The sequence below is a fragment of the Megalops cyprinoides genome, chromosome 17 (genome assembly GCF_013368585.1).
Source record: "Megalops cyprinoides isolate fMegCyp1 chromosome 17, fMegCyp1.pri, whole genome shotgun sequence".
Lineage (NCBI taxonomy): Eukaryota > Metazoa > Chordata > Actinopteri > Elopiformes > Megalopidae > Megalops > Megalops cyprinoides.
This window is the reverse complement of record NC_050599.1, coordinates 14,565,788-14,709,966: the sequence shown is the minus strand read 5'-3', so window position 1 is coordinate 14,709,966 and position 144,179 is coordinate 14,565,788. Positions and strand designations below refer to the sequence as shown.

General features: G+C 42.5%; 4 protein-coding genes across 7 annotated transcripts in view; 2 read left to right on the top strand and 2 right to left on the bottom strand.

The window, feature by feature from the left end:
* Window positions 1-23,883, top strand: part of vash2 (vasohibin 2) — a 25,554-nt gene extending 1,671 nt beyond the window's left edge. For both annotated transcript variants that reach the window (XM_036550299.1, XM_036550298.1), the window contains 6 exons: window positions 4,602-4,690; window positions 5,307-5,363; window positions 6,071-6,145; window positions 10,922-11,303; window positions 13,280-13,398; window positions 20,452-23,883. In XM_036550299.1, the coding sequence (XP_036406192.1) occupies window positions 4,602-4,690; window positions 5,307-5,363; window positions 6,071-6,145; window positions 10,922-11,303; window positions 13,280-13,398; window positions 20,452-20,524 (795 nt within the window). In that variant the 3' untranslated portion in view covers window positions 20,525-23,883. The remainder of the gene's footprint in view (window positions 1-4,601; window positions 4,691-5,306; window positions 5,364-6,070; window positions 6,146-10,921; window positions 11,304-13,279; window positions 13,399-20,451) is intronic.
* Window positions 23,884-26,325: 2,442 nt separating this feature from the next.
* Window positions 26,326-32,058, bottom strand: angel2 (angel homolog 2 (Drosophila)). 2 transcript variants are annotated; one of them, XM_036549923.1, is made up of 9 exons: window positions 31,859-32,058; window positions 30,400-30,878; window positions 30,042-30,247; window positions 29,453-29,522; window positions 28,487-28,908; window positions 28,086-28,203; window positions 27,857-27,926; window positions 27,055-27,218; window positions 26,326-26,740 (listed from the first exon to the last, which is right to left on the bottom strand). In XM_036549923.1, the coding sequence occupies exons 2-9, from the start codon at window positions 30,869-30,871 to the stop codon at window positions 26,589-26,591; spliced, it is 1,674 nt and encodes a 557-aa protein (XP_036405816.1). In that variant the 5' UTR covers window positions 30,872-30,878; window positions 31,859-32,058; the 3' UTR covers window positions 26,326-26,588. The 2 variants fall into 2 exon arrangements, with proteins under 2 accessions (XP_036405816.1, XP_036405815.1); XM_036549922.1 differs by lacking the exon at window positions 31,859-32,058 and adding an exon at window positions 31,264-31,435.
* A 4,484-nt stretch (window positions 32,059-36,542) lies between these two features.
* On the bottom strand, window positions 36,543-100,974 carry galnt14 (UDP-N-acetyl-alpha-D-galactosamine:polypeptide N-acetylgalactosaminyltransferase 14 (GalNAc-T14)). The gene is made up of 15 exons (XM_036549715.1): window positions 100,662-100,974; window positions 88,528-88,697; window positions 65,502-65,600; window positions 61,218-61,285; window positions 60,829-60,894; window positions 57,333-57,454; window positions 55,809-55,896; window positions 54,915-54,999; window positions 51,462-51,565; window positions 47,484-47,610; window positions 44,341-44,433; window positions 43,888-43,971; window positions 43,002-43,146; window positions 39,069-39,188; window positions 36,543-37,209 (listed from the first exon to the last, which is right to left on the bottom strand). The coding sequence occupies exons 1-15, from the start codon at window positions 100,791-100,793 to the stop codon at window positions 37,051-37,053; spliced, it is 1,662 nt and encodes a 553-aa protein (XP_036405608.1). The 5' UTR covers window positions 100,794-100,974; the 3' UTR covers window positions 36,543-37,050.
* A 3,229-nt stretch (window positions 100,975-104,203) lies between these two features.
* Window positions 104,204-132,801, top strand: ehd3 (EH-domain containing 3). Of its 2 annotated transcripts, XM_036550031.1 has the most exons (7): window positions 104,204-104,383; window positions 104,843-105,040; window positions 108,014-108,190; window positions 111,753-111,850; window positions 124,590-125,002; window positions 128,756-128,920; window positions 129,641-132,801. In XM_036550031.1, coding segments are annotated over exons 1-7 (1,581 nt in total). In that variant the 5' UTR covers window positions 104,204-104,381; the 3' UTR covers window positions 130,169-132,801. The 2 variants fall into 2 exon arrangements, with proteins under 2 accessions (XP_036405924.1, XP_036405923.1); XM_036550030.1 differs by having other exon boundaries at window positions 104,204-105,040.
* Window positions 132,802-144,179: the final 11,378 nt, after the last annotated feature.

Below are 144,179 nucleotides of genomic sequence, written 5' to 3'. Positions count from 1 at the left end.
TAGACCCATGTAAACAATCAGAGGTTGGACCAATACAAAAACAAGACCTATGGTTGTTTTCGTGGGTCTACAAGTGAAAATTCTCTAAAGTAATTTATTGTTGCTGATACAGTATATTTTAATATGTAAATTACTGACATTTTGATGTATTGAAATAGATTTCTGATTTGCATTATATTTACAATATATTCTTGGGCTTAACAACGTATGTCTCAATGCATTACTTTATATTTAATTATCATATGGGGAGATTTCTTTTAACTTGATCATTGTTTGCTGTTGTATTCTATACTTTTACCTTTTTTTGGGGGCATATCCCTGAAACAAGGAGTTGTAGTCTTTGTGTTAGCATATTGAGTGCTCAGTGTGAAGTCACCCAATTAAGATGAAGAAGAAATGCACCATCAAGAAATACACCATGATTAAATCACGGCATCTTCAGTGTACAGCAATTTTTTATATTAATACATATCTAACAGCCAGATAGACTATGTAACATCTAATCAGAAAAGTGGTTAGATGAGATGAAGATTCCTAAAAGTCCAGTGTTTGACCCAGTTTCGGTGGAATATGTCGGCACGCAGACAGATTCTTCCAGCCCAAGGCTTCGCTGTGGACACCACATTGTCTCTCTGGGTAATTTCACTCGTAAGTCCGACATAACTGGGGGCTGGATGTCACCAGACCAGGAAATAAAATGCTGCAAATGAAGAGCAATGTTGTTGTTTGTCTGACCGTTGAAGAGACTCTTGAGTGGTACTGAGGACAGCATCAGAGTGGGAAAGGGGCAGGCAGTGCTTGTAATTGAATAGCAAACATATTTATAGTGGTGGAAAACCATAAGCAGATCTCATTATTTGTCTCAGTGCTTTGCTTTGTTCATTGTTTTCCCTGCAGAATAATAGGAATTAAAGCTGGTGATAATGCTGTAGTCGTGGGGCAAAGAGAAATGGTTACTGCATGAAAGGCCTTTATTAAAGGTTGCAAGCCACTACATTACTTTCACCAGTGAAAGTTCCTATTCCTATTATTTTGACTTAACGTTTTTAGCAGTGTGCACCTTTGTCTATCATCTTTTATGTCGTTGTCCTTCTTATAATAACAATAAATGAAAAGCCACCTAAGAAATATAATTGTTTAATTTTGCTGTTATCATTCAGCACAGTTGATTTAGTTAGAACTTCATATTACCGTTAAACCTTCTGTGAAAGACATGACACATTGGAAAATTGGCCCCAGGCAGGTCTATCTGGACTTACAAAGCGTCCACAAGGTGGATGGCCCTTACAAGAGTGTTTGATTAATCTATAGTATGTACAACCAAGCACTTTCCCAATGTTTGTTCCCAGCCCGTGTGGATATTGTGCTTGATACCTTTTGTAAAATTTGTTCATTCTGACATGGACAACATAGACATAGACGACTTACGTATACGTTTTTACTAGAAATATCGCAGATGTCACAACGAATGCACAGGAAGAGTTGAGCCGGCAGCAGCAGTCTGTTCAAATCAAAGGTTACATTTCCTCTTTGGTTTGCAGTGTATCTTGCTACCCGGGCTTCTAATCTCCAGGTTGTAGACAGTAAATGAATTTATTAAGTAGATTTGGAGGGAGTTAAGAGAGCTCGGGGATAATCTCTGAAGCTTGCCTGTGCAAAGGAGAAACTTACGATTCTGTGATGCTAGTATTTTTACATCTAAATTTGAATTTACTCAAGTCGTGGTCTTAGTGGTTATGCCACATACAGAATTCAGGTGAGTTCAGCACTGGAATAATCATAGCATTCTGTTTATTCAGAAGCATTAAAATATTAATTGAATAGCAAAATCAACTAATTTTATATGTGCTCCATATCACGACAAAGTATGGCACAATACAAAATTCAGTTTTACTCATAGTTTGGGATGCAGCTAGCCACGTACATGTTACGTTATCAGATTTTTCTTTTTTACGCACTCAGCAGTTGCTTGAGCTCTCCGTGATCAGATTCTTTAACTACAATGGGTTATGTAAAATCATTTCTTAGTGGAGAAACAAGCCACTCACTGGAATTAGCAAGTTATCCGTCTTATTTAGGCTTTTCTCCTGGCTGTTTTTTTTGCTTTGCTTTTAAGAAAACCATGCAAGCTTTCCATGAAAATCAAGCTTGTGAGACTCATAGTCAGTAAACCTTACTACCTGTTCAGCTGATATTATCACAGATTGATAAGTACTTTTTTGATTACTTTGAGTCTTCGTGCATTACTGTAGACACACAGCTTGTCATTCATCATAGCATGTTGTCAGGTCAGTGTGAGCAGCGAGAAGGCAGAGTCCAGGCAGAGATGAGGAGGCCAAACCTGCCCCTCAGCATTTTTCCAGAGGGCACCTGTCTGTGGACAGATGTCCATGGAAGTGTGTGTCGTGACTCGGATTTCAGCTCCGTCCCTTACAACTGCGGATCGGATTAGGCACAGGGGATAGAGAAGAGCCTGCCTGTCTGCCCACCTCATGTCCCCTTCCAGCCCAGGGACAAGTGCAGTCACGTGGAGAGCAGCTGTGGGGTGCTCCATGCTACGCCCCCTCCCCTCCACGCCGCGTGCCGCACACACACCCAGGTGTCCACCCGCTGCTGGGGGATGCCAGCAGTTGCGGTCTATTTGTGGAGCCCTCAGCCCATAAATAGGTCAATATTGTGCTGTTTCAAGCATGGGACTCTCAAGCTCGCCCAAAGGTGGTGCCTTTTAGACACCTACATCGTTGCTTTAAAAGAACACCAAAAAAAGTCCAAGTTATTTTAGTACTTTGAATGAGGATGAGGTTGTGTGTCACAGTTGTGATTCAGCTGTGCTACCAGCTCCCCCAGATGCTCCATGGCTTTCCCAGCAGTGAGATCAGGAAAGGAGGGAAGACTATGAGGACTACAAATTACAGGGGAATTTGGTTTGTGAATGTGACACAGTGGCATAACTTTTCTAGATTTGTGTTCACGTTAATGGATGGCTGTTCTTTTTTATCTGAAAGGAGGGGGATTATATGGCTCTTTGAAAAAGTGCAAGTGAAGTTTCAGTGTAGGGAGTGCTCTCGGGATCATGTCCTCTTCACTCTCTGTCTTCGCCTTTCATTCTCTTGTTTTGCTGAAGCACAAAAGGGGGGGCGGGGGGGCACCCTTTCAGTGCTTCATCTAATGGCCCAGCAGCACGCTGCTCCATCTGCAGTATTCTGCACAACTGATTGAGCTCACAGTGAATTGTGTTCGGGATTATTGAAAGTGAGACCCAGCACTTTTTACTCCTGCTCTACCAGCTTTGATGTGAAGCTGCTGTGAGGGACTTTCTCTGACTAGCGAGGGCTTATCTTTAGCAGGTGTTGATGAAGAGGGAAACAAACTCCTTTCATCACCTTGGTTTAGGGGCTTCTCTTTGCCTGTTCTCCATTGAGCTTGTGCACCAGTGTCAGTCTTTGATCCAAGTGCCCCCTTCTTGGGTTTGTCAGACTAAGCTGTCAGTTGATTGGCAGGATTGAAGATGCCATGAAATCATTAATTCTTGAAGGAATTATGAACGATCTTTGAATAATCTGGCCCAGTATTTCCCCAAAATAAATTCTGTTAACTGTCTACCCGTTTGTGAGTGTGGTTGCAGTGGTTATATCACAGTTTGAAGCACTTCAGGCAGCCCAGCATGCATATCTGATTAAGATAATGATAGAGGATAATAACAGAGAATAAAGAGCATGCAGCTTGTGTCTGCACCCTAAGAATAGTCCCTATACTGTCCATATTTCAAGTCTATAAACAGGCTTAGAAAACATCACAAACATCACATCAGATGCTATTGAATGTCCCTCCCTTCAACATTCCTACAGTTCACACATATTCTCCAGCATTTTCAAACATTCTCAGACATTCTCAACATTCTCTTGCACGTCGAGCCCAGAAGAAGGAAGCTGTTCATTTTACAGAAATTGATTACAGTGTGTTTACCAAGAAAACATGTGGAAAAATGGAATCACACAGTGTAGGGCGAAGGAGGATTTCCAGTACTTGCAGCAGTACTCTTACAGAGCACGAAACATCTGTGTTTTACTGTCATCCCTTTTAGGGTTTTAAAGGAATGCACTACTTGCCACTGTGGATGGTTGTGTATGGACAATCTAACTAATTATTCCTTATAATATATATTTAGAAAAGGCAAATGACATGCTGGGTTATGTTGGAAAAAATATTGATTGCTAATCAAAGAAGATTATATTAATGTTATACAATGCTTTTGTCAAACTACATTTAGAGTATTGTGACTAGTTTGAGGCACCACACTATGAGAGGGACATTGAAATACTACAGAGGAGGGCAGCAAGACTGGTTCCAGGTATCAAAAATATTATATTTTGATATGTATGAAGAGTGTACACAATAGCTTACTAGGCTTTAGTCTGAGGCAGAGAGTCCAAGGCCAGATTTAGCACAGTGCTGGATACACTCTTGACAATGGGGCAAACTTACAAGCCTAATGGTGCTACATGACCTGTTTTTTATTACACTTCTTGTTCTTGTGTTCTTATGTCTCAGATCATCCGAATGTCTGTCTGCTGGATGTAATAGTATATCTTTCATTTCAGCACCCCATACCATCGGTTCCTAACTTCAAGCCCTCCATGTCTGTCCCTGATTGGCTGCAAGCCATCCAGAACTACATGAAGATGCTGCAGTATCCTTTCTCCTATGAACCCACAATCTGTTTCTTCCTCAGCCGTTCGTGTAGCAGCTGAAAAATGGATAAAACACAGATAAAAGTGTCAGTACATTCTGGGGGGTTCATTATTAATTGATGCATGTTGGCCTATGTGAGTGTAAGTGATACATTTAACACTTCACTCTCGTTCACACCAGACTGTTGCAGACAAGCATGAACAAATCTTTCTGATGGTGTGCTGGCAAATTTCATTAGTTGTGATGGCAGTCAGAGACTGGGGCGGGGGGAGTGGGGGGGGGGGGTGCATGCACCTGTTGCCATGGCAATATTGCGTTACTAAGAAACACATTACACCCTTAAGTGCTGTGTTTGTGAAAGAATGAATTGAAAAGGGGATAGATTTCTTGTGGGATACTGTGACACTTGAGCATTTGCAAAAGTACACGTTATCTTATGTGGATATGATCATATATGATAATAGGATATGATTTAGTGCATTCACACTCTGTCAGTAAACAGGGGTGCACACTATCGCACCATCTCTGCTCACAATATAGATGCATCTCTGCTTCTCTGTTGTCCATGTTACAGAATCCTAGTAAAATGTCTGGCATTCCTTAATGGCTGACAGATACAATCACACAGGAACTCAGTTCTTTGAAATTAGGAAGACGAGACCTCTCAGTGGGTAAGTGATGCCAATCCAGTGGAGTTTTCATTTGTTTATTTTCTTCCTGTTTGCTGCAAAGAAAAGCTTTTTTTCTAACCAGAAGATTTTCAGTTTGAAACAACTGCTTTTCATCATGTTGTATACAGTGGAAACAGTGGAACATATTCACGATACACGTATTCAAACAGTGGAATACCTAGCAGAACCCTATGGCTTTTAACAGTAACATTTTGTAGTGTGAAATTGGTATCCAGGTCATTTTGTTGCAATTCAGACCCTATTTAGTATCCTTCTCTTTCACATTTTACCGGATGTGCAATGATGCTGTGCTTTGGGACTATAGAATATAAAAGGATTCTTGAGATGACAGAAGGAAGTATCTGGAGGATAGCTTTCTGTATTGTGTAGCTATTGAACGGACAGCCCTTTCACTCTGGTATGCCATTATTTACATTGAGTGTTTTCAGCTATAGTAGTGTCCTTTCAGCTGGCCCATAATGTCTTCAAAAGCTCAAGTGTGGTGGAATTTTCTTTAGTCCTCCTCAGGGCGTGATTAATTGCTGTAAAGAGGTCAGTACATCATGAACTTAACATGAATGAAATGTCAAAATAAAATCAAACACTGGTAATATACACAACAGGCTTTGCATCTCTGCTGCTGCTAATCCGGAACCCATTCGACTGGTTTTGCCACTGTCTCTTACTCGCCTCTCCCTGCTTTTCAGGTTAATGGAGACAGCTAGAGAGATGACCAGGGAATCTCTCCCCATAAAATGCCTGGAAGCGGTTATCCTCGGAATGTATCCTTTCAGCGCAGCTGCTGTGTGCGCGTGCGCCTGCGTCCGTGCGCACACGCGCTTCATTAATTGGCACGTTCACTGAGATGCGAGCCGATACGAGCTCTAACACATCGTGCGCAGCGGTAAGAAACGAACAGTGATGCTGGTTTCACAGACCTTCAGATGGGGGGGACCTCAGTCTCTCTATGACCCTCGGACTGAAAGGGCCCCTCTCCTCCTTTTCAACCCAGCCTTCTGAAATACTGCTCAGTTGCTAGGCGACGGAGTCAGAGAGTTGGGATCCTTCCCCCCCCCCTTCCCTTCAGAGTGCGTGTGCAAGAGGCCAAGAGTAAACTTTCTGCAGTGCGACACACTGGCATGTCATGCTGTGTCAGCCCGCTGCCGGGCTCTTTCAGAAACTGTTACTGTCACACTGGGCATCTTTTTTAAGGCCAAGGCATTCTGTTGTGATGTCGTCCGGGGTGGACTGAATAGCTTCATCAGGTTTAATCGGGAGGTTTTGTGGAGTTATCTTTCGCTCTGGGCTTAGTTAACAGCTTGTGTCAGTTGTTCCCCTCACTGCAAATCACAAAACCTATGCATTTGGAAACAACACTTGGTGATTTCAGGCTGGTGCACTGATGTTTAAAATTAAATCTAGAGGTTACTATATTAGAGAATGAAGCCTTTTCCAAAAGAGTGAACATCTGTGAGTATGTCATTCTTTAAATATATTGCCAATGCATTCAATATTAAAACGTAGGCCTCTGCAGTCTAACAGCTATAAATATAGTTGATGGCTATAATTTGCCATAGCTAACTTAAGCCTTGAGCTGTTACAACAGCGTCAGAAAAACATAACGCTTGCCTAAGTTTGTAAATTAAAAGGAAAGACACAGTGTTGACCAGCTGTGGATTGTCTGAGTAGCTGTGGAGAGTATAAGTAAGCGTAATAATAGTTTTGATTTATAATTTATTGATTTATTGGCCTTTCCCCCTCTCTCCTAGTACTACTCCCTCTTGTCCCACTTGTTCCACAAGCTAGACTTGTCTTTGTGGAGTAACATAATTGCCACCAAAATACTGATTTCATTATGTCCCTTGAGTGCCATTCTGGGTGTTTTTTCAGATTCTTCTGCTATTAGATTAGTGCTTCAGATTGCTGTCATAAGCTGCTTAGCACGGAAGTCACACAAAAGATAATGCTTTGGATAAAGAATTTGGATGATTGTGCTTGTAATTTGTTGCTAGTAGCAAATAGGCCATTGCATTGTTGACTTGTTTCATTGGTTTTGAAAGATGGGTGCAAGAAATGGGTGCATAAACAGATTGAATATAAGATAGGAAGCAAGTTTGTAGGCTCAGTTCACTATGTTCAGCCTTAGCTCAAAAGATGGATGGGTAGTTGCTTTATTATTTATGTATGCAAACAGACTATTATTGTTTGGATTCCATGAGATGAAGCATATTATATTGTAACCAGACAGGAGGGATGCATTTTTTTAATTGCCTGTTATTAAGCCTTACAGGACAATCACTTCAAAAGTTGGTTTGTAACGCTTGTGTCTTTTAGGTTGGGGGAGTTTCTCTTTTTTCAGAATGATTGGCAGCTGGAGCTAAAACCCTTTAGTCCTCTGAGTGGGAGCACATGGTTTGTCAGTTGTAAAGGGTGACCCTTCCACTTGACCCTGTAGCAGTGCTGTCTGGGGGGTTTTGGGGGGAAGTGGGTGTTTATTCTAGCAAGACTTTACTGTACCTCAACAGGCTTCTGTGCTGAGCTGCTCCTCTCTGCTGATGAGTTGTCCTGTCAGACTGCCTCTGTCATACAAAACAGATGTGACATAAGCTTTGACAAGTTGGGGAGAGAGAAGCTTAGTCAGCTGTCATCTGAGTCCTGTATGTGTGTCCGCCTCCATTTTTGTTTTGGGGACTGGAACGGTTCAGGTGTCAAAAGAATGAAGGGGGAGCAAGTAAATACAGACGCGATTATTACAGGTCTCTAATCCAGGCCACTCCAGGTTTGTTTCTATGGTAACAGTAATCCTGGAGGGTTGCGGAAGCCTTACTGGTTAGATCAGACTGCAGGCTTGGAGGAAATGCACGCCGGCGTTGTGTGAATCACATGGCTGCTTGATGGGTAATGTGATCTTCTGCAGTGTCTTAATGGGCCTTTCATTACAGAGGCATGGGGGTGAGGGGGAAGGGGGGGGGGTTTCAGTCCCAGCTGCTGCAGGGTAAGAGCTGACGCTCAGGCTGCATACTGCCACCTAAGGAAGGCCTGGCTGAAGAACTGGACGTACCAGTGTATCAATACCAGAAGTGGAGTGCCCAGATGTAGGCCAGGCATTTTGCTTTGTCCTTTTTAAAGAAAAGTTCTGTTTTTATGATAACACAACACCACAAGCTTGGCAGTCATTAGCATGGAATTAAAATGTTGAAATAAAAAACAAAGCTTAAATTCCGTAATGAAAATTTAGGGACAAAGTCTGTTGTGATTTGGTGGACTGTGGCCCACGGTGTTAGAACAAGGCAAGATTAAGGTGTTGATGTCATAGAGTTCAATATCATCTGTTTCTTATTACATAATATTCTTGATGTTCGCCCATTAAGTGAAAAATAAATTTAGTAATGTATCATGGACTTTTAAGACTGTATATAAATTCAGAGTTTCCCTTCCCTCCTGTCAATGTGATGAACCCATACCAATTGTCTGTTGATGATGATACTGACAGTGTTGTGCAGATATACAAACCTCCAGTACCTCCAGAGGTTTACAGTGAATTAACCCCCTGGACTGAAGCCAAATTGTTCCCTGTGCTCTGGCCATCCCATTTAATATTAATTTTGTCCCATTCGACACATATGAGTCACCTCATAGACCATGTAAGTGTTGTTAATTATTGATTTTTGTGTTCATTTGCAGGGAATGTAATACCCCGAGCGGCAGCTGAGCTGTGTGTGTCAGTCTTTTGTCTCCCCCGTAGTCTCGGTATGATTATTTAATGAGCGGAGCGTACTGTAGAGACCTGGCAGGCAGCTCTCTGAGGTGACGGACACCGGCGTCTGTGCGGAGGGGAGGGGCTCTGGTGGAGTGCGGCTTCACGTAAGCCAGCAGATGGCTGTTAGAAAGCAAGGCGCCGGGGTGCCAGCCTTGCCCATGTGTTTCCACACGCACTCGCGGATCGGACGTGGTCGCCCGCCAGACTTAGCGGCGTGCCTGTGTCTGTGCTTTGAAAAACAGCCTGTATGCTGACATACGGGCGGGAGCAGTTGCAACGTTCATGGTCTTGTCTGGACATGCGGAGAGCTTGGTCTGAGTTTGCAAACCCGCTTGTGACCCACCAGGGGCCTTTAGGCGCCCCGCTGGCAGTCAGTGTTCAGATGACTGTGCGTTGACCGTCTGCATGCTCGTGTCCGCTGACCCGCTCTCTGTTGCCCACAGGCGGGACGGGCGTCTGTTCTGCTCAAACGTCGGCCTCGGTCTCAGTTTTCTCCCTCAGCGCTGGTTGTTTCACGTCATAAATCTCACGCATCATGTGCAGTGATGCCGCAGTTTATCAGGCCCCGCTTGCATAACATTTTTGGAGGGCTGCAGACACTCTCAAGCCCCAGAGAGGGTGGAGTCCAGCCAGGCATCCGTAGGGACTGTGGAATTGCATTCCAGCACATTTTTCACTTCAGTGTGTCAAGAACAGAGCGGTCTTTGTGTTTGTTTGATAGCGTCCAGTTATGGTTCTCATTTGGAATATGATTGGAATATGAAACAAGGAGTTGTCTCATTTATGTTTCCAGTTATATAAAATACAAAAAGGGCTGTTCTGTATCACCTATTTTTGCCTGTAAAATGCAGTACTACAACAATTAAAATGCAAAGTCAGGATTTAAAGATCATCTCTGCTCTAGTCGTCAGTAATCCATAATTAAAGCTATGATAAAGGACTGGTTATACAGTAAGATCTTCCTGTAGTGATTATGCATGTTGCAGAGTAGCTCAGGTTCCCTGCTTAAAGACCTCTCTCGGGCTCACTCTATTAGCCGATCGATTCAGATACTCAAGGGCATCGAGAGGCTGACACTGCAACCTTCAAAGAGTTTTATACCAGTGCATGGTTGTCCAAGAAGTGCATTATAACTAGGTAGTTACTTGATGATAACGTAATTGGTTTATAGGTTTCTTTCTTGTTGGAAGTATTCCACGGAGTTCTTGATCATCATTCATTCTCTTAATTAGGCCCTTAGGTCTTAGTTCAGCTACTGTAGAACCCTGAAGTTCTGAAGTTTCCCAGTGCTGCACAGAGGCATTTTTGTGGGTTGTGATATTAAGGGATAACTTTAAACTATAAAGCAATCAACTGTAATATGGTTGTGTTTGACCTTGGAGATAGTAGGCATACTGTTGGACTCAATATTTCATATGTATTGATAACTCAACACTCATGACATTTTGAGATTCTTTGTGGTTTTGATTGCCTGCTTCAGGTAGTTTCACCATTATCGAAAATCTGGAATCCTGAACACTTCTTCGTGCTCTGTCTGCAGATTGTGTTATTGTTGCACATTCTTCTCAATCCCTTAAACAAAATTTCCCACTCCACATGTTCAGCTAAGTGGTAGATAGTGTCTACTTAGTATTACACTGGGCTGGATTGTGTCTCACGATGAGGAATGTGGAATTTGTATTTCATCAATGTGCTAACCTTATTTTTTGTGGCTGAAATCCTTCTGGAACTTCTTAAAAAAACTTTTAGACACGCAAACCAGTGTGGCATTCCACCAGGCCCTTAACTCAGGCCCCAGTTACCTGACCAATGGGCTGACCTCAGTGGAGCGCTTCCCCATCAGCTTCAAGACTCAGTTCTCAGGGAACTACTTCCACCACGTGGTGCTGGGCGTCTACTGCAACGGCCGCTACGGGACGCTGGGGATGAGCCGCCGGCCAGACCTCATGGACAAGGCCCTGACCTTCCGCACACTCAGCGACCTGGTCTTCGACTTCGAGGACTCGTACCGCCGCTACCAGCATACCATCAAGAAGGTGAAGATCGGCCTGTACGTGCCCCACGACCCCCATGTCTTCCAGCCCATCGAGTGGAAGTACCTGGTGCTCAGCGCCTGCCGGCTGGGCAGGGAAGACATGCGCAAGGACCTGGAGAAGCACGCCCGAGACATGAGGATGAAGGTGAGGGTCAATCTCTGATGCAAAGGAAAGCCTGGCTGTGTTAGGGGGTGAGTGCTAAGGTGAGATATGCTAGGTATATGGGAGATATATTGGAGGTGTGCAGAGCCATATTTACATGGCAACTTTCCAGAGCATCTTGGAGATGGTGATGCCTGAAAAATATTGTTGCTGTAGTGTTTCCAAGTGAAAGCTTTATTTAAACGTGAAATCATACAACATCATACATCTCGAACTAATGAAGACTTCCATGGCAGTGACACTGTTTAATTTCTTCACATGGGAGTATTACACCAGTGTATGGTTATGTCTATCTCACAGGTTATATCGCAGGCTATTTTTATTACCTAGCACCTTTGGAAATGTGTGGATGTGCATATGTTTGTTTTTCTTTGATATTTCAAGCACAATCGCCCCATTACCCTTAAAAGTGACAAATATGTATGGGAGCTTTTTTGACTGTTGCTACACTCGTATTTATGTTGACATTACAAAGTAATTGTTTGATAGCAAGTGAAGTGTTCTTCCTGTGCTTCTGTCAACCCGGAATTCCCCCACATCCTGGCATCATGCTTTCAACGATTTCTTGGGGTGATTCGGGAATTAGGCTACCAGTGGTAATGAGGGTCAGCGCCGTGTGGGGGTGGGAGAGAAAGAGGCCGGGTCGCATTTCCCAGGCTCCTCTGCACCATCTGGGCCACGGAGAGGGGTTGCAGTGGGGCGAGAAATATCAGGAAATATAGGTCATGTTTCCTCAGCTGCTTTGCACCACAGAGGCTGCCTTAGCCTCTGCTGTTAACCCCAGTCAGCTGGGCATAGCTGCCATTTACCAAACGAGATGAAAAAGTCAAATGTACGCCAGGACAGTGTACATAAATATCATACTGCACTGGTGAGATCATTCAGAATGCAACTCCACCCTTCAAAACAGTTCAAGTTATTTTAACACGTGTGCATTTTATAAACAGCTGTGAGGTGTTTAAATATGCCAAAATATTCAATACAGAATGCAGTACACCGAGCATTCACTATAATGCAGTTTTGTTTTTCCCCATTCATGTCGGCATTTGTTAAGGAGTGTACGGATGTTTGTTTTCAAGAAACTACTAGTTTGAAGTATGAAAATAAGACGAAGGGAAATGAGCGTTTATTTCTATAGAAACACTGTCCCTCTTCAACAAATGGACTCACATCTCACACGCTACCAGGCAAACTCATAACAGTTGTCTATTGACTGTCAGCATTTCTGGTAACCAAGAAACGGCTGTGCTTTCTGGTAAACACATAGCTGTTAATAATGAACCAAATGTTGGTCATGAAAATGCATTTAAGGAGAATGAAACATGGGTCTTGATCATCTTCACTTCCTCTATGCCTCCGGGGTATCAAATGGGTGTGGTGGTATTCAGTTTTTAGAACACTTCCTCTGTTAGTTTCATTAGGCTAATGCACGCTATCATCATTATGATTGCCGTTTATGGGGGCTGACTTTATTAGCATCCACTAGCAGCTTTACTAATGAAAAGAGACATTCAAAGATCTCTCTGCTCGATTCCCTCTGCGATATGCAGCATGAGACAGATAAAAAGCATCGCTACGTTTAATCCCAGATGAGGTTATTAAATTCTTAGCAACACATGTAACAAAATTGTAGCACACTTGCAGCACACAAGGCGAAATTCTGAGATTCTTCATCTGCAGCACAGTTTAGATTTTTTTTTTCCCCACCGTTTCATAATAATCCTTGTAGTATTCAAAGATATCACCTGGGGGTGGGGTTTAAAATGGACCCACAGTACCGTCACGGGGATGGAAAACCCTACACAAACAGCAGTGTTTTGAGTGTGACCAGAATTCATATGACACTGTTGACAGTTCTAATGTTATCAGTATCTGTGGAGATCATGCTGAGCAGTGTTCGCCCTGAGAGCCTTGTTTCCTCAGGGTCTGTGTTCTGCTCTCTCCCCCCCACCCCCCAGATCCTGAAGTCATCCAGTGCTCAGTCTCCCATTAAAGAGCGGACGAGAGGCAAGTCTCTGTCCCCGCGTCGCCGGCAGAGCAGCCCCCAAAGACGACACTTGCACAGGAGAGACAAGTCGTAAGTAGCTCCGCTCCAAAGCGGAACACGGCAAAAGAAAAGAGCAAGGATAATTAACAAGTAGCTGTCAGGTGATTACCATTCAGAGATTTTCAAACATGAATGTTCCACATAGTCCTGGACAGACAATGTACTCAATGCATCTGGTAGGTGGTGCATTAACCCTTTCTGTGACTGGTTAATCGTCTTGCGCGTTTATTGTATGAGGCCAAATTAAAAGGTCAGTAAAAGGTCATTTTTTTCTGAATCCGATCTATTTTTAATCATAATTTTATTTCATTTTGACAATATCTTGTAATTAATGCCTCTTTGAATGGAACATATAATGCCTCAGAATAAGTTGGATCTTGGCCAGTTTCCAATTAAAAGTTTAAAAAAAAATTGCTCTGTTAAAAAACACTTGTATTGAGCAGCACTCCAGACTACCTGCAGATTTCACATATGTAGCATTAACACGAACAGCGTTAACAAGATGACCCCAGGAGTAGCCTGTAAAAAAAAAACCCTTTGAAAATGAATGAGTTGAGTTTTCTTTGATTTATCTTAAATTCATCATCTTGTGCGATTTGAGAAGTGAAGTCAATCTCAATTCAAAATTTTTCTAAAATATAAAAATATTTTATGCACTGGTGCAGTCAGGACAGGGTGGCTTTATGCATGTCTGTTGGGATGATAAAGCTGAACTGCCAGAATCTGTGTAAATCATATGTAAACCTAATCCAGATTGAATAGAGTGCTGTTTCAAAATGCTCAATTACGACCCCCCCCCCCCCCTCTTTTTACATTTCAAGGTCAGGCAGAGTTCATGTTCTATTGTATTCTTATCTGGGCCATTGTCGAGACAAAGAAGAATTCGGTCTGCAAAATGCACTGTAGCTCGACAGCTGGCCTGAAAGCATGGTCTAGGAGCAGCTGAGAGTGAAATCGGCAGGGTGCTTCATTTCACAGCATGGAGCTCCAGCTCCTCCTCTTCCTGACGTTCGATAGTGCAATTCGGTGTCATCGCCTTAGCGCTGTTAGCATGTTGCGGCGCGATCTGCTGAGGCGGCTGGAAAGCCGCATGGCTGCGTGTTCAGAATAGGAAGAAGGCCTCTGCTGCTGTGTGTTGCGGGTGGCTCTAGTATGCCACCAGCCAGAGACGCTGCAGGGAACCGGGCTTCAAACTATAGGTGCGTGAATGTCCGTGTATGAACCCCTGTCACCGGTCAAGCTCTCCAATGCACCCTTAAGTTAGACTGGCGTGTCATGCAGAAAAGGAGGCAAAGCTTCACGTAATGTCACAAATGTAGCTTTGAGAAAGGCCCAGGCCGGACTTGTCTGAATACGCTCTCTCTGCTCCTAATAGTGGCAGTGTTTGCTTCAGTCTTGCAGCTGCTTTCCTACAGTAATAGGATCTCAGTGCAATGCAACAGCTGTGTCAGTTCGAGAGCCCCAGCCAGATTCATGTGGTGGGGATGTCTGTACTGTAATACCCCAGAGTGCATGCCCTAGTAAACGCCTGTTCATAGTCACTTTATTACATCACCCTGTGGATCCTAATGACATGCCTGAACACCTGCTTTCATGCTCCCCCCTTTCCGTGAATCATTCAAGGCTCTGTCCAGCGGGATTATCATGCTGGTGTTCTGCGCATTTGTCGGCGGTTAAGGGGTTAACTCCTCACTTTGGCGCAGCAGTCTCAAAAGAGCAGCAGTGCCGCTGGTATAATTGCTGGCTGATGAGGCTTGCCTGGATTCTGTTGGATAATGGAATCTACAATCACAGCGATGCAGGGAGAGGAGTGTATCAGTGTAACCCTCTGACAGTCCAATCAGAGGGGGGCTGCCACGGCTTTGTTGCGGTGACATTTAAACATGGGCTGGCGGCTGAGAATCGCCACCCTCCAGATCGCAGTTATTCTTGGCTTTGTTCTTGGACACCCACCGTTCCACTTGTCGGTTCATCTGAGACGTTAATTATTGAGCTGGAAGTGTATTCACGCCCCCCTGACTCTTATCACCGGCAGCCTAGTAGCAGAGCCACAGCCATGTTCTTCTCATCAGCATGGAGATGGTGCATTTTCTCTCCCATTCTCTCATTACTCAGCTTTGAGCAGAGCTCAGAGATCCAAGGAACGGAGCTAAAGATGGACGTTACGTAGATGGCCTGTCTGTGCCCCCCGCTGTGTACCCATCGTTTTTTAGTACATTTCACATGCAGGCTATTTTCGTTACTGTTTTTGTGGAGAGCGCAGGGAAACTCGATCCTGTCCTCCTCAGTCAGGCCATGTCTTGGGGTTGTGTACCCGACATGCCCGCAAATTCGTGTCTCTGGCTCTATTTTCAGAAACGGGATGGTTTTTGAGAAGTGCAGATAGTGCCTCGGAGAGAACTTGCAGCGGGAATAATGGTGATTTGTTTGAACGGCTGTGGTTTGTGTTTCCCTCGGTGGTTTAGTTCCACTCTTTAAATGCAAAGTGATAGCGCGGGATGTCTAATAAATTCATAACCTCACTGGAAAAAAGCCTGGTGTTGCAGATATACCTCTTAACAAACTGAGTCACAGAAATATCCCAGCGCCCATTTAGCAGATGAATGCAGACTTAAGCTGTGCTCATGATGCCTGAAACACTATTGAGGTTTGCAGCAGTGTGCAGTCGGCTCTATTAACACATGAATTGGATGCCGCGATATGAAAATGCCTTGACAAAGAAGTTAATTCTCAGTGAGGTCTAGTTGCACTCTTTTTGTCCTCGTAGCCAGGCTAAGAAGATGAAATAATCATAGTCCACCTCCCTTGAGATGAAAGCTTATGAATTTTGCAGATCCCTCAGGACTATATCTGTGAGGTAGCGAGTATCACTAAAACCTGCTGACAGTCTGTGGATCTCTATTTAAAGATTGAGTTTAAATGCCAAGCTAATTTCTGTGCACCAGTATGACATACAGGATGTGTAGGACAGGAAGTTTAAAAGTCCACAAAAAAGAGACTTCTTGTGCTGTTTTGTAATTCACATTATAGAAACTGGCCCCAGATCTATGCAACTGCTGGTCTCATCAGTATGATAAAACAAAAAAATTCATGTTTCTAGTGCATGATGATTTGGCAGTGTATGATAAAATAAAACCTGTGAAGTCGGACTAGGTTGGTATTGAGCAGCTCTTGCCTTTGACAAGTGGGGGGGAAAAAAAACTTGTAACTGCATGTTTGCCCATAATCCCGCATGACTGAGAAAAGGAGCGTGGAGCTGAACTACACAACTGATTGAAAATCCTGCTCATACTGTGGCTTCAGTGTGCACTCTGGAGACTCCTAGCAGTGTGGTAAGGACCATTTTTCTTCCTCAAAGAAAATGGGAGCCAAGCAACCCTGCAGCGTTCTGTTAGTGTGGCTTCTGCTGCGCGACCATGCATTCGCCCGCTTCCTTGTCGATGGCGTCCCTGGAGACAACCCACCCCACCCCTCCTCTCCCCCAACTTCACAGTGTTATTACTGTCCATTTCAAGTGTTGAAACCTGATCCGGTGTGCATCCAGTGGAACTAAACACTCCAGTGTGTTCAGTCTCATTCAGGCCTCCCACAAAGGGCAAATGGTTGTGTGAAGGACGGTTATCATCAAACAGCAGTCAAGTATTGCGTGCTGTTGACTGTTCCTTTGTTGTGCAGTCTTTCTGCTTGCAGTGTTGAGGTCAGAGGTGGCATATTATGCTCTAGTGTGTTGCGATGATTAGAGCATGGGTAGTTGGGGGTGCTGGTACCAACCAAGAGGAGGACCAAATTCTATTGGTCTTCTGCAGGTCTCCAGGAGAAAGAAAGGCTCATTTCCAGTGCACTTAGCTCTCATGCAGTAGCTCATTAATTTCATGCTCAAGGCAAAGTTAATGACGTAGGAGAAGGAAAGAATCCGCTGGATTGTTCATTGATTTTTCTCAGATTTAATTAGTAATTTAATTACTTAAAAGTACTGTTCAATATTAAAACTCTTTTAAGTGTATTGTATTGAGCCTTGTGAGAATGTGAATGAATATATGGAAAAATTTATATAGCAGCTAGTGCAAACTCCTCTTCCTAAATCATGACCATAGTATTCTGTTTCACACATTCTGGTCTATTTAAATCCAAAGTATATCAAAGCCATTTTACATAATTTAAGGAATTTACATAATATACCTACACAGAGATGTCTTTCTGTGATTGATGTCACTGAAGTCCCCCACAGTATCAGTGCATGGAGAAAATTATTGTACGTAAGAGTTGCAGTAGGAAGGGGAAGAAGCACATTCTTATGGTTATAATTGTTCTGCCCAGATCTTTGGCAGTTACAGTAGGTTCTTCCACATCCACATTGTCTTGTCTCCCCTGGCTAGTGATATACACCTAGGCTGAGTCACATTTGATTTGTAACGAGTGGTTACAACGATGGTTTGACTCATGAGCGATAGCAGTCTGCTTGACTGAGGGTTAAGAGCACAGCTGGACTTTTTTTGATCTGTGACCCCTGTTTGTTAACACACAAGCCCAAAAGGGGGAATAAGGAGGTGAAACCAGGGCAAATCTGAGCAGAAACCGTTATCCTTCCTGTTCCCTGTGACTGGAGTGGAACCGTCTCCTCCATCTTAGTGCTGTGCCGTCTCGGGGTGGAGGCTGACCGCTGGTGTCCCCCCCCCACGAGTTCCGCCTGTCACGGGGAATTGTCCTCCATGCCACAGCTGCCCGGGTTTCCTGCCCACTCCCTTCAGCTCGCATCAGCAAGCCTCATTCTGGACATAATTCCCCGACGATCAAACAGAACCCCCCCATCAGCAGAGAGCCTCCGGCCCTGTCCTTCCACACTCAGAGCTGAGGTCACAGCAAAGTTCACCCTCGCTGCACCTCCAACTTTTCCCTGATGAGAAAGGGCACTGCAGCACTGAAGTACACAGCAGTTATGCGGTTCTTTTATTTCAGCATCACTAAACAGAGATGTTTTTATTTTTTTATGCCTTTTTTTTTGCCCTGACTGAGGGGGTTGTTTAAGGAGCTTTTGGTTTGCAGTTGTGTAATCAGCTTTGAGTTCCCCTGACATTTTGGCTCAAAGCCTTTGAGACTGACATGTTCTGAGCTTTCTGATCAGCTGACCTGATGAGCAGTATCGGACATTTATGCCATTGTAAAAGAGGGGAGAAAAAACAAAAAAACTAAAACTTTATGTTATTTTAAAATGAACATGTTTCTAACTAATGTAGAAAAATAATGGTAGGCTTTTATTTAACTATCTCTTTAACGGTGTTGGCATTTTTCAGATAAACTGATAAATGCTTTGGTGTGGAGGGGTTCTTTGTATGGCAAAAGTAATAAACGCAAAAGCTTTAAACCTCAGAAGAAAATCCATGGCTGCAGTAGCTCTTTCCTTCAGTGTTGACCGCTTATTGACTCCAGGGTGTCAGACAGCTTGCTCCACAGACACGCCCCTGTTAGAGAGAGACAGATTGCCATCGATTTGAACAGGCATGCCGGAATAAAGCCAACTTCGGGTGCTGTCCAGAGTCCTGAAGGCGGTTGGCTCTCCTGGAGTTGAGGCCTGTTCCCACTCGGGGGGTGACGAAGCGGGAGTGATGAGTATCGATCGGGAAGGAAGGTGGAAAGGCTGAAACATGCTCAAGGGATGAAGAGGGACAGAAAAGAGTGCTTCAAGGGTTAAAAACGACATAAGCAGTTAATCAGGGACCAATTCCCATCCTGTGTTGGAAGAGAAAGGACATCTCACGTTAAGTGTACAAGGAAAGATGGCACGAGAGTATCTGGTGAATTATATTGGCATATTGTTCTTCTTTTGTTGAAAATAAAAATGAGTGCTAGAAAAAGGTCTTGAATATGATGAAGTGATGGCTTTATGAACCCTTATCGCATTTTTTCTGTTTAAGACCATTTTAGATATTTCCCTAAGTATGAGGCAGAAGGCTTGCTGTGTGGGACCAGTGACACAAGAAATGCAGTGCTATATATGGCTATGCCGCAGATATACTACTGTATGTTATGACCAGATATTCAGCTCCTGCTCTCCTTTCAATATCCTGATAGTTTGTTTCAGGTGGTAACAGGAGGTTTCAGGTGCTGTCTGAGTAATTATGCAAACTAAGGAAGTTCTGTTTTACACCACACCCCTTCAAGAACCTTTACAATGGGAAGTCAGATCACCAACAGCAGCGACAGAATTTTCTAGGTGAGGTACTCCAAGCTGACTATCTGGTCAGTATATAGAAAATCTGTGGATAAAGCCTGTACTTACCCAGCACCTGTGAGGCTTTACAGAGGGATTAAGAAGGGGTGACTTAGACGACTGCCCCCAGAGGTGAAATAACTCCTCCCATTTACAATGCGAGCCAGATGTTACAGGCCAGTATTATTGTACAGTATTTATTTGCTTTGGTCTATCCAGTCTGACTTATAAATCACAATTCAGATTTTACATATTCTAAATCTACACAGCTAGATATATACTCAAGTACAATGGCATTGCAGAAATCCAACCACCTTTGGGTTACAAGTCCAGCTCCAGCTGCTTCCCCCTACTCTCTAACCTTAACAACCTTTCACTGAACTGCAGCGAGCAGAGTTCTCTTGTAAGGTGTCAGAATAAGCATTACATTTGTGTAGCAGGCACTTACGCAGAGTGATTCATATTGCTTACAACTCATCTACTTATACAGCTGGGCATTTTACTGAGGCAATTCAGGTTAAGTACATTGCCCAAGGGTACAGCAGCACCAGCCGACTTAGGAACCAAACTGGCCAGCCTGGGTACAAGCTCCTTATCTCAACTCTGTACCGCCAATCCCTAAGCTAAACTGCAGCTCCTACTCTACTCTGCTGCCCCCTAAGCTACACTGCTGCTCATAAGCTACACTGCTGCACATACTCCACACAGCTGCACTTAAGCTACCCTGCTGCTCCTACTCCACACTGCTAATAGCAGGTACCTCTGGCTCCTGGAGTCCTGAATTGATGATATTGGTCCCCTGAGGTGCAGCGTACTGGAGTGGTGTTGTGTCAGTCAGTACTCCGTCTCCTGACTCTATGTGTTTTTCCCTGCAGGCCCGCGGTTCTGGACCGGAAGCCAGCAGAACTCAGCACTCTAAACGACGGAGGGTATCAAATCCGCATCTGAGACTCCCCAGAGCTGGAGAGCCCTACCCTCTATTCTCCTACGGTGCCTCTGTATGCCCCTCGACCCCCCTGGTCAACTCCACACATATTTTAAATATATTTAATGGACAATCTGTATATTTATGTACATACGTACACCGTTTGGGTTTGTTATTTTCTGCATAAGACTTAAGGTAACAAATGGTGCGTAAAGGTAGAACATCACTGGGATGTTCTGAACAATGTGGGAGAGTTTGTACAAAGACTCGTATCATGGCAAGCAGCATTCCTGTTCCTGTCATCCATTTCAAACGTGCATTGTGATCCGAGGCTGTTACTTTCCCCCACAGCAGGGTTTGCTTATTTGGGGGAGTGCTGTGGCCACGCTATGAACACAGAGGAGATTGCAAAACCCTGAAATGGTGAACATGCCTAGAGAAAAACACATCCGTCCTTTCTATGGACTGCAGCTTTCAGTGCGGAGGGATGGTTTTTAAAGCCTTTGTGCAATGACTTGTTGTTATGATGCAGTGTGTGCTACGTGCTTGAATTATATATCAAAACTATGGTCATTGTCAATATCAACCTGGAGGGTGTTGTTTAGAGGTGGGCAAGTACGTGCAACGCATTGATTTCTCCGCTGGCAGTAATTTGTCTTAGTCCAGCAACATTGATCCTGACGTGGGGGTTGCATCACCACTTGTTCAGAGTGGGAGTGAATGTAAAGGTGGTGTGAGGAGGGATAGCCGGGGCTGGCCCGAGTTGCTGAACTGATGGCTCTGATGGGAGAGCTGCACCTCTAGTAAAGAATACAGAGCGAAGCATCGGGAGACGGAGTAGGCCTGAAGACAAACTGCAGAGCCCCGGCATGGTGTTCAGACTGGGGATCCCGGTCACCTTCATGTGTCAGCCTCGCTGATGGATTTTGCTCCACTCTGAATACCTACATAGAGACGGGGTAGAAGTTAAGGGGCACTGTGTGTGCACATGTGCGTGTGTGTGCGCAGGCATGTATGTGTGTGTGTGCACACATGTGTTTTAATGGGTTTAACATAAAACAAAAACAAATAAGGGTTATAGTGTCTTGATGCCTTACAGAGCCAATGAAATAATTAACCATCGTCCGGTCAAGTATTGGTCATTTTGTTTGGGGTGATTATCACTGAGCACTTGGCTGGAGATGAGTTACAGAATATTATCTGTACCATAACAGGACCTTTTGCTTAAAGTTTAATCATATCAGAATGTATGGTTGTCCTACTCAGTAAAATCATAATATCGCATTTGCTGAGTAGAAATTGCAGAGAATGTCTCCATGGGTTAGTGTTTGAAGACAAAAGAATGAACACTAAGCTCAACTTGCAAGGCAGAAGAACAACTCATGAATCAAAAGGCACATATCACATATAAATCTTGTGTTGAAGATGCCTTTATATGAAGTGCTACATTGTTCAGCATATTGTGAACTTACTTTCTTTTTCTTTCCTCACACACATGAATCGAACTCACTGCAGTCTCTTCATCAGCAGATAAACAGTATTCTCTTTGTAGCTTGGAAGTCTGGCTCGTAAATAACCTATGCAAGCCAATACAATTCCTCAAAGGCCCTCACTCTGAAAGGTCCTTTAGTGAACACTGTCTCTACCTGTCTCTAGCCACAATCCTTGTCTTCCTTCATAAAAATTCAGTGTTGACATCTGCACCTCTTCAAACAAAAAAAAAAAGAAAGAAAATCAAAAAGTCGCAACGCAGTGCTAATAATTAAAAGGAATGAGTATGCACCCTAATGGAAATTAATTATGAGTCGACTGCAACATATGGTAAGAACACAATTGCAGTGCTTGAAAAAGTCACACTTTTTTATGTGAATCGGAAGTGTCAATATTCTGATGAGGAACGAAAACTGCGACTTGGAGCTGCAAATGCCGTGATTGGTACCAGCTTTCCAAGAGTTATTTTAAGCACAGAAGAGCCAGCCATTAAACATATGATTAATAAGCTAGATCTTTTCCTTTTTATCACTTGGTGCAAAGGAGAAGCACACAGAGATTAACCTTTTGAATTAAAGGCACTTTTGACATCTGTCTGATCAAAAAAGCTATTCCACACAATGGGTTATGCTAAACTGACAACAGAATACCGTAGGAAGATAAAAGGCTGTTTTGAATCACTTCACGGAAAGATGGTACCTCCTCAGTGTTGCAGAGTGCAGATGTAGATTTTTCTTTTACTGTGAAGTGTTATCTAAATGAATGAGGGTGGGTGAGCTCCAAGGTCAGACTACGTTTTTTTTCCCAAAGGTAGGACATTTTCGTTACTGAGTGCAGTATTAATTGTTCCGTTTGAATAGGTTTGCCATATTCATAAAAAAATGCCTTGATGTAGAACTTTGGAGCACAGGTAGAGTTGTGCAAAAAGCACAGAATGCTGATGAAGCTGTAGCTGTGTCTCATTACAGGGATGCAGTTTAATTTGTTCTGTAAATTACCTTCACACTCGTTTTCATCATATCAGCTGTGTTGAAAGTCATTGTGTATTTGCAACATGTTTTTTAAAGGAGGCTAATTAACTCAAAATGGCACAAGGAAATGAACAATGAAACAACTGCAATGTTAACTATACCTGGCAATGAAAGTGCGTATTATTTTGGGAGTTTGCAGTCTGTTCATGGATGTAGCAATGTTGCAAGATAATGTTTTTTAAAGCATGTCGTGGACCTCAATAATCTTGCTGGTTTTACAATGCAATGTGATTTTTATACCAAACCTGGAGTACAGTGCTTTTCCAAAGGGGTTTCCTTTGTACTTAAACCTCAAAAATGGTAACGTGAGATCTCAAAAAAAAAAGAATAAATAAATCCAACAGTGCTGGGGGGGTCAGCCCCCTTTTGATTAAGGATAGAGAAGGTAATTCTTCTTCTACCTGTCATTCTGGATTTTTTTTTGTTGTTTGTTTTTGCCAGAAGAGTGACAACACTTGTCACTGCTGCGTCTGATACAGTAAGAAGGACTGATGTAGCATTTTGGCTGTAACTGGAAGAAACAGCCCTTTAAACTAGTGTCACTCATTTGGATCGAGTAAGACTGACTGGGGAATGAACAGCTCCCACAGTAAGAATGTTTTATCATTAGAGGGAGAAAAAATCTAGAAAAGTATGTAGCCACAGCCAATATGAACAGTGCCTGTTCAGTTCATGTGTTATTCAAAAGTGCAAACATGGTTTTTACCATCTATGACGAATTGAGCCAGACTAGACTTTTAATGAATCCGTCCCTGATTTTCTATATTGTGACAGATGATTTTGTAATATGATGGGAGACGTGTACTTGAGCTGAAACTCCTGCTGTTACAATGATCACGTTGACTTTGGTTTTTACCTACTGTAGCATGTGTTTTAATAAAAGAAATTAAGTTTGTAAATGTCTTAGTGGCTGTGTTATGTTCTTTGCAAGTCAGTTTATCTCTTATTGAGAAATGCATCTGTTTGCAGTGTGCTACTTTTGTATATATAGCTACATGAAAACCTTAAAATTTGATGAACATTCTTACAAGGCTCCAAGGCATTTTTGTAGTATAGTGGTAAAGAGCAGGGCTCATAAAGCAAAATTACTGGCATGATTCCAACTGCTGTTATACCTTGGGTACTGTACTTACCCTCCACAGACTCAGTGAATATCCAGCTGTATAAATGGATGATGTACAATATGGAAGTTGCTCAAAAGCTAAGGGCAGAAGAAGCTAAATGTATAGATATTTTATCAGGAAAAATGTTATGCTTTTCAGTAAGCCTAACTGCTTTTTTAACCACGGCTATAAAGAACCTCCGTACAAAAGGGATGCATTTTGAGACAGACACAGGGCCACTCCTGGACCGGGCCAATGAGGAAGCAAAGAAAGTGAAGGAAACGGGAGCGTACGCTGCAGCTCCAGGCCTATCTTGCAGTCAGCTGTGACAGTGGCTGTCTCCGCTAATCTGCTTACAGCAGCAAATACGTGACACACAGGGGCAGAGGAAGAGCAGATTTACAGAACTAATCCTTCATTTCTCATTTCTGTGCTAGTGCTGGGAATTCTGGGAAACCCACCTGCTTTTTTTTGCACTGAAACTAAAGCTCAGTGTGTCCAAAGGATAATACCCTTTATATGAAGCACTTGGCACTTTTGCAAAACCCCAAACACTCAACTCATGTTGGATTAGTTTTTCAGAACTAGGAAAGGAAAAGAGGGAGGGTTTATAGTTGTCAGCTAAACATCACTTATTGACCTGATTTTGACCATCACAGTGCCTTTGATATGCATTACCAGCCAAACAAGATTTCAGCATGGAATGCTGGTGATGCACAAGTGCTTGGCAGCAAACTGAAAAGTGAGGGACTTCAAACAAAATATCAATCAATGGACATGAAATTAAGCCAGCCAAGTGAAGTTAATTTGGAAGCAATATGGGCATACTGTACTTTCAACACAGCCTCTGACTATCCTAAGAACACAGCTGACAACAGATCACAGGAACATTTGTTTGCGACTTGAACCTGAACCTGTAGTTTTTTTTCCTCTTCTTTCTTTAATGGAACTGCTGGCTTAAGTTATGAGCAGATTCTCCAGTTCTAGATCAACCATCTGTAAAGATAAACATAAAGGAAAACAAGAGTTGGTCATTTAGATTTGGACATTAAAGATAGTGTGGTCCTGTACAGCGTGAAGTTTCACCAGCTAATGTAATGGTTAAGTGGTTTAGTGAGCTAAAGCTATTGCACACGTCCTGTGTAGGAACATTTCCCAAACATATGTGCCTGGAGCACAGGCTGTCTGCCGAGTGTTGCTGTTCACAAGCTGCAAAGAGCTGCGACTGTAATACTCAGAAATTCTGGGCAATAACAACTACTCTCAGGCATGTTGGTAAGAAATTGCCTGTCAAAAACTCTGACAAAGGCCATTCTTCACTTAAACGCATAGGTGTACTTAATGAGATTTTTTTTTTTTTTGCTTTTGCACTGAGTTATGGGGCTCTTCATGCTTGGTCAGTTATGCATTCTGAACCTGCACCCGTTTCCAGGTGAAATAAAGGAAAAATGTGCTCCATCAGCAAAATGGGAAAAGCAAAGCCTACCCCAGAACCCCACCCCTAATCTTATTTTACTTTAGGGACTTTTTGGTACCCTTGATTCACAGTGATGATGTTTCTGGTAATTCAACCATGAAGCAAAAGCTGTAAACTGGATCTGGAATGATACTGTTATTAGTAATACAGGATTTGGTCTAATGATACACCAAAACTGATTTTATATCCAACACTTGAATGTTGTCATTTAGTGACTTAGCACAAGAGTGCCACCAACAAAGCAAAAGTTACACTGCTGTCAGTTTGCCTCCAGCAAAAAACTCTTATCAAGCTCTTTTTTATACAAACCGCTTTAATGGATCGGTTACATTCAACAGATCATGTCACTCATTTTCAAATCACCATATACACGCTGGTGATCTGACACTACAAAACACAGAAGCATGAATAACAGGAATCCTTTCTTAACTCCCAAGATGGCAACATCAATAAACAAATTCAACATATTTATAAAACCTTTAAAATTTCATGTCTTCTGTATGTCTGCAACTTCTCGCTTTTGTACCAATGCAAAATGATGAAAAACAAGTATAAAACAATAAAGATAAAAGCCAGCAGAAAACCAGCAGGTGCTCATGCACTGTGGCCTGCCTCTTAAAAAGAATATTTCCATTTGACATTACCACAGATGTACATGTAGACATATTCCAATGTTAATCTCAAAATCTTCAAATTATATACATAACCATGCATGTCTCAAAATGACGAAACACCCTGTGAAGAACACTCAAGTCTATCCAGTGAAGACAGACTTTAAAAACATAATTGACATGGAAGTCCATTTTCCTCCATTACTCTCCTGTCTTTGTAGCGGTTTAGCAACTTCCTCATATTACAGTGTAAACATACTCCACTGGGCTGCAGTGCTGCAGAACAAGGGGACAGGAACTCAGAGTCCCGTGCTATAATCTGTGCTGGTGTCAGTCCACGCTCTGCTGGTTTGAGGAGGCGGGTCCAGATGAGGTCAGGGCTGCAGGCGGAAGCGGACCAACAAGGGGAGATGGTCAGAGGAGTTGTGCTCATTGGGCAGACCGTTGGCCGTCCACATGTCCCTCTCGTCCACGAGCGCTAGTCTGGCCAGCAGCTGGAGCCCCGCCTCAGGAGCAGCACTGCATTCTGGGGGGGACAGAGCACACCATGGTCACCTACTCCTGCTCTCACTCAATTCTCCACTCAACAGTATCACTGCAGTGCAGAACACGCAAGGCACGTATTGACATGCACATGGTTCTTCTGTAGTTCAGACTGTCACATGAGAAGCTGCTATAGGACGGTCAATGTGGCTCTTAATAGCTGGAAAGGCTTATTGATTGAGACTGCAAGCCCCAGTTAATCTAATGGTCTGCAGAGATGAACTCGGAGGCAGATTCCGCATAGCTGCCTGTGCGGTCAGAGCATGCAGTCTGGGAGTGTGCCCGTGTGCCGTTTACCTGGCTGCCCTACATCTCCCTGTGCTGCTGAGTAGAAGATGTAGTCTACAGTGATGGCGGTCTTGGAGTGGCATGTGGTGATCTCCGGCCTCCCATTGGCCTTCAGGCGGTGGGAGTAGGCTGAGGTGAGCCTTAAGCTGTGTACAATGCTGGCTCTGGACATGTTGAAACGATCAGAACATTCAGCTTCATTACACATGGATTTCACAACAATTAGCTTCAACACAAATGGATATTGTAAGGATCAGCTTCATTACAGTTGGATTTCATAGGATTCACGTTCATTACACATTTCAACACATTACGCTTCATACAGATTGCAGGCCGTTTTTACCACACATAACCGTTAACATGGTCTGTGCTCCTTTAAATGCAACACACATTAAAGGCAGGCATCGCATAAGGCCGCCGTGCCTCTAAGCAGCTCACTCTCTTCACATTAACATTGCAAGAGACTGCCGCCCTGTCAGCGCGCGTCTCCCACTGGGGAGGGCAGCTGACAGAAGAATGAGAGGGAATAGAGTTCCCAGCTGTGGGATCACAGACACGGATCAAAACAATTTACAGTCTGACAGGCACACGCTCTACCATTTCAAAAGCATTAGCACTGAGCATATAGTGCTGCGCACAGTCAAAGCAGGGTTTATATGGAGAAATCTCCTGGAGGACCTCTGACTCTGTGAAAACTGGACCCTTGGGCAATGGTAGCTCACTGCAATTGGCTAGAGCTGGTTTTTACCTGTTCACCTCCACAATCAAGTCTAACAGCACAGCTCCATCATGTTTGTCTACCAGAACTTACTTGCTGAATGCTGCAAAGGCTTCCTCTCCATTGTTTCTCTCTGAGGGGCACAAGGCCGTCCCTTTAACCTCTGTGGAAAAACAGGAGCGAAAGTAGAAGCACTTCAGCGTGTTTTCCCAGCACCACAGTGGAAAGCAAAAGTGGCTTCTGACAATGTGCTTGACAGTTTGCTGTATCAAGCTGACAGGAGTAAATGACTGGCTCTGGTACCCCAGAGGTGGTATCTCACCCGCTGCCCTGCCTGGCACGTGCTCATATTGACACTGCTGACTGACACCCACACTTTGCGGCCAGATTGGTACGGTCAGGAGACGCTGTCCCCTTGGGGTCTCCTCTTGACCAGACACCTGCAATCAGAGCAACCACGACTCTTTTTTGGAACTTTTAGGAATTTGTCACAAGACAAATTATAAAAACACAACCACGAAGCATCATCTGCCAACCATGCTAAAGGCCTGTACATCTAAACACACAGATGTTAAATGCTCACTTTGGTTCAGAGAGCCCTCTATTTTCCCAGAATGCACTCTCTCCCTGCGGGGACTGAAATGTTGGCTTTTGCCATCAAGTTCACTTGCAGTTCCAAGACCTGTATGATGGGATCCTGGAAGGGACAAACAGAGCACGCACCTTGCCGATGGGCATTCCCTCGTACTCCAGCCTGTTCTCCCTGATGAAGCTGTAGAGGGGGGACCAGGGGACAGAGTTGAAGTCCCCACAGAGGATGACGGGACAGCTGCTGCCGTCCTGCAGACGAGACACATGGCTGATCTCCGCCAACAGCATGGCCAGCTGGGTAAGCTTGATGTCCCCCCGTCGGGGGTTGTACAGGAGGTGGGTGTTAGCTACACACAAGCCATGTGCAGGGTCAGAGGATCCAGCAGGGCGAAGCAAGAGTACCAGGCCCACGTTGTCCCGATCCAGAAGTGGAACTCCCCGGCGGAAGTACTCCACAGGGTGACAGGTAATCAAGGAGAAACGATCCCGCTTGAAGCTAACCGCACAGCCATCCGGTTTCCTACCTGTCCGCCTTTTGTACTCACAGTGGTACCCTGTATGATGAGGGGGGAGAGGAGGATCAGGGTACACATTAAATATTGCATGCTTCACACTGATATAAGAATTCATTACCAGCTTACGAAGGACAGAGAATCAGACTTTCTTCGGTGGCTGACTTAATTCCCAGAAATGCTGAACCTAGAGCTCCCCCTAGTGAGAACATGAGGTTTGTAGAAACAGCACTGTAATCAACATTGTTACAAATCACTGAAATCGCACAACTTTGAAACAGATGTGAACACCTTGCATTCCAATGTAGTCTGACATAAACAATTATGTCCGTCTTTAGGTGGCGATTATATTCAAAGGACTTTAAAGGTATAATTACCACAATACTTTCATGGGGAGCTTCAACTGACTTTACAACAGGTAAAACCTATTTTTCACAACAAACAGTTGAATGTTTTCTCTGTTATGGTGCAATAAATACAAATCATAAAAAAGGTGTGAACCAAATTATTTTTGTCAAAATGCTGTATGAATCCTGTAAGAAGCACATGTAAACTAAAAAATAAAAAGAAACACTCTCTTCAGTACCTAAAGACTCTAGACTGGGTTTGAGCTGTTTTTGATAGTGGTCCTCTTGCACTTCTTGTAGACACAATATCTAAGGAGACAAAGTTTTACAGAGCTGGGCAGTGAGTCTAGCACAAAGGAATATCTGGTTTTGAAGCTGGATGACATGACATACTGTTAAATGGCTCACCAGAACTAAACACTACGTAGGTAGCAATAAATCACATGTGAGATGGGAGACATACGAACAACACTTGTGTAAAACAGGATGAGCAATTAATATCAGTCCCTACTAAAACTGGTAATGCACACTACAAAACAAGAACACCAGAGACATACGCGGCTCTACCTCACAACAGCCTGTGGACTCGCTATGAAGGTTGAGAACACCAATAGGCTGGCTGTGCTATGCCTGCTCTCACCAAACAGGAACAACACATACATCTGCAGTACCTTCATCTACAACGCAAAGGCCCTTATGGACAAAACACAATCTTCATTCAGGACAGCGAGTTGTCTCTCTGGCCTCAGTAGCTCACCCAAAAGAAGTCCAATGCAAATGAGGAGAGGTGCATCACCAGATATGTCAAATAGGCCTGGGTTCACTTACATCTGCGTCATGCTGCTCCAGTTCCTTGAGGATATTCGGGAACCTGTGATTCCAATCCAACACAGAAGATTGGCAGTGTTTGTACAGGTAAGCATTGTTTTGCAGGAGATCCTGAGCCAGGATGTTGTATGACATCACAGAAAAGTCAAAGGGCTGATCTCTGTGTTTGTATAGATGAGAAAAATCCTCCCATTGTCTCTTTATTTCTGCAAAAACACAAAGAAGCACACTATTATAAGCTTTACAACCTGGTTGTTTGAGTTTTTGTTAAAAAACCCTCTGGGAATAGATGCAATAGAGTCAATTGGCCCCCAACTTCCACCTGTTCCTCTACATGCAGCTGACTGTGTAGCAGTACCTGTGGGTCGTTGTGTCTTCCTGGGACTTGTAATTTTCCCTGGAGATGCAGGATGTGGAGGACCGTTCCAAAGCCTGCTGTCTGGGCTCCCTTTCGAGCTTTGTGTCTGTCGAGAGGACGACCGGTCGGGCGCATGCCAAGACTTCTGCTCGGTTCTCCCCTCGCCCGGACTTCTCCTTCTTTTGTGCGGAGGTTCCCTGTCTGCACTATCCATGAGTCCGCAGGAAAGGTGGAGACCCCTCTGATACCCGTTGGTGAGCCCTGGGATGGCCTGTCGCCACCATCCACTACGCGGAGCGACAGTTTTGAGGTTGGCCAGCGAGTGCCTACTGGAGTATGACTGCAGATGCCACGGGGGTTGCTCCCTCCACCATGAGGGATGGAGCGGGTATGGACTCCTCCACCTGCCCAGCAATGCCTGTGTTGGGGGGAACCAGCTAGAGCCCACGGCGTTCAAGTGCCGGGTAAACATGGGGCGGCTGTGAAGAGATGACGTTCAGTGGCGAATTAGGTAATCATTTGACCACACTGTCCACTCACACAACAGATACCTAGCTAAATTAACTACCTATGTTAGGAAAGTAGGTTGGCTGGCTAGCTAGCCAGCCAGCCAGCTAGCCGGTCGGCTAACGTTTTTTTTAAAATCCCATGCCTCAGTTATCCAACCAAAATCGCCCAGTTTAAAAGGCACTAACAAGAAAACTGCATATCGTAATCAAACTACCTAGCTGGTGAACAATTTGAAACGCAGCGCACTCTATAACTTGCCAAAATCTCTGCAGCAAGCTAGTAACGAGCTAACTCGACAACTCAAGGACCAGAGGCAAACCCTATCCCTACACCAAAACACAGCGAAGTACTTACTAGGGTGTATAAGGATACACATTATTGCAGTTAGGACTTCGATACATTTAAATAAACCAATATAAAACCACGTTTTCTTCGTCTCCAGTTTTCGACAAACTGACACCCATTATAACTTTTGTGAGTTCTCAAAATTTATTTTTAAACGCCCCTTCCCATAGGCCGCACTAGCGATTAGTCCTTCAATTATGACGTCACCCACCCACTATTTGGTGCAATTTCGACGGTTAAAAGTAGAACTGGGAAATGTAGTCTTGCCTGATCTTGTTGCTAAGTACTCGAACGTGAAAATTAAACTTCATAGACTACACTCGCAGACGGAACAAACGAAACCTCTACGGTGTCTGACAAAGGTTAAACAATATGAGAAAGGGCAACCTCTTGCCAACGACAAAACGATTAGCTAGATTAGCTACACTTTGTGTCTCAAACAATATTGCTAACTTGTTTGGCAACTAACACGTAAGCGACATAACTGAGTGTGTTTGGTATATTTTAAGTCATAGATAAACAGCTGTAGACCGCAGTTGTCTATATTTAAATTTGCGTACTGGCTAATATTTGTCAATTAGCTAGCCTAGCTAATGTTACTTACCTGCGAACGGTTCCCCTCGATAAAGCAACAAGCACGCTTGCTAGCGAAACAGCGCTATCTTAACGCCTCTTGTAGTAAAATCTGATTTTTGTGCATCTATGCTATTCTATAGCTATATCTACCGCTATTCCAGATTTACAGCCCACGTTCGTCTGTTGCCATTTCCATCACTTAACATAAAACACCCCTTGCTTAGTTCAACAGCGTCCTTCTAGCTAATGTGGACCTGGATGCATCATGCCATGTCAGTCCAATGGACGAAGTAGTGCAGCAGCTAGGGAGAATACCGCAGGCACATATTGCAGAATCAAAGCGAGGGGAAACGTGCCTCCATTGTTTCTTTTTAGTGGATAAATTAAGTTTTAACAACTATGTACACTGACATGCCTTGCTGATGGCCACGTTGGATCTCCTCTTTCAACTTTAAATAGTAAACATTTATATTTATGCAGCTATTTTAAATATTCAGAAGGCCATTACAAGGTCAGATCAGTTTTCATTTTCTTTCTTTTTCCCCCAGAAACAACAAAACAATTGTTCCAACAACAGCAGCTGCGGTACAAGATATTTTCTTGCATTAACTTATATAACAATGCGTGTCATGATTCATAATTTGACATTTAGGCTTAGCATTTCTTTTCTTGACTAAAAAAGAATGCCAGGTTCTTCACTTCAGCTCCTCTAAAGGGCAGATTCATAACACAGTAGAACTCCCTGCAAGACAATATTTCTTAGTGTGACAGTATATATTAATGTCACTCTTTCTCATTACTTGCAAAAAAAGTTGATTCAGTGTAGTATAGATCTCCTCCTACACCAGTCACCTGCCAACACTGGTTATGCCAAAGTATACCCAAATATGAACCCAATACAAGTGGTAGGTGTAAAGGCTTCAGCCACTTGATGATATTGTGGGCCACCCTGTAGAGGACTGAGTCTTTAATGATGCAAACAATGAGCTCCGCCTCTGCTTAGAGAATTTTTAAGCCACATGATGCATTTCAATGGGCTCTTTGTGGATGGGGTATTGAAAGTTTTGTCAGATGCTTCCAGATGCCTTGTGGAGTGAAATATGGTAGATATATGTGGGCTTTTAAGAGGGGATCTGTTTCATATAGACTGAACCCATATGTTTCTATGTTGCATTTATTTTATATCATTTAGGTATTAATTTGTTCATCAGAGGACCCTATTTGGGCCAAAATACCATACAAAGAATGAAGAACACAAAACAGGAATATAAACCTGATCCTTAAAAGCTGAAATTTCACAATTGGTAAACAATGTAAGGACCAGAGATAAAAACAGTTCACTAAACTTCATCAATCCAGGTGATTAGGAGAGGGCTGGGTAGAATGCTAGTTACAGTGTCCTCCATATGAGAGTTAATCCATTACCAAGACTATTGGCAGCAGGATGTGTGGAAAATATCAATAAAAGGAACCACCAAATCAACAGGAGGGGCTGAATTAAGCGTAAAAAATAAGCACACGTTTTATGTTTGGTAGCCTTCTTTTTAAAATAAATATAATAATGAATAAATGTAATACTGGTACCCTAGACATTTCAGCTACCTACAAGATGTATAGCGTACACTCTAATCTAGTTCGAACTTGGCCCGAGGATAAAGCTGATGACGTTTTGGGCTAAATAATTTAACATATAATGATTTTGTTATGAATATCTTTTTACTGAGCAAAGCAAAGAACACAGTTCTATTTAACTTGGCTCAAAAACCGCAATGTAACATATTTTTACAGTCTGACTACTTCTTCTAAGATATCAGCTGTAATTCTTAATTTATGGTGACAGTGCAGCGACTAACCAGTACATGGCAGACATTGCCAATTATCAAACGGCTACCTACTTGGACTCCAGAGGTTTCATGTCCACGCTGTGATATACGTTGTAAGAACTGAAGAGGCGCGAGTCCAATGCAGTTTCGAAGTCCGTATGGTTTTACTGGCGTTCGAGCAGTTGTGCAACGAGAAAGTTTTACAGTGATCGGCAAAGCATCACAGAAAAACAGTCTCTTTGGGTTCGCGGAGTAATTGAACCATGATCGTTCAGACTAATTCCCATACAAACAGTTTAGGTTTGTTCTTAATGCAAATGAACCGTGTCGTGCCGTGGACGTACCGCCTGTATGATAATGAAGTCAGAGTGCCGGTTTTGAGTAAGCCAGGATACCATTGTTTGAGTAAACTCGGATACCCCTTTGTCTGAGATAGCTCCCGATTGCCCACTCCCAGTCCCATACTATAACTGTTTGTCACCTCGCTTGACCAAATTATTAAGGTGTCGGCAGAGGTGTGGACCATCCTGTCAGGGTCTCTATCATCTAAAGCCCTTTGGGATGGCGCGGCTATTCAAATTAGATCATGCCTGGTGGAATACACAGTCTGGGGCAGACTGCTTACAACGTCAAATAAATGCATTACAGACACAGCATGTCTACATGCTAGTGTTTGGAAAAGGTTCAATCTCAAATTGATATATGAGGATTGGGGGCTGTATGTCTGGATGTGAATAAAATACATGATATTGTGTGGTAGCAGGGGAGTAGGTAACTGAACACATCTATGAGCAGCACTAGATGGGTGGAATATTTTGGCTTACTGGCTCCACTCCCTGGCTGCAGTTTCAGAAGATTCATCCAGCTGAAAATAAAACTCAACAGAGCATTGAAAAAGGCACACCTGTTCTATGGCTCATGGTAAAGAACCAGTGTGGGAAAACCTGGAATGAACACAGTGAAAGAACTTTGTTGGATTAATGATGATTTATTGAGATCTCATTTTCCAGAAAATGGGAGGGCTGGCAAATGTTAGTAGCTTCCTGACTGGCATATGTTAGTAGCTTCCTGACAGAAGTTGAAAACCATGCCCACAAAAGTGAGAACCGCGCAACGCTGGACAGAAGACTTTATACTACAGCTGCAGGGCGGGCTGAAAATAACGGACTGGAGTGTATTCAAGACCACAGACCTGGGTGTGTATGCAGATCACGACAATGGATACATTAACAGGCTGGTGGAGGAATGCATTCCCACCAAGACTGTTCGTTCATTTCCAAACCACAAACCATGGGTGAACCCAGACATCCATAATAAACTAAGGGAGCGGAGTACCACTTTCAAATCAAGGGACTCTAATCTCTACAAAAAGGCCAGGTACGACCTCACAAAGGCAATCAAAACTGCAAAAATGGATTACAAAAACAAACTGGAATCACAGTACGGGGGCCCAGACACCAGACGCATGTGGCAAGGACTGAGGGCCATCACCGACTACAAGGGAAGCTCAGGAGGAGTCATCAACACCGACCCCTCCCTACCACATGAGCTGAACTTGTTTTATATTTGCTTTGAGAGGGAGAACTCTGAGCCAACCACCAAAATGGCCAACCATCCAAGGGATTACGTACTGCAACTGTCTGAGTCAGAGGTCCAGCTGGACCAGCTGGCTCCTGTGTTCACGGACATCTTCAACGCATCACTGCAACAGGCTGTTGTCCCAGTGTGCTTCAAAGAGACAACCATTGTGCCAATACCCAAGAAGACCAAGGTAACAGGTCTCAATGACTATCATACAGTGGCTTTAACACCTACAGCCATGAAGTGCCTGGAGAAGTTGGTCATGGCACACATAAACAGTATTATCCCCGACTCTTTGGACCCTCTACAGTTTGCATGCAAACCAAACACATCTGTGGATAACGCCATCTCCCTGACACTACACACTGCCCTGGAACACTTAGACAGGAGGGACACCTACATCAGACTGTTGTTTTTGACTACCGCTCTGTGTTCAATACAATTGTTCCCTCCAAGCTGGTCCTGAAACTGAGGGACCTAGGCCTGGGTACTCCTATCTGCAATTGGATTATGGACTTTGTATTTGTATAGTTTTATATTTCATACAATTGTACAGTTGAGTGCCTTTGCGTTTGTGTGCCCCTGTAATAGTAATATTGCATTATCAAAAATTAATTTGTGGCATAACTGTATATTTTTAATTGCTGTGATTGTTGTTGGACAACCTATGCATATGGGTGTTTCTTTCACATAGGGCTTTTATGTTTCTACTAGGAATGTCCCAGCGACTGCCAGTAAAAGTTAATTTAGATAAAACTGGGTATAGATAATCAGCTGTGGCAATTATTTCTGATAAAAAAATTATTTGTGAGTGCAATTTACAAATCAATTAATCAACCAGTCAAACTACAATTAGACTCTGTAATATCCTCACTGAATATTTTGAAGGGGTTTAATACCACAACTGCATTTCATTGATTGGTCACAATCAAAGTGAATAGCATTTCAGTATTTAGCTTAATTTTGATAGACAGACTGATCTCCTACTATAATACAATGGTTGTGGTATTCATAATGTCTCCATGAACTAATTCATTTAGAAAATAGAAATTCATATTGTCTTGACAAAACCAACACATAATAAACACTTTTCAGAATTTTATTTTCTCTTTTACCAACATTTTCCACAGTTGATCAAAGTAATAACTGAAAAAGAAATCGTTACTTTCATGATACTCAAGAGCCAGTAGAGAGAGACGTAGTGCCAGTGATAAATCATAACCATCAATCATAACCAGTAATCGGACACAAGTTCATGCCTGTTTTGTTTTCTTTCAGATGTCCCAACACCCCCCCCCCCCCCCCCCCCCCCACTGAGGGCAATGTAAACCTTTAACTTAAAACAAGTTGCAGATTTTACTTGTAGTTGTGTCATTGGTCTTACTGGCTTTTCAGACAGCAGTTGATATTAACCATAGCATTGAGGCAAGGATAGTTCTTTCACCTACTGGTAATGCCACAACAGAGGATAACACTTCAGTAACCACTGCAATGAAGCACATGAATTCTCCAGTGTCTTCCCATCCAGTCACATGGCATGAGTTGTCAGTCCTGCCTTCTTGCCATGTGGATGACATTCAGCGTCCTGAAGAGAGGAATCATTTAAGTGTCCGAGTCCCACTCTCCAACGAATGAGAAATTTCAGTGACTGACGAAGAGGGGGGCAAGATGCCCCCCCGCGTCAGCCATCTTTGGTGTCTGCGTCCTGATTCCCCTCTCTTCTTCCTGCTGCAGCACTCTGAGGCAGAGGGAGTGCTGGTTGGTCCCAATCGCATTTGCAGCCGAGCGCGATGCTTCCCCCACAATGGTCCCGCGGTCACGAGAAGGGCACGTCCCATCGCTGCGTGTAGGCTGACGGTTCACAAGGGCTTATCACCAGCATCTTACTGCTTTCAATCCCGTCCAGAGCCATCTCGCTGTCCAGGCAAAAGTGAGAGGCCAGGTGCTCAATGTGCGTACCAGACTTCTGCCACCTCTGGAGGACAAAAGACAAAAAAATGCATGGGTGCAAAAATGAGACAATTTCAAATTCAAATTAGAATTCAGTGCAGATCCATAGAACTGTGCATTGGTAGCATGACAGTTTGTTTACTCCCTTTGTCATAAGCTGGATGTGTACATATTACATATCATTTTAAACATAAGCCATCATTGTTGATCCACGTTTATGTGTTTGAACAAACTCACAAAGATGATATTCCAGAAAACATGGCATCATTGTGATCACGCCTTAACCACTAGGTGTCTCTGTTGCCTTACTTTTTGTTATGTGCATAAATTGGGCCGCGGGATTTTGAATGATTCGGTTACGAACAGTTGCTTTTTTTTTTACTATTTGAAACCTGACCAGTTTAAAATATCAATATGGAAGTGACATCCTCACATCCATTGAAACTACAGAAACTAGTGCTTGAGCAATTGTGTGATTTTCTGAAAGTGAAAGGGTTTCATATAAAGATCTAGTGAGAATTGAAAACACTCTGTGTTGATGGGCATATCTGCTATGCACCATCTCCCATTAGGAATGACTACAAATGGAATATGTAATGCACAGTGATGAGGAGCAGCATTGTTCAGTGCATTTACTGTACGCATATTTTTAGAAGTAACTGAACAGAAACAAGCTCTCCTCTTTTGTGTCCCTGATCAAAGGGAATCCTCTCAGATTGCCGTGACACATTTCTAGCAGTGGGAGACCGTTTCTTTAATTGAAAAAGAAAATAGTTCAAACTAAATTAATTAGTATTCAGGGTTTGAAGGGCCTCAAAGTCACTCTTGTTACTACTGGCTGTTGAATCGCAAATGATTCGGAAGCATGTTCTTGGGCTCTACCTTCAGCCATGCACAGCCTGCGGGATTGTATCAATGTGGCTCTAATTAGATATCGCTGTGCAGTTTCCAGTCTCCTTCTGCATGCTTGAGATGGAACATGCTGCTCTGGGAATCTACTTACAGCCGGGAAATACACCTGGAGAATGTAGTGTGGTGTAATGATATGTGCCGGCAGTAAACACACAGGACCGTTTAAATTCATCCGTTGAGATAGTGTTTCTGGCAATACTGGGGAGATATAACTCATTTGCAATTCAAAATGGCCAAACAGAACAATTCAAACTCTAAGCGAACTGAGCGATTTGAAGCTGATTTTGAAAACAGTGAAACAATGGAAATAGCCTTGTACCCATGATATATATATATAACTGGTGTAATTTCTCCATGGCAAGCATTACAGGTCACGCTACACTAGTAAATCTGGATTTGTTAAGGTCTGTATGTGTAACGCTGCAGGTTGTACCACTGTAAAACAGACAAACAGACCTGGCCATAGAGGTCTCCTTTCTTGATTTAACTTTCTCCTTCTCTCTCACCTCTGCTTTCATTATTTAAATATATTAGTGGACACACAAATATTTTATTACCCAACACAGCGTGATTCAAAAACACACGGGCATGCACATTCTAATGCATCCCATCAGCCGAAGGTTCAATTTATGTGTTTTAAGGCACTTCTGACTCTTCAGACTGCTAACACTGATTCATGCGGAAAAAAAAAAACACTAAAAGTTACATGTCCAGGTATACATCCTGAGAGAGACAGCAGAAGCCGGTTTCCATCTAAGAGTAATGCTGTCTGCAGCTGTCTGCGGCTGCCAGTGGACTGTGGGTTTGCCGGAAAGATCTCGGGGGGGGGGGGGGGGGGTTCTCCAGCGAGCTATCAGAGGCTGTAAGTGAAACTTGATTTATGACTTGTCAGAAGTGTCTTTCTGGATTTGTGACTCCAGACTGCGGTGGATGGCAGCGTGTGCGAGGCCAAGGGCACCGCGGAGCTCTTACTTGTTTTCCGTCTCCCATGTTGCAGGGCATGAGCAGGACCTGGGATGCTGGGAAGGTGGTGGAGAGGGAGAGGCAGTGCTGCTGCTGGCGGATCTGCTGGCCGTGTGTGTAGATCCACTCCTGGGGAAATATTTCGCAGCGTTACCGCATACATTTTATATACACTCTAGACATTCAGCTCCACAAGCATTGCACTGAAAAATCCGTCTCTGCTATAGCTGAAGGTCAATGAGGGGCTCTGATCTGCTGGCTTCTTATGGACATTCTTTAAGGGACACAGTCTAAATAAGAACACCAATACCTAGCATACGAATGCACACAGCACCAGAAACTACCGTTACCAATCAGAATATCCTAGATAAGGAGGTAAGAAGGATGTGGGGAAGAAATGCAGGTAAGGATTATCAGGCCATACTACAGAATTACACAATCACCTCATTTCTCTTCATCATTCGCAATGACAGTCTGTGCTTTCACACCTGATAAATATACACTGGTTCCACCTATTGTGACACGTTCTGAACAGTGTGTGAGTGTGTGTGCGTGCGTGAGTCTCTAGAGCCGTAATACAGTCAGATCTGTGGATTACTACACACTCCAAACAGTGTATCTGTGGGTGTGCGCCTCATTACTGAGGAGGAAAACAGTGGATACATTCCTATAACACATATCACAACTTGCTGAGAGTTGTGGCTGTGTGCCATGCATATTCACTTTACAGTGCATCCATTCCTTGCGAGAGAAAATGTGAGTATGAGAGGAGTACCTAAATTCTTTAGGACAGGCTGCAAAGTAACACAGCTCAAACAAGTCATTACAGGCTCGATAAAGGCCTACTGCAGCCAGCAAGTGCTGTACCTACCTTGTATGCCTTAGTTTAGAAACACTGGGCTAAGGTTGCTTGGTTAACAGTAATGTCTTAACATGTTGATTGATCAACAAGCCTCCAGCTGTTTATACATATTAAGTCACAGAGATGTGTTTGGGACTATAATGTCAGCCAGAGTGTATGTTTTAACAGATGGTTAAAATGTTTCCTGATTCCAGCTGTTAGTCCACACCCTTGGCCAGACACACCAGATTGCTAGATAAACAGTCACACTTAAACCATGGTTACCGTTAATGTCTGTAACTTTTGCTGTATTGTCTTGAGGAAGAAAGAAAGGGTATTCAAAAATTTTGCACAAGTGGTCCATAATCAACATCTGAAGAGGTCTGTTGTTTTTGTATCATCTTTTACATTTTTTCAATACAGTTTACACTTAGCTTTAATTAGTTATAATTATGCATACTTTTTATCATGTACTTGACTGCCAATATGCTGTTGCGAATTTGAACAGAGGGTTTTGTAGACAGTCTCATATTTCTTTTGGATTTTGGTAAAACGCCTCCTCGGGTGTAAATGTGTATCATCAGTTGCCCGGACTGCAAGCAAGTTACCAAGACAACTCAGACTATGCATGTGCAATATGTACAGTATATCTACACGCACACATGCATTTAAACTTATATTGTACAGTATATGTCCGGGAGATCGACAGCCTTGACTCTTCAGCAAGTTTCATCATTTAATTATCCTTTGAAACAATAAATCTGTCCTTGGTATAATATTACATTAGAGATGTGTTGACAGCAAAGGACACCTGAGGGCAATAAGCAGACACAAGGATGATGACTTGAATGTAATTGAAGGCAATTAAGGGGACATCTTTTAAACACCAGCGGTAATGAGAACATTCGCTGCTTCTCTGTCCTACCGGCATTCATCAAGGTCAAACAGTGAGAAAACATCTACTGCACTGCATCCTGCACTGGCAGGGAAGAGGAAATCAAGGCTTATGCCAAAATGTTTGGTCTCTGTAGCGGCTGTCTTTTTCTACAGCTATGGGTATCATGCTGAACAGGCTACATTTCTGTCTAAGGTCTATCCTGTTCAAGGCATTTTCTTCTCACATTTTCTACCACAATTTATGTCTTAAGGTGATGCTGAGTCTGGGACTTTAAATGGAACACTCATCAAATATTAACATGGCTTTTGAAAATGACTTCCTAAAAAAGTACAGCCAAATTACTGCTACCATATGTAGGTCAGGGGTGTCACCTTAGGTGTGTTCAGTGTACTGTGTGAGACACATTTTAATGGCTGTCCTTTGTCTCGGGAACAGTATCAGGTCAGTCTGGGACATATCGATCGTCACAGCAACACTTCTTTGCCAGCGAAGCAATATTCAAATTCTCATGAAACACTGCTTACAAGTAATAAAACTCTTTGGGAAACTAGGACAAAAGATGACAGAGATGACATGCCTGTGATGTGAAATCTCAGAACAGGCCCTGAAACCAGTGCAGGGTGTGTGGATAGTGTACTGCAGTCCTGCTCAGTTCCAACACTGCTCTGGGAACAGTGAGCACACAAGCTGCACCTCAGCGAGCTGCCTAGCCGGTATGGGATCCAATCCTTCTCTATCACAGCTGAGCACACGGAAGCATTCGGCTTATTTACCGCCTTACTGCAGTGAATCTCACCTCATCCGAAAAAAAAATAAAGAAAAAAAGGGACAGTGGAGAGGCCACTCGAGACGTGTCAGTTTATCCGAAATGCCAGCCCTGGCAAGGGGAACTTAAGTGGCTGAACTGAGCGTGGAGGAATTAGCGCTGGGGTGCGATATGGGTGCTCCAAACCAAGCAGGTCCATTAATGAGATACCGCGGGATTATGGGATAAGCGGCAGGTGGGTCACATCGCGTGGCGGATTAGAAGGTCAGTGAGTAGAGGGCGTTATCATATCTCCGTATAACAGGATAAGATAGAGCTGAATGTGAAAACATGGGAACGTGGTCCACATTCAATCTAATCAGACTGCGATTACAGCCCTGCTTTATGACGGTAGGTGGTAGGAAAATTTAAATGTGTTAGTTTACTTCAGCATGGTCTCCAGATGCACAGGCTATATCCAGTCACCATTAAGGGGTGCCAAACCCTGGACTGTGTGAGGCCCTACACAGTCTTGTGGCTGTTTCGCTGTATGCTTTTATTTCATTTTATGATAGAGATGAGAAATACATTATTCTGTTTTTTCATGTCAGCAACACATCAGTTTTCTCCCAGGACTAAACAGGCCTTCCCTGCATACACAAAAACACAACCATGCAGACTCAACTCATCCGTTGCTGATTACATATTCATTATGCTCTGCCGCTTGTGATTTCAGTGTTGGATATTAGGCTACATAAAGAAAAAAACCCTCATTAGCTTCCCTGGTGAACGAATTCCTGTGGTAATACTGTGACAAACAAGCCTGACCAGCTGAACTTGTCCTTGCCTTTTTTCATCACCCTTCTATCCCCCTAGTACCTCATTTGCATCGTCTAATTACCCATCAGCAGGTGGAATGTTATTTGACTGGGCGAAAAAAAAAAAAAACAAGCCTGCTCACGGCTTGCTATACTGCACGCTTCTGAACAAACATAAAAAAGACAAACTGAGCGTGATGCTACACACACTCACCTGAATCCAATAACACTCAGAGGCCCCTGGAACAACAGCAAGGCTTAACAGACAAGTGACATGACAGACAGACATTGTGAAAATGTGCTTATCTGCAGCAGAAGTGTCTTTTGAGTGGTGTGGGTGCCTGCGCCTGCTGGTGGCACTGACAGTGAGGAATCGGCTGTTAGCCGAGCAGAGCGCGACAGCCCGGACGGGGGGCCAGGCCTGTCTGAGCCATCCGCTTGGGCGAATTCCACACGCGCAAGACGATGCATGTCCGCTGAGCCGTACAGTGCTGTAAAAGCGGAGCGTGACATCGGGCGCACTGGCGGGGAAAGGACTCTCCCGCCCCGCATTTTGCCGGCCTGTGGAGTTCGCGTCTGGGAGGGAGGGGGGCCCACCAAAACTGGGCCTGTTGGGCAAGCAGGCAGCAGGATACTGTACCTGGTTGAACGCGGGGACCGCCTTGGTCCCGATGCAGGGTCCCAGCGTCAGCACTGGCAGGTCCTCACCCTCCACCTTGCGAGACTCCAGGCAGTTCTGCCTCTGCCGGATCACTCCGGACTTGGAGTCCGAGTCGTCTGGGATCCTGGGAGAGGGAGAGGTGCAGAGAGCTATGGTAGTACACAGCGTGACGCAGACATACATACAGTATTCTTCAAATGATGTCCACACCTTTTCACTGATTAGCTTGATGGGTTCATAAAGCCATCTCCACACATAAAGGGAGATGAGCTGTCTGGTAGTCCTGCACGCTGCATTCTGTGGCCCAGCCTGAATGATATTCCAGGGCAGGTCTGTGCTGAATTACAGCGCATATTAAAACGTACTGTTATGAATGGCACTCGGGGCCAGGTGCATTCATCAGGACACTGCTGAACGCACAGCTCCGGCAGAGAGGGATGGAAACGCCTTGTAAATAATGAGGGAGCTGCCAGTGCGCTTGGTTCGTTCACTTAGTCAGCAGAGAGGATCCTGGAACCGGTGGGGCCGCATTCATCACAGGCCCACGACAACAGGAATCGTTTTTCACCCACCATCAGAATGCTGATGACACTGCAGCGAACAGGAGCACCATTGCTGGGGGGGGGGCGGAGAGCACCCCACGCAACAACACTGTCAATTTCCCTGGCAACACCATCCAGGAAACAAGATGGCATTAGCATCTTCTCCAGACACGCTATTGTCGCAGTTGACTCAGGACTCAACTGATCAACAAATCGCTTTCACTCCAAATGTTGGGAGTTTTGCTGGCCCATCAATATGTCAAGTCTGAAAAATTGCTGAATGACAATGCATTAATGAAAAGTACGCAGAGTGCTGCTCTCACTTGAGTTCTGGATAGACGTTGTCCAGATACCACTTGAAGGATTTGCACTTGAGACTCTTGCGGAGCTCCTGTCTGTTGTGGACGCTGATAAAACAGGAGAACGAGTCCAGTTAGGGAAAAATACATCTCCACAACACAGCCAACCTCTTATCATAAAACAGACACTGGAGGAAAAAAATGTAATCAAGACTAACCACGCCACAGTCATTGGTATTCCAAGCAGGGCTGCAAACAGATCCCTCTTTAGAAGCAGCCGAGTGCATGGTGTGAACCCTCGACCCTCTGCTGTTCCCAGCTCTTTCATTTCACACTGGCTAATTACATTTGATAATCAGCTGTGAGCGACTCTATGTCTTTGCTGTATAAAGTGTCGTTTGCAGCGCTCTGCGTCTCGACCGCTGCTTTTGAAAGAGAGATAATGGGAGAGTAGGAAGCGTGTAGCGTGTCACTCACTCCCCGTAGGGCTTTCCCCTGGCGGCCGGTCGAGCCGAGTAGTAGAAGAGTTTGAACTCGTCCATCCACACTTCCGCCGTTCGCCTAGTGTTCCTAAAAGGCAGAAAAACACAGTGAGACCCATCTCCTGCAGCCTCTAACAGGTCTTCACAGTTTAAATCCCAGCAACTCTGAGAAGTGAACCTCATGGGATTACTGCTGTTTCCCAGAGGGTGACCCCCATTCATCCTGTGGCTTGTTCTTATCAGCATCTAAAGTTATGTTTTGTCTGGATGGATGGGAGAATTTTGACAATGACTGCTAGAAACGCAGAAGATAAGAATAATTTGTAATGCTCTGGAAATGATTTTTTTCTCACAGTGATATGGAGAGTAGCATGTGCAGGACCCAAATTTTCTAGCCTGAGGTATTAAAAATCTCCTGCTGGGCTGCTGCATGTTTACACATGTGACATAGCCTGGGGTCTTCTGTGGAGACTCAGCATGTGTGTGCTCAACCGTACAGCATAAACCTGCTCTGCTGCAAGCCGGCGCTGATAGGAAAGGTAACTAAGGGAAGCGCCCCACCACAGCCGGCGCTCCCGGGCATTTCAACACTTCAAACTCCATTTTCAGTAATTAGAGAGTCCCGTTTCACTTCCTCGCAGAATTGCACTAGCTGATAAGGGAAGCTCATATGTGGCTCCTATTTCCAATCCACTCCTAAGGCTGGAGTCACATTTGCTTGACTGAGGCGTAATTGTGGTGCAAAATTACAAAAAAAATCTTCCACACTGACGTTCGCACACAACAAACCTTTTGAATGCGCCCTGCCTCTGTGCAGTGTTTGATAAAGGCCTTAAGACGGAGTGTTCTGCTAATCTGAATACAAATGAATAGGTGAGATGTCTTATGCAACACAAGGATATGTCAGGGCAAAGCAGACAGGAGAGTAAATAATATTCTCAGACATTTTATTAACAACAACACAAAGCCGTCGGATGGTTAGCCGTGCTGCCCCAGCTCCTGTGAGAGATACACAGATCCTGCTAAATGCAGTAAGGAGCAAGTCTGCTTTCATTTGTGTTCTGTGCAGCCCTGGAAAGCTAATTAGGGTAATTTTCCCTCTATACCCCTGATACTTTCAGAGGCAGGAACAAAGTTTCTCCTTGCCTCCCCGCTGACTTGAATTCCTTTGAAGTGCACGACAGCTCTGCGTACCTACAACATAGCTGTAGCGCTCTGCACACAACCGCAATGTGGCCTCGCAACATAATGTGGGCTCACGGATCGGAAGTGACTAACGGGCTTGTGACACTAATCACAGTAATCTTTAAAATAAGCCGGAGCAATAAAAGCTATAGAATGATTGCAGCAGCATGCTTGGAAAGCAGATGGCTTATTTGATTGGCTGTATCCTGTTTTTTTTTTTTAATGGAGTGAAACATAGTAAACACAGTAGATATTTACTGCATAAATTCTGTGTAGTCAGGTGATGCTCAAGGGTAAAATGTCCTTTTCTCATTTTGATTCCCGGATTTAGAGAAAACTGTATTCTTTATAGAAAAGGCTTCTGTACTTTAAGTAATAGATTTAACTGTAGTTTCTTCACAGTGACAAATGCATGTATTTTCAATGGTAAGAGGTGACAGATATTTGAATGATATTTCATTTCATACTGACAACTAACCATAATATAAACCTGTGTCCCACTGTCACTTCTGTCAAAAGATATTTAAAAAAAAACCCTGCAATTATACAGCTGGGGAAGCTGGAGGTTCAAAGTTATGCATGTTTAGATATTTAGGGTGTTTTCATATTAGGTATGATTGCTTCATACCGTGCCTGAGTACGATTGCCCCCCCCCAGCCGCTCAGCTTTCACATTAGTAATGCTGTTCAGTACCCAAGTACAATTGTGTATCTACACACTCCGATACAGTAGGTGGCAGTATGCACCTAGTTGGTTTGTGATCCGCCAATAAACACAAAGAAGAAGAAGAGAACACTTGCGTCATCAACTACGCGACATTTGTTTATGTTGTCGCTCCAGTGTAGAAAACCTCGCCAATCCCAAGATCCCAAGCCCATGCAATGGAGTCGACCTTCACACTATGCCTACTATTACTGATATTTTGGAGACAATGTCAAGAACAACCCTCTCGCCTGCCTTCCTACTTTATCAGCTATGGCCGCGCAGTTTGGAGGATGAGATCGACGTGTGCTACGTGCATACACAGATTTCGTGATGTCACATTCTAAATAGCAATCCACTTCTGTGTTTTGGCACAGTAGTTTTCACACCTGTACCCGAGTACACTTGAGACCACCTTTTCAAGTGGACACGGGTAAGGTTCGTTGATCTGTGCCCAGGTACGGTACACAGTGTTCACACTAATCAAACAAACTGGACTTTGTGGTCAAGTGTACTCGGATCCGTGCCCAGGTCCCTGATGTGAAAGCCCCTTTAAAGTGGGTGCCATCTGATAATAGGAAACCATCACACGGAGAGATGGTGCATCATAACTATGGTTTCTCAATTTTATACATTCTGCAAATCCCTGACGTACAATCTGAACTCTCCAAGAAACCTCCTTTAAAATGGGAACTAGTCATAAGAATTCACCGACGAGAACAGATTTGCGAAAATGGAATTGTTCTCAGAGGTCAGCAGCTGATTTAAATTTCAGCTGAAATTTCCATAAGAAATAGAATACTGAATTACCTTACTGATTCCATGAGAAGAAATTCTACTCATACACAAGATGTGCTTGTTAGAACTCCTGCAAGGTCGTTTTTTTTCTTTTTGTTAGAATATGCATAAATACAGATATGTAGTCTTAAGTCTCCTTCAGAAAATAGAGATACGCCATTCTTGTTCCTGACAGAGAACACAGTCCTACAGAGCACTTAAATCAAAGGAATAACCAATCAAAGCTTTACAACAAAAAACTTTTCTTTAATGAATGCTTACTCTTCTCCATCTGCTGCATTTGTAGTTTATTCCAGCTTATGACTGGCCACTAGGACAATGTTATTTTCTTTTCTGTGCATGAAGCTAGTTTAAATGCCATTTTCTGGACTTAAACTCGATCTAAATGTGTTCTGCTTTCTTCAGTTATTGTGTGTCCTTCTTACTAGGAGAACAGAGGGGGGTAAGGCTTACTTGATGTAAGTGTTGGCATTTCCCTCCGGAAAGATGTAGGGGTGCTTCTTGCGGAAGACGTGGCCAACCCTGCTGCAGGGAATGATCTCCAGGCTACCGCCGCACATCCACACCCGGAAAGAGATCTCTACAGGGGATCGGCGCAGGAGAAAACAGCCATTTATTATCATTGTTACAGATGGTCTCGGCAGACACCTCTGACCCACAGTGACTCACAATGGATGTGCGGCATAGATGTGGCTGCAGGGAAACCAATCACGGAGACGAAGGGGCTATTCTCGGGGGGGAGAGGGGGAAGAGGGAGATGCATTTTCAGTAGAGTCTCAGCAGACAGGGAGCGCACCACCCTCACATATCTCAGGGTGTGCAATTTAAGATATTCTTCAGGGCATGCAGTCTCTGGGATGTGATTTTCTTTTCAGATATGGAAAGATACAAGTATGTATTTATGTAGTAAACAGGAAAGTCGAGGTTGGACATACTAAGAGCACATCAAGTATGTCTTATATAAGAGCGAAGAACAGCTTCTACTACAGTCAGCTTAACACAATCCTAACCCTAATTCCAAACTTTATGAGAACAGATGATAATGGTCCCAGATCAGTGTTTAGGGGCACATATATATCGACACTCAGGACTGACATTTAAATGCCTTGTAAAACTAATAAAAGACTTTCTGTGGGTTTTGTTTTTGCAGTGAATAACGCTTAATGACCTTTAATATGACAATGACACACAAACATAGGAACAAAACAAGACCCACGGGAGGAAGGAATGGGTTTGGACCCGCTGTCGTGTCCTAATTCTGACTCGTCAACCTGTTCAGCGTGATCAACTTTGCACAGTCAACACCTTTTCAAATATCCACAATCAAAATGAATGTACTACCAAGCTCAACTAGCCTTTCTCAGTGACCTCTGTCGGCATCACCACAAATTGCTTTAAAACCCTTGCCTCTGAAGTCACTATTTCTACTACAACACTCCAAAAAATATCAAAGATCTTCGTCAACCTGTTCAGCGTGTTTGTCATTATTTTGTGTCCGCCATGTGGCGTTTTAAGGATTTAGAACCCTGGAATGCACACCATGCATTTATATTTCAGTACACTGCTGCTCATTTATGGTGCTTTGCACAGAAGGTCAATTGCACATGCATACATTAATGAGCTTTCCCAGAGCATTGTGTAATTCAGTCCCACACTGGTGTACTTAAGTTTGCTCTTCAACCCCACATCAGTAAAGTCTATGTGCCTGGAATGCCGCATGGAGCAGATCTGCTGTTACTGAAGTAAGAGTTCTCAAACTTTTCTGCAAAGTTTCTGTGCTGTCCGGCCCCAGGAGTGGAAGAGACTTCCATCTGCACAGAGCCGGCAGACACGGCTTTATTGATCTGAATCAGCCAGACACTCACACACAATCCCCTGCACACATTGAATCCTTGAGCCCCCCTGATATTTTCCAGCAGGGGGACCTGGGGTGTTGAGTTCTGCAGGAGCGGGATAGAGAGGAACTGAGTGGAGCTCCAAGCCACAAGCTGCAGGATGTTACAGAGAGCTCATTATGACATGTGAGACTAGGAGCGGAAACGTGAGGCAGGGAACACGAGGACCCGCGCCCCCAACGCTTCAGGTTCACTCCGGGAACTCAGCAAGTGGATACCACTTACATGATTTGATGCTACTTGTGAGCATACAGCTATCCTTGAATTTTCAGGAAGGGATGCTCTTGGAATGCAATGTTGACAACCAACACATACAAATAGAGATTTAAATGAATTTTTGAAGTTCTCTGGAAAAAGTCAAAATGTATTGAAATATTAAGTGGGAGAGGGTCTGATAGGATGTATCACATCTTGAATCGCTTCCTAGCAAGCAGCCATCTTATGTGAGTGATCACTTTGTGTGAAATCAGATAGTGATTGCTTTTGTGACCATGGAATGAGGGTGGGAGGCTGATCTAAAACACTATTCAGTATCATCAGTCGGCACACATATTTTAAACCCTACATTTCACACCCACAGCTGCAAAAGAAAAACATCTCTGAACAAATCCCTTTCCTCATATACACATAGCCATCCTGGAGGAGTAACAACAGGGCCAACAACTCATAAAATCAGTTTACATGCACATGGTATTCTACTTTTTCTAGAAAATCCCTAAATCCCTCCTCCCTGGATCTTTCACGCTTATAAATCCATTTAATAATTTACATTTAAAAGACATGCTGTGACCCAATATCCTCCTTTCACACAATCAAAATCTCACATAAGATATATGTGTACACACATCACTGCTAACTTCAAAGATTTATTTGCACTCCACTTCACATTGCTGCTCATATATGTCAAACAAAACTCTGCAAGACGGATCAACTTTGCACAGTCAACACCTTTTCAAATATCCACAATCAAAATGAATGTATTACCAAGCTCAACTAGCTTTTCTCAGTGACCTCTGTCATCATCACCACAAATTGCTTTAAAACCCTTGCCTCTGAAGTCACTATTTCTACTACAACACTCCAAAAAATATCAAAGATCTTCGAAGGTTAAGTGCTCCAAATTTTCTACAATACGTGATGGCAGGCCAATTACAGTGAATGGCAAGAGAGATCTCAACCTCAAACAATATTACTGTTCAGAAAACCAACAAATGGACAACAAAGAAATCTCCGCTTGGGACCTGAAGTATATGAATGAGTCGATCAAAGAAAACAGCTGTTTTAACAACATCCCAATTTCTGTGACCTTGAGAGCTTGGTGGAAAATCAATAAAACCCTAAATCACAATCTAACGGCAAACAAATATACTTGTCTTTTATCTTGTATTTCTTAATATTAAATCCATTCTGTTAAAACAATGTATACAAAAAAGATTGCTCATACTCATCATTTACAATGAAATAACATCCGCTTTTTGCAATATTTTCAAGTTCAGGATACCCTTAAAACATAATTTAGTGACACTCTACCATCCCAGTGTTACCAGAAGTCATTCATTGAACACCCTCCATCCACTGTTTCTGTATCTGTTTCCCAGATTTTAACACGTGCACACAGTGCACATCCAATGTACCTTATAGATATTTCTATGCCCCATGGCTCTGTCCATCAAACAATCACAGATGCATTCACATCTATTTTGGGTCACATTATAGCTTTATCCCCATTCCTCCGTCTCCTTGGTGACTTCTCCTTCATTCCACCCCCGAAACACATTGCACTCCTACTTCTCTCCATAAAAACTGCCAAAAAAGTAATCCTTCTACACTGGAAATATGAGGAAAAAAATTCTCACCACCACAATGTATTAGCCTGATGATACAACAGGCCTCCTTGGAGAAAGTAAATCGCACTTTTCCAGACAACAGCTCACAATTTCTAAAACCTGAACTCTCTTTATAGGCTTGCTGTAAAAGCCAAAGAGTGGATATCCTCTTTGCCACATCATTTGTCCTGTTTTCTTCAATATGAACTTTTCCACTTCACCTCATAATTCACCCTAAATCCATGTTTAACCCTAAGAACCACATGCAGCTGAATAACTCCCTCTGGCCCCCTAAATGTAAACATCCACTCCAAAACTCTCCTCACTGAACTCACTCGTTCTTTTCAAATCATAATTTTTGTGGTTGTGTTGTTCTGCATGAACTGTCTTTAATTCCATTGAGGTATTTTCAATGTATGTTGACAAGCAGATAATAGATACAAAGTATAGAATAGATACTGAATAAAAAAAATGTTATAAAAACAAGTAAAAAGACATGGAACATATGGAGTATGTCATTTCAATTTGTACAAGTATTTTTTTTGCTGATAATTATCAGTGTATGACACTCATTTTCATAGTACCATTTGTCATATTTCATGAATGCACAGTAAAAGGCAAACCACTGCAGTGAGATATGAGCTGTCCACCTGGGAATGTTGCGCTTTCAGCTGGCACTTGGGAGGAATGTCTTTGGTCAGGTGACTCACCAAAGTTCTCCCCACCCCAGATGTCCATGGCGGTGTCATATTTCCCCAGGTGATTGAACCAGGACTTGTCAATCACAAAGAGCCCTCCAGCAATAATGGGGGTCCTGCAGGTGAGAGAGCATACATCACAAAGCAATACCACACAGGCTCACACAAAAACAGTGACTAATGGCTTTTTCCACTCATATGACAGGAGCCTGACAGCAGATGATTTCTAGCAGGAGTTACTGCTGCATTGTGGTGTTCTACACAGTCAAATTCATGGCAGGATAAAAGCATTAAAGTGATTTTTTTCTTCCCCATAGATACTGAAAGAAGAGACACAGAAACAAAATAAAAGAATGGCAAGAACCTTTGAAAACAATATCTAGATTTAAATCAGATTATGAGCTTGGATTACTTGGTGGAACACATTTTGAACATACTCAACTGATGAGTTGAAAATTTAGTAAAAATAAAAGATCCTCATTTGGCCAATTGTTTCTGAAGCACCCAATAAAGTGTAAATTGATTCAGTGTTAGAGGCCTGCCTGCACTACAGTGTAACAGCCGACAGACTGAGGCCATTGAGCCTTGTAATAAGATACACCCTCATTATCAGTGGAAAGCAATACTTGGTTTTCCATTTCCCTTGCAAAAAAAAAAAAAAAAAATAAACTGCTCAAACGTTTTCAGAGTACAGGATGACCACTGAGCACAGTGCTTCTCATCTCCCAGCTTGGCTCTTGCCACGTCATCATTCTTGTCTGTGAACCAATAAACACATCGTCTCATGCACTGAAAGGGACAGGCGGCGATGCTAATCCACGCGTGCAGAATCCTTTTTCTGTCGCTCCCTGTCTGCAAAGCACCGTTCCTCTGGACTGACCAACAGTGTCAGGACAGAGTGGAACCGACTCCTGCGGCAACAACAGCTCACGTTATTTATAACTCCTCCAGAGAAGACCGGAGGCAATACCGTAAAAGGCAGAACCTAATAGATACATTGACATCTGATAAACTACCACCCTGGCTGTATAATACCTGAACTCCAGCTGCATTCTGAAAGAGTCAAAGACAATGCATCGTCTCACTTTCTGTGCTTTTAGACATATACTAGCCATTGTCATGACTCATCTTTCATTAGTTAGACCACACCACAATACAATGTAACATACATGGGAGGGTTATGCAAAGAAAACGGTGAAAGATACAGTTCCTTTGACAGAGGATGACATTTGGATGTGCTGCACCCCCTGGATGCCTCTTTTTATTTTCAGTTTTCAACGTGCTGGATGCTACTGTGAAACCGGAGCCAAGGGCTTAAGCATCACAACGTGTTTCTTGTCTTTCAGAAATGTTTTCTCTTCTATGACACACGTTTAATTTGTTGGGCAAGTTAGAGCGTGCACTGTCAGCTTAGAAAATGTGACATGTATGAATGATATTCAAGACTAATAAAAAACAATATAAAAATAAAGCACATGACAACAGGGGTTCAACTGAGCTTTGCAGTATGGACTGTGCCATAGATATGCTCCCTAAGGCCTAGAGTGTGCACTTCACTTTACATTCTTTCTTTCATTCATTCTTCTGTGCCAACTATTAATGGCATTATCTCAGTGAGCTATTGTGATTTATATGTGCATTCTGAAAAGCAGTTTTGAACCTGTACTTATGTGCAAAATTTCAATGTAATACAAATGCGAAATTAAATACGAAGACATGAGACCAATCAACAGTAAATAAAAATACAAGTAAATCTTGCTCAGTGTAGAGAACTTCACTTGTGCTCTCCATTGAAGGGTGTATCAGAGTGTGCTTTGCATTCTCCCACAAGACTGGGACATCCCCTAACATGGCAGCCAGCCAATGACGTGCACTACCAAGGGTGTGAAAAACTGGTTTCAGTACACGGTTCCTCCAGATGTGCCCAGTGTCTCCACGGACTCTCTAACCTTGTACTTACACACACGCACGCACACACACACACACACACACACACACACACACACACACACACACACACACAAACACGCACATTCATACACGCACGTACACGCACACACGCATACACACACATGCACATGCACCCACACACACACACATAGTTCCAACCATCTGCACCGCACTTGCGCTCTCCCTCCTCTCTCAGCACCACCCGTGAGCCCGTCTCTGTCATGGCCCTGCCAGCCATCCCCGGGCATCTGTCACCTCTGAAAAAACAGCTCCTACACCCCGGAGCGCCACACCAATTAAGCCCACGTGAAGCACGCGAGGGTGGGGCCTGCGAACCTCCTCCGCTCAACATAAGGCCTGGAATACCATCATCACCTCGGAGATGGGAGGGGGAGGGGTGGGGACCAAGGACTGGGCTGGGGACAGCAGACAGAAAATGGGAATGAGGCACAGGGAGGTCAGGCCTTGTTTTAGCATGTCTGACACACACATTGCGACACAGACCCATCATGGTGCTTACTCTAGCTGGCGGGTACAGCAGCAGGAAGTTGAAATTGAGTAGCCGAGGGGAGCGGACCACCTTCTTCTAGGAGGAGAGGACGAGAGACTGAGGGAGAAGCAGAGTTCTCCTCAACTTTTAAAGCAGAGTATGAAGCAGACTATAATTGGCATTCTCTGTCTGACCCAGAAATGCAGTATAACCTCCATTCTCTACCTCCAACACAGAAAGGCAGCATAACAGTTGCTCTCTTTTTGACCCATGAACGCAATATAATCAAGATTCTTTCTTTGGCATAGAAACACACTTTCTCCAGTATTTTCTCTCTTTGACAGGATCACCGTGACTGACCGTTCTGCATCAGAGGGACAGTGAGCTGGTGATGCATTCAATAATTCTGATGAGAGCAGCCGTTCCTGGTGAACGCAGATAAATCTATGCCTATTTGCATAGTCAGTGACCATCACATTTTCCAAAAGGATGCCTTGGCCACCCCACAGTCTGAACATCTAACCTGCCTCCTGTAAGTGAGGAAGAGATGGCATTAACCATGCCATAAGGAAAAAAGAGGCTAGTAAAAAAAAAAAAAAAAAAAAAAAGAGGAGAGCAATCTCAGTCTTATTACCGCCGCACCTCATAATCACAGCATCAGCGCGAACGCCCGGACAGAGCTTAATAGAACCGAATCCCTGTGCCTCAGATATTGCAAAGGTGCTTAATTGCCTCTCGTTTCTTCTCGGGTGACTTTTTCATTATGCATCCCGGTACCTCTGCTCAAGATCGGTGTTTAAACGCCCCCTTTCTTCCAGCTGCTTTTCATCAAACATCCTATTCCAGATGAAGTCTTAGATCCTGGCTGCGAGGGGGAGTCGGGGGGGGGGGGGGGCATTAATTTATTTCAATACCTGATTAAAAGAGTGAATAAAGGCAGGATTCTCCCAATGGTCTGGCATGGCACAGGAGCCTCTGATATCCCCCCCAACAAGAGATCCCTCTTTATGCCTCTCTTCACTTACTTAATGGGTTCGGTGGGGTCAGCTCTCTTGGCCCGCTGCTCTGCAGACAGCTGCTCCCACTTGAAATGTAGACTCCAGTCGAAGCCTGAAGTCAAGAGGGACAGATAATTACAGCAGAAGTTTGCAGGCAGCAGCGCAAGTTGCCGGGGCAGGAGGGGAAATAGTGGCCCAGCAACAAAACTGCTGAAAGTCAGGGGATTGTGGGAAATTGAGTAGGAGGGCTGGTGATGAGGCACCGTATGACTGTGAGCGAGGTGACGAGGATTTAATTATGGCTTTGCTATCCCCGTAGGAGTCACATTAATTGCATGGTCTATTAATCTTTGACAGAACACAATCAATAATTAAAGCAGGCGTTTTACGTAAAAACTGGGTTCAATACCTCTAATGACCGACTCCAAGATTGCTCTTATACATTAACAGCTTAGCTTTGTGTATCCCCGTGATCTCTGTCATGGTGTTTTATACGATTTTTTTCCCCCTTTGAACTGAGCCGCTTTAACATACTGCACTCTTTTCATTTACTTCAACATGCTCTGTACATTTGAAGAGCTCTAACTTGAGCATGTTTGTTCTATTAATAAAGCAAACCATTAATAAAAGATAGATGAGTGCACCGGGGCACCAGGGAAAGACTGAGGTTTATTTGGCTGGGATGCCTGTGAGCTCTGCTGTGGCAGCAAGCAGCCCCGGGCCTCGGCCGGTCGATGCGGCAGTATTGACACCGAATCTTTTTCATGTTATGAGCGAAGGCTTCATTAATAATTAAAACGTTCACTCCGGGAGTGCTGCGGACTCTCTTCCCAATTGATCGCCGCATCGTCTTCCTGGAAGTGTCTCTTCATGACTCCTTGCGCTGAAACACACGGCCAGGGCTACGCCAGTACGCCTTACCTCCTCGCAGGTCTGAGGAGGCGGCGACGTAAGCGAAGGAGTCCATGTTGATGATGTCGATGACGGGGCTCACCACACACGTCGGGTCCTTAAGTGGACAAACAGCGGGAGTCAGTAGCATGATCTAAACATATGAGTGGATGTGCATCATTACACAAAACCAACTACAATGCAGCTCTGATTACAGGTATCTGTTTGATATTGAATTCAAAGGAAGGGTTATGATTTTATTTTTTTAAGTCCAGCAGTTATTTGAATTCCCTTTAACTACACAACTGGAAAGAGGAGAGCTTATCAAGACTTTTACCGCAGCTAAAAAAATGCTAGCGAGCTCTGAATAATCCTGACACGTCATTGAACCCACAGAAAAGCACTCGGACAGCTTGAACTGGTGACGGAGCTGAAGGAGTCATGCTCAGTATGACAGAGACGAAGGTCCCGGGTGGTTTTAACACATCGTCCCAAATTAGATGTGCCACCCCTTTCCTCAGCTCCGCCGACATGTTTGACTCATCACTCATGCAACGCTTGCCCTGAAAGCGTGATCGCTATTCCCTGACCTCCACACCAATTAGACAAGATGAGTTATTCTGACCCGCAGCCATGGTTCACAAGGCTGCAAAGCTGACGGAGGGCTCCAGCTTTTAGTCTTGTGACATTTCAATCACAAATGCCACGTCACTCATGCTGTGCGAACAGCTTACTGTTGTTTGAAGAGCAGCCAATTGCAGTGCATTAGTACACAGCATAACATGGAAATTATGCATGTGTTTTTGTGTGTGCATTTATAAGGATCATTTCTAAGGATCAATAAATAATGTATCAAAAACAGATATGTGTGTGGACACTGATGTATAGCTCCTTCCAAAAATCAATCCCGCTCCCTTCACGTATTGATCGCTAGTAGAAAAAGGCTTCCTATAATAGCACATAAATTACACAACTTGATAGGTTGACAGCGATGCCTTGCTGTGGAAAATCAAAACTGATGTTGGAGCCACGGTCAAATGAAACTGAACCAGAAGCCTTCAGATCCAGACAGCACTCAGAGATAAAAGGTTGAAATGCTGTCATTCCTCAACGCTAATGCTAGTACACAGACCTCTTACACTGAGCTTTAAACAGCACTTTTAAGAGTGCTCAGCCAGTCTATAGAACATAAAGTCTATGCATGGGTCTTTATGTGGCTTGTGCTCTCAATCTTTAAGCATGTTTGACTCCCTGACTTGTCAAAATGTAACGAAAGAGAACTGTGTTGTTGCAAACAGAGTGTGGCACTTCATAGAGATTAGAGAAAATTAGAGGAACAGCTGCAGATAAACTGTCATTTTCTCCCCATTTAACTTTGTTTCCATTAACTATAAGAGCTATAATAGACCGCTTTCAAAAGCTATTTTAGCTGTGCCCTGACAATGCAGAAATTCCAGGAAAAGCTACAAGCAGAAATAGGCCCCAGAACATCTGGTCAGAGAAACCATTTTTCCAGCTATAACACATTAAGAGAGGGGTCTTTTTTTACTATACCTCCTTTATTCTCTGGAGCAGTGGGGGTAGCCAGTCTTTGTTGACCTCACAGTGACTGTCCAAAAAGGTGAGAACCCCAGACCGAGCAGCATCTGCCCCTCGAACCCTGGACCGGATCAGCCCTAGAGAACAGACAGAAGTCACATGACCAGATCCTTTAGATCTCTTTACTTCTGTTAGACATGTTATCCTCTGACAAAATTTCTATATATGGCAGTGAAACACAGTGCAAAAGTAAAAAGAAATGACAACATACAGTATGTCCTGTGCAAACACGCCAGTACTGTCAACTCCATGCATGGACAGGAAACACAGGCTGTTTGATTGTGGTTATGAGCAGATGTGGAAAACCCCAGCTTCATGAAGTAAAAATCCTGTATTTGTTCCACCCATGCACTACACCAGCTGAATTTAAGTAGCACAACTCTTCAGCCAGGTAGAGGAGCTAATCAGTGGTATCACCTTGTTTAGTGAATGGTTAGAACAAATACATGGTAGGACTTTTACTTTCTGAAGCCAGGATTTTCCACCTCTGGTTATGATGAAATGTAATTATGCGTACAGGCACAAACTTTAGATATAAAAGAGGAAGCAGTGCTTTTGAGTCAGAGTGATTAGAGGTCATTTTGGCTTGGATTAAATGGCGAGATCAATAGTCCCTTGCTTTGGAGGGAAAGTCATTGAAAAAAATTGCAGGACTCCCTCTGAAGTTTCAGCACCGCAGCGCGACTCCAGCCAATTAAAAATCCCATTTCATCCTCAATAACACTTTATTTTCTGGATGGGTGAACGCACCCTCCTTTCAACAGTTGCTAGGTGAAAGCAGACTGTGTTCGGAGTGCATGTTAAAAGAGGGCCGATCCTGCTTCTTTTGAGCCGCTTGTCCAGCAGCGGAAAGAGAGCTCCGGTAATTACATTCACCTCCAGTTAATAGGGCTGACATGGCATAACCGCTCATGTTGTTCGTGGCATTAAAGAGACAATCGAGTTTAAACGCCTTAAACTTTTACAATTTTACGCCTGAGTCGAGAGCTACGGGAGATTGAAGTACACGCAGACGTTACACAGCAATCAGTGTGAATGTGCTTAATGAAACATCCTGGCACCAGGGTGAAAGAGACAGGTGAATGGCCTAATGACATCCATTATTTATAAAGTGAAAAACTGTCCTGGGTATATAGATATGATCAAATTAAGCTGCTGATGATTTTTATCATTGATTTCATGCTAAGGTGTGATTCCTCATTGTGGCTGAGAGCATGTGGAATATCCGAGCAAACAAATGTGGTGTTGCTGTTTTTACTCATTAGCGCATCCGTTTAATCAACTTGAAATCCTTTACAACCCCATTATAACTCTATACATAGTGTCTTATATATATATATATATATATATATATATATATATACATATATATATATATATATATATATATATATAAATGAAAGGAATCATTTGAAAACATCTCAAAATCACTCACGTGTACACTGCAAATGCTTCTTTTAAGGCCGTATTACCTTTTTGGTTTAAATTCATTGAACAGAAGAAGAGCAGGAGAAACTGTGATAATGATGTGCTCCAAAATAACTCACATTCATAAAAGCTCATTTTACTGCCAGCACAGATCTCAAAAGATTTGCCAGCCAAAGAGCCAGGCTGAACCTCAAACTGTTGGACGTAAAACCTCCACAGATAAAATAAACGAAGCGCTATCAGTATTAAATCAGCCAAACTGCAGAGCGATCGCAGCACTGCGCAGACACATTCAAATGGGATTTCATTAAACTGTAACAGTGTCATGCATTAAACAAGGCCCCCCTTCAAGGTTGCATCGTTCACGTGAACCCTCATCAAAGAGAACAGCCAGGAAAGCTGCTGAGCACACTTAAGCAGGCAAATCAATACCCTCCCCAGATGTGCAAGCGTCATGTTTTTTTTTTTTTCAGCTAGACTGTTATTGAAATGCTTTATCAACTAATTGATTTTCTCATACCCTGTGCCCTAATCGGCCCTCATACAGGGAGTTTACAACATAATCCCTGGTATGTCAATCTGCAGCAGTGACACTTTCATTTATCTTTGAGTAATATAATCAAGATTTGTTTGAGGGGCAGATTTCCTTCTAATGAAATGTGCAGACTAATCTATCTTTCATGTGTACAGTTTACAGGGTTCAGGAATAATGCTCATCTCATGAGCTACCCAGAAATTGCATCCTGTCACAGAATAAAGGGAGCTTGGGGCGGTGACTGTGTATCGGTAAACAGAAAGGACGCTGTTCGAGTTCAGTGTCATGACCTTACTGGTGAGCTTCGATCCAGGAGAAGTGCAAACACTGGAAGCAGAGATGTCTTTTGAAATTAATCTGCATGTTTATTTAGATGTGATTTCAGTGTGTTGCAACGCTCAGCATGTACTGGGCACTGCAATGCAGCCAAAGAGACGTAAAAAAAGAGTAAATCATATTTTCACTGATTCTTTATGCACAATGTAATATCAAAATGTGTGTCATATGTCATTTGAAGGTTACAGGCCACAATTTCTTAATATATATGCATTTACCAAATCAATATGTTGGAAGTTATCTGTAAATGAATCTTTCCAAATGCTGACTATGCTTTTTGAAACAATAGTGCAGAAATTCTGCATCCTATTGATCAATGACTGTCGGCACCCTCTCCAATCAGCAAGGGCTTGTCAGACAGTGTATTCACACTCTGTACAATGCAACAATGGGATTTACTGCTTGTGATTTCATCAAAATTGTCATCTTCATGGTCTATTGTTTATTCCTCACCCAAGACCCAACTGGTATCCATTCGCATGCAGCTAATTCCTCACATCTGATAAAAGCATGCAGGGAATTTTAATGGATTTTTAAGAGGTGTGAATCGAAGAAGGCAGGTGTAAAATTACTACTCCAATGCTAAATCTTTTGTGTATACCAGCTTTAATAACTATATGTTTCAACAAAATTAGCTCTGCTGGGACTGACTATCTATGCTGAATGGTCCCCGTTGACATGCTCTGCATGGTTGAAGACCGATTCCTCAGGACTGAGACTCCTTAGGGACCGAGACTGATGTAGTTTTATGGGTACCAGGGTGCTTAAGTTGTTGTTCACTGAAGGTCTATCTGGACTGAGGAGTCTGACAGGCTTGATGATGAACCAGCATGATCAAAACATTTTCACAATGAAATGTTTTGTTTGGAGGATTGCCCAGTGTGCCAGCACTGCTCATTCCAATCTATAACATGCCATGACATGTGATTGGATAGATTCAGCAAGACACATGAAGTGATGCTCTAGCCAGACAGCATTTCTCTAAACATTTGGATTAAGCTGTTTTCTGAACTATTAAGGAAAACTGTTGGTTATCTATTACAAATTATGCTGCTGATATTTATTTTATTTTATACTTTCATGTAAATGTGCACATACACGCATGCATGCACACACACACACACACACAAACACAAACACACATTTGTGTACCTTCTCGTTTATCATTCCGAAGACATTTCACTTTGGGCAACTTGGTGAGAAGAAGGCAGTCATTTGCTGAAAGAGCACATTATACAGAATCAAGAAAACATACATAATGTATATAATAAAGATAAAGGGTAAGATGCAGCATCCTATTGATGGGCATTTATAGATTTTAACAGAAAATAATATGCAGAAATAGGTAAATCTTTCCAGTTGCTCAGTGAGGGATGTGTTTCATGTGACCGGATACGTTTATCGTTCTAATGGTAGAGTGACGGGATCTTCACATATAACTGACTGAGATCACAGTGAAAATCATGTTCAGCTTAGATCATCTCCACCTGCCATTTCCTTCAATCAGTAGCATTCTGTCTCTGAGACCTGCTGGTACTTACGGTCCTCACTGAAGTCATCCACCAAAATGATCTCATGAATCAGGTGTACAGGAGTGCGATTCAGTACACTGTACAAAAAGAAGGGGAAAACAGTGTGTTAGTAATAGCTCACTACATTGCAAGGTACGACTCAATTGTTATATGAATTTACCATAAAAATGTATATGATAAATTTGCTTCTATAAAAAATCTTTCCCATGTGATGTCCATTTTTCTTAAGCATAAATCTGCTTTATAGTTTTTAAAGGAAATACTTCCACAGGAAAAATACTAAATGAGACGAAAAATACCTTAAATTTAAGGTATATGGGAGCTTGGTAAATAAGTTGTCATGGTCAGAAAAGATTTTTTCAAAATTATTTTCAATGAACCCCAGGCATCCTTATTTCAAAATAAACAATCTTGGAAAAAAAATGAATCAGGTCCAGAGGCTGAATGACTGTGGTCAATTGCAGTTTACCCCTCATCCAAAACTGAATCAATGCTCGGACCAATCCAGGATTCATATAGATGCACATTCATTTTATTTTTCATTTGCTGTTCACACAAGACTGCCCAGCTGCAAAACTACCTTCACTTTCTGCCAGTGAAACTTCCTGGAGATTACTAGTGTGTAAAAAAAAAATGCTCGATAATGACAATCGATATTACAATCCTCGGCCACTAATAAGCTAGAAGTATTTTTATAATGCTGAAATAATCCTCTGAACATCGCTTTAACCACAGTGCTTTCCAGTAAATATTCACTGTCATTTACAGAATAGACTGCAGCCCCCCACACACTGTAGGTTGCTCCCCCTGTCTTGGTGAATAATTGCAGGGCTGTCAGACGTGTGACTCCGCTCTTCCATTGCCACGCAGGCAGGAGACATTCATCACATTCCCTCTGTGCCTCCCTCCTCCTCCCCCATCCACACGCCTTCACTCCAGCATCCTCATGCCTTTATCAAGGGCCCTGACAGAAATCCTGTCCGCTGGAGACAGGAAATGTGTTCACCGAAAGACAAAACTATGGCTGTTAAGCACAGTGGATAGTGTAGTGGTTTTATGGTAATGTCAAGTGATGCAACATCTGCATGATAAAGTGATGGCTGTAGATATGATACAATTCTTTTTTTTCCAAAAAGAAAGTATCTGTTTCCTCATTTTAATTTACATTGCAATTCATTAATTTACAAGTCAATTAAAAGTGTTTCTCAGCATTTTTCATACCAGGGACCAGCATGATCTGAATTCTCAGAGGACTGTAAAAGCACATAACAAAAAAACCTACTCCTTATAAATCTAAGCCTGTGTCCCTTGTCTCTCTGGTTGTCTGTCTATACCTCCCTGGTTTCTTGTGTCTCGCTTTTCATGTGGCTTGATTTGGTATACAATGATAGTTTGTTTAGGTAAATATCAGTTTAAGTATAGGCCTAGTATTGCATGTAGATGTACATGTCCAGAAAGCACACTACTGTCGTCACTCCCAGCCGTTAGGGAAGCTGTTCAAGTCTATAAATCAATAAAAATGAAGACGGGGCTATCTAGACAGCTACAGGAGCATGATCCATACAGCTAGCCAGACGTATCTTTTTCAACTACCACATTGTATTTCGATTGGTTAGCCAGCAATGACATTGTAGTGATCATTCCGGTTGGACAGCTGCTGCTGGCTGCATTGTGGAGTGGGACACCAGGGTCTGGTTCCCAGCTCTGGTGGTTAAGCTCTTCACCTCCCCTGGAAACTCCCCACTCACCACAATATACTATTTAAAATTGAATCATCAGATTTTTCTACTTTGGTAAATAGCTAGATAGCTTTAAAATAAAATGTGATGAGTATCATGGGCCATCATTATGGCTACCTAGTCAATGACTTTAACTTTCAGTTGATGCTCATTTCGTATTGAGTGGTAAATTCCCTTAGGAAACACAATAAATTGTGACACAGAACCAAGAAAATTAAGGTAGGGGAAAATTTTGTCCTGACATGGTTCATGAAACAGGGGTTGAGCAACACTAACTCAAAAAAATTCACACAAACATGATAATAATGTAATGCTGTGTGTGTAATGTCAAGCATCATTTGGGAACATAAAATAATATTGTATAGTATTGATCATTTCTCAGAGAAGAAGAATCTTAGGGTGCCCTTGAACTCTAGAGCTCTTGTGATAATTTATAGAGTAGCTGTTGATTCTTTTATAACAGTAATTAAAATGTAATATGTACAGCATATTATCAAGAGAGCTAGCTGTAATCAAAAGGTCTTCCTATCTGATGAAAGTCCATATTTTTGGCTGGAAAGGCACAATTAGATGATACTATGTACAGTACATGATCAACAGGGATAGCTGTAATCAAAAAGACTTGCTACCTGATGAAAGCCCATATTTTCTGCTGGGGAAGCACAATTAGACGCTACGAAAAATTATGTGCTATACCAGGAAGGTCATGATATTCATTTCATGCAGTGTTTTTTAGGCCTTCATGGCACTTTGAGTAACGTGTCTTTGAAGTCCTACAAACTAATTAAATGAATAGTGGAAGGCCCTTTGACAAGCTAAAGCGTTTCAGTTTCAAGACGCATTCCCAAATTAATTTAATTTGGAGTAACTCTTGAGTGGGAGGAATTCATTAGCACCAAATGGTATCAATGCTCTTCACTGTGGCACTGAATACAAGCAACATACAAATTCAGATCTAATTAAGGTTTTAAACATATATTTTTTTTCTCCAAAAGAATTAATCTTCTAACGTGTAGAAATATTTCAGAGGTTGCCCTCTCCTGTTAATTAAGCCCCCGCAAATGATCTCCGGAAGTTATGAGCACCTTCCTCCTCTTAATGACTCTTAAGCAAAGAGACCTCTGGGTTCCTCAAACAGAAAAGTAAAATATAACATCCCTATGCAGTATGTGACTAATGACTGTTCTCTGTTCATATCTCCTCACACCTGAGGGAAGTGAAGAAACATAGGGCTTCTCCTTCATTTCTTTCGCCCCACCTCAGCCAGCTGTCCTCAGCCTTAATCTTATACCTCCTGGTGCTGTCTGAGGAGCCAAGTTTTTCAGAGGATTTTCCAGACTGTTCCCTCCTCCATCTCTGGGGGCTCTGCTGTGGTAATAGCCTCTGTCAGCACTTACACAAATCAAAGGGGGCCCAGGGCCTATATCTCAAACCTATTTTACATCACGGTTGGGTTCTGAAGCGCTTCCGCGAATGGGGGAGGGAGGGCAGAGGTCTGCAGAGATCGTCCAACTGTCACTGGAGCCTGTGGTGGGATGACTGAGGCCTACCACCCGAGCTAATCCCTGTTTCGGGCTTCCTAAAGAGATGGACAACCTGTTTAAAACTAAAATATATCAAAATATTGTAGCTTTAAAAAAACAACTGTGTTTTTCACCAGAGGCTGCAACTTGAGGGAATAACATAATTAAAGTCATGCTGTACGGTGGCTGGTGTGACACAAGTGTGCTGGAGGCTATGAAGTAGCAGGCTAATTAAACCCCACCTACAGAGCTGCTGGGCCTCAGGGATCGTGCCTCCTCAGGAGGTGGTTACCCACAATGCCGAGTGGCTCTCGCATGCAGCAGCAGGAATACAAGTGTGTAACAAAAAATGAGGGGGAGCGAAAGACAGAGGAAGTTCGCTGCAGAGCACATTCAGAAGATGGGTTTATTTACAAGAGAATACATCTCTTCCAACCTCATCCCAAAGGTTTGTGAGTTGGAAAATTACAGTGAAAACAGCTTGCAAAGGTTCACAGGGGAGGGCACAGGGCTGTCTTCTGCAGCAGTGCAGCTGTTTGTGGCAAAGCAACAGACTGCCCCAATAAGAGTAAGCCATCAAAAAAATAAACAAACCAACTGGGAGAGAGTGGATTTTTAATCAGTTAGAGCTGCCATGCCATGGGACCATTTCTTAGGCCATTTATTTGCTTGAGGTAATTTCAAAACCCTTAGCATTTATTTAAAGATTCTGTATAAACTGTCTCTAGTAATTGCTACAGCTTAACCTGAGCTGGAATGTACTGAACTTGAGCTAGAAAAATAAATGTTGACAGGGATGTCAACTGAGCTGTTGACATCACCTGAGAGGTTGCTAGGGCTGCTGGAGTGGGACAGATTGTGGATGCAGCATTAGATTTTACCTGTAGGTTTGCAGTGAATGTGCAGAGAATGTATCCTTAATATTACAGATAAAAACACTGAACCATCTCATCTTGGTGAAGCCCGGGAACCCGGAAATCTGAATCATGACGGTGACATTCTATGACATGCGCATTTATTTGACACCTTACCTCCTGACAGTCCGCAGAAGTGTGGACCGTGCCTCGTTGTGGAACGTGATGATGATGGATGTGGGCGGCAGCTCTGGACCGTAATGCAATGCGGTGCACCTGGAAAAGACAACATCCAGCATTCATTTTCAACCAATTACAGGGGGAGGACCATCCTCTCGGGGATGCACCGGGATGTTGCAGCGACCTATGCGTGTCTTTCAAACCCCAAATGGTCATGATGCGGCTGTCTTCTTCAGCATCATAGTCTTACCTTCCTTTCAAAGGCTTTTGCCTTTCAGTGCTTTTGTAGTTTAAAAAAATCAGGTCAGAGACACACATAAATGCCACAGCCAGAAAGAACAGAGTAGTTTGCTGGAAACTAAAAACCTGGCTTTATAATTGAGAGCACCGTTGCCACGGGTAACAAGACAAAAGCATCCCGTTGTGTAAGGACGATACATATTATGTGATAAGAATGATAAAGATAGCAAAGAATGAGACCTAAGGGACAGAGTTATAAATTATAGATGAACGCGGCCTACGTGCACCTCTGACCACAAGAGGAGTGGGAGTTTCACAAAGGCTTGTGTCTGGCCCTGGGTCATGAACACTGTCTAATATACATATTAAATCAACAGGAAAGAGCGTACGGGGGGGGCAGCGGGGGGGGAAGTGGAATGGAAATTTAAAGGCACCTTGAGCTGTTCTCTTTAAAGTGGTCAATAATTCACTTTTTGTAATGCATCACGCAATCTACATGTTCAACAGATGTAACCAGTGATTCAAATTAGCTTCCAATTAACTGGAAACAGTCTGGCATGGTCCAATGTGCACATTACAAAGTTTGATGAATGCCTGATGCACACTAAATACATACCCTGGGATTCATTTCTGTTTTTAAAAAGTTCAAGGTTGAGACCATTACCAGGAGTTGTAACATAGAGATCACATGCTCATTTTCTCTCTCTCTCCCCCTCTCTCTCTTTCTGACACTCACACACACACACCCACAAACACTCACACAGACACACGCACGCACTCACGCACATACTCATACGCACACAGTGTCCTAACAGCCGACTAACAGCAGGCCATAATGAAGACATGGCTCTGTGATACTCCATAATCCAGTAAGGCCATTTTATTTTACAGCGGATGATGTTTTATGATGTCACAATGTCATAATATTATCAAACAGGCATGAGACAATACATTCAGCTCACAATACAATATATGTCACACAATGAAGTTCACTATTTGCAGTTGTCATGAAACAATATTCACTCAAAATGCTGACAGGAAAAGAAAAATATAACACAACATTTTTATGACAACATTTTTTTTCCTTTATTCATACATGAAATCTCCTAGATGTACCAATATTCATGTTATACAACAGTATAACAACAGTAAAATGAGTCTATAATTAGCTGAACTTCACTGAAGTTCACTTAGCTACATAAATTAAAAAGAGTGATTAAAATAAATAAATTATATTTATTACATCAAATAACCAATGAAAGTAGTACCTAGTTTGTTACAATATTGTTGCTATAGTAACATTCCTAACATTATCGAAATGGTGCTGCCAGATTCAATGGTAGCCAGCGAACAAGCTAGCTAACAGCGTGGCTTTTGAGATATCTCACAGGAAACACCAAGACATACGGACCTGAGCCTTTAAACTGAATGTTGCAGGTCTGATTCCTGTGTAGGGCACTGCTGTACATTTGAGCAAGATAATTAATCTGAATAACTTCAGTAAATGTATATAAATGGGAAATATATCAGAAGCAAGCTATGAATGTATGAATCTTCCACTCTTTGTAGCAGTAAATGAGAAACATTATCCAGCCTTGGGTAAATAAGTGCATATGTGTTAATGATACAAATTTTTTATTTTTTATTTTTTTGATTTGTATTTTTGCTTGCATTTTTTGGAATTTTACAATGCTACAACCAAAAACATGATGGGAAAGAGAAACATTTAATCTTGACGGTATATATATATATATATATATATATATATATATATATATATATATGAAAGAAATAAATACAATAAAAAACAAATTTATGTACAGTTGCTTTTACAATCTGATCATTTAAGAAATATTTGTATTGCTGTGTTAGACAAAGAACCAAAAGAAGTAACCAGTCCAAGTGCTTTTTCTCCCCAAGAAATGTGCTTTCTGTGAATAATCCATCAGAAGACGGGTGCTTTTCTTTCTGGCTCTGAACAGTCTTTTGAGAGTTTGTTTAGATTTGCATGCAGCTGGTGCCGAATCATTCATATTTGAACATTTGCGTTTTGGGGACACTGATCCGTTTCATCTTTCGGCATGATTTCTGAAGTGATTTGGAGGTTCACCCGGGGTGCAAAGTATATGCGAAGCAAACAAACACATGACACTATCAGCCAGGGCTTATACTCAGAGACCACTTTTTTTCCCCATTTCCCCTCTATTCCTTTCAAACTGTGGGCAGTTTGAAAAGCCCGACCGTAACACCTGTCACAGCGCTTGTATTGGCAGAACAGCACTGATGTCCTGTGATGTACCTTACAGATACTGTCAGATCTATGCTGTTCCCCGGAGCGGGAAGCCAGTGAGGAATGTTCAATGAGCTCCTCTCTGAGTTCTGAGGGCCAGAGCTCTCTGCCTATATCCTACCTTCACTCAACCGTTAGAGTACTGCATACCGCATTTCTGACACTCAAGGGAATTGTTTTTTTTTTTATTCCCCTTTGAAGGGAAAGCAATATAGTGGCCATGGAAATAGTGACGCACATTTACCACAAAAGCTTGTTTCTAAACACAAAATGGTCCTTGAAAATGCTCGACAAGGAGACAGCGGGAAATCTGGAGCTCCACACACTCTAATTGAATGCAGTGTTCCTTGCAGTTTTGCCTCAAGCTCATCTGATGGTCAGCAGAGGGTCTCCAAGAAAGATGCTTCAGGCACACTAAAACTGAAGACTGTGTATTAAAAGAGAGGGTGGCATTGAAACAGTAAGCCAAGACTCAGAGAGGTGATGTAGGTGGTCGCATCTGTGAAGCTGTGTCCTGGATTCGAGAAAGGTGCAGTTAGCAAACAGACCTTCCCTGGAACATATCAGATTTGTCTTATTCCTGCACAAACTGTCGGCAGACCCAGGCTGCCCTTTCCACGGGAGAGATTCCAGATCGGATACCAACATCTGAAATGCAGACAAGCCTCTTTATTTGGTATTTCCATGTGAGAACATAAGGTATAGTGAAACTAAACAGGCAGGTGGAAACAGTAGCCAGACTGCATAGGATAGTGTGGGCAGATCTGTCCTTTGTGTTGAGTCATGATTAGACAAAAATGAACCGGTCCTTAGCACAGAATCCTCACTTAACAGAACGAGTCTCTCGCTGGCCCTGTGGTTTGTGAATAATTCATTTCTGTGTTGTTTGCATGCCACTGGGTGTAGGCAGGACACAGGCTTGTTTACTGCTCAAGCTTAATTTCAACAACTCCATCTTCAATGCATCTCACAGCATGCTTCAAATGCAGCTTTCAAATTTATACATAAGGGGTTATGTTCAGTGAAGACAAAGAAACCCCCAATCAATCTGTAAAGGTGCATATACATATTCAAAAAGCATTTGCTATGTTTTCTGTTGGTGAATGCTTACCCTGTGCGTGTATCGATAAATACTCCTGACACCAAAACCAGTATGGTGTATGTACTCCCCCATGCCCGATGTGCCACACTGTCCTGTATTCACTTTCTGATCCATAACCTTCAGATTTCCATGAAGCAAAATGCAGACTTTTTCTTTCAAACCAAGGCACACATAGTACACCATATATCATTTCCTTCTCAGATCAGTAAGTAAACACTTACATTTTCTAACAATCATTACAGTAGCATAAATGGTTCTTGCCCACCAGCTGGCGTACATTTTCAGAATGGGCATCTGGTTCGTTCGTTCTGTTTAATTAATCACAGGATATAGTTGGGTTATTGGAAGGAGAGCTCACCCCCGGAGCTGTGGGCAAAAACCCAGAGCAAGGCCACCAGATCTGCCATCTGACTCCACATTGCGACAGTCATTTGAATTTTTTTTTTTGTTCGTGTGCATACGTGTGGTATCTTTTCACCGATGAGACCGGGGAGGGAATGCTTTAGAGCGTTATTCAAAGGGCACGGTAAACTCAGCTGAGCAGGATCTTTATCAACACTGACTCGCTTGCGCCCGAATCGCAGACAACACAACCAAATTCCGCAGGGATAACCCAGAAATAGTTCTTATCATCCATCTTGCACTTTAATGGCATTTTAAACATTCATTAAAATTCACAGCTGCTCTACAGAGAGTTGAAATGCTGATTTATTATCAGCGACAAGTGTTGAGGAATGCCGTCTTTGGGGGAAGGCTGTGGATGTATCTGAAAGCAGATATACAGTATATGAAACACTGAACTCATCTCTGAAGAAGTGGGCCACACTTAACTACTCTTCTACTGAATTCACAGACCCTCTAGATGGCTGACAAAAATGGTGAAAAAAATGTAGCTACACTGTTCCAGCTTCAGAAAATAATTTTTATACCAAAATGGTGTTTTGAGCAACTGTTAGCAGAATGTACAGATTGGGCCAACTCAAATGTAAAAATAATTTCCTTCTTTTCTTGTGTCAGAAAAACATTAACTCATTTGTAGGGAAAAAGTGTAAAACCCATTGATTTACAGGAATCATTTATGGTCTGTACTTGGTTCGCATAGCAGCCCTGCAAGTAGGCCTACTACTAACATTTCAATGTTGCATGTTTTCATTGTTTCCATGGAAACATGACACAGCTGACGGTCACACAGTTCTATGGAAAAGGGTGGGACTTTATTTCCTAAGTACATATGCGGTCAGTAGACACATGGGAGGCCACAAGAAACTGTAGATATGTAGCAATGAAGTGTTCAGAGTGATTCAGGACATGATTTCTTAGAGTAAAAGACATGAGAACAGTGACACCCTGACAAATTTTTCTACTTTTTTGTAATTGTAGGCCTGACTTTATGTTCACTCACTCTAGAGCACAGATTCTCACCTTGAAATATGGCCTGAGGATTTATGACTCTCTGACTCCGTCAGTTATTGATTGAGAAAGGGACAGCATTTACTGAGATAGAGAGCACAACAGCTGCACATGAAGAAATGGCTTGAAAACGGCTGTAATCCATACAGCAAAATGGCTTTTACAATAATAGCTGGCATCTGTGTCCTTTCATATTGATGTGTTGTACATTGCCCATGTTTTTTTGCCAAGAATAACCGAGAGCTGGATCTACAAAACACTGACAGAGATCGAAGAGCTGTCATTTCTGACCTCAAACCAATGTGCAATAGCCTATAGCAGAACCTGTTCTTCAAGAAATGTCAGACACTGAAATTCAACAGCAGAGACAAAAACATCCAGGAAAAAATAGGACAAATTAGCTCCTCATTCATTTAAATTTTTCATACCAATTGAATTTTTCAGAAGCCATATCTAGGACAACTTCTGCAATCAAAGAAATACATTTACATCAACAAAATCTTTGTTGAAATATGCAGCTGGATACATTAAAAACATACGAAATGCTGTGAATGCAAATCAAATTAAAGTGCAATGAACTGAAAAGAAAGCCAATATGCAAGACAAAAACACAGATTACTTGAGAGAAATAAAATCATTTCACAAACATGCAAGGAAAGACAAATTTCTGCAGATTGAGAACATTATTCCTCCTCACACCTACGTATTATGCATCAGAGAGGATCAAAGTCCATTAAATCAAAAGGTATTAAACTACTGCGCAGCAGGAAGTGCATCCAAATTGCCAACACAACCCAAGTAAAATCCTTGACTGTTCGCAAATAAACGAAAAACAGCTTACTGTTGCAATTTAAATCTCCCTTGGTAAATAGGACCTTCTCAAACAAGCTACCAGCAAACCAACAACTACACAGGATAAAAATGCAATTTTAAAGTCTAATTGTAATGAGAAACAGCGAAAACAGAAAGGATTATTCCCTACGCTTTAAATATTAAGTCCTCTGAAGGGTCCTGAAAGCTTGCGCTATGCACATTAAACACTGTACTCACTGCCCTGAGAGGACACCTGCACTACAGTATGGATGACACTGACTTACTGGCAGACAACCAGGTGGCACCAACAACATGCTCTTGTTATGTGTGCAGATTATTACATACAGTTAATCATATGTCAACCATATGTTTCCACAAAGTATGTATCTGAGAAGACGCTTCAGTAGAAACGAGCTCTGAACAGGAAAAGCAAAGAAAAAAGACAGCTGTCACTGCTCCAGACAGTGGTAGGTTGCAATAAAGAAGCAACTTAGGGGCGGAAGAGATCATTCATTTCGAAGGTCTATCCTGGAAACGGTGATCTTCAAAATAGCTTCCACACAGCATATAATTAGAGCTATCCTCAGCCAAAACATCTGCGTAAGAAGGGTTTTGGTATGTACGTGGAATTTCTGTAGGAGTTGGCTGTTGGACGGCTCTTGGAGAGCGGGCAGAGCATTTTGTGAAGATTCTCTGAAATAATGAGGGATATGCTGTTCTGCCTCACTGCTCTCATTTCAAAAGATTTTCTTTCTATGCTTCCTCCAGCCATATCTGGATTTGTTATGTTGCTGTTTATGTAATCCCATATGTTCAGAGGATGCGCTCAGATGCAGAGGTTCCTAAATTGAATTCCCAGAATGAAAACGAGTTTGAGCCACCTTACAGGGATTTAGAGAACGTAATCAATACCTGACCGAGAATATCAGTGGAGATTCATATTTTTAATATTATTTTTATCACAGATATGGTACCTCTAAATGTATGCAATATTAATATCTCATATTTTTTACTCTTACTTATGTTTATTTTGGTTTCAGTTAAATTGGAATGAGACTATAGTACCCTTCATTATGAGGAAATGCATTTTTGATGAACCTCGCCGTCTACTTCATTCACAGTCTTCTGATATGCCTCAGTTAAAGAAATGGTCTCAAAATTGAGACATCTGGGTCACACTATGGATTTCAGAAAGCCCGGGATTCAGGGCAGGGGTAAAAAGAGACAAACACCTCTCTCTGACATGAAACCGTCCTTCTTTTCAAAGCTTTACTAATTCCTCAGGAACCGCAGAGCACATGTGAACCCACATGGAAAGAACCAGGTATTCCTCAGAGAATGGCTCAAAAGAGAAAGGAGGAATTATACAGGTCAGACTGTTCGGGGGGGAAAGAAGACAGCGCCGACTCTCTGCTTTTTCCCAGCCAGTTGTTTACGGCGGACGCGATGCGGTGGGCACTTAGAGAGATGAACAGCCAGCTGGGAACAATGACCATTCTCCACCATCTGTCAGAGAGTTGAGCCCACAGCCCAGAAAAATAACCAGCTCAATTAAACCTTCACAAAAATCATTCAAGCATGCTGCTCAGTTTAATTGCATTAGGTGAAAACCCTCTTGTTAATATCGCCCTGCCATCCAGTGCGACCAGGGGTATACCAAGCGGGTGGTGGCTTTTTAGCTGGCAGACAGGTATTGTGTAACACAATTCACTCTCCCAGTGCACTCCACGCAAGGTGAAGCTTTGTACAGACAAAAATCAAGCTCTTATTACTACACAAAAAATTCTAACGTTCCTCATGCTGACCTTGCACGCAGACAGAAGTTTCAAAACACATTTGCCTTTGAGACGGACTCAGCTGCAAGTATGAGCTATGCAGCATAAACAAAACAACTATCGACACATGTTTCAGGGCACATGCAAAAATACATATTTCTCTGCCATGTTTTTGTCATGTTGGTTTGGTCTGGTCTTATCTTACAGTTCTATGTTTCCTGCTTCCTGACACTGAGTCCAATACTAGGCGGAGAGCCATATGGCCTTCAGGTTATTTTCCCTGTTTGTTTTCCACACAAACCTCTGCCCTGGAAACTGCTAGAGGAGAGGCTTGGGCGTCATGTTTACTAACACTGACATTACTGAAGGTCAGGATCATGGAAATGTGTGCTCCCAGTTACCACAGGGCCTATGCGCCTCTCACTATGCAAACTGACAATTACTGTGCAAGAGGCAGAAATGACCCAGTTTATGCCTTTGACTTCTGAAAAAAAAAACCTACCTGCAGCATACCTTCTGCAAACCTATTTTGTGACTTTTTCCCTTTCTGCTCCCAGATCCATCAGCTTGGAATGTTAAGCTCAACTTTTAGAATTTTGAACAAAAATACACAGCAGATGCAAAGCAGCCATTTATTTTTGCTTCCCAGTTACACTTGCAAAGATGAATCAGAAGCTCCACCAGGCAATCTCTCTTGTGTCACCCAGTGATGTTCCCACCACTGGCAAAATTAGTATCCAATGGATGGGAATGCTTGAACTTTAAACTCACCCTAAGTGCTTTGCTCCAGCCCAGTCGGGGGGTTTGGCATCTACTTGTCTCTAACCTTAGATTCCCCTATGTTTCTAACAGCAGGGTCCCCTAAGGGCTGGTTCAGGGAGCCACACAACCTTATACAGCCAAAATGTCAGAGATTAATAATAGCCAACCCTTTTTTATCATTACCATCATTTTCTAATTTACATATGAACAGACATAGCATTTCTGTAAAAGTGACTAAATCGCTCCACGTCCCAGCCATTTCTGTCCTTCAGACTCCTGTGCTGTTCTCTCAGGAGCAGCCTGTGTAAGTCATGCAGACATCTGGGCTCAGCCTGGGCTACTCCTGCACTTGATTGCTTGCACTGATTTAGAGGCCAGTCAGTCCAAGCTCAGTGCCTCTGCTCCCTAATTGGGCCCTGTCAGCACTCCCAAGCCTCATTCTCCCAGGGCTTTGATACATCTGCATTGATAAAATTAATTGGTGACCAGATCCCATGCTTAAAATGTTCGTTACGATAGTTGGGGGGAAAAAATGCTCAGCGATACATGGCCAGACGGTTATTAAATATAATTTGGCCTTCTGTCGAGAAACAGGTCTTGACAGCTATGAGCGTATCATAACCAAACAGCTGCTGAAATCAACATTAAGCTCTGCACTGGAATAGCGCCCAGACTGAGACAGATGTTAGTTGGCCAGCCTTTTTACAGACACTGTGTGCTACTGACACTAAGACCATAGATGTGAACCCCCCCCCCCCCCCCACCTCACCCTCCCAACCCCACACAAACACACACACTCAACGACATACCCAAATGAGATTCTGCTGCTAAATGACTGCGTCTCTACAACCACTTACATCCTATTTTGGAGGGAGGGCGCATCAGATTTTGTGAGCTCAGCACCTACCACACCACAGCACACCATTAGCATACTAAAGGCAGAGTCAAAGCACATACTGCGACTGCTGCCATTTGCATTTTGAACTGTTGCAAGTCACAGTGGACCCATTGTGTATTTCATATTCGGCTTTCCTTACACTGTAATTCTGATCTTGACCCCCATCTCCCCAACCCAACAAGATCAACTGAAACTGCTGGGACCTGAACGGAGCAGAATTTGTGCACTAATTAAAACATGCGCATTACAAGGTACACAAGGCAATGGCATGTACTGTGAATATATAGTGTCTTTGTCAAACAGTGCTGAGTATATGCTTGCTGGTGCATGGAGGCAGCCTTGCCTGTAGTTTATGAGTCATTATATCCCTGGGGAACAGCTGTTCTATGCAATTTAACTCTGAAAAAGCTTGCACTTCTGTAAGGATTGTAAGACTCTGCTTTCTGTGACCATGGTCACAACATCTGCACAGAAAAGTTCAAACCGTCAGATGGAGTCCTCTCTCCCACTGCTGACAGATAACTCTCAGTGGAACACAACAAGAAAATGTCACATTTGCACTACAGTATTAATCGCTTTAAAAATTCTGCTACGTGGTGAATTATAAAGCCGAACTGGACGGAGGAGTCTAAATTACAATATGACCTGTTTTATGATATGTGTATCATATATTTACATGTATATGTAAGCAATACCAACCACATTTTGTAAGCCTAGAACCCTCCAAGAGCATTTTCCACAGTACCTCTCTGATTACTTAAAGACAACAAAATCATATACAAAAACTTGTCTGAGTATCAAAGTGCAGTTTGCGTGCAGAAATAGCTACATAATTTAGAAACTGGATGAAAGGAAAGATTTGTGCTTTCATTAAATCCTACTTTGAAAGGGGCTGTTTCTACTTTCATTGCAGCGTTCTGTTAATTGTCTACCTTTTCACACAGAATCACCTGCAAGATGGCTGAGTTATAATAGTGGCTACGTATCACCTCGGAGAGTTGTGTCAGTACTGTTTATGTGTGGAACTGCCATGCAGAGCAAGTATACATGACACCCATCTCTCTGAATACATTAATTGGCATTTAATTGTTCCCTCTGGTGGTGCCATGGGCAAATCAAACCAATTAGCTGAGTACATTAAGACCAGCAGCAATGCCAAATCGTACTTCAGCTTGCAACTGCCATAAAAGAAAAGGGAGAGGTGATGAGAGACATCTCTCCTGCCACTTAGCGTTCCTCTCGAAGACATGAATTATGAATCACTGCTGCAGACAGAAACAGTGGGCCCGGTGGATTCAGGTACAGCCATACAAAGACATTACAAGTTCAGAGGAAAGTTTTCTGCTACCATAGCAGAGTTCCTGGGACGAACAGCATCCCCCTCAATGTCTTGTCTGGTGGCTGCATAAAAAAGCAGTTGCACACTCCTTGCACACCGCTAAAAGCACACAGAGTTCAATTATACAGACCTGCATATCCAACTTAAATATGGTGAAGGTGCACCACAAAACCGTGTTGTTTCCACATATTAAAGACCACTTAGTCTACATCCATTCAAACACACAGAGCCTGACCTTGAATTAAAAATAATAACCATTTTGCTTTCTGATGTGCCAAGACTCTTCATAGACCTTTTAGTCATTTGTGCTCATCCAGTGTGTACTGAAAAAATGACATAATATGCTGTAAGCTCTAGCTTCAGAAAATCCAGGATTGTCTTTCTGCGAAGGAGTGCTTTCAGACTGCTCACTTTTACTAACACATCAGAAAATGTCAGGCTCTGTAATTGATATGTGCATCTGAATAAATTACATCAATTTACTTTTTATTGCACAGTCTACGAAATGTTAAAAATGGTCTCAGCGTTCAGTATAATGGTTTCCTATCATTAACGAGATCTATTGATTGTCGGCGCACAGGGCGCTGTATTGATTTACAAATTTAGAATTTCACTACGGCAGTGTAGGCCATTTGGATGCCATTAAGTAGCCCAGTCATAACTTACAACATAATTGGATCACAGGGCAATTTCTCTCGCAAATGGTTGTGCAGAGATCCAATTTACTTGTTCATTCATCAATGAAAGTAGAAATCTTACCTTATCAGATGTCCAAGATTTATAATAATGCCTGTGTTTAAATGACGGAGAATGCTGCCCTTTCACCCAATAAAGGTAGGAATAATTGTTCATTCTAATGCTAGGTCTTGTGCTAACCTTCTTGAATGATTAGGGGAAAAATAAAAATGAGAACAGTCTGTTGTAGCAATTCATTTTCCATTGGAAATCGTCGATGACAGCGATACCCTGTTAAACTGCAGTTTAAATGAAACCGAAAATGTCACCATGCGTTGGGAGCGCTGCCACCAGTTTGGAAGATAGGCCTGCAGTCTGCGTGAATCAGAGAGGCTTGGAACAGTCTTCATTTATGGATAAGAGACTCCGGAGACAGCAACGGGCCATGTTCAGAACTGCAACATAAACCGAAACGAGGGGCAGCGACTGTCGGTTGAATAAATGGCAGCTTCAATTAACAGTGCTCACACGGTTCTCTGTGACTGCGCTTATCAGTTAATAGCCCTGGGACAAGGTGCTCCCTCTGTAGTTAACCACACGCGAACTTTGCCTGCCCGCTCGTTCCCCCGGCAGCCAGCGGTGTGCCGCCATTCGACACAGCGGCGGCGAAGGGACGGGGGTCCTGCAGCAGACGTTTGAGAAAGTCTAATTTTGCATGTGATTTAACACTCCGCTAGCTAACCTGAGGCCCTCGCATCCATTATATCACTCCTGTATGAGCACAGGGCTTGAAGACACGGTGAGGAATGTGTATGCCAAGCTCCAATGATTATGATGAATTTATTTCCCTCACGCTAGCTCCATTCACTCCTTACACTGTATTCCATTTAAGCTGCTCGAATTAATCTGTTAATTCTAATAGCACACAGTACGTCTCACTTGACAAAATCCATTTTAAAAATATATTGTGCTTTAACTATAGTCCTGACAATCTTCGATAGGGGAGCTTGTTATATAAAGCCATCTAATAACACTAGTTGTCTCCAGAAGAACAGTTATAAATATAGCATGTCTGTAAGAATAGCAGGTATAGAGAACATGCAAACCAAAAGATTTTCTATAACTCAACATTGTAAAATATTCTATTCAGACCACAGCAAATACAAGAAAAGTTCACACGCTCTGAGAAATAATGCTTTTTTCTGTAGTATTTCCTTAATCCTTGGTGAGAATTGACAGACACTGACTTCATTTGCATTTTTTATCTTTTCCAAAATCCCATCGCACAAAAAAAGCTGTTGAAATAATCAATCTTCCAATTCCTTTTGTACTTCTAAAGCTGAACTGTACTAGCATGCAAAGGCATTTCTTACAGTGATTTAATCTTCTGAATGTTTGATATGAAAGAGCCTCTGCCTCAGAAGTCTCATGTCTGCAGACTCTGGGCAGAGCTACCCCTCGTATTGACGACAAGTGATAAAACACTTTGAAATCTGACATCCACCCGTCAACGCTGGCAGCAGCATCACGGCTGGCATGCCATCTTGCCTGTTCATAAAATAGTAAGGAAGTGTGGCTCAAAGAGGCTTTTCATGTTCTACAAATGGATGCTCTATGTGACTATTCACATCACCCAGTCAATGTTCAGGCACTATGCATTAAAGGCTTGCACTGTGTTATGAGTAGCTCTACACATTACTTTTTTGTTGTTCTCAGAGGTTTGTTAATTCAGGAAGTCAGAAACATTCTCCTGTTCAACTGCTGACAAGCTTATGTCTTAAATAATTGCATTTAACACCACATTTGAAGGGTAAATTATATTTTAAAACGTCCTTTCTGTAAGTGTTCAGTGCAATACAGCCCTTTTTAGTTCCTGTAGAGAACATGAGTCAATGCCTTGCATCATAACTGCTCTTTGTATTGAAATGTCAAGATTTTTTTTCAGCTTTTTCTTTCTTTTCTTTTTTTACCTCATCTGCCTCTTGAACTCTCCTGCTCTGCAAACAGGCTTTCCCAGTAAAAGACTTCTCTTTTATGGTGCGTTTGATAGTCTGCTCCCACACCTTCTGTCTCGGCTGTGGCCCAAACTGATTACAGCAAATCAGATGCACATGCTCGCTGGGCTGGGAAAGGGCTGAATGTGTAGCGCTTTTTAAAGTGCATTATCAGTTTACTGTAATCCATTTAAAAGGATGCCAGTGCACAGACAGCCATGTGAGGATACAAGCCAGGCTTGTCACAGATGCGCCAATTCTGCACAACAGAGCAGAACCTTACTGTCATGGGACAGAAATACAAGCCCCCCCCCCCCCCCCCCCCCCCCACCCCCAAATCCAGCCCAAAAACGAATAATCTTCCTCATTGATCCCATCAAAAACAACGTCAGAATGGAAAAAATCTTGGTTTTACTCAGAGATTCTGATCTTAAGCTTCTGATGCTATGTTTTGGCTTTGAGAGGCATTAAACATTAGCTGTTTATCAGCACATGAGGAGATCTCCAAAATGGATTACCCATTCACAGAGTAAATGGTCACCTATTGCAGTTCTGCTATTCATGCGGAAAGATTAAGAATGATGACAAAATGACAGAAACAATGCCTGTTAAACATGTTCATGAGCTGAACATGCACCCACTCAGCAGGATGGGGTGACAATGAGTAACTACGGAATTAAGTCAAAGGCTATTAATGTGCAGAAATTCTCTAATATTAAATCTTACCATCTGCTGGGTTGGCAAAAACAAGAAAGAGTAGGACCCTGAAATCTTGTCGGTTTTATACAAATCTTCCTTGCAACAGTGCATATGAGGTCTGCACTGTATTATGAAGAACAGCGAAAGACACTGATTTACTGTGCCACCACGAAAGCAGAATTACAGTGCTCCTTATCTCACATCTCGAAATTGCATATATTCACACTGACTAAATGGAGCTGGAAATTGAATACACAGGGCACATAATATGACACGGTTATTCAAATCTACAGCAACAGCCAATGTTGCACCAAAGACCACAATGTTGAATTAAACTATATGTTTACCTATTGCTATTATCTTTTGAGAACAACTCCCACAATGCATTTATAACCTTTGGGCAGCAAAGCTGCCAAGCCATGTCAGCTTGCCAAAAATTGTCTGACTGTGGTTATATGAACATTTTGTAGATGTACAATGTATTGTACATGGTGAGAGACTTGCTGTACTGACCATACAGAGAGAGTGAAATAAAGCAGTCAGTGTGTGAATGCTGACACTGAGAGCACGGGAATAGCAGAGGACCTATATTAGGTGTGTGACAGCACTGGTTGTAATTCGATAGACCTCTTAGCACTTTAGCGATGTCTCTGCTAGACAGAACACTGTCTCGCTGCCCATCCCAAGGTCTTTTCGAGCAGTCTCTCACCCGACATTTGGGATGTCATGCACATTCCTGTGGCTTGCTAACAAGAGTTAAAAATATGCAACTCCAACCACATAAGATTCAACAACCGTTGCCACTTCTCAATGGTGGCTGACTGCTAAAGTTGGTAAACATGGTCTCATGGACTTGGCCCGGTACACTCCTCTCTTTTTGCCTGTTCACAGAATCACAGAATTCACAGAATTTTTGCCTGTTGTATAGTAATCACAATGCAACCTCACAAACAGGAGCTAACGTCTTACACGTGCCCTGAAACAGAAGCATTCACTTGTTCAATGATTGCCTGTCTGTGAAAAAGGACTGGAGAAGAAGACAGCAGACAGAACAGATCTGCAGGTGTGAAACATAAGGCAGTGAATACACCAGCACGCTTGTGAATACACCATATCTGCACACCATGTGTTTGTAGGGCAGACGGAGCTGGTGGTTGCACTGGTTCCAAACTCTTGCATCATGAACCAGCACTGTGTGTGGGCTCCCAGTAAGCAGGGCGGTTCTGTGGCCCAGACTAGGTACATTGCAGAGGCAATCCCTCTTGACTCACGAAAGGTCAAAGGTCAAGGCAATGCTAAAAGTTGTTGTGATGTGACTGGGTAAAGCTGACATTCTGAATTGGGGGGGGGGGGGGGTAAACTGATCTCCCTGCCTGACTGGATGCCTGTAGGGTTCAAAAGAGCTCACACAGATTCTGCACGATATTTATGTAGCATACCAGCATACTCATTGCAGTATGTCTGTATCAAGAAAACAGCAAAGAAAATGCAGAGGCATACACTTGAGTAAAATGGGGACATCCCTAGCCTCCTCTATTGGTGAACTAACCCACACAGCTGCTTGTTGAGACGATAAGGCAAACCCAAGATAACATTTTTTGCATTCATCATTTCCAGACCATGAGATAATTATCTCTGGATTACAAGTGGCTGGCTCATGGTCATCAGGCCCATATCACAGTTTGACTAAATAATGGTTTCCTCCAGATCTCAAGATAAGTCTGGAGTACAAGAAAACCAAACACATTGTCTCAGAATTTTGATAAAATGGAAATGGCTCTGAGAAAACATTGTCTGTGTATCAGATTCTAATATAGTTTTGAGCAGTATTCACTTTGAGATTGTGGTTTGTGCAGAACAAAAGTGCAGTTTCTGCTATTTTAGGTTTTGAGCATTGCTAACTACACCCAAAATATGCGACACATTTAAATCTAGACCTGAAGTCAGCTATGAGTGTTTGAAACATTTTTCCAAACACACTGGCCCATTAATAATATCTACAATAATCCTAATAATCCTATCCTAACTACAAAAATCACAGAGACCTTCCAACACCAGTGAATGAAAACTGGTAAAACGGGTTGGGTAAACATTCTGGGAGAAGCACACGCCTGAGATGGTTCGAACAACGCTTTGAGCAGGAGAGCGCATCAGGGCGTGCATAGCTCCCGTTAGGATCCCACATTTCTCACGGAGATCCACGCGTCCGTTAATGGCTGTCAGCAAAGCGGAGCAGCAGGGCAGCAGCGCTGTGGAATCAGCCACCCCCACCCCCTTTTTCATCTGCGCCGCACTCTATTATCCCTCGCCATTTGCATGAATTATCTCATTAGGGCATCTGAAAAGAGGGACAGAAGCAAAGCCGCCCCCCCCCCCCCCAGGCCCTTCGCCGCTGCGGCTTCTGACAGTCCAATTACGTCTCGCTCGTGCCATCAGACTGCACGTTCACGCTTCCCTTTTTGACCGCACCGACCTGTTCACGCTTGCGTTTTTCACAGACACCCCCCTCACGCTTAGGATATCTGATAGAGTTGTCATAAAGAGTGCTCTCATAATCCATCTTGCTGTCTCAGCCATCGTTAAAGTCAAGCAGAGAAACGAGTGGTCATGCTGATGCCAACACTCAACACTCTTCTTCGTGTTTGGATTAGAATGTTGAAGCTAGGTCTCAGGCCTCTAACGTCGTGACTAAGGGATCATAAGTTCATATCCCAGGTCACGACAATGCTTCACTCCCTCTGAGCAAAATCATCTACACAATTTGTACCATTTTCATTATAAACGAAGATAAAATGTAAATGCAATATTTCAAATATAGCAAGTTGATCAGTCTTTTAAAAGGAACATTTTCTGTGAATGATACATGAAGACAGGAATTGCCTTTCCACCTCATATATGTAAATCATAATGCTTATAATTGATTGGCTTACATTAATCCATTTTCCAGTGTTCTCATCACACTGATTTCTTATTTTCTGTTGTGTAAGCTGATTACCCAGCATGCACCCAGTATCCTCCCAGAGATAAATGTCTCTCTTTCATTCATATAAAAAGAGCTTAGTAAGAGATTTTAAAGTGATTAATCTGTATATGAAGGTTTTAAAAAATTAACTTAGTAAGGTATGTGATGCTTCAGCAATCTTGATTTTAATATGGTTCTCTTTTTTATATCAAAGGTGAAAAATGAGCCACCTTAAAAAAGAACATAATCCCTTTCAATCTATCTCTCTTGCCTTTTAAATCAAGCTGACAGAGCAAGGCCGAGAAACACTGTTTTACTGGGGCTGTGAATGATTCATATTTTATTTCACGTATAATGGACTGCTGCCTTTTCAGGGGATGAGAGAATGTGTGAAGGGGAGTGATGGATCTGGCGTATTATTATCATTATTTCTTCATCTTGATTTCAGAGCAAAGCTTGCAGCTTGTTTTTACAGTCAGTAAGTGCTAAAACCTGGCATGATTCAAAGCATCATTTAGTTAAACAATGAAAAAAAAAAACTCCTAAGAGGTACCGAAAGTGTAATTATCTAATTTTCTGCGCTGTATTTTCCCCACAATCACGAAACCCCTGAGGCGTAATGGAGATTGATGTGAGCCTGAAGAGTAGAAGCGAAGTGTGGGGGAAAAAATGCAGACACAAATGCTCCTTGCAAAAACCTGCATTGATACCAGCCGTGCTCAAAACACAGAACACACTAAGGCTATGATTTCTCCCAGAGCAAAAGGATCGACAACGCCCAACGAAATTCTGCATAAGACAAGTGTCCGTGTCTTATATGCACAGATCATTCCAACTGGGTCTCATCTATTTTTGTCTACATCTATTAAGAGTCTAAATTATAATTTGCTACCATTCATGCATTCCTACATGTTATAATTATGTCACGTGACATATGTATGTGGCATGCATTTATTACTGCCTGCATATAGGGTCTCTAAGGCTGGTCACACATGACATTGGCTGGTAATACTGTGATACAGACTTGTGTTTTTGGAGCCAACACTGACAGTGGATATTCCAATCTGGCTTGCCGTCAAGATAAATATTACAGCAAAGAGATACTTGGCAACCACCGCAGAGATATTTCCAGTCTCGCTGATGAGGCATAACAGGGGCGAGGTTTCAGTTTTTGAGCAAATATGACTTTTTAAACAAAAGACGGCATGCCAGGAATGGCTTATTAATCTCTCAAGCCCCTTCGCTGTGTGTGAATCATCCAAACAGACTTCCTGGTGAACAGGGCTCTGACACCAGGCCCGAAGACTGCAGGGCCCCATCTGTCGGTAGGTGCCAACCCTGATGCCAATGTGAGAGTCTTGTTTCCATTCCCCTCACTAGGGGGCTCCACTAATATGAACTTATTACCTGTCATGTCAGACCCAGGAGCGCTGAGATAATACTCTGAGAAGGGATGCAGGCGGCTTCAGCTCAAATCAACATGAAAATAAAAAGGGAATCTCATGAAAAGGAGACATAAATTAAAAGAAATGAGATGGGGGTGAGGGCAGGGGGTTTACTTTGAACCTGGAAAGTTGTCTGTCATGTTGTTTCAGTGACTCACTGTTTTATTATGATTGGTTCCTATCTGTCAATGATTGACAGCACATTTGCTGGTGGGCATCATTAGTGGCATGTCTGCATGTGAATGCCTGTGGATCTCCCTAGAGCTACTGAATCCTAAAGTGTTTGGGTATACAGACCAAGATTTGGAGGTTCCTTGGCTTCATATCATCTCTGGTTTTTAATTAGGCTTGCTCGGCCCTTCTTTCTGTTTCGTGTCAAACTTATGAATGTGTTCTCAGAATCTAAAACATGAGTTAGATGATGAACACAACAGCTGTTCCCAATCCTCAGTGTCTGCCACACACTCCCTGTCTAGGCATGAACACAGAACTGGCCTGGTCGGGAGAGGCCAAAGTTAGCCCTTCGCCTGGGTGAGCCCTGCCATTTTGGTTCTTTTTTGGGTTTGGTTCTATAACTGCCCTCTGAAAAGTCTCTTGTTTTGTTTCTTTTACCATTCATTACACACACTCACACAAATAGGTTAGAAGTTTCCCTTTTCTCAGCTATTAATTCATTTGCTGTTACCTCGGGATTCGTTTAAAAGGGTAATCTTGGGTGGGACAGAGGGTGAGTTTGTAACAGTGCACTTGGCAACACTTCTTCATACCATCTGCCTTCAAAAGGGTTCTTTGTTTACCTTGATCAAATGCTCTCTGCTGACGCTCAAAGTTCATGTTTGTTGGTCTCGGATTGCTGCTCCCTTTTCCTCCAAATCACAGGCCTTGTTTGATTTCCCGTTTTTACATTACGGCGAAAAAGATGGTAAATGTGATGAATTACAATAAAACTAGTTCACCCTGATTATGATTTATAATGGCTAACTTTACTTTACTAATTTTACTATAATTCTGACACCTGGTCACCTATTAGTGATGTCACTATGAAGCAAGAAATCTCTGTAGATGATATAGAACCACAGAGACATACTCATTTGTAAATAGTAAACACCTGCAATGCTTTTTCAATGTCCACTGCAGTTGGTAAATAAAAACAAATCCATGCTTTGTTAGATAAGGTAGGTTCATAATTCAGTTTTAGGTCCTTCCTGTTTACCGTCATCCAATATGCTGGTATTAACAACACTTTCTAGAGTTGTAAAAGTTTAATTAAAACATTTAATGTTTTCTTCACTGGAGTCAAGCTACAACAACAGTGATGTGCTGAATACTGACATCAGCCTGAATAGCAAAATTATGTCTGCAAAGACATGTACCCTTCCTAAAAACACTCAAACTAAAAAGGTCTCTATAATTTCATATGTGGTGTAATGTACGGTGTAATATTTATGAAATAACACTCTTTGACTGAGAATGATGTTTCAGAAGTACAGTGAACCCAAAGCTGTCACAAGATGTCACAGGAACTTATGCAGCTCTAAGATGTTGCTGAAAGTGAGTGACAGGAAGTCAGAGGTCATCAGGTCATGTTTCCTATTTACTCCACAACTAATGAGACGAGCAGACAACAGCTTTGAATATTTCAATGAACATCTTTACTCTTGCCAATAAAATCCTGACACCAGAACAAGCAATTCGTAACGGTTGAGATTTTAGCATTCTACTCTGGTTTCAGGCATTTGGCCCATGTGGCCACTTGGCCCTGAGTGCCCTCGGAAGAGGATCGTGCAAACTGAGACATGTTTGAATCTGTCCTGGGAGCTCAATCTCCTTCTCCTCATTATGACAAAATGTCTTGAAGTAAGCCATCTCACCCTAATCATGACAATGTAAGACATACAAATGACAGTGCCCAATAGTGCTTTCCACATTTCTTTATACCCCCGATTAAGCAGAGACAAAAAAATTATATATTAGAAAAATGTACAGTGTAACAACATGCGAGGCTCTGTACAATGTTATTATGGTTAAAGTATTTTTAGAACTTTGTGAAGGGGGAAAAGATTCTTAATTTTTTTGTTATATCATGTTTTTTGTTTCCATTTAATAAGGGATATGAAAAAATATGGAGGTCACTATAAATGCTGCCTTGACCATGCCTTGTGTTGTGAGCATGCTCTGTATTTTGAGAATGTTCTATGTTCTGAGCATGCTCTGTGCCGACACGTACATATTGGCAGGGAGCCAAGTGACACAGCAATGCCCTGGCATCCTGCTAGCACCTGCCCGATCCCTGTCTCCGCCATCAGAGCGGCTCATAAAAGACGCTCATTTTCGTCTCTGCTTTCTGCCGCCCAGCCGTATAGTGCAAATTATGTCATCAGTGCCGAGCCTTTCGCTGCAGCTAACAAGCCACTCTGAACTCCTGGAAATGAAGCCAGCCTCAGCTGGGAAAATCAATAGAAGCTGCCCGTTCCCACCCTTTAAACCTGCCTCTGCCGATTGCATTTGGAGCTGTGGGATTGGCGTGTTGGCCCATCTCTGTCCGCTGAGGATGCAGAGAAGGCAATTCGGCCAGGATCGCCTGCCCTCAGCGCTGACCCCTGGAGCCTCATCTACAAGTGAGACCCGCAGCCAACAGCACATTACTGACTCCCATCAGCTAAAACAGACACTTCCTGGAAATCTCTCCCACTAGTTACCATATGGAGACACAACATCGATCTCTGTATTCAGGACACCAATGCTCATTGCTGAGAAGTGGAAACAAAGAGAATCGCTATGCTCATCTTACGTGATCAGACACAGGCCGTGTCATGGAAATTAACTGATTTAAATAAACATATTTAAGGAATCAGGGTATTCAGGTCTGTGCTTTTATCAAACATGCTATGAAACAATAAATTCAGCCATCACAGAGTGAGTTTAATGTGGTTTTTTACTGTATTCGTTCTATGCTTTCTATGCTCTGTTCCAGACTTTGGAAAGTGCAGTCATCCCATAACTTTGAAATTGCCAACTGTACATTATGCTTGTCTCACTTGAACATCTTCTACATGTGCCCTGATGTGCAGCAAATGCAGTCCTCCAAAAAACCTTCACTCCAACAGTGACTGTTTTTCGCAGCACAACTCCCACAAGCACCAGAAGAGCAAAAGTCAATTGGAGGATAGGTACACCTCCCTGATGTCCTCTGAGTGGCAAAGAGCCGCCCTGAGATGTGCAAGGTGCCGAGAAGGTGGTGAGATGATGGAACCCCAGGTGATGCAGCCCATCCTACACCAGCAGAATGAGAACAATTGTGACCCGACGCCTTGGACTCCTAGTCGCTGTAATACACCTTTATATTATAATCACTATACAAAATATTAAATACTTGCTGAGCAAACATCCTTATCCAGGGTTTTACTTACATTTTACACATTTACTGAAGCAATTCAATTCAGGTTTGAAAACTGGAAAATCTACCAGTCACATGCCCCTTTCCCCACAGACTGCCGCACTGCCACCCACTACATTTGATGAGAATAGAACAGCATCTTCACCGAAGTATGAGTTTACTGTAGGAGAGCTTCAAAGGGATCTCACACCAACAATACATCCAATAAAATGTTTTCACAGCCAGGTATTTTTCTTCCTTTGTTTTTTTTTATACATTTCAGAAGATGCTATTTCAGCTGAGTTCAGGAATAATGTTAAACTGGGTAACCCCGAGTGTTGTATGCCCTATAAATGTCCTGGGATCAATGTCCTCAACAGTCTGAACTAATGGCAGTGAGGGGGAACAGAACCAGTCCCCTACACAAGGCTCTATGAGACCATTAACCCCACAGTTAATGCCTCACTTAGTCAGCACTTGGTCAGCAAGTTTAGTACCGCACACAATATACCCTCTTTGCATTCTGTTGCCTCTCCATCCGCGAAGGAGACGCAGATTTTAGACTACTGTATGGCAGCACAGTGAAATATGCAGATCATTTGCACTTTAAAATTTGGGGGGAGTGCAGTTTAATTGAGGGCATCAGAATAAAAGAAATTTAATGAAAAGATGGAGAGGGGTATTTTACACGAACTGCAGCGTATGTGGCAATTATCACTTTCACTGCGGCTTGTGGCATCATGCCACAGCTTCCTCCCGACAGATGAATTTGCTGTCATCTGTTAAAAACTATATCCTCCTTCCTGGGCTGAGCACAGAACAATGTAGAGAAACAAGCAATCCTTCAGCGCAGAGGAAGCCCAGCCTGACAGCTAGAGTGTGATCTAGAATAATGTGGGGCATTTATAAAGGAAGTATTGCTTGAATAAAAAGAAAGCATGCACACTTGTGAACACACACACAGACTCTCACACACACACACACACACACACACACACACAAAGACACACAAACCAACTACAAATACATAAACACAAGAACATTTAACAAGAAACACACACACACACACACACACAACACACACATAATCCATTCAACATACAAAGACATGTAAACACCTAACAATATACACACACACATTCATACAATAGCGTGGATGGGAAAGTGCAGAGTGCAGAGTCAGTCTGTCACGCACGGTTAGCCGTTTGGAGCTGCAGACCCTGCCCCTGTCTCTGTGCAGTACCTGTAATGGCGGGTGTCTCGAAGGGCGCGGTTGCTGGGGATCCGCTCACATTCGCGCTGGTTGAAGGCATACAGCTTGTAGGGGTCTTGGCCCGGTTTCCACCGGCGGGCACTGAGGTAGTGTTTTTCTTCAAACTGATCGAGCAGGTCATCCCATTCCGCTTCGGTGAGCTGAAACACAGGCCAAGGACACGCCGTGGCTACATGAGAATCGTTCAGAATAATGCAGGCGCTAGGTTGATGCAATCAGTTTATTATTATTTTTTTGTAAATTTCCTTATTTATTTATTTTTTTTTTTGCTATGAGTCAGTATTCACTTGGCTCTGAACCTGAGTGCTTTTGAGATTACAGAGCTGATCCTCTCAGTGACCCTTTTTACAACACCCAACAATACCCAAGATCTTTTTTCGTTCCTTCAGCAGAATTTCTTTTGAAACTGCAAGAGCACAAAAAGGGATTTATCTCCGTAGAGTACATCTGCAATCATAACAGCTGGAAATTCTGTCAAATAAAAATTATGGTGAACCTGACTGCTAGTTGGCATCTCACATTTCAAAATCATCAGTAACAAGTAATGTCCTCTTTGGAATTGAGCATCAAATAACATTCTTAACTGCTCCATATATCAACTGTAAACCTTGACATTCATACTATGGAAATGTTCAGGTTCTGAAAAGATGTTCCTCTCCACATCCAGCCCCCAGTGTGCAAGTATCCTTTCTGAGAAAAGAAACACACTGTTTAATGTCGGAAAACTGCATTCGCCTGTAATTCTTGAGAGGGTGTATAAATTACAGTGTAATAAAACAATACCCATCTCCATTTTCTGCAACAACAGCAGCTTGAGAACACTAATAAACTGAATCCTCTCCTCCAAACTGCCAATATCCACTTTTTCCCCCTTTTTTTGCATCACTGATGCGGCAAATTTTATATCTGGGTCTATTAGCAGCAATAACAGCTGACTATAGCATCCTGGCAGGGTTTTGCTTGTAATTTACCAACTAACTGGTTGCTAGTTTCCCCCGGTGACTGTTTGAATGTGGGAGTAATGATGACTCCCTGCTGTAAAACCAGAAGACAGGAGAATGGCATTCTGGGAGAGGCTGTCAAGTCCCACGCCGGCTGCCGGGAAACAAAAAGCAGCCGCCTCCGAGGCGAGAGCTTACACCAAATATGAATCATCCCCTGCAGATGTAATGGGATTAAACCTTATTTCTTATGCAACGCAGGAGCACAGAGGTGATCGCTGGCCTTTGAAACAACAATGATGTCCGCTGGTGTGTTTCCCTGGGTTGCGGTTTATTGCATCAATACACCCTAACATGATCCCCCTTCAGGATGTCAGGAGGTTCTGCTGAAGATTTTGACAAAGGATATTTTCTGTTTCGCTTTGGAACGTATATAATTTAGCTTTTATCTTCTGACACAAGCCATCATTTTCATCAAGGGTGAAAGAGGATATACACTATACAGGTTACTTGGGGAAACAATGAATTTTTCAATTATTTCAAAATAATTTAAAAAAATGTCAAAAAATATAGTTTTTTTTTGTTTGTTTCTGCTTAATATTCCTCCAAAGCTAAAATGTTTTATTATTTTCTATTTTTCTAGCCCCTTCCAGTTTCTTCTAAACTGATGACCTGCAATTTTTACTTGTTTGTTCTCTCCCACAAACTTGTTTATGAAAGCACTGTCATATTTTCGCTGCTGTGCGCGAATACAAATTCACAGTTTTTATCACCTTGTTTCCTATAGTACAATACATCTGGTTCATAGCATCAGCCACTGATGAGTATGGTGTTGTTCTTATCCGGGAATGGATGTGAATTTTTTTTTCCTCTACAGTAGGGGGGCTGAACTGTAAGAAATGGGAATTGGTGGAGGTTGACATTTTTTTACAACTTCCAGATGATGAAGAACTGATAACGAAATGATGAATTCCACTGGGGCTTTTGAGAAGGCAATTGCGGTTTAAATCTCCAGAAACTGTTTTCGTTATGAGATCCTACAGTGTAATGACAAAAGCAAGGAGTTACTTCTCTGTCTTCACAAAATAACCAGGGCAACCTGTTATTTTTCTTCTGATGCTGCTGCTTGCAGTGAGAGTTGTGGGTTCAAACGCAGGCCCTGAGAGCATTCACAATGAGCCGCGTTCACAGATGCGTTCCAACGCTCCTCGTTTTCCAGCCCTGAAACAACCCGTACATCTCATTTAACACATGCACAAACAACCATGAAGGCAACACCCGTGTGTGGGTGCTCGACAGTGACCACAATGCGCTATGGTCCTGAGTAAGAATATACCATCTACGTACTGACTCTTTCCACTCTCAAAAAAGCAACAGTAACCACCCCGAGGAAGGAGCAGCCCCCAGGTTAGGAGGATGTTAATGAGATGGTGGGTCTTTGAAGCTTTCTGTGTGGAGAATTCCTGTGTAAGCACGCTCCCCCGCACGTGCTGCCAATCTGAGGGAGATGTCATGCCCTGCCGATTTACAAGAGCCACAACACCGTCCTTATAGCCTGTAATAGTGGTGGGTAATTGCAGATGTCTGTTTCTGAAGATAGACTGCTTAGCATGATAATGGTTACAGCACAGCAAGAGCCTAGCATAACTTATGCCAGCTGTCTGGGAGTGCCTTCTGTAATGGAAAATATTAATAAAACGTTTTCATCATGACACTTCATTATCATTCTCTCTTTCTGCAATGAAAGAAAAAATAAGGAGATATTATTTAGAAAACGTTTAGGTAGTTTTTTTTTTCTTAGATTAACTGAGTTAATTCAATACGTTGATCTCCTCTGATAGAGGGATGAACTGAGAAACAATAGCGATCTTAAAACACCTGAGCAGATATTGAATGGACTTAGTTGCTTTGACCTCACAAAGCTAACAGAATGACAGAAGTCAGAACTGGTCCAACTAAACACAAGGAAGTCATGTGCTTCTATTGATCACATACCCACTATATAACATTTCAAGCAAAATGTTGCTTTATAACACATTCAACAACAGCACAGCACAGGGTTCAGTATTCATTTAAGAAAGCTGAATTCTCCTGCAACTGGACAACAAAGAAAGCCTGACGATCAGGTATATAGTAACAAGGTCTGGCTTCGATTTCAGCTGTTCAGTGTTTACAGCTCCTAACAATGCAAGCCACATATATTCCATTTTATCTAGACAGCCCTATGAGCCAGCCTTTCCCTAGAATGCTCATTTATACACAAAGCTACTCTGCTGTTGTAACAGTAAATCGGAAGGCTTATCCATCAGATAGTGAAAGTGAAGGTGACACCCTCATTCAAGGTGAGGTGCACAGGTTATGCACATATAAAATATGCCATGTAAAAATGTAGATAAAATTATGCAAGCTTATGTACATAACCTGTTTTACACAACACAAGCAGGAAACTGAATGATGCTTACATTTAGCTGGGTATGTACAAAAGCAACTCAGGCTGAGTGCCTTGCTGTATAGTGCCCCACTGGGTGACTGGACCAGAGACCTTGTGGCTGGAAGCCCAGCTCCTTATAACCACTTTGCCACACAGTTCTTATTGGATGTGATGCTTTGGTAAAGGGAATGTACAGTGACTAAGAGGCCTTGGCAGTTAGGGGAGTGACGTTCTTCCTTCTCACATACAGCTCTGCCTCCTAATGAGCTGTGCATGTCAGAGACAGGGGTAACCAGATATGACCCCCCGCCATCTGTCTGGAGTTTTGCAGCCGCCCAACCAGGATTCTGGTCTCTCCTCACCAGAATCCACCCGTGCTGCACAACATCCTGCCTAAGCCTTCCCACAGACTGCTCCTGGCGCATCAGCAGTATCACTCAGGCCTCTCGTCACAGTCCAAGGACCTCAGGATATCAGCGACACCACTCAGACCTGTCAACACAGCCCTCAGAGCTCAGGATATTAGCAACATCACTTGGAGGTATCAATCAGCGATATCACTCAGATCTGTCATCGCAACCCATGGACCTTGGGATATCAGAGATATCACTCAGACTTGTCGTCATTGCCCATAGAGCTCAGGATATCAGAGCTATCACTCAGACCTGTTGTTATAGCCTGTGGTGCTCAAGAAAAAAAGTCACAAATCAAAATTAAGACCCAACTGACAGCCATACTATCACAGGAGCAATACTGTTTGGAAGGTGTGGAAAACCTGCAAGGTAATGCTTTCCAGATGCATCATCAAGAAGTAATGAACATCAAAGTTGCACCAATAGCTTGGCTTGTTGTTCTGCTTTACAGTATTTTGAAGCTCAGATTTTACACAGTGAAAAAAATCAGATTCCTTGATTCATGCTAAGATGTGCTATTTCTCATCTGTTACACACAGCTCCCATTTTTGTGCCTTGGCAGAACACTTCATTTTAACCATGACCTGTGGACGCCACCCCTTTGAAAAGATGTTTTCTCTCGCTATTTTTCCAATTCCGCTTAGGCCAGACAATTCATCTTTTACCTTTCAGGCCTACAATAATATGTGCAAACCATTTCCGCTGCAGTGAAAATTCCTCTTTGTGTGATGTGTTCCTATTTCTTAAGTGAAAAGCAGAAAGTAATAAGAAAGCAGACCCCTGGATTCAATCAAAACTGTCACGTCACCTTAAGGAAAAGCGCCATTCAAAATATCCATACACATATATTACACACATATATATATAATATTTATAGGTGGTGTCACTTTTTTGTTTTTTATTGAATAGCACTTTTTCTGAAGTCAGCTTGGTGGTTTTGACTGAATCCAGTTGAGAGACAAAAAATGTGTATTTCTCTTTCACAAACTATAATTCAATGGAGGTTTTATGACATTTTGGCCCAAGAGAAATATATTTCAAAATCTCATTTGAGTAAGCCACTTGCTCATTCAGTTTATGAGGAGTAACTGTTTCCCTGCCACTGCAACATTACCTGCCTCCCTGAACCTTACACTTAAATGTGTTCCAGCTCTGCCAGAAATGGAAAAGAAGACAGCACGTCATACAAGCAAAACAGGGAATGGGTGCTGTGTGTTATGTACTGCATGGCTACGGGCTTTGCTGCTGTTGTTGACACGAACACAACATCAGAACATGAACACGTCTGACGGCGAGAACAGGCCATTTGGCATTCCGAGCAGGCTATGGCTCGTCATTCTGCCTATGGTTCCACCAGTCTGTCTTCTATATTTAGTACTGTGTCAAGCCTGCTCTGCTTCCACTAAAGATCCTGAAAAGCCATTCCATGCATTTACAACTCGCTGATGACTGTTTTCTCACAGCAAGGACCAACCAAAGGGTGTGTTTCATTCCACTGGATGTTTGGTTGTTAACTTTTATTATTAATACGTTTAATGGTTAAAGTATACTCTTCAAGCATTATTCATGGTTAATGTGTACTGCCAAGCGTACTCCATGGCTAAAGTGTATTGTTAAATTGTACTTGATGGTTATACAGTGGTGTACTTGTCTTTATTGCAAAGGCACTTCAAATAACCTTATCTTATGCCATATCTTAATATCCATGCAAATGAGATGAATGCTCTTACACTTCATCTATTCTATTGAGTCTTCTTGTATTTGTTCTCATAAGAGGCACACTGTAACTTGTATAAATCGGTTGTGTAAGGCAATAAAATGTATCCAATCATGATCCAATAAAGCCTGAATTTCATTATGTTAACTGCATCTTCCTATAATCTCAAAGATACAGCATACTATGTTGAAATGTTTTTTGACATCTTGCAATGTATGATACATAAATGTGTTTTCTGTGTGTTTTTTAATCCTTTGCTCTTATCGCAGTGTGTTGTCACAGACTAGGCCCCTGGTAATCATACTGAACTTTTAACAGTAAATTTAATTACGATTTTGCACATTTTGTTCCATCTTGTTGGTTTTAATCCTCAGTTTCCTCCAGCAGGCACTGCGGGTATCGGAGCAGCTGAGCAGTATTTGGATATTACGTGGGAGGGACAATAACATGTAAAACAATAGTGTTTACACGACTGTATCCAAGACAAGTACAGAAATGTTTATTGTGCTTATCCTTGTGTTTTTGGTATTTAAAAAAGAGAAATTCTCTGCTGTACTGCAGACTCATAACACAATATCATGCTGGCAAACCCAAATATAATTCAAAAACTAATGCAGTTTGTTGCACAAGAGAATTACACATCTTGTAAATTCAAATGTACAGGCTATGCACCCAGGGCTGCATGGTCTATACCAACAAATAAACAACATATCAATCTAACAGCAAGTAAATTATTGCTAGAGATAGATAACAAAAGAAAAAAGACATGCATCTGAAATCTATTACATTTTCATTTCTGAACGATTAGAACTGCTTAGTCTTTGTTGCATTTTCCTTTAATAAGTCCCTGCTTGCTTTTAATTGTTCTCAATCTCAACTACTGGGCAATGTTTCAGCCTGCCTGAATAAAAAAAGAATGGACACCACTGTAATAACACTGGCCTTCACACAGAACCAACTATCAAACAAGCCATTCGGCAACTGATTTTTACACCAATGCCTGTGACAAAATGTAACATTATCTTAAATTTGTTAGTCAAAGTTAAGGAGAAACCAGCACAGTGGTTAAACTGATCATCCCTCTTCAAGAAGCGCTCCACACTGACAGGTGTTAATGCTGCTTGCAATGGCCCCTTTCCTATGTTAGATGCTGACAAAGCACCTCAGATTATACCTGCATCTGATGCCATTTGCTTAATCAAATCTATTCAGACGTTTCTCCCCAAACTGCTTTCCATCTTGCCCTCATTGAATATGTATGACATTCCTGCCAATTACACTAATACCCCAAAAAACACCAACGCTATGCTATGAATCCAATATTTTCTCCTTTCCCCTGGTCATGAAATAAAACAATAAAAACGTATTAAAGGTATTCTGGTGCAATCAAAGCAATCTTTAGTCTGGAATTCTGTGTGTGTAGCTGTCGAAGTGGCTGCCTGTTCAAGATTGAATTATATAGCATAGCATGTCTTTCAAGCTGAAGGCAAAAATAAAACCACACAAAACAACATGACACCTCAGAAAGTACACACACACACACACACACACACACACACACACACACACAAGAGTTTTCAGCCGACCCTTGAAACACCAGAGTAAAGAGGTTATCAGAGCTGCTGCAGGTACCAGAGGAAACTTAATTACTGGAATCGCCTTGTCTGTGAAAACAGGCGGCTGAATTATTTTTCAGAAGCCAAGAAGAAATTGATTCAAAAGCAATAAGCCGAATATTGTTATAACTGCAATTCCCACAAATACCAGGCGACAAGGTGTAGGCTGTGTGTGTTTTTCTAAATCCCTTTCATTAGTGCTAGCCTACAGGCAGTGCAGGGACCAAATGGGAAAAATCTCTGCCTGAGTGGCTGTTTTTTCCACCAAGATAATCATACTGTGGTGCTTTCTCACACTGTGACACTTTTTCTTGCTCTGCGAAACTTTGATTCTAAATTCTTCATTAATAGGTCCATCGGAATAACAATGGGGCAGAAAGCACTATATATTACGACCACCACAAAGGAACTCCATGAATGGAGGAATTGGCATAGAATACAATACCATAATAACCCATTTTCGCAGACATTTTTATGACTAAAAGCACGTGCATCTGTCAGTGCATGGGTCTGTGTATGCAGTATGTCTTGGATAGTTTTGTGTGTGCATGTGTTTGTTGAGCAGTTTTGTATGCCTGTGGTATGTGTGTGTTTGTGTTGTGCAGTTTGGTGTGTGTGATCTGAATTCTAACTCTGATGACTATGAGACACAAGTCTCCTCTGGTGAAGTGGACAGACACACAGAGAGTGCAGCTGAACTGCTGTCTTTTCCTGCCTGCTTCTGTCTGTATGAAATGAAATGCAGTGACCACTATGTTATATCTCAAAGAAAAACACAAACATAAGCACGTTAGTGTCGACGTGCAAGGTACATACATCACTGTCTCTGTATTACAGACTCATTCCTAATGGCATTATATGAGCCCTCTCGCACTAGGCATTGGGAATTGAGAGGTGTATATGCGTAATGTTTAGGGATTTGTTCTCTACATTCTACTTCTGCTGCTAAACATAGACACAGCAGAAATAAATACTTCAGCTTCTCAGATTTTAAGGGATAAGGGAATCTCACCCAGCTATGTGTCCTTGGACAAATACACAGGGAGCCATGTAACACCTTATTCCTCCCTATTATTCTTTAGCATTTTTTAAAACAGCTGACTAAAAAAGTAATTTTTAAAACGACCAAAATACACGCTGGTGCAATCTGACAGCCTAGCTATTAGAACTCTGTCATTTTTATATTGTTCAGGCAGAGAATCATCACTTCAGCTTAACAGCTGCCACAGATAATTTTAACAAATTCAGGAATTCATAAATATTGCAGAGTTTTATTTTAGTGCCACAGCAATGCTCTGTCAGGGCTGGAATTATTATCGTGCAGAGGCACAGCCTTTCTCAACACACTCATCGTGATGGAATGATTTATTGATCTGCTCCTTGTGATAAGCGAAAATTACCCCTCAGGGCAGAATAATCACAATATGACAACTATTTCAGAGCACTTAACTCAAGAGTTACAATTACAAAAGAGCCTTCCTTCAGATCCCAAATTGCCACAAACAAACAATTAAGTTTAAAATGTTAAATGAAGCGTGGAAATGTTTTCTGGGAGAAGCGCTTCATAAGCAGAATTTAGATTAATTATGAATAGGGCCAGTGTTTCTTGCACATGCACAGCAATTTTGAAGAAATAATAGATTAGGTTCTACGAGTGAGAGATAACCAGTGTACTATACCTACAGAGGCATCTGAACTTTCTGAATGAGTGAGCACCTCCCTCTGTGAACTCAAATATTACACTTCTACTACCTCTGAGATTCTTAATTGTATGTTATACACAGCAGACACATGGTTTGACACAACACTCTTTATTGTCATTATACACTGCAGTGGAATGCATGTGTGAAAATTAGAGGCCACTACCGAAACCAGCAGGACCACGGAAATACCCTAAAACACAGAAGCAGCCCCGCATTCATGAAAACATGCATTTACCGAAAGAAAACAGGTGCTCATCACAGTCAATTTCCCCTTTTCTCTTTCAGTGGTACCATGAGCTTACACTCTTTCTTTCAGGTGCCACATGACCATGAAATTGGACTTTCAGTCTTGACATGTGAAAACCAGATGTTGTGCTGACTAGTTCAGGGGTACTACGTGACAGAAGTCACATTCAAAACACAACTACCCTAATAGGAAAAGGGTTGACTTTCAATAGCAACATGCTTCAACATCCCCATTTAGTTCCTTTCTTAACAGCTCAATTCACTAACTGAGAATGAATAAAATAAAAAAGCTGACCCTGACATTTTTTGATGCCATGCAGAAGGTTTGACAAAAAACACACCCAGTCTGCTCAAATACCTTTCATCAAAGCTTTCATTGTGAGACAGCAGCTGATTTTAAAAATCGGGTTTAAATCTTATCAGCTAAATTATGCACCAAGTCCCTGTGTTGAAGCAGGTGATTTTCTACATGATGTTATTTGTAAACATGATTTGTAAATGTGCTATATGAAACACTGTACCTGAGCAACATGCATGCCTGAAAATCCATTTTCCTTTCTCTGTTTTATTGTGTTGATGAATAAATATCTTACAAGTGAAAAAACAGAAATGACATTTTGTATTGAGTGAGAATGAACAATTCCAATAGCGTAGGCCATTTGAGACTCACTGGTGCTGTGACACACAGGCTGAGCACCGTGATTGGAACATCTATCTTGTTTGTTCACAGAGTGAATGTTCCATTGCAAAGAGACGTGACTTATGAAACAGACCACAGGTTTTGAGTGCTGAGGCAGTCAGAGAAAGGAGGCTCTTCGTGGCAGAAAACAATTTAAGAAACAGACTACAGCTGAGACAAGAATAGGTAACAGTTCTTTTTTTTCTTTTCTGACAGGGCAATTTAACAAAAGAGTGACAGTATATGTCCAAACAAAGCAAGAATAACAAATGACTAATTGCGAAGAGAGAAACTGATAATCATGTATATGTTCTCATATCAGTAATAATTGGTGATATTGGTACTCCGCACTGGAGAACTGATTGATTAAATCCATGTAATATGTAAATCCATTAATGTAGCTAATGCAGATGAATGACCACAGCTGATGGTGTATCACAGTCGGTAAAACAGTCATGAAATTGACATTTACGCACAAGTTTAAAAGACTTTAAAATGCTTTGAAAATTCTTCCACCAACAAGAACAACTTGCAGATACCCAGTCCAGGGGTAACTAGAGATGGTAACAACGAAGCATACCCCCCTCTGCTTCCCTGAGGCACACCACTCTGTGAAGCACATGTGCTTACAAACAATCTCATCCTATCTGACATTCAGTAATTACAGCATCTCTGCATCTGCCTCCAGAATAAGAGTGCACACATCTCCCGAAAGACGCACCTGTGGTTTTAAGGAGGTGCTTAATTCTCATCTCTTGTAGATATGCAGTAAACATTTACAAACTGCTTTACAGCTGCAGAATCAGCACCACGTTGTTTGATGTCCTCGGATGTTAAACCATACAAACCTTTCTTTTTTTTTTAGATTTTTATGGAAACAAAGTACCCTATATTGTGGGCCCTGTTAGATTTGGATGAGGCCGCTGTGTTGGAAGAGGCCATTCCCACTGACAGACTGATCTTCAGCTGACTTTACACTTGTACTCTTATACTCAATTCATTTCAAAACTAGGATTTTCTGAATATCTCCCCCTTCGCACCCCTTTCCATGCTCGCTGGCAGTTCACAATAATGACATTGCAGACTCTCCATGTAGGGCTTTGTAATGTTGTTGCCTCAATAACATATTCCCAAGTGGACGCTTTCACTCTGTCAAAAATCAAGGACCAAATGCCTCTCCTCACAGAAAGACTTCTTCAATTAAATAAGGTGCCTCTCCCGTTTTGACACTGAATCAATCCAGCCAGACCTTAATGTCCACTTCACACATCACACATGGCCCATCCAACCCCTACACTTGCAAGCCTTCAATCAGCCCTGATGAGCCTGAAGAGCACTTCAAACTTTCAAGCACACTGCAACCAGTAGAGTGCTTATTTTTAATGACATAAAATAAAGAAAGATGATGTCTTGTGTAATGTGTGGAAAAAATATATAGAACAAAACAAATGTAGAAGCTATAGCATCAAATAAGGGACGCTGTATGCGCATATACATGCGCCCACTTGTTATCAGCACAACGCAACTAAGCATAAAGCATCAGCTTGCCCAAGACTAATTATGACAACAAATTACAGCAATTATCTTACTAATAAAACATGAACAAATCACTTAAGCAGGCTCCCAGGTGTCTATTAATGTACTACCCGGGGATAGTTTAGCAATATCTGACTATTAACAAATGCAATACAATAAAGCACCCAACAATGTAAACGCTATTATTTCTGTTCTCACAAGAACTCGGACTCAGTTGCGAAGAAATAATTCAAGAGCAGCCAGACGTGCCTTTGTTATCAAATTCACTGAACCAAGCTTTCCTTATTATACTCTCTATTTACGCAACATTTTATTAAAATACCCAACGCAATACTTCCCACGCATGTCCATGAAATTGCATTGCAGCGCCTTCCAAAGATGTTTGCAGAATTCACGTTAATTGGCATAATCGTTGAGATGCACATTGCCTTTTTATTTTCATTGTAAGATCTCTTTCCACTTGCAGGCACTGTCACTGAGATTCAATAAATACATCAAACAAGATAATTCGACTCAAATTTGCAAAGCCATGTAGTCTACACTGTATTTTCATTAGAAAAACTTTTTAAACGACTATTTGTTTGCAGGTGCGATATCGCACATTTTCGGATACATAGGAAATAAACTGCCGACGTTAGCCTATAAAGCCAAAATAAAATATCATCCCTCGTTTTTAATAAATGAACAGAATGCTACGTACATGGACGACGAAAAGGGTGACTGCGTATTCTCACCTACAGCAAATTCTAAGTTGTCCAGTACATGTCTGCAGTTTAACAGACAGGTTTGCGCAGTTTGAAGTCACATTGTTAACGGGCTTACCTTCCTGTCCTGTGCGTCTTCGGTCTCCAGACCTGAGACTTTCCGTCTACTTAACAGCAGCAGATACAGTAGTGCAGCGAGCCAGAACAAAACTGCCAAAGCCAAAGTCAGCTTTCGAGAAAGCCTTTTCATTTTCTAAAATGTGTTGTCGGAGCCGCGCAAGCCCCCGTACTCGCGGGGCAGTCTACGAGTGGCTCATTTCTAGGAAAGTCGGTTCGAAAGCCGTATGAGGTTCAACCTCGCACGTTGCTTCATAAGTCTTCGGCTCTTTCAGTCAGCTCTCTCTCTCCCTTTTGCAACGCGTGCTCGACAGGAGGCTGGGTGAGATTTCCAAAGCTTGTGCAGGACCTGCCTGCGTGAGTGCAGCGATGACCCGCTGGAACAGCGCGGTACTGCGCTGGATGCCGTCCAGTCTGATTAAAATCACCCAGTTCGGGATACTCTAACCATTTGAATGGGTTTAGCACCACCTACCGTGTAAATCAGAAAACGGGGCACCCGGTTAAGTCTCAAAAACGTCTGTATCATTTAAACAACCAGCCAGGTTTGGGAATTCATGAAATCATTTTTCTGTTAAAAAAAAAAGTTTCTCCGTATGATTTAATGGCTCCGAAGAGGGGCACCATACTAACGGCACTGCCATGCAGCATACCAATATGATTGGCCTGGTAGCCCACTACGTGCTCACGGTGTGCCATCTTATCAGTGAGTGCGTACCTGTCTGCTCATTTCACCTTGTTTTAAGACTTCAAGTAACACATGCATGTTAAATTTGTTCAAATGTTGATAAAGTGTTGCCTCATCACTGTGCTTGTTCTCATCACTGTAATTTCACGTCACCCGGAACAGACACGAGTGGTAAGACAAGATGTGGTGTGTTTTATTCGTGCTTCCTTTTGCCTTCACACCTTCATACCTTCATAACCTCTACTTTGTCGTGGGTTATCTTGCAATAACGCACAGTCAATATCTGGCGTTGCTGACCCCACGATTAGTCCACTCACAGAACGATGAAGGGCAAATACATAGCCCGTAGAGCCAAAGCCGGGAAAGAAAATTCAATTCAATCCGAGTGGAGTTCATGACTCTCACTTAAATTTAATTTTAACTTAAATTTAGTTTTAATTTTATTGTTTTTCTCTTATTTTATTGTATTTTAATTTTATTTAAGTCTTGAAAGGATACATGTCTTCTCATTTTACTTCGCATTAAACATGGACACTTAGAAAACCGAGTAGCCTAATTGAGGTTGGAATTTGATCCCTATGCGGAACATGAATGTTTGACTGGTATATTAAAACGTTTGTTAAGGGAGCCATTTTACATCCAATGTTTGTTGTTTATTTGAAGTCATACATTTTATTGAGCAGATTATGAAAGAGAAGAAAGGTCTATTTACATGCAAACTGGTCCGCAAACTTCAGCGTGAAGAAGTGATAATTCATACATTGTCTTTTGGCGCCCTCTGGTGGTATGTTCTAAAATGGTGCTAGAAACTTGGAATGTCAAGAGCTCAGCCAAGAATGCAATCAAGTATTTACTAGCAAGTACATAATCTTGTATTATTTATTATACAGAATAAAGTTGGGATGTGGTTTCTATTTGAATAGCAGCCATTTCATCCTATAGCATTTCTTCCCCAAACAGATCAGTCTAAGTTTGACTGGGCTAGGTTAGCACTTGGCTGGAAGGCCCAGAAAAGCCTGGCAACTGTTGAAGGTGCACTCTTTCCTATCAACCAAATCCAATCCAATATCCAGGCATAGTGATTATGGTGATGGAGCATGTAGCTGCAAGAGATGTTGATGGCACATTAACCTCTTAGCTGTGGTAACTGAATATCCCATGGCAAGACGTTCTGAAAAAATAGGAATGTTAATTCAGGTGTCCATTCCCTCTTTGGCTCTTCAAATATGGCCACCCAAAAGTTGGTTGGCTATACAATAGCTTGTATCCCCCCACCCCCCCACCCCTCCAGGTCATAAGTGAAGAGGTGGCCTTCCTGGTTAAATCATTACCAAATAAATAAAATGTACTGCAACAATATGTATGTGTTTTAATGTTTGTTGGAAGGTTTGTGCTAGATGCATTTTTTTTTTTAAATAATGTAACATGAGAATCATTGGCTTACGCTTTCATTTTGCAAGTGCCCTTTTCCAGAGTGACTTAAAAAGCAAAAGTACAAAATGCATCTAATTTCTCACGGAGCACTGTGATTACAAGTGCTAAAAGAAGTACATATGTGCTAGATGATATATTGATCCATGCGGTGGTATAGCATAGTGGTAAGGAGCGGGACTGTTAAATGAAAGGTTCGATTCCCCACTGGGCACTGCTGCTGTACCCTTGGGTAAGGTACCTAATGCAGAATTTCCTCAGCAAATATCCAGCTGTATAAACGGGTAACATGTAAAAAATTCTAACCCATGTAAGTTGCTCTGGATAGGAGCATCTGCTAAATAACAATAGTGCAATGTAATAAATAACCAATCAATCATGTGCAATCTTGATTACACCTCAAATATTTCTCAAAATTCAGCCAACAATTGGTACATATCAAATTGCCACAATTCAGTATGTGAAACTGACAATTATTTGAGCTGTATATGATTGTATTTTAATCGTGTGATAAGAGTTTCAAGCCTACAGAAAACGGAAGTGGCTTTGGTGAGTAGTCATGTGGCTTCATTCATCTTCTCCAGCAGATGTCACCAGGGGCTCTCCTCTGAATGAGAAATTTGTAAATCGTTCAAATTAAATGGTGGTAAATGATGTGCACTTGCAACCTTTAAGCAAGTCATGAAAACCTTAGGTTATTCATTTGCAAATTATCACAGACACCTCTAGTCCTATACTTGGGTCTATGTTTAATTTATATGTACCCTCTGTTTCATTGACCCCATTGGAGAAATTTGCAATTGTAATCTTACAATGATGACAAGCAACAGTAACTATCTTACAACACACAATTTTAAAGCAAAGCAAAACTGACAAACATTACACTGTTGTTATATAGCAAGCAAGTAAAAATTCATTGATTTCCGACAGTGTTTCAACCCGCACTTTGCGCTGATCATAGGAAACCTTGGTGCAATCAGATGACTTGAATGGGAAACCTTTGGAATATAGATATACTGTTTGTTAAAAAGGAAGGTGTTCTTTAACCTATTGAGTGCACAATATGATAAAGACACCCGGTGACACATTAATAACATTCAAATAAAGAAAAGTTATTTTCATTCCCCCTTCTTTTGGTTTCAACAGTATAAGCTCTTGGATGTGTCTGCTGGGGGGGGGGGGGGGGGGGGGGTTTAACAAAAGGAAAGATTTCATAAGAAAAACAAAGGATGTTGTTACATGTCCTGCAATCATCACGCCTGTAAAGCTGTTCTTACTATTACCGCTAGGGGCGCAATACAGAAATCGTGACACCGTTATACCAAGATGGCGCTGCCATCACTGACTTCAATTGCACCGGATTGTTGGGTGGGGCTTTGCCAGGAGTTGGGCATTTCCTCTCGGGTCAGGTTTCTAGAAGGGCTGGCATTTAAATCTGCTGCAGTGAAGAAGCCGGGGAACCTGTGGTCATCCGAAATTCCACCCAGCAGTAGGATTAGCCGTTTTATTACATCTGTTTTTTATTTTTTATCTAAAGACAATACTGTGCTTTTAGTCAGTGTATTGTGGGTTCATTGAAAAACAAAACGCTGCGGTATTCAAATGTAAGAGACCATATTTTGATAGCTAGCTACGGGTATCATCTTTGGGATTCCTCTAACGTAGCAGTTTGAATGAAAAGATTGCGTTAGCCACCTAAAAGCGATGAATATCTGCTTGTAAATAGGAGTATCAGTCGTTTGTGTGTTTGAAGAACACTACCTAAATTTCGTCTGAATGCATTTTTGCTCTTGCTTGGCCTTAAAAGACATAGAAAGAAGACGCTTCTAATGAAGAGAATGTATAATACAAGATGTTATGAAATTAAATGAAAACCCTGTAGGAATCTACGTCTGCTAAAGCGATTGCAAAGGGAAAAAATACGTTTCATTATTTTAATACTCCAAAGGCTTTAACTGACAGACCTCTTCTTTCAAAACACTTTGAGCTTCACATCTTTAGAGAGTATAAGGTTATCGAATATCGACGTACATCATGTTCAGCTGGTTGGGTACCGATGACAGGAGGAAGAAGGATCCCGAGGTCTTTCAGACAGTCAGCGATGGACTCAAGAAGCTGTACAAAACCAAGCTGTTGCCCTTGGAAGAGCACTACAAATTCCACGAGTTCCACTCACCCGCCTTAGAGGATGCTGACTTCGATAACAAGCCGATGGTACTGCTTGTGGGCCAGTATTCAACCGGAAAGACCAGCTTCATACGGTACGTTCATTACAGCGCGCAGTGCCCGGTGGTTGCAGATTCCACGCGCCTTGGTTGTGCAAGATAGTGTGTAGTCATTTACCGGGAACCGCTTGCAACACTCACGCACAGAATATATTTCCATGTTAACACAATTCGGCGGTTGCAAAAGGCACGGGTGCCTTTTTTCGCCGGCTCCCAGTGTGATTTTCAATGCAGCGATATGTTAAGCTTTGTGGAAAGAAGAGAAGGATAGAAAAGATTCGCTCCATGACATCTGTATGCATTGGTCAGCTGTAAATGTTGTAGTGTCGAGAGCAGACTGAATAAAACAAACATTGCGCGTTTGCTGTAGTCAAGGATAAGCCACATTCCAGCCTGAGTATACATAGCTTGTGGCATTTTATAGTTATAGGCCCTTTATAATAATTTTATTATAAACAGCTTAATAAAATCAGTGACGTTGTCCTAAATTTCATTGGTTATTAGGCAACAGGGTAACATCCCTCATTGCACAGGTGACCCACAATCAGCAGAATAAGCAGTCATGGCTATCTATGGAAGAAGAAATGTCGTACACTCTTGTTAAATAGTCTGGGAAAAGGGAGAGCCTCTGGACTGAGAAAGTTGGCCTTGTCAGATTCCTGAAGGTCCCAACGGACTGGGCAATGACATAATGACCTCCCTCCTCATTGGAGCAGTTGGAACTGAGGCAAAAGTTGATACCAGAATCAGACTGTTTGTGTCCTCAGTGTGTGGAAAATGAGGACTAAGCTTTGTTTTGGTGAGGTGCTAAAATCAAATCATGCTTGCACTGAAGGTACCTGTGCTTGCATTTATAACTCTTCCTAAATGATGGAGACTACCACCAACAAAGTAGAACACTTATAAGAACACTGATAAAAACTTTGTGCTGAGTAGCCAGTGAGATGCTGGTAGCATGACTCATGTCATGCAAATATTACATACTTTGGGTAAAACTGTTGAAGCAGGGGGAGCAGGAATTTGTGCGTGAGGCTGTACTATGCCACACTAGCTGTCTTATGTGTATATGTATGATTCCCATGTTTTCATTAACAGGTTTAGCAAATAGGAACAGCACCTTTGCAACAGGGATGTGCAAACATTAGACCTATTCAGTGGTTTCATATTGCTTTCATGTGACGTGATCAGCCACACAACATGAGTCATATGGGCATGTTTATAATAAGCATCATTTGGTGTATGTCCAACTCCAGGTTGTTGTCATCGGGGCAGACCGAGTTGGCTGTGCAGGGGCGTTGCCTGCACCACACACCACAGCTAAGAGGCCGGACCTCTGTGGAGTAAAGTCAGTGACTAAACCTCTGTGACTGTGTGTTAATGTGGAGAAAGGCAAAGCCCACTCACCACTGTAAGCTAACGGGTCTTTACCATTAAACTTTTGTCTTCACTGCAGTCTCACCTCAGCTTCCCCGGTTTCCATATCATTGTGTCACTAATGGCTTCCAGAGCAGGCAGAAAAAGAGAAACCGAGAGCCATGAGGACAGGCCGATATGGGCACAGGCTGTGCCTTTGGGAGGTGTACATGCTGTGGAGCAGCCACTCTCTCTGAGAAGGTGTAGAGCACTGCACAAAAATAGTTTGGTTCAGTAGGCCTTAATTCAAAACTTTTTGACCAATGGGCCGTCTCGTTTTGGTTTTTGGTTGTTGACAGACAGGGCATATCAGTATTCCTTAGTGTGTTTGTGTCACTGAGAGAATGCTCCTAGGCGGGGTAATAGTTGTAATGGAAATATCCCAGCAATGTTTTAGGGGTTGACAGGTGAACGTCATTTTGCATGCACTGAGTTTCTGAAAGACCAATACTTCAACAAGACCACGTGAGGAATGAATCACTCCATTAAATCTCACTGAAACTCATTGGACAAAGAGATGTCATCTTGCCAAAGGGGTAGGTGTTTGATGGATCAGAACGCACAAGTGACAGTTATGCTGAATTGTCGAAGGAGAAAAATGTATATGCATTCCAGAATTTCACAAGATAAGGTACTAGAATTAATGAAGGTAATATACACTAAAGAAAATAAAACTGTAATTCTTCAGTGAAAACCCACTAGTTCAAATGATGTGTCTGATCAGGTTAACATTGAAATCCTAAATAGGCCTTAATCAGAACAGTATATGGACAGGTTTTATTTTCTGCTTTATGATTACTGTTATATCGAAAGCACAGTAAACTGTATAGGCTACATATTTGCATACAGAAAGTATGATCTGTTTCAATACTGGGAGGCTGGTTATGAACAATCCGTCATAGTGTGTCACTGTCATGTGTCACAGTTTCCAGAGAGATGGGCTGAGGGACACGGAGAGGAGAGCAGCCGTGCTCTGACGTGCATTCACGTTTATGTGAAGTCAGTGTCCTGTGGAGGACCTGCCGAGGCTCTTTGGTTTCCACTCTCCCTTCCTGTAGTACATTATTCATGAAGGGCCTCAGGGAGGCCGTGGCAGCCACGCACAGCCCTACTCTCTGTCCGGCTCCTGGCAGTCCCCTGAAAGCAGGCGGTATTTGATTCCCTCTCTGATTTGCTCCGATTAGCCAGGAGGTCATTCTTAAGCTGTGCTTCTTGGACAGGGAGCAGCCATGATTCGCATACTCAGGGCACTCCTGTGTCACACTTCTCCTGACTCCAACAGATCCCACTGTGGCAAATGGAGGGAACAAATAGCAGGAACGAGTAAACATTCGTGCCTTGTTGGCCTCTCGTTCTGCAGCAGAACCTTGCTCTGGCCTGTGTCAAGGATCCTGGGCACATTGTTATAGCAACGAAAGAAATATGAAGATTTAGTTTGTCACAACAAAAGATGGGCAATACCACATGGGTCTCTGTCATGGGAAGGCGTCCCTAAACAGAGATTCGTATGAAAAATAGTACATATTTTTGAAGAATGGGATTTTGGGAGGGGTCTTTCCCTCGAATGCAGGCTCACTTCTTGTCTTGTCTCTGTAGGTACCTCCTGGAGCAGGATTTCCCCGGCATGCGGATTGGACCAGAACCCACAACCGACTCATTCATTGCAGTGATGCACGGTGAAGTGGAGGGGCTCGTCCCAGGGAATGCTCTGGTGGTGGACCCCAAGAAGCCCTTCAGAAAGCTCAATGCATTTGGCAATGCCTTTCTGAACAGGTGAGGCCTCTAGCTTTGCCTTAGGCTTCTTTCTGTTAGATAGCAGATGGCATGCACTCCAGTGACATCCAGGCTACTGTCAGGTCCATTATGCTGAAGATGTTTAACTAAGAACCTGTAATTCTTCATTCTTAAAACAGTGTAAAGAGGAAAACAGAATATTTTGTTATTGAGCATTATTATTTTGTTCAGTTATTTTACAGATGATGGTGGTTTTACATTTTTGAAGCCTAGGGTTAATTCTGGAATGGAGTTACATGAGTGGTACTGAAATCGTGCCGAAAGTTTTCTATTGCATCACTGTTCAAAGCAGTAGAATATCTGTGACAACCTGAGTTTCTGGTGGACTTGGAGCCTATCCTAATTTTTATGCTGTGAAGCAGCTTGATGTACACATACAACCCCCTGGACAGGACTTCAGTCCATCTTTTGTCATGTCGATGACCAAGCAGAGAGGAAGTGGGTGCCATTGTCAGAGTCTATGGACCAAAACCAACATCCTCTTTTAGGTCAGGGCAGACACTCTAACCTCACAGCCGCTAAACCAGTTTACACATTGCAGCAGTATGTTTTTTTTTTTTTGCCCTCCATATTTTAGTTTCCTCCTTTTCTCCTTAACTCAAACTTTTCTCCTCAGCTCTTACCGAGGTTGCTGTTCCTGCTGTCAGTTTTGATGTACAACAGATTCATGAAGAAAAGCAAAGTGATCTAGCTATGGATGTGAAGCCTGTTAATGCACCGAAAGGCTTGTTGCTAATGGAAGAAGTCATTTGGTATTGCACCTTATTGCTACAATCACTTCTTCCTCTTCTTCTCCCTGAGTTTTAATGCATGTTGTGGCTTTTTTGTAGCCTTGTCAAGATTCAGTGTTTGTTTTTCATGTGATGGTCCCAGTTGTTTACACTACTTTGAGCTGGATGATTTCCAAATTCTGGCAATACAGAAACACCTTCGAAATTAGCTGCACAAGTCACAAGTATTTCTGACTTGAGAACAGAATTAAACAATATTATTGCAATTAGAGAGCAATCACAAAGCCATGTGTTGGTGAGGGAAATAAGTGGAATTATTCAAACCCTATTTATGTCTTAATACAAAAAGGTAGCCAACTTTAAGAACACAGACATGTGGTAACTATGAGACTTTACGGTGTTACGTAGACTGGAGACACAAATGGCATGGTATTTTAACTGTAAACCTCACATTCTCATTTCATTTTGAAAAGATCACTCTAATTCCATCGTAACAGAATTAACTAGTTTTCCGTGATTGTTTGATATGTAGTTAACTGGTTCATTGTATTTGTAGGTTTCTTTTGATTTCCATCTGGAATGTCTCTGGGACTCACACAGAGGCTGTGACTCATGCTTTGCAAACCCTGTGTTCAGAATACCAGGCCTGTGCACTGCCCAAAAGCCTGCTTACAAGTGAAAAGACAGATGTAGCCAAAGGTCTGCATTAATTACTGTAGCCATTCTAACAGGGGCCTGTGAAAGATTCTCCAAACTCTTGGTGTTTCCTCACAGGGTTACACACCCCCCTGTGGGAGGGAGAGTGATAGAGAGAGACAGAGAGAGAGACAGAGGGAAGGAGAGTTCAGCTCAACAGTAGCTCTGTTCTAGCTTGTTTTTTCACGTTTTAGGGTGATATTGCGGTAGGCAAATGATTCTTGAACCTGCTGCGCATTCCCAAAATTCTTTCTTTGGCAGAATTTTGTGCTGCCTGCTGTCGAGGTTTTTTTTCCTTTCAGTATGTGTCTCTTTAGTCTAATCAATTGGGTATGAAATCACACAGCCCATGATTATTTCTCAGTAGCAGTTTTATTGCAAACGGCACTATTTCAGACATAATTTTTATTTGATGGATTACAAAAGAGGAGGTCATTCAGGAGAGAAAATGCAGGAAAATTTTGTTTGCATACTTTTCCCCAGAAGGCTATGGCTGCGTACGTTTCTGGTAATTGTGCTTGTAGACTGTCTGATAACAGTAATGAGCAGAGCAAACAGACGGAGTGTGGTTTTTTTGTAGGTTTTAGGCCAGCTTTAATATTTGTTGTGTAAATTCTAGTTGCGGGAGCAAGCAAAGAGAATCAGATGGTTGGACTGACCCTGCTAAAGTCTGCAAAAGACAGCCGTGTGTTGCAATGACACAAACTTAAGCCAACAGATTGTTAAGAAAACAGGAGGTTCAACTCATTTCAGTTGAAATCATTCCGTGCTCTGTTGGCAAAGTGAAAATATTTCAAATATTAAATGGAAACACATTGCTTGTTTTTAGCATACTCCTAACTCTTTTCACTGCTTAAACAGTTATATTTAAGGTACACTATATGGACAAAAGTATTTGGCCACACCTATTTTTCAGGGTTTGGGCTAGGCCCCTTATCGCCAGTGAATGCTTAATGCTTCAGCATACCAAGACGTTTTGCACAATGCTGTGCTTCCAACTTTGTGGCAACAGTTGGGGAAGGCCCTTTTCTATTCCAACATGACTGTGCCCCAGTGCACAAAGCAAGGACTATAAAAGACATGGTTTGATGAGTTCGGTGTGGAAGAACTTGACTGGCCCGCACAGAGCCCTGACCTCAACCCCATCGTGCACCTTTGGAATGAACTGGAACGGAGATTGCGAGCCAGGCCTTCTCGTCCAACATCAGTGCCTGACCTCATAAATGCTCTACAGAATGAATGGGCACAAATTCCCACAGAAACACTCCAAAATCTTGTGGAAAGCCTTCCAAGAAGAATGGAAGCTGTTATAGCTGCAAAAGGGGGACCAACTCCATATTAAAGTATATGTATTTGAATATAATGTCATTACAGTCCCTGATGGTGTAATGGTCAGGCGTCCGAATATTTCTGTCCATATAGTGTAGCTCCTTGTGGAGTTTTATTACTGTGATGCATAAGGTCTCAGGTAAAAATACCTTAATTCCAAAGAATGTCAGTGATATTTGTCAGTGATATGAAGGATTAAGAGATCTCATCTTCATTTATTACTGATAGCTGACATCACAAAATCATTTCCTCTGCGGTGTAATTAAACAGGCAATATCTTCCTCTTGTTAATAGGAAAGTGTGATAAAGGCCTTACAGTTGTGTTCTATAAAGCCATTGGTTTACTTTACAGTTATTATTAGTGTGTAGTGTATATCCATATGTTACACAAGCTTTCTTTACTTTGTACTTGAAGTTTTTGAAAATGGAAAGCTTTTTAAGGATGCATTTTGAGGAAGGTGCTCAATTGGATTTACCAGGTAACTCCAGGTGGAGCACTCTGCTGCTGGTCCAGTCTGTCCTTTGTCACATGACCTTAGAGTAGCCATTGAGTAGCCTCTGGCGCTTCCTGCAGGACCAGTCAGCAGTGTGTGTGTGAGAGAGAATCATTTTAACTGCCGGCCGGGTTGCGCTTGGGCTAGTAATTTGTATTTATAGATCGTGTCCCATGCCGTTTTCTTCAGGGGTGACAGAATCCTAGGGGGTATAATGTTGTCAGTTTTACAGTGTATCCTGTGTCACACTTCATGGTTTTACATGGCTTGACCGTGTCCGTGTATCCGCAGGTTTGTGTGCGCCCAGCTGCCCAACCCTGTGCTGGAGAGCATTAGTGTCATTGACACACCAGGGATCCTGTCCGGAGAAAAGCAGCGAATCAGCAGAGGTGGGTAGTGTGCATGGTGAATAACACACAGCATCCAGCTCACTCCTCTGTCACCTAATACAGGACACGCAGGCAGAAGCGTTAATTCAGCTCTACGTTAATTAAATACTGGCTTAGACAAATGTTGTGTCTGTGTGGGTCTGCGTGTGTGTGTGTGTGTGTGAGAGAGTATCTATGTATGCAAACAAATACAGTATATATATAAACCCCATGTCTTTAATAAGGTCAGTGCCACCCTGCATCATTGGGGTCGGATGTGGTTGAATCCTCCATCTTGTGCTTGTAAAGAGAAACATATTTGCTCTGCCACTGCACATGGAAGTCCTGACACCTGCAGTATCCGCGAATAATGGGTTTGGGTTGGTGTTACCATATTCACCGTTGAGGTCCAGGAGAATTTCTATGATGTTCTATATTATGAACAGATATGCTGCTCCTGTATTCCTTCTGTCCATACTTCTCTGCCCAAGTGCTTAGTAATAGTTTCCAATGCTGTCTGATTTCCAGCACTTACTGTGGATGTTCTGTTTCAGACCTTGCCCCTTCAAGAATGCTGACAATGAGCCAGCAAATTGGTATACACTTATACTGTAGGTTCAACAGTGGCAGAGGCAGAACCCTCAACATGGGAGTTAATGTGAAGCATGATAGATAGGGTATCCTTAGTGTTGCTTCCAACATTGTTTCGCATCATTACCTGACATCCTCAGTCAAAGCAAAACATTAGGCTACAAGCCTGTTCATTCTCAAAGGTCTTTCTTTCAGGTTTTGTCTACAAAGCAATAAAGGTCATCCTGTCTCCTTCACTGAAGAGCTGGCTGAAACATTTTGCCTGTAAACATAGAATCTTGCTACCTTTCAAAAGTTGGAATCTAGAAAAAAGGTTGGCTGTTTGGAGTCGAAATATTGTATGATATTATGATCCATTTGTGTCATGAGGTAATACAGCATTTGTGCCTGTTCTTCATTTTCTGTGTGCTGGGAATTGTGAGGAAATTATCACCTTCCAAGGGTATCATCCACATTATTTTCTTTATCCTCTTAGTTGTGGTTTCTTGTGGTCATATTTGAAGAAATGAGACTATAATGACGTATTTGGATATATTACTGAAAATGTGACTGCTCGATGCAATGATTAATACCTATTTTGAGCATTTATTAGACAGAAAAATAAACATATATGAAACATATTGTTTCTTAGGAGCCAAATGAGGATCATTAATGCCACATGCTCCATCTGTTTTTGACTAGTGGACATGAGTGAGCCCGCTTGAGCTCAGCTCTCTCAGTTTTAGATAGATAAATTTCCTACAGTGAAATGTGCTCCTAATTCTCTGTCATGCAAAGCAAGATCTTGTGCTTTTTCCATGCTTAGGTGACTTTCCTGGCTTCATTTGCATAACCAGTTTTGGACAGGAGTTACTCTTGAAGTTTTGGGTGCAGTACTGTGTACTGTGACGGTGTACTTGCTGTTTAAATTTTTTCCCAGGGCATATTTGAAGTTCCTTTCCCAAGTACTCATTCTGTTTGTTGTGAAAATAACGGGCAAGCGAAAGAAATTGTACATCTTGGTGACATATTTTTGCAATGACAAACGCCCTTACATACAAGTCAAAATAGTGTAATACACTTGTTTAATCGTGTGCAAATGATCTTCTCTTATGCATGCTTTCCTGTGAATAAGGTTCTGTGAAACAGATGAATACTCACAGCTGGAATTTAAGTGAACTTGAATAAAGAGTTTTCTTTCCACTTTCAGGAACAATAGAACCATGAAATGATACATTTGAATGACAGTCCAGATTTTATTTCATTTAGAAATGCATAATACCTCCATTTTAATGTGTTGCTGTGCCCAAGGTACAGTCAATCCAACACAGTTGTTTGTTTCTGTCACAGTGGAACCCGTCAGCATGTAAAGCATTTGCTGTGGGACAGGATGGTTGTGTTGGCTCTCAGACAGCAGTATACAGTGGTGATCAAAGAGCTGCTAGAGTGAGGAACAGACCTTCGCATGCAGAAGACCACGCCCAATGTGTCTTTCTGAGGCAGTGTCACCGAAAGATTTGTGTGCTTCACTTAGAAATGCAAATGTGAATTGTTGGACAAAGTCCAAAATGCACAGCGTACAGTCACATGAAAAACATGGGTCTGAGCCAAAATTTTAGCTTGGCGTTATAGTGCAGATAGAGTAATATTTATTGTCTGCAGTGCACCTGTTTATGGCCCCATGTTTTAAGTGCAATATCCATGCTGACACAAGGGAGAGAATGACACAGTGCAGCATCTTTCTGGTGTATCTAAGTGACTGAGGTAGTCAGTCCAATAGGTAAAGACTAGGGGACGTTTCCTCTTGAGTGTTTGCGCCTGATTGGCTGAATGTCATCAAGGGAGGGAGGGAGTCGGGGGCGGGGGGCGGGTGGGTTTGCCATTTAGGTCTCTAGTTAACAAGTGCATCGGACTCTGCAGTACCCAGATAAGGCTCTTATCACCACAATATTAGCAGTTGGGAGGTGCATGTTGTGTGACCAATGTACTACTTGGGCAGTTCCCCAGAAACTCAATGAACCTCTCTTTGCCTCACTCATTCAATCAGTTTATTGGAGAGTGTTGTGAAATACTATTAATTTTCTAATAGTGTTGAACATTTGAAGACCCTAAATAATTTGTTTTTAGTATCTGCATGATAGAGACCAATGCTTATGCAGTTTGGGCATTTAGAAGCTGATTTTTATTTTGATTAAAACAGAGTGTTTTGCATGGTTGTGTTTGTTTAAAGATTATATCTCTACCCCATCATGTAGCATGTGGATGGGAAATATGTAGAAAAACTAAGACAGTAATCTAATAGGAAAGAAAACAACATACAACGGAAACAATTTTTGGCATGCGACGTGCTCCGATACTTCAGAATAAGAAGGTCTTTGTTTCTCCTTAAATTTTTACTCTCACAAGGAAAGAATCTTCCTGTAAACCAGCCTGGTTTCATTCCTCCCTCGGGTCATGTGTTGCTCCTACCTGCTGGGTAAGCCCACTCTATGTGGGGCCCCTTGTTGGATTGACATATTGGCGGGGCAGGGGGAGTTTGTTGGGGGGGACAGGCCCTATACTTTGAGATTACAGTCATGCGTCACTTAACGTTCATGCTGTGAACGTCTGTTCGCATATACGTCCGTTGTCCCATAAGGTTATAATAAAGTTTAAAAATCCCGATCGCAGAGCGGGACGTAGCCGATGTAACCGGACGTAGTGAAGGCAGCGCTTCCCGCACACAACGCATGTATCTCATGTCTCATGGAAATAAAGTGATTGCGCTGCCAGGTGTATAATGGTACAGTGAATTAATGTGTACTATGTTTATTATTGTACAGTATTAACCAACTTAACCCATATATTACAGTGTACATACATTAGTTGAAATACAGTACTGTACTGTATGTTTACAGTATCTTGGCTACAGTAGCCTACTCCATATAGGTTTGCTATGTATATAGTATGGTGTTCGCAGAACATCCAAATCACAATGTCTTATTTCACAGAGCGTATCGTGGACGTTAAATGACGCACGGCTGTATATTGAAGTGACTTTAAATCTCCTCCAAAATACAGCTGGCGACACTCGGCAGATCTTTTCCTTCACGTCCGTGTTTGCTTTGCACACGGTTACGTCATGTCTCATTCAGCAAAGTCCATTCGACAGCGGACGGGCCACAGTAATCGCCGGCCGTGCTGGTTGTCAGCAGTTTCTTTTGGCCGTTTGTCTGTTTCTGCAGGCCTCTGAAACAACATCCAGTGAGAGTCCACCAACAAGGCCGAGGGATTAGAGCGTATTCACACCGCTCTGGGGACCAGGGAAGCATGGGGAGAGCCCTGCTTTAGGACTCATTAACACACATAAGTGCTGAGGCTTTTTTTTTTTTAAAGGATGTGGTGTGCGGACCAAAGTGCGGACCAAAGACAAACAGGAAAAAAAAAAAAGATGTTTGTCTCCTTTTTTGGAAAAATGCCTCCTAGCAATGGTAATAGAAGCAAATGAAATGAGTCACCTATAGCAGTATGTAAAGGCAAATGTACACTCAAATGAAGAGTTTGTGTTTTGGCAGTGAAATTAAGCTTTGGTGTGACACTAGTGTCCTTAACAGCTCTGTTTGTGCTTTCTGCAGTTCCTCTTTTGCTCACTGTAAAAGGCAGAAAATGTCACATTTTCTTCCATTTTTAGGTAATGTATGTCTGACTGAATTTTCCACTGCTGTTGACATCCAAGCAATATCAAACAGACAGAGCAGGCAGAGAAACGAGGCGTGAAAGTTCTGAACTGAAGCTAGTCTTTGTGAAACACGGCCTGGACGAGCCTGAGTCCTGAAGTGACTTGTGGTGTAGACATCATCAACTCTGTGTGCAAGTTGTTATCATATTCAAACAAACAGGCGTGCCCCTGATTGCTGGTTACATGTTGCTTGTAAGCACTGGTCTGCCCTGGACCCTGTAATTTGGCACTGTTTATGATTGCAACTTGTCATTTTATTCTCACCTTTTAAGTCTTAATAACAGGAAGTGGATGTGTATCTCAGCAGGGTTTTTTAAAAATGTATTCCCTACTGCACTAATTGACTGAACAGAGTCCGAAATGCATATAAACTCCACATTTACAGTTGAACACAGCAATGACTGCTCTCCATTTCAGCAATTACAAAAATTTTATGAAGAGGGATATGGTACAAGGTTACGGTGTGTTGTGTTACTGTGTAGTAACCCTAGACACCCTGAACAGGGAGGAGTGTCGTCAGCCAGATTGTGATCCAGAGTGAGCCAGAATGTCTTTTGCTGTTCACTGGGAAATGACATGCAAATCTGGGATCAATTGAGCTCCACCAAGTTGCTCTCCCATTTGGTTGGGCTCCCCTGCCTCGGGGGACCTGGGGGGGGGGGGCGGGTTTGGGGGGGTTTAGTGCTCAGTCACCCTGCCAACTCATACCAGTCATTATTCCAGCTGCAGTCACTCTGCTCTCATTACTGTCATCTCTCCTAATGCGTGAAGACCCTGCTAAGGCCTTCATTTGCATCCAAAGCCTGCTTGTTGGAACTTTGGAACTGGAACTTTGGCTGGAGCAGTACTGTGGAATCCTTGGAGCGCAAACAGTGCACGTGTCATAATGTGGAAGCACTGCTACATTCTTCTCCACCTCTCTAATGTGCTGTACAGCCTTCCCGGCAAGCTGCACTCTACCATGTTCTGGGTCGGGCTGCTCTCTCATTAGCATGGACTTGTTACAGTCAGATTTAGCAGGGTTGTGGACCCCCGGTGCGTAATGAGTAAGCTCTGATGGCAGTGGACAGAGCCCAGGACCCACCTTGTAGTGCGCTGTGAAATATTTGTCTTAGACACATGGGTGTGACAGGGGAGCGATCCGGCAGCCCCAATAGCAGAGCCCTGCACCCTAAGTATATCTAACACCACAGCCACAAAGCTTAAAATTTTGAAAGTCAAAAATCAGCTGAAACATTACATGTAAATGTGGCTTGAAAAACAATGCACATGTGTGCCTAAATCTGTTGATAAGGTGAAGCTCTGGCACTGACTGGAAAAACCACCTGGTCAGACTTTGTCTTAATTGCCAGACCCAACTACCCCTAATCTTATCACTTTTCACTGAGTGAAGTCTGATATCTTTTAGTTGTTTTTCTTATAAATCATTATTAGGCGCTGTGAACACAATTAGCATGATGCAAGATACTTGCATCATGCTAATCTTACTTATCGCACAGGTACATATATGTCAAATACATGCATATATTTAATGCAGTTCATACTTATGCAACTCATTTTACAGCTTTCCGCTCAGTCAGTGTGTTGCTGTTGGTTTCAAACAAATATTCTTGTTGTTCATTTTGCTGTTGTAATATGTATCTAATATACTTTGCCTTCATGACCTTGGAAGATGCTTTGGATATTAACATCTGCCAGATAAGTAGCCATAATAACAGTTTCTGCCTTGCAGAGGTTGCTGAATTTTAGTGAGGCTGGGTGATGTGTGTGGTGCAGGTTTGGCTGACACCCTGGCTGGCTCCGCTGTGAGGAAATGGAGGTGTTTTAAAGCATTCTGGTCATGGAGCGTTTTGCTTGGAGGACCTCCTTTACAGTCGCCAAGTGAATTGTCTCACTCCCTCATCATTTAGCATTCTCAGCATGCGCATCAACTTCCTGCACAGATATGCCCAATACGTTCAGAAGCTCAATTTGGGTCCGTTTATTGTAGAAGAAGATCAGGAAGGTTTTTAGCAGTGACACTATTTTGCTGTTTGTGTGTATTTGTCTGTTTTCATAATAACCCAGGGATTGTAATGATTTCTATCTTTACTAAACATACTATTCCACTAGGCAAGGCGCAGGATATTACAGATATTTTTCTAAGTAACAAGTAAGGTTTGACTGAATTAAGATCATAGTGAGAAATTTATGCAGGAGCATGGGTTTTAGTGGACATTTGGTTTAAATATGGTGACAGCATCCCTGAGTTGGAGAGGGTTAACAGAAATGCAAGTCTGTATGGCCATCTGTGTGCTTAGGGAGATCTGCTTAGACACACAAGAGCATATAAGGATCTGGCTAGCACAACAACCAACAGACTGAAACGGCTTCACTCTTTGACCCCAGTAAGGGTGCTCACTGAGGACACAAAGGCGGAAAGCAAGAAAAAAACGCACAGGCATAGAGCAGATTAGGGAGTGGAGAGAAAGTATATTCTGCAGCCCTTTTCTGGTCACTTCTTACTCTGTGGGATTTTTCGGTATCCACCTTAGTGTTGTTTCTCATGGGTCTGGCAGAACAGTGTGTTTCAGAGCGGCAGTAGATGGAAGTAAGCAGCTGGAAGCCTCGTCTGTCACTCAGCCAACTCATCTCCCTGGAGACGCAGCTTCACTTCAGAGTCTCATTCCTCAAGAAAGGCCAGACTTGAAACAGTGGCTTTTACCATATTTAATAGTGTTTTTTCTCCTCTTCCTCCTCAAAATAAATGTACCCAGTACAATCCAGCTATTAAAATGTCATTAGATAACATATCTAATATGCAATGTTTATAGCAATGGTTTATTTGCATGGCTGACACTTTTTATAGGGTAATGTGTGTAGCATACATTGTACCTATTATTGATTTACACAGCTGGGTGTTGTCTGAGATAGCAGTTGTCTGAGATATCGCTCAGAAGGGTGGAAGAACAGTATTCCACACAGAATGAGCAATTGAGCAATTGAGTTGAGATACTAAGAATACCACTTTACAAGAATCTGTTCACAGCCTGTTGCCATTTGTGTTTGGCCCACAGTGTCATTTGAAATATCCGTTTTTGCAGACATTAGCAGAGAACTGTTTGCGAACTTGATAAAACTTTGTAATAACTAGCAACTGTTCATGCTTCCAATAGGTTGACGTTGACCTTGACCCCCGTCATCTTTTGTTTGTAGATCTGGTCATCAGGTAAACGAAGAAGATAAAGAGGTGTGAACAACAGTTAATTATCCAACTGGGTTTGTCTCTACCACGAGAACAGCTTTTCTAGTGATCGCTCACCATCATGCAGCGTCATGCTAAATCTTTCTCCAGTTGAATTCAGAATCTTCCGAGAGAGAGTACTCCTCCAGCCCCAGGTTGACTGCTGTAACGCACTGCCCTTTCCAAAGCATCCCAAAGCAGTGCAAGGTCTCGCTTCAAGTCATTGCGTCCTTTGTGCCATAACACAGAGGTCCTGTTGAAACACAAGCACTTAAGATGCAGTGCTTTCCAAGCCCATGTGAATGTATTGCTGAGTGCTGACTGTCTCTGTATTTCTAGAGGTAAGATCTGTTCTGAAACTGCACTGTGTGTTTTCACTGAAACAAATGCCACTGCATCAGCACTTCCCTGACTGTCGAGTGGCTTATATTGTGTTATTTAGTAGCTTAAGGGTGTTGGTTCAGCTTTTAAGAAACTGTTTATCATACCAAATAGTGTATAATTTGTTATTTGTAGTGTACTCGGCGTTTGCATCTGCTTATGTTTTTTTATTTTTAAATTGCCCCAGATAATGATAGCAAGCAGCATGATCTGAATGTGGTCATTTAGGGAAGAAAAGGAAAAAAAATATATTGTTGCCAGAATCACTTCAACAATTTCTCTGTTCTGGATTTTAAGAGAATCCTAGGTTTCGAGGATTATTATCGTGCGACTGTTTTTGTCTTTGGCAGGCTGTTACCCTGGTGCTTTCAGTGAAGATGCACTCATTCCAGGGGTTTTATGTTATGCAGAGAAACCTTTGAGATCACACGAGGATAAACAAATGCATAGGCTCCCTTTCTTTGTGTGAGAATGAAGAATGCCAGATGATTTTCTGTTCGGTCATTCCCCACCCACACAAACAATAGGTCTCTTTCACAGGGCTGGCGTCGGCTCCAAGTGGATAACTGGCCGATCGCTGACTCATATGACAGCCGAGGGGCCGTGTTCATATCAGACAATTAAGTAATTAAGCTCCCAAGATCCAGGCAACGCAGCAGCAGAAGAAACAACTCTGCAATGCAGTGCACACTTTGCTCTGTAATATCTATCAAGCTGCACAGATCACTGGAGGAAGTGGCTGTCAGACTCGAACTGGGCCCAAATCAAAAATTATAACCAAAGAAAAAAATCAAACCAGGAAAAAAAAAAATTCTACAGTAGGATGAAGGTTGGTGCCAGTTAACGCTAAGAACGTGGTGTTCCAACTGAGGCTGTGTTCTCTAGCAGCTCAATGGTGTGGAATAATTGCCAGCATTGATACAGTGTAGATCCTGGTTAGGCTTGACTCTTAGGTTTGACTAGGTTTGATGGAGAGCCTCTAGTGCTGTCCACCTGACTGTGAAATGGAGACTAAATCAGATTTATTGAACAGCTCAACTACGGCAGGACATTGTGCACCTACTAAGCACTGTGGTCATATTTACTTGACCATTCTCTTTTACAGGACTAATTCTGTGCATACATTTATTCACAGCTTTTTAAAAATGAATTTATTGTAAATTGCAGAATTTTTGTGTGTGTGCACAGAACAATAATGCAATAACTATTACAGTGCAGAGATACTGTTCATTTCCCTTGAACTGTAATTAAAACCAGCTGCCTGTCAGGTCTATGAAGCTCACGGGGGTGCAGGTTTATGTGGCCAAGCCTGTCCACCCATTTGGAAACCGTGTGATGCACGAGGTCCCCCTAAAAAAAAATGGCATGCTGCCACAGTAAATAAACGGCATGGGAAGGGCCTTTACAATGTGTTTTGATTTAAGGACGAACCCAAGCTCGGCGTCCACCTCTCCTCCCAGCTGTGTTTCTGCTGACGCGGACACGTTCTGTGCCGCTTGGGCCTCGTGTCTGTCCTTGATGCCCTCAGACTCGAGCGCTCTGCATCTCACTCCGCCGGAACACGAGTGGCGTGGTTCCGTGCCTATTTACCGTCACGCTTTAACTTCAAAGAGGCCTGCTCTGAGTACCCGAGCGAGTCAAAGCCACACTTCCTGTTCTTACCTCTGGCTGCCATGGAAACGCAGGTGAAAAAAAAATCATTCAGCACGGATCTAAAAGTATCTTGGGAGTTTTCTTAACCGCATAGATTTGATTGTATGATTGGACTGTAGCAAGGCATAGTGTAATGTGTTTTTTCTTCACGTTTTCTTTCTTTAATTCTCTGTCTTGTGAAATGGTCCTCACAGAGAACAGGATGCAGATGAACTGTGTGCGTAATATGAGAAACCATTTGACACATTTTTTTAACACAGGAAGTGAAGTCACTGATAAAGAGCAGCCAATGTAGATTACAATCCTTACGTTTAAAACATGGAACTAGAGGAACACTCAAATACTGTTTCCAGTCTGGCATGCACATGCCCAAAGAGTGAAGCATACCAATTCAAGTACACCATAGTGTACTCCGTGAACTTTTTTGAAAATAAATTGAGACTTACTGTATAATACCGTGCTCATTCTTTGGGTGAGTGCATGCCTGAGCTCTCCTGAGTTGTAGTCTACAATTATGGTTAGACCATAAAGTTTCTCTGTTTTAACAAACTGAGCAGGGAAACGCCATTTATTTGTCGACCCTTTTCATTACTGTTCTGTCTTTTTCTCCCCCGTGTACAGCTGCCCAGGAAGAGGGCTTTAGCTGGCTACGTAAATGCCCCTACGGAGGTACTGTATTGAAGGCCAGACTGAAGGCCTCTGCTGTGTTAACACCTGCAGCTTGCCAGCAGATTGTCTGGGCTGTTAGCAGTGCTGCGTCATGCCAGACCTGCCCTGAAATAACTGGGTCCCCTGACATTAACACGGCCTGGTCCCCTGTTCAGTAATCCACTGGTGTAATGCAGCGCCTCCCCTCACAGTTTCACTGCTCCTATTGTCCTGCCTCATTCACTAAAGTGGCCCCTGTTCCCTACATACACCTCACCAATTCAATCAGACCATCTGCCTCTACTGCTATTTCTCAAGTTATATTCTCTCCTCTGAGTCATTGCCCAAAGGCTGCAAACCCTACATAGCCATAACTATGACATTGCTAGGCCAAAATAGGTAAAAGAACAGGAACTCTATGTAACACCCTCCTTGCCTACAAAAAAGGAATTACTTCAAATGCCACACTACTGCCCTCCACTTCCCCAAAAAATATTTCTTTAACATGGTACATGAATGGCAATCAGCAATCTGAAACTCAGTATGTATGTAATCACGTAGTTAATCCATACTTGCAGTTTTAGTAGGTGCTGAAACATTTCTACTCTCACTCGGAGTCCCCCACCCACCCATTCTCCGACAAAGTGTTCCCAGAATACTGCAGGCCACAATAAAGCTCAGACGTGAAACTGCCAAGTTAAAAGGGATGACTGCCCATCCCCTTTAAGGCATGGAATCCCCTGCAGAAATATAACTCTGAACGCCATATTCCATGCCACTGATTTGAAACATTAACGTACTAATTTCTCCTAAACTAAATTAGCGATTGTTATAAGACCAGTGTCATTCCCACCAGCCCCAAAGGTGAGATAAACGGTACAAAGGTAAGGTGAAATGCGATCAAGCATTTCTGTTCTTGGGAAAACAGAAGTAAAGCACTCGGTTTGACAGACGGTTCCTTTGATTTATGGTATGGCCTCATATTCGAACCGCACCCTTGTATAAAGTGTTGAATTTGCATCAAATCCTGGGATCCACACCCAAACAGAAGGCCTGAAACAAATTGCCCTGGGGCTTGTTTGACTCTTCATCATAGGCCTTCATCTGTGTCCTGTGATCTTTTTAAAATCAACACCTTTCAATATAGCTATGTATCACTAGGTAGAAGCCTCGTCTTCTCTGAGATTGAAAGTTTATTTCTCAGACTCGAGCATTAAAATGCATGCCACACCCACAAGATTGAATGCAGAGTTCCAGGAAGAGTTGAAGTTTTGCTGGCAGTTAATTTGATTTCCTCACTGTTTTAGAGCCATGGCAAAGCGCTTGAACCTTCAGAGTCTAGAAAGGTGCACAGCTTAAAGAGGTTGACATTCCCTCATGGTCTGCTTTCAGTCAGGACTCTTTCTAAAAATACGCCACACACACACACACACACACACACACACACACACACACACACATCACATTCATGCTGGAGAGTGAATGAAAACAAGTGACACACAAGCTTGGTAGTATTCCCTCTTGAGGTGTCTTATGTTTAGATACCCACTTACGTAAATCCTGAGTGGGGGGGAAAACATTCTGGAAAAAACATTTGAACCAATCACACATGATGTCTAAGGTTTAGTTTTGTGCTGTGTGTCCCTTTTACAATAAAGTATCCTTAGAATAGGTTAATTTGTGTAATTGTGGATGCACCTGCTGCTGTTATATTATGCATTGCAAAAACAAATGTTTGCCATCAGCCAATCTTTTGTGACTTTTGTTTACATTGCTTTTGTCACGAAAATATACTGAAACACTCTGGTCCCCATGTTCTGGTTAGAAATGCAACTGCTTCATTAAATGAATAGCCATTTATGGGAGTCAGTGGGAGTCTCTGTCACTTGTTCTGAAAATGTACTGCAAGAATAGAAGCCTTGGTCACTGGCTGAATGTGACAGTCCCTGTTTGGTGATGGTTTTTCCACAGCTCCCCGAGGACTAGACCCCAGCATGGTGATAGCTTTTCCTTTTGATCTGGTGTCTGTGTACTTACAGCTGTCTCTTGCAGTCGTGCTGGGATTTGAGAAATTAGTCTCTGCATTCTGCTCTGAATAAAAAAAAAAAACAATTAAAAATCCATCAGGACATATTCCAGGTATTCCGCTGAGAGCCCCCTCCACTGTTTTCACACAAATCTGAAGATGGATGGATAATGTATTTCGTTCATTGCTGCAATAGGACGGTAAGCCCCCAGGACCTCACCATGGGGGCAGTTTCAGTACAAACTGCCACTGTGGCCTGCCCTTGGGGGGGAAAACCTTTTCGAAAGATTTGTGGACAAGCAAGTGTGGGTGCTTGGCCTTGTAGTTTCCTGAATATATGCTGAATTATTGGCTCGTTATTCAGTAATGGTTATTCAGAAATGTGCCTCATAAGTTCGTTGCCCTTCCTTGTTTTCTAAGTTGTACGGCACTATGTAAACATGGGTCTCATTTTCAAGCATTGGTCATTAATGAAGGCATGTCCTGCTGGATCTTGACCTTCCTGTTTCTGTTCTTTTCTCCTCTCCTCTCCGTGCCTCAGGCTATGACTTTGCGGCAGTGCTGGAGTGGTTCGCCGAGCGGGTGGACCGCATCATCCTGCTGTTCGACGCCCACAAGCTTGATATCTCAGACGAATTCTCTGAGGTCATCAAGGCCCTGAAGAACCACGAGGACAAGATCCGCGTGGTGCTGAACAAGGCCGACCAGATCGAGACCCAGCAGCTGATGCGGGTCTACGGCGCACTCATGTGGTCGCTGGGCAAGATCGTCAACACGCCCGAGGTGATCCGGGTGTACATCGGCTCCTTCTGGTCGCACCCACTGCTCATTCCCGACAACCGCAAGCTGTTTGAGGCCGAGGAGCAGGACCTATTCAAGGACATCCAGTCCCTGCCCCGCAACGCTGCCCTCAGGAAGCTCAACGACCTCATTAAGAGGGCAAGGCTGGCCAAGGTAAAGCCCACCCCCTCGCCCCTTACACTGGCAAGATCCAGCTGTATTAATGGCAGAGTTTTGTCCTGGAAGGTACAGATAAGAGTATTTTATTTAGGAACATGTGTTTTATCTACGTGTATGAAGACTTAATCTGAAAATCTGAAAGAGGGTTTGGGCTGGAGAACTAAATTACTGGCTTTGAACCTGAATGCAGTTGATTGGCTAACCAGGAGTAATGACTGCAGTGCCATCTCTTGCAATGGAATAACCTTCCTGTTCTGCACAGCAATTATTTTCAACTGGGAACATTATGTGACTCTTGTTCTCACCAGTAAATTGGCTTGTTCCTTCATGGCTGAGCTTAACTGTACTAATGCAATAAATTGTTGGTGGCATAGAGGGTAGAAGGTTAGACAAAATCAATAGCCTAGTAAAGGGCAGTGCTCAAACCTTCCACTCTGCACTCTGCAAGGAAGAGCACAGTAAGTGGAACCCAAGATAGAATACCGATTCTGTTTTTCCTAGACTATGGTTCAGAATGTACCTCATATCGGAAAATAAGGAGTGTTGGTGCATATTATATTAATAACTTGCTTAGCGTTGTTAAAGTTATTTTAGAATATGTTACCAGATTATAGTCAATCTATAGTGTTAATGGTATTGTCTTTCACATTTGCTTGCATGTATTATTAATCTCCAGGAAACTGCTCTCAGTGTATTGGATACCCATTGATTTTGCATTCAAACCTTGTTCACTATGAACACAGAGAAAAAAAGGCCTTGTAATATTTCTGTTTTTTGGTGTTTTCACTCTGGTGAAGAGAAAGTAGGTTATATGAAACAGAGCTGCTCTATATTAGGCCTGTTTTTTTTTTTTTTTCTTTCAGGCGACACTAAAAAAAAAAAAAAAAACAGACCCCGAGGCTGTTGCTCAGTGTGGCACAGGAAGTGGGCCTGTATTTGACAGTGGCAGTTGGTGTGTGTGTGTGCGCGCAGGCTTTGATGTGGCCGCCGTGCAGCCCGAGAGGAGACGCTGGCGTTTAGTTTTCACAGCCTGCTGCCATGTTGGCCTGCAGAGATCCTAAAGCGTGCGTTCGCTCTGCTATTGATCTCCAGCAATTCCTGCTGCAGCCTGTCGATGTGCACAGACCGCCAAGGAGTGTGTGTGATCACATTCCGCTGCTGCTGCTGCTGCTGCTGTTCAGCCGAGCGCCGACCTCCCCTGACTGGCCTGCTCGGGTTTAAAGGCATCTTGAGGAATGCTTGTGCATGAATTATGCTATATAGTCGCTCGCCTTTTTCATTGCTTTCCCATCTGTGTTTTCAGACTTTTTAGCCTTTGAAATGTCAGGGCCTGCTTTGCATGGGTTTTACAGTGGAATACACTGAGATGTGTGGGGTTTTTTTTTTTCGGGGGGGGGGGGGGGGGTCCTCCTCTCGCTTAGCTGCAATAGCTTTCCAATGGATTGATGGCCGTTACATGGTCAGGGCAGCAGTTATGAGAGGGGAAAGGTCATTCAGCTTGGGGGCCCTTTATCACTCTCCACATACTCGCCGGCATATTTGCCAGCCTCGCAAGGGGGAATTTCTGCCTGCTTGAGATGCTATTTTCCACTTCTCTCCTCTCTGCCCTCTGCTCTCCTCTTCCCTCCTGGCCCGTCCAGCTCTGCCTCTTGAAAGCAGGATTGCGATAACCACGTTGCACAGTGATAAATTACGCAACTTTAAAGGAATCGCCGGTTCTGTGCTTCCATCATTTCCATTCGGTGACGTAAATGGATGACAATGGACTTCGGGGGGGTTTAGTGGATGAGAACGTCAGAATTCCAGGGATGTTTCGGGCCTTACTAAACTCCCCCCCGTTCCAACTGGAACCAGATGCGAGAGCTATGCTGCTCTGCGCTGTGCTAGGTGTGAGCTGGCGGCCATGGGGCAAAAAGAGGGAGACAGAGGGGAGAAAACTGGGGGTGATTGAGGTCCTCTGTGTTGGACCTTGACAGGCTTCAGGACTCTGTCACCTCAGCAGACTTTGTTCTCGTAAAGATGATGCAGGGCTCTGATTTCAAGTCCACTGCCTGTTTTTCCTGAGTGCTGCGTAGATGATATGCTTCGTAATGATAGGTCTCATTTTTCAGCTTTAGCGACAGGCAAACAATCAAGCAAAATAGTCTCTTGGTGTTGTGAGACTGCATTGTCAGCCTCTTCTCATTTTGACTCCTTTTTTGCCCCCCAACAGTTGCCAAATTTCATAAATAAATTATGTCTTCCTTGATCAGGGGGAGAGATGAGACAAATGATAAACAGTCTGTGTGGACCACTGTTCTTGTGACTTTAATTGGAAGCACTTAGATGCACTTTCGGGTCTCTGCTTTGGATAAGAGCATCTACAAAGTGATAAAGTATGAATGTGAAATGCTAAATGAGATGAAAAAGGGTTTTGTTTTGAAGCAGTGTTACACCTATTCAGCATGGCGCCAGTACACTGCCCCCTAGTGTCTGGGACCATGTCTTTTGTTTGCCCAATTTAGTGTCCCTGACCAGGGGGCAGATCCTGTGTTCCAGTGGTGGGGTGACGTGCCTGTCCCAGGTGGCTCGTCCCAGGGCGGGAGGAAGCAGCAGGAGTTTTTTTTGCCATTGGCGGAACTCCGAGGACGAGCCCATCGGCAGCTGTTCTTCTCAGAACAGGACGTCTGCTGGCCTTTGCCAGCCCCCCCGCCCCGCACCCCCAACCCCCCTGATGGCCCCCTCTGTCCTGGTCAGAGATATGCGCTTCCCCTGCTGTCAGCAGTGAAGTGATAACTCCATCGTGGGTGTGAGAGCGGTGCAGTTTTCCATAGGAACAGCAGGTCCGCTTATACAGTGCCCCGTCAATGCCTCCTTCCTCTCCGTGTCAAAGGCTGCCGCACCAGCTCTCGTGAACGCACCATTGGTCTGACACTAACAAACCTGGCAAAATGATGGACAGGGGGTGGACGCTAAGGCAGCGGACATTGCGCTCCCCCGGTTACACTGTGGTGTAGTAATGTTTCCACACTCTCATCCTTTTCTTCACTGTCCTTAAATGCAGCACTGAAAAAGGGTCACCAAAATACCCATGGTCAACTCTGTAAATAGGTCCAGGGAAGAGGGGGAGTGGGATTTGTTTTAAAATTGAACAGCAGGACAAGCCTATATACCCTGCTAAGATGGTGTGTCTTTCTTAACTGCATTGTTCATTAAAGATATTCATAATATTATAGTTTCCTTAAGCAATTCTGGTACAACATGAACTTCTCACAGACATTTCCCTAAGGCCTGCATTTGTTTGAGAATTTGTATTAGTTTGAAGTGCACCGTCATGATGTAAAGTTGCACAGCGTGTTGCTTGAGTTGGAGAGAACATTCATGCATGAGGACTGCTTTTGCTGGAACGGGAGTATGGAAATTACTGTTGGCACTGACAGCAAAGGAGTCATTTTACAGATCTAGCCAGCTTTGAGGGGTTCTTTGTGAGTTGAAATACATAATTTTTTTTCTCCCAGGCATGCCTGTCCTCTTATTCATTTAGATGGAAATTGAATCAATGATAAACCTTTAATTACCATTAAATCAGATTCAGGAGCCTTGCAGTGAACTGTATTCAGAAGAAATTCAGCTCGCTTGTTTCGTTGTGCAGTTATGGGTTCACTCAGTGTTAAGTTTGTTCAGCAGTAAACTGAACATGTCTGGTTATCTATGGAAAGGCAGTGGTGTGTTTGCCACCAAGCTACAGTGTGTCATTGCCTCCTGCAGGTCCACGCCTACATCATCAGCTCGCTGAAGAAGGAAATGCCCTCTGTCTTTGGAAAGGAGAATAAGAAGAAAGAGCTGATCAACAGTCTGGGGGACATCTACGCCCGCATCGAGAGGGAGCACCAGATTTCTCCAGGAGACTTCCCCAATGTCAAGAAGATGCAGGTGAGAAAGGGCTGCCCAGTTTGCCTGTTAGGTCAGATGCTTACTGAAGTGCTTCAGATAATGATAAAAATGGCAAAAATCCCTCCAGTAGTGACTGAGGGCAAGTTTGAATTTTTCCCGGTGTAATAAAGGCTTTTTAATAATTTCTCAATCATGAGTGCCTATTTCAAACGTTTGAGCCATGATACCCTGCCCCATGTTGTTGGATTGGTGCATTTCAGCCAAGCGCATAATTGCATTCTGACGGTTGTGCAGTGCCTCAGCAAACATGATTCAAAGTGATAGATCTAATTTGGATAGATAGGAAATGTTTCAGTTTGTTCACAATCCCTCTGACAGACACATTAGTTTGATAGATGACTCCTCTTACTGTAAATCATCTTATGTCACAGAGAAAAAGGTGTCTGTATTGACACGGTGAATAGAGTTGCCCTATTAGCACAGAAACTCAGTATCAGTTGCGATCCATATCTTATGTTGACTGATAACCTGTCCACTATGTCAGACAAGTGTAGCATAGTGGTAAGGAGCAGTGCTCCTAACTGAAAGGATGCTGGCTTGATTCCCTGCTGGGGCACTGCTGCTGTACCCTTGCCATCCGTATCTTACGTTGACCGAAAACCTGTGTTACAACATAGCAATTGTGAACACCGGGTTATAGCAGTAGTTGGCCCAGGGTATATTAGCACATCTGAGTCCTGTTGTCCCATCTCATTACAGGAGCAGCTCCAGGCCCACGACCTTAACAAGTTCCAGCCGCTGAAGATGAAGCTGCTGGACACGGTGGACGACATGCTGGCCCATGACATCGCCCAGCTCATGGTGCTGGTGAGGCAGGAGGAGACCCAGCGGCCAAACCAGGTGGTGAAGGGCGGGGCCTTCGACGGCACAATGAACGGGCCCTTCGGCCACGGCTACGGGGAGGGTGCTGGCGAAGGCATCGACGAGGTGGAGTGGGTGGTGGCACGCGACAAACCCATGTACGACGAGATCTTCTACACCCTCTCACCCGTCAACGGCAAGGTGACGGGCGCCAACGCCAAGAAGGAGATGGTGAAGTCCAAGCTGCCCAACACCGTGCTGGGCAAGATCTGGAAGCTGGCAGACATTGACAAGGACGGCATGCTGGACGATGAGGAGTTTGCCCTGGCCAACCACCTCATCAAGGTCAAACTGGAGGGTCACGAGCTGCCCAGCGACCTCCCTCCACACCTGGTGCCCCCCTCCAAGAGGAAAATCCCAGAATAAAATGCAGAGCAGTCATGGGTGGGTGGTGTTTGGGCAGGGAGGGATGGTGGGTGGGCATAAAAAGGAAGAGGAAGAGGAATTGGAATGGGCAACCAGGTTTCAACAGGAAACAAAGAAAGATCATAAATGTTTATGACTTTGTAGCTATGAGTGGGAGCAAGGGACTGTGAATGTCTGCTTGCTGTTTTTGCTGTTCTTTTTAGTTTCTGTTTTTAAATGAACCAGTCCTGCTGACTGAGGAAAAGTTCATTTAGGGTAACGCTGTTAGGGGACTGGCCTCACACATCTGCACGTCATGAGTTCAGCTGGTCAACAGTGGGGTTTTGCCATTAGCTGGCTTAACATAAAAAAGATGTGATATCATTGTAGACAACTACTGTTAAAATAGCTTCTTCTGTTTTTTTCTTTTGTTTGTCAAACCTGAACTGTCATAGTATCCTCTCATGGGAGAAATGAGGCATGCTTCAAGGAAAAAAAGAAGAAAATGTCAAGCTTCAGTCTTACTACTTCTTGTACTGGTAGATATTATCCTACATAGAAACTGTATTGGAATAATGTACTGATATGAACCCTTTTTATAAGTAGGTCTAGTGAGATTTTCTTCTTGTGAACAGGCAGCATCGTGATCAATGCAAGCCCTTTCTAGCCTGACCAAGAGACTGTTAAAATGTACAGCCGTCATGTCGGAAATTTTCGAGAGTTGAGACTTTTAAATGTTTAGTGTTTGAAATTGACATTAGAGCTAGTATCCCTGTCTGCTGATTGTGGTAATGCCTATTTAACCTGTTACAATTACGTAGAGTACTTACAGAATTCAAATCAAGTTAGCTGGATGGAAGAGAGACCCAGGGTTCTAAAGAGAGAGGTTAAAGGAAACCCTCTGCTTGCATTTGTATGTTAGTCTGGCTTTCATGGGACGTCAAACTATTGCTTTGCAGTACTTGTGTTGAGCTACACTTATTGGATATTTGCTTAATTAAAAAGGAAGGTTTCTAATCACACAGGAGCTTATTTGAGACTGATCATTCCTTTCAGTATTTGTAAAGTAGTCATATTGTTTGGGCACAGTAACTGTCCAGAAGAGGAGGTTTTATTTTAAACTAACATACATACTTAAAAGGTGTTTTAAATAATTATATTGAGCCTTTGGCTTTTGTGACTTGTGCGTGAAATCTGGTCTTCATTATATCGTTCAGTCAGTGACGTGGGGTCTGCTCCATGTGTATTTGTGAAAGCAACTGAAATGTGTTTATTTGCTGAATTCTATTTGTGATTCAAAAGATTCCAGCCTCAATCCAGTCGCTGGTAGGTGTGACAGGTGAAGAGAGCATGTTTGATACTAAGGTGGTCTAAATGTAAATGGTGACCTTGCTTTAGAACAAGACTGAGATGTGGATGTTCGAGAGGATCATGAGAGATGCAGTCCTTCCTTTCTTTTGCTCACTGCTGTGTTTCATAGCATTGTGTTTCTGATAGTCCTGTGTTAGTCAAGATTGTGCTGAAATTAACTTGCATAGGCCTTGTTGTATTACCAAAGGGATATGAAAACTGGTAAAGGTAACAGAGAAAGTGTACAGAGTTGCAGTGATCTGCTGCTTGCAGTGGTCTTATAGTCTTTATGTTGGTCCAGAGGCAAGCATGTCTTCCTGAGATGTTTGGGGAAGTCTGTAATACAGCTGTGACTGAGTGGAGCTGTGAATGACCTCCCACATGTGTACAGTCTGTTCGCCTACAGGTTCATCTATGCTAATACATTTGAGTGAACAGACTTTACTGTCAGTGTTTTTCCTCATTAGACATTTTACCTTTTGGTGGAGAAGTGTTCAATGTCCTGTCAAGTGCTTCTCAGTGTTAAGATAATTGAACAGATATCGCAGACCAACTGATTTTTTTTTTTTTTTAAACTGTTGGCAGTTGTGTAGCTGAAGTGAGTGTAGCCTGAGCCATGAATTTAATCATTGACCATGTACAGGACCATATTGTCACATTCCTCAGTCCAGAATGCAGTAATTCCTGTTTGTTTTCCTATTGCCAAAGCTCCATCAAAAAGTTTTTTTTTTCCCCCTAAAATTTATGCTTTAGAAATAAAAGAAATGTTCATATGGAAGTGCTGTGTGTAGTCGAGCTGGATACAAATCACTGTCCATAATCTGTATAATCTGTATTTATCCAATTATGACATATTGTATCTCACCTTTGATTTATTATGGAGGTTGAATTTAATATTGCACTGTCTCCTTCCTTAGTGGAATGACAGAGTGTCTGATTAGTAGTGGGGTGGAATACACAGGAGTGGTTCCCGTGACACATATCAGAACTTCCACGAGCATTAGAGCAGATAGATGGCCGTGCTCTGGGACGCCTGTGGCTTGCATTATTTATAACTAACAGTGCTGTCTGTCAGGCCCTGGTCTGCATTGCCTAGTTTCTCTCAGCCTCATTTCTGTTTATGTGTTTAACAAGACGTGTGTTGGAAGCAAAGTGACTGTATGCTCCTTGTAACTTCCCCCTGGATGGTGAGAATTCAGACAATGAAACATTCCTTGAATTTGGGAGCCCATCTTTCAGAACTAAATAAACTCCTGTTCATTTAAACTTATATGGTGTGCTTGCTTGGGTCCTTTCCAGAGCATGCTGTTACTCTTTATTAAAACCAGGTGGACACAGTGATGACCTCATGAGATGTACAGACTGACCCACTTCTCCACCCTTTGTCTCTGGCTTCTATGAGGAAACTGTGGGAGACGGAACATATGTTTTAGTGGGACTCTGAATTTTTGTCGTTGGGGCTTCCCTGCCAAAGATGGGGGACATGCTTGCCTACTTGTTTTGACTACAGACAAAGATGGGGAAAAAAGCCAGAGGTCTTGTTTTAAGCAACAAAAATGTTGGCAAAACCTTTTTTCCCACTTATTTCTTGGAATTGGTTTTAAGCAAGACAGTCATAAAATAAACATCCACAGCTCAAAATATTTCAGGATTCTATTCTCAGCCTCCCTAGATGCAGTAACTTATAACATTTGCTCACAAAAAAAATGGCTCATGACATGGTTACAAAACGATGATGCATGAAGAGTTCACCAAATGACCAAAATGAGGTGTCATGTTTCAGGAGAAGTCCTGACATAACAATCTAATCAGTTTCAAGTATTGGGTAATTTGGGTGTTTTAAATAATGTAAGCAGTTTAGCTTTAAAGAGCTGAGTGCATGCAATGAAAGTATTCTTAATGCAGACACTAGTGTTTTCATTTGGAAACCAAATACTCAATTTCAAAACAAAACTGTATCGTAATACTGTTCTCTCAGCACTGAACAATCTGGTCTTACCACACAGCCAAAGGGTACAAACATAACACCCAAGACTGAATCCCAGAAACCCCTCCACTGCTGTGTCTCTCTCCTCAGTTGTCTGTCAGGATGAGCCAGATCACAGGATGACCCCAGCATCCACCGGGCAGGAACTGCAAGTCAGGGGTGAGCCATTCATTCTGATTGTTTGGAAGAAGTGGGCAGTTATTGAATCCCTCACTTCCTCTTCCTGGGTCAGAGTTCATTGTGAGCTTGGTGTATTTCCTCATTCTCTGGCCTAAGCACCATCTAGAGGTGAAGGCATCTCAGACCTTGAGCTGCAAAACAACAGCCCTGTTTCCCATAACCATGCACCATAGTGGGACAGGGTTGGGATGGTTGCAGTCGCAATGGGAGGTGTGGGAGGAGCTTTCTAGGGTTTTGAATGTGCTGTTAGAAAAATATGGAGAGGTCAGGATGGGAAGGCCATGATATACTTATCAAGTGTGGATTTATGTATTTTGTCAATGAAAAAGAAATACAACAGAAGACAAATCCAATCACAAAATGCAGCCGTTGCTACCAGACACATACATTTATGTGTATGATTACATTACACCTGATCATGTATCCCAGTGACAAACCCAAAGTAGACAACAGAGGAGAAAATAACTTTGTGCCAAAAACTGACAACTTTTCATGAAAAACTTGAAACTGAACGTTGTTTGTTTAAGAAAGCACTGACTCAGTAGGGCTCAGCCAGCATTCTGCGATAGGGCAATCATGCATGCATTGCTTGATTTGATTTTGATAGACTTCTGTGATGGATTTCTAAAAGTGCCCAGCTTTGTCAGAGAGGAAAGATGGGCATGAGCAGGAAGTGACCCCCCCGGGACAGGTCACCAGGATGTTCCCTTAAAAGGCTGCAAAACAGGAGCTCTGTGCTGGGAAGGAAATAAAGTTCTCCATCACCCTCCTCTCTGATTAGTCGTTATTTTGAACACAGGGCAATGGAGGGACTGTCTCCAAAGAGCAGTGCAGTTGCAGCGGTTCTCACGGTTCAGAAGGCCGAGGAAACACTGTCCCTCGTCACGAGGTGGTGTTCCCCCGCAGTGGATGAGGTGAGCTCCGCTGGCCGCAGCCCAAAGGGTGGGCTTGTTTGATGGGGGAGCCTCGGCCTTTGATCCCCCACCTCACACGCAGGGCCAGAGAGGAAGATGAGCAACACGCCATGCCGCACGAACATCCTTCACTCTCTCCGATCACCTCAGGAATAGCAATGCAGCAGCACAGCACAGCTGCAAGCGGTGCCGTGTCCTGGCTCCACGATGCCTCTCCGCCCGTTTGTATTCCTCCCCTTTTTCCTACACCCATGTACTCAGGACATCCACTGGCCTTCCTCACCCTTCCCATCGGCCTGTGTTTTTGGAGCGACCGCTATGTCTTGTGTCTCTGTACTGATGTCCCTCTATGACTCCTGGCTCATCCTTTCCTGCTGTATGCAATGCTACCCTGAAAATCTGAGTCACTGCCAAAAGGTGCATCTTACTTATTGGGTCACTATACTGAGAAACACGTACAAGTGTGTTCTTCCTTCACGTGGTGGGTATGCTAATATAGCCGGAAAAATGCAATCATTGCTTGCACTAAATCCACATTGTTTCCTTATGAATGACCAAAGCTTGCATTTACTATTGAAGAGTCTAATTTAAGTAAAAGGTCACTCCACACCATGAACCACTGCGTGTTTTAAAAAAGGACAAGAAGTGGATTACGGAACCTCCTCTAAGATGTGTTCTGTCAGCAGAAGAAGAGAACAGGCTGAAATTAGATAAAAGTAAATTTTGCAAAGATACAGGAAATATTTCTCAGAGAGTAATTAATGCTTGGAATAGCTTACCAGGTTTTATGGTGAAAACAGACCCTTTCAGTGTCCATGTCTTATCAAGGCTTTACACAGTGCTACATACATTCTAGACTACAAACAGAATGACTAGCTCTAGTGGGACCAAATCATTGCCATTAAACATCTGTTTTTATTTAGCATAAATTTAATCTGATCTAACCTATTTTCTTTCATTAAATGAAATGGTCAGCATTTAGTCACTTTTTTACAGCTGCACTACAAATGTGCTCTAAGTAACAAATGATATTTTCCCCAAAAGCATTTTACAAAGGCTTTCAATCATTGAAGATATTTTCTCTATAAATAACAATTTTCTTAAATTTTCATTACCCTGATGGGGTTGGGAATAAAAACTATGCTTTGAGAAACAATGCAAATATTGCAGTTCATCATGTGACATTTAAAAATACTGCATTTCCTGGAAGCTGGGCAGCAGAGGGTTCTTAAACAACAGGAATGTCTTCTCACTTCCAGAGGAAATTCTTCTCCTTATCATGGAGTCCCAAAATGGCAGTCACCACTTTTTTAAGCAACTGGTTGAACTAAATGTGTGCAGCCTTTCAAGAAAAGAAGCACACTCAAAGGAAACAATAAAAAATACTTAGAGGATGCCATTGATGGGGCATCCCATCCGCAATGACCTTACAGTTCCAACAATGAGGTATTATCTGTAAACATTTCTAAATATTGTGAGAACAGTTACCACCGCTCTCCTCCCTTTTCCAAGCCAGGAAAAGCTACCATTAATGAATCAGACGAAACTGACTCTCTTGTCACACAAGACAGTAATGTAATATAATGGTCAGCTAATTAGGAATACAACGCTGAATTAAATCTCAGTCAGTCCTCCGGAGACAGGTGATTATCTGTGTACAGTTCTTGCACATAATCTTACCCAGACTTCTACAGAGTTACACTAGCAATACTTAAGCTTCTATATCACCACATTGTTGAACCATTCATCTCTGTTCCCAGGAAATGGCTCGATTCACTTCACAGTATCACACTATCACAGTACAAGACCATTTCTCACAAGTGAGACATCAGTTTAGGGAGGTTAAGAGACACAGAGAAGCAGTTTATCAAAAGGTACTAATAACCTGTCCTTTTTTTAGTTTTCCATTGTCAGGTTAGGCCTCACATTACATTACATTATATTACATGCATTTAGCAGATGCTCTTATCTAGAATGGCTTCCAGCACAAGGGAACAGATGTGTCACATTGCAGTCATCCTGTACTTAAATGAAAATACCACTCAGTAATGATTCCATTTGAGCTTAGAGCTAAATGTTTAGGTAAATAATATCAATTTACCTGAGACACAACGATCTGGATGAGGCGAAATCTTTTTGAATGACACTCTCTAAACATTCAGGACAATGCTTGAACAGCAAGTCTGCATTTCAGCAGAGCTTGAGTACCACCTTCTTGCTGAGTTTCAGAAAAAGATGTTCTAATAAGAAGGGAAGTTTATTGAACGCAACAAAGTCACCGAATGCCCTTCATAGAATCCTGCTGCCAAGGTTCCATCTGTGCAGCAATGCTCTCAGCTGGGGACAGAGTTTCCTTTCTTTATCTCTGTCTCAGGATGATGCTGTTTTATTGGGGCTGTCACATCAGCAATAGCCCTCTGAGAGATGTACGAGTAAGAATGGGACACCGTACTTAAGCAGGAACAGTGTGTGTGTGTGTGCATTGCAAGTCTATTACAGTATAAATCTCCTCTAGAGAAGGTATCTGAGATTGAACTCATCAAATGAAAATAATCATTCTGCCTGGCCTGTCAGATGGTCCCGGGCAAAGTGAGCTGGCTCCTCTCTAACGACCCCATCCATCATGCGTTTCACAAGCACTTTCCCATGGTTACACAGGGTACAGACCCTGTGTCCTGCTCTCATAAAGAGGGGACAGGGAGTGGGCTAAGTCCTCTTCCTGGCAGGGATCAGGGGTGGCTTTGTTCTGGGACAGAGGCGCACCCCTGGTCCGTGTCAAAGGGAGGGATACATCGCTAGACCAGGAGAATGTGAGAGTCACATGGTTGGCTTTCCGCTGTGCCCTGAAACCTTACACTCGGGTCCTAATTGTTTGGCCTGACGATGGACCCTCACAGGACATATCTGAAGGTGAGCCAGCCTGGACTATAGTATGTGGTCGTGTGGCTCATTTAGCAAGAGGTGAGAAACCATGTGATGTGCTAGAGTCTTAGCCAGCATTGTGACCTAATTAGTGTGAAGAATCCCAAATGTCAGATTGAGTGGAGTTGTATTAATATTGTAGTGCTTTCCCCATAGTTAATATTTATTGATATAAACTGAAGGAGAGGAGATGACAGCTCTTCCACTTTTTTCAACCAGATCTAAATGAATGAGATTACTGCACAATATCACCACTAATCACATTCAAACAACAGCTGCTATTGTATACACCTCACACAATACCACCAGCATTTCACAGCACAGAAATTCCACAATCTGTTGCTCAGCAAACAAAGTGCAAGCTGTCGAAATGTCCCTGGCCCCCATCTCAAAGGTGTCATGAAAGGGAACCAGTGGCTCAGATTCAAAGCCCAATACACTTGGGGTGTAGCGAGAACAAGGCAATCAACTGAAGCTGCACCTTTGTCGCCCCCCAGTGTTTATGTCCTATCTCCGTACATGAAAGAGTTGGAAGACACCAGATTGTCAGCTATAAAACAAAAGTGCGGGCAGGGGGGGGCTCTAGCTCAGCACAGCTCATGCAGAGAGGAAGCTGAAATTCTTAACATTGTGGTGAATTACATGTGACAGCATTAAAACCCAGTTGGACCCCTGCCATTTGCACAATCGCTATTCTCCACAGGGCCACTAGACTTTCTGTTCTCACAGCCCCTGTCAGGGTGAGGCAGAAGAGGACACAGCTGCTTTTGCGCAGATCTTTAACACGTGCGCTGAAGCACCCCTCCATCGTCCCATCATCCTCTCCTGCCCCGGTCCTGGACTCAGCTTTGGGTGTTTATTGTTCTGGTTTATTGTGCTGGGGAATGCGGCTTGACTTGTCGGGGGACCAGGGGGCCTTGCAGCTGTGGAATTAGAACCCGCTCTGACATCGGCATCAGGGGAATTTTTACACCCACCTCCACGAGCTGTGTGCTGTCCTGACTATCAAAACAACACAAGGAAATCCTCTTATTTCCCTTGCAAGGGGAACTATGTTGATATATGTATTAAAACACACACTTTTTATGTCTAATGTGTTATATATTAGAGATATATCCACACCTTCAACTTCCTGTTTGCATTATAAAATATATAAAGCTATATGAAAATATGCATACAATTATATAAAAGTGACAAGCATTTGATATGGTTTTGATGAATGTCTTGCTTTTGCATATAAAAGCATATCTTCCTTCTATTTTTATTTAATATCTCAACATTTACTGTTTTGTTCCTGTTTGGTTTGGAGCATTAAGAAGCATCTGCATTTTTCTTTTTGCTTGTTCTTATGAACTCTCCACGTCCTTTTGTTAGGAGTTTAAAGTAACGTTTGTATGTTTGAAGTGAAAGATGCAGAATCTGGACACTTTCCTGCAGTCTTGATGATTGTCGCTGTCTGTTGATAATACAACCATTGCTGATCATCCAATCAAGTTTGCACACAGGGGGTTGTAGTGTTCATATAGATTTACACTCGCATATGCATGCGGGACCTGCTTTATGCATGGCCCTTACTTAGACAGGTAAAAGAGTTGTGCAGATCTGTGGTCCACTCAGTGTACTAAGGGGTGGAAAGCCAATGTTGGGGCATTTATTCACAAGTCAGTTCAGGACAAATCAATGATATTACATCCTGTACTGGTGAAAAGTAGTTGTTGAGAGCATGCGTTATATAACATATCTTAACATTCTACATCAGTGGAGTGCTAAGGAGTGACACTCTGATCTGTATGAGTGAACTGGATGTTTCTGTGAGTCCAGCATGCAGGCAGAGGTTTGTTCTCTGGTGGGGAATGGAACAGGTGAGGCTCCCAAGCTCAAAGTACAGCCTAGATATTTACCTTTAAATGTCTGATCATCCTAAACTTGTCTTTGACTGCTTCGTATCATGGAGGAGTGTCAGTTTAAATGGTGTTTGCCCACATGCAGCAGATTCCCTTTGTTCTTGATGACATATAATGCAATAGCATCACCTTTGTGGTAGCATTACCTTTTTTAATTATAATATGGAAATTAGCATACATTAAATCATTTGTTCATAAAAAAAGAACCTGAGGATCACTCTCAGTCCTCCTGTTGTAATTAAAAATTTTGTGCAACGTGCAAGAAGGTTACCCAGGTAATAACATACACACAATTATAATTAAAAAGAAGCAGGCTTTTGATGGGTGATCCTTATTTAAATCGACACACATGTTAATCAATCAAACTTGAGGACAATAGCAGTTTGGTGGTACATATTTAGCCTCTATCATACCAAGATAAAAAGGTGCCACTGATGTGAAATATATTATAGCCAACTTACAAATGAGTCAACAAAGTCCTATCCTTGCAATTATTATCAACAGATTAAGGCTATCTGTGCCTAATTGCACACAACATGGGGGAATGCATTTATTGGAGAGTACAGAAGAAAAAATATATCTTTGGTCAAACTTTTTTATACACAGTATTGTGTATAGTATTGTGTATTGTATATAGTATTACAGTTTCTAAAAGTATGCAATGGTAGTGTAGTACCATTACACTGCTCACAAGCACAACGTCCTACACAAAGATCTGGAAATTTCCACAGACTAGCCACTGTTGTAGTGAAAAACATTGCTTGTTTGCTTGTTTGATTTTGGCCCTGACCCCCTCCTTTGTGATCACTGTTGACACATTTCTACACAGTCAGCCCATCATCATCTCTTCATCACCTTCTGCATTTACCAGCCCTTACATAAACCACATTATTCCAGCTTTGTTGATGTTGAATGGTAGTTGAAGGGTATTCAAATACTGAGATGACTTGAAAAACGCACCCCAGAAGGCATTTGTCTAATTAGATTTCAAACAATAATCTAAAAACAAAGAGAACAATAAAATTGGTCATCAGTTTGAGATGATCAGTTGTCTAGAATCTAGGATATTATCTGACAAGACGTATGCTTAGAAATGTTATACTGCTGACTACTACAAAACATACAAAACTACCCCTACTCACAGCTGAGAAAGTCAAAAGGTTAGAAAGCTCATGTGCAAGCAGTTGCCCAGAATGAACTAGTGGTATAGTGTTATCTCTCACATGTGTTGTTGACAGACTCAGGGTCTCCACGTTTCCTTTGCACTTTTGGGAGAAAAAAAAAGAAAAAACAGGCTTAAGTACATTCCTGTGTGTAAAGTGAGAGACCCCCGCTCATGTCAACCCTGCTGTGACCTCAGGAAGAGAGCAAATTAAGGGCAGGACAGTGTCTGCACCCTCCCCAGAGAGGGGTACAAACTTCCCCTTATGCCATGGGCCCACTTGTATCTACCACTCTCCAGGAACATGAGGATAACAGTCATATTAGCCCAGAATTAATAAAATCAATAAAAAAATCTGACCACCCTCACAACTTAAAAATATTATAATTACCAAAATCAGACTGCACACAGCTGGGGGATGTAAATTATTATGTAAATTTACCATTATAAAAATTGGTCTTACCAAACTTGCAGCCATATCTTTACATATCTCACATATTGGTGTTGACCTTGACATACGAGAGTTTAAGGAACAGTTGGTAATCACTCTCCGTGTGGTATTTTTGTTCTGAGTGTTATCCTCCTTGATTGATCACCTGTCAGTAGGGTGTGTGTGGCAAGGATGCGACGATAAGACCAAGGACCTCTGTCCATCGTGACAACCCCTGAGGGGGGAGGTGGGGCAAGGTGAATAAAATGACAAATGGTGCACTGCAGAATGGCTAAAGTCATGGGGTTTTATGAAAGGAAACCCAAAAATAAGATTGAGGGACTTTTATTTGTTCCTGCACTTATTTTGTTTGGTCTCAAGCTTTTGTTTGACTGAGGGAGAAAAGCAATGTGATTAGAGACTGGGTGTTTTTCAAAAGTAAGAGTACGGATACCCTTTCAACACCAAATGTATTAGTGGACAAGCTGCTGCAAATGTTTTTTGGATGAATTTATGAATATTGTTTTTTCAAACATTGCTGTTCCCTTCAAGGCCACCCAGGGTATCCTCTGAAACATAGTTTATAGTTTATCTCCTTCAATTGATATAATATTTACAGTATACGTGAATTAAACGTGTTTATTGGGATGTGGCTCCCTCACACAAAGGCAGGTTTGCAAAAGCTTGGAACATCTAAACAAGCCATTGCTCCACTTAATACTGGCTTGTACAGTGTGTGCTTCTTAGACAAGTTTGTAACAAGTTTAGCCTCCAAGATGATGATCTCCTCATCACGAATATTCTCATTTCAGTCACATTTCTGTGGCTGACGCAGTAACAGCTGTTTTCTCTTGGGCCAAAACCACTGTCTGTAAACAAAGTCAGATTTCGATTTCATCTTTTGTTCTTGTGATATTTATCAAACTCTGATAAAAATATGGGGTAATGGCCTCTTGTAAATAATAAAAAAAGAAAAACAAAAGAAAAAGAAAAAACTTACTTCTACTTCCAAAACAACAGAGCTGGTGGGATTTGGAGTGGAAATGCTGTACATGTACTGCAGTCTTTTTGTTTAGTACTTAAAAGCTCCCAGAGAGGGCATCTGAGACATTGTGCAATGTCTCTTCAGACACTTAAATAATGTTTTTCAAGTATTTGAATTACAGTTGAGATTGCAGTCCAATAGTTATATGTCCTCTCATATTTCTTGGTGGTGAGCTGGACCTCTCTTTCAAACAAGAAAAAAGGAAGCAAGCAAAAAATAAAATCATTTGTGATTTTGCCTCCTTGGAGAGCCATTTTCTGGCCAAGGTAAACAAGCAGACTCATGGTCAACTGTCACAGATGGGGTCCTGAACAGCTGGAGCTGTGAACATTCCTATACAGCTCATGTGAATAGGACAGGCCAGACTGTGTCTGGGACACACTTGCCCAGCCCCTGTGGTTGTTCTTGTATAAATGAATGACCATAACTTGACCTTACACTCATCATTCAGCATTAACACCTAGAATGAGAATCATTTTAAATGATCTGGGCCAAATCAGTGAGCATTTGCAAATGAAACCCAGGGGAACTGTTCAGCTGGCTGCGCAGAGAGCAGGACAAGATGTAGCAGGCTCTTGCTAAGATGATAAAGGAATGTGCTGTATGTCGAGCTAAATCTTCCACTGGGTTTAATATTTTCTGAGTGAGGAGTGTCATGGGAAAATATCATGGCTTTCCCATTGATAGGCAAACTGGAATAGATGTACTTTGTTTGTTCAGTGAAGTTCTCATTATTTACTGGCATTCACTGAAATTATAAGCTTTTGTTATCACCATCCTCCGCTTGCTCATGCTTCTGGCATGAAAGAGAGAGAAAGAGGGAAGGGGAAGTGAGATTTAATAGAGTGTTTAGCCCTTGTTTGCTGGAAATGTCATGAGAATGCAACAAGAGACCTGCAGACCAGCCTCGCTGTGACCTCTCTACTCCCTGTGTTAGTAATTTGTTTGATTCATTGTTCTCTGCTATAGTAACCTACCTAAGCTCAGCTGGACCCTACCAATGAATTGCAAAATGCAGCACAATTGAGGTCACTATCATTTCTGTAGTTTCAACAGTGCATAAGAGCATATCACCAAAAAGCCAGGGACAGGGCATGACGTGATTGCAAAAAACACCAATGCGGCCCTTTTCTATCAAAAAAGAGACGCGATGAAGGGAGCTACATCACAGCCATAAAGCAACTGACTTAGTCTGTGCATGTTATGTCCAGCACTTTCCCAGGGTATCATTTTCAAAAATATTTGTACTTTTTCTCATTATCATTATCATTGAGCCTACGATCATGTTTATACATTAGATCAAATTATTATTGGGGCTGCAATCATGTAAATACATTAGATCATAAATGGCAAATCACTGATAATTTGTCAGAGTAATACTTTATGTCTCTCTCTCTGAACTTCATAAGGAATTAAATTTTCACCTCTGCTTTTGAAAGTCATTCTTCACCCAATTTGTGAAAAAAGCCTAGTCAGGAAGTGCTGTAGACGTTACATCGGTGACATTCAGTTCCATGCCCCTGAATTCATAGGCACTGCACACACAATGAAGGCTTTTCTAACTATTATTGTGCTGAAGTCAGATGGTCTCACATTTTAATATATTCAATATGATTTTCCCCATGTCACTCCCACAGCAGGCCTATTATTTGTGAAAGTGATGTGGTCTGTTGCATTCTGTATGTGCCATTGTTCTTGTGGCTTTGTTAGATGCAGTTTCAAACCCTTGCTTTTTACATCGCTCTGTATAACAGCATCTGCAAAGTGACTAAACATAAATATCATGGCACTCTTTCTGACTTAAAAATGTGACTAAAAATGCAACAAAAATTGTCACCATGACAATTTGACACGTACGACTATCTGTGATTATGTGCAGAGGTAATATATCTTGCTGTGTGAGTTGACCATTTTAAGTGTGCCTGGTACTGTATATTTTGGAAGACATCCTCAAATTGATTTTGGGATTGGCTACCTCTCTAGTGTGTTTTACAAAACAGAAATTACAAGGAGATATGAGAGAGGTTGCATGTAAGCAGCACAGGAAATGATAACCAGTAATGAATGAGCAGACTACAGTATCTGTGATAAACTGTACTTCCCACAGGACTTATCTGAATACTAAGGGGGATGGATAG

Bases quoted from the DNA above. Each gene is read 5' to 3' on its own strand.
- angel2 (XM_036549922.1), bottom strand. From the start codon at position 31,310: ATGTATCGAAGTCCTAACTGCAATAATGTGTATCCTTATACACCCTA. The intron at 30,879-31,263 runs GTAAGTACTTCG...ATCTCTTCACAG, and splicing joins GTGTATCCTTATACACCCTA to CCGCCCCATGTTTACCCGGC. The intron at 29,523-30,041 runs GTAAGTGAACCC...TTGTCTCCTTAG, and splicing joins TGGAGCAGCATGACGCAGAT to ATATTGTGTCTACAAGAAGT.
- galnt14 (XM_036549715.1), bottom strand. From the start codon at position 100,793: ATGAAAAGGCTTTCTCGAAAGCTGACTTTGGCTTTGGCAGTTTTGTTC. The intron at 65,601-88,527 runs GTACTGCACAGA...TGTCTTTTCCAG, and splicing joins CGAGACACCCGCCATTACAG to GTGCACCGCATTGCATTACG. The intron at 37,210-39,068 runs GTAAGAGCTCCG...TTTGTCCTCCAG, and splicing joins ACATGGGAGACGGAAAACAA to AGGTGGCAGAAGTCTGGTAC.
- ehd3 (XM_036550030.1), top strand. From the start codon at position 104,814: ATGTTCAGCTGGTTGGGTACCGATGACAGGAGGAAGAAGGATCCCGAG. The intron at 105,041-108,013 runs GTACGTTCATTA...TTGTCTCTGTAG, and splicing joins GGAAAGACCAGCTTCATACG to GTACCTCCTGGAGCAGGATT. The intron at 125,003-128,755 runs GTAAAGCCCACC...TGCCTCCTGCAG, and splicing joins AGAGGGCAAGGCTGGCCAAG to GTCCACGCCTACATCATCAG.